At 37.3% G+C, this 139,020-nt stretch overlaps 2 protein-coding genes across 5 annotated transcripts; one reads left to right on the top strand and one right to left on the bottom strand.

The window, feature by feature from the left end:
- Positions 1 to 28,864: 28,864 nt before the first annotated feature.
- Positions 28,865 to 55,307, bottom strand: rad51ap1 (RAD51 associated protein 1). 3 transcript variants are annotated; one of them, XM_039760638.1, is made up of 11 exons: positions 55,054 to 55,307; positions 52,817 to 52,866; positions 52,131 to 52,266; positions 46,901 to 46,995; positions 46,613 to 46,693; positions 45,929 to 46,093; positions 39,893 to 40,027; positions 37,486 to 37,599; positions 36,007 to 36,141; positions 29,647 to 29,778; positions 28,865 to 29,286 (listed from the first exon to the last, which is right to left on the bottom strand). In XM_039760638.1, exons 3-11 carry the CDS (start codon positions 52,214 to 52,216, stop codon positions 29,132 to 29,134), a joined length of 1,098 nt encoding a protein of 365 aa, XP_039616572.1. In that variant the 5' UTR covers positions 52,217 to 52,266; positions 52,817 to 52,866; positions 55,054 to 55,307; the 3' UTR covers positions 28,865 to 29,131. The 3 variants fall into 3 exon arrangements, with proteins under 3 accessions (XP_039616572.1, XP_039616570.1, XP_039616571.1); XM_039760636.1 differs by having other exon boundaries at positions 55,081 to 55,307; XM_039760637.1 differs by having other exon boundaries at positions 36,013 to 36,141; positions 55,081 to 55,307.
- Positions 55,308 to 55,546: 239 nt separating this feature from the next.
- c8h12orf4 (chromosome 8 C12orf4 homolog) lies at positions 55,547 to 90,188 on the top strand. Of its 2 annotated transcripts, XM_039760634.1 has the most exons (14): positions 55,547 to 56,006; positions 57,410 to 57,599; positions 59,280 to 59,425; positions 64,081 to 64,262; positions 71,107 to 71,206; positions 71,625 to 71,746; positions 72,068 to 72,174; positions 73,490 to 73,687; positions 73,798 to 73,926; positions 78,310 to 78,381; positions 81,411 to 81,613; positions 87,067 to 87,124; positions 87,481 to 87,548; positions 89,739 to 90,188. In XM_039760634.1, the coding sequence occupies exons 1-14, from the start codon at positions 55,992 to 55,994 to the stop codon at positions 89,829 to 89,831; spliced, it is 1,683 nt and encodes a 560-aa protein (XP_039616568.1). In that variant the 5' UTR covers positions 55,547 to 55,991; the 3' UTR covers positions 89,832 to 90,188. The 2 variants fall into 2 exon arrangements, with proteins under 2 accessions (XP_039616568.1, XP_039616569.1); XM_039760635.1 differs by lacking the exons at positions 55,547 to 56,006; positions 57,410 to 57,599; positions 59,280 to 59,425; positions 64,081 to 64,262 and adding an exon at positions 70,965 to 71,009.
- The last annotated feature ends 48,832 nt before the right edge of the window (positions 90,189 to 139,020 follow it).

Raw genomic sequence — 139,020 nt, 5'->3', positions numbered from 1 at the left:
ACACTCATGAATATATGGTAGTATATGTCACTCGCTCGCTTCTTATTGTTTCGCTGCCTTCTCAATTATATAATGCATGTTTTCTTGAGCGCTTTTTTGAGGTCTTCCTGGTTTTCTATGTACTGCGTGATTACGTGGGAGGCGTGATGATGTCACACAAAACTCCGCCCCCACGGCGTTGAAGCTCATCTCCATTACAGTAAATGGAGAAAAACTGCTTCCAGTTATGACCATTACGCGTAGAATTTCGATATAAAACCTGCCCAACTTTTGTAAGGAAGCTGTAAGGAATGAACCTGCCAAATTTCAGCCTCCACCCACACGGGAAGTTGGAGAATTAGTGATGAGTCAGTGAGTGAGTCAGTGAGTGAGTGAGTGAGTGAGTGAGTGAGGGCTTTGCCTTTTATTAGTATAGATATACATATCTACATATATATATCTACATATATATATTAGGGGTGGGACTCGATTAAAAAAATTAATCCAATTAATTAGAGGCTGTGTAAGAATTAATCTTGATTAATCGTATGTAATCGCTACGTAAATTTGCCCCAAATGCAAATGTTTTTTTTTTAATTTAAAACGGTTTTAGTGGGCGACAGAATCAAATAATAGACATGGACATGAATATTGTAAACTGAAGCTGTTTTAATTTCTGAAAAAAAGCTTTAAACTGCATTTGAATTCAAAACAGAAACAAGAATATCATCCCTGGTTAAAATTGGGCAGACTTAAAAATAAAGTGGTAGTTTAAGTACTTTCAGTACATTTTCAGAATAGTATTGTCTTTAAATAATAATAACCAAAATTTCAACATAAAGTGCAGTTTTCTTCTTAAAAAAATAAGTCAGAAACATAAAAGGTAATTTGACCAACTTAATCTTTAAACTCTGAGTAACATTAGCCAAAATTATTTTGTACATTAGGCTAAAACAGTGTGATCATTGAAATTTTGTAATTAGATGTATTTAGAATTACTAACGGTCACGGAAGTCCAATGATCCCCAGTAAGAGCCACAAAGTCCGCTTTCTGTAATGCATCTAATTTTGCTTGCTTTTCAGTGTGCACAAAACCATGCTTTTATCAAGGCTTTCGGGTAGTCGAAATGATCAGTCGTAGGAAGCGCTTTATTCCGACTCTAACATTTTTGTAGCTGTGATGTGTGCATCAGTGTAATGGATGTACCAGGAAATCATGCATTGACAAAAGTTCCGTTTGCTTGGAATTGAAAGTGTGATTAAATGCATTATTTTTTTAACGCGTTATGGAGTACATGCATCGAAGCTTCTCAGCTGTGCTTGTGCTAAGAAAGGGAAAATTTTAAAAATAACGTAACATGATTCTCGTTAACCTAATATTTTTTCATACGTCCCAAACCAAGGAGATGCGAAGGTAAAATGAATCGGTAGTGCGCGTACATACTCAGTACACCCCCTCTCGGAATCGAACCTCAATGTCGGCGTTAGAGGCTTAAGACTCTACAATTGCACCACAGCGTGTGGCTTGTCTATGCTAAAGTATGTATGTAGATCGGGTATATATATACATTTATATATATATACCCGTGTACCAGTGGAGAAGTAGAAGTTATGAAAAGAAAAGGGAACATTTTAAAAATAACGTAACATGATTGTCAATATACAGTAATTGTTTTGTGAGTGTTATTGAATGTTGCTGTCATCAAGGATTTGATTATCATTATTTCTTTCAATCAGGCTCGTATTTGTAGGATGTGTTCAAGTTACATTCCGTGTTTGTCAATCGTTGTAAAGATAAGAGGTTTCATTCATCGATTAGTTCCTTACTGCATCAATAAACAGCTCGTCTTCCTTTTATCTGTGATGTGACAAACTGCATGCACGGTTTTTTTTACACTGTCTTCCTTTAGCAGGACATTCACTTTTTCCACCGTGTGCTTTGTTTCGCAGTAGCTGCACTTATGAATATGATTGTATGTATAAGACGCTTCATATTTTTTTGCTGCCTTCTCAATTGTGTAATTCGGTTTTTGTTCAGCACTCTTTGGAACTGTTGCTTTTTGTCTGCGCATTGCGTCAGTTCACGTGAGCTGCTTGGTGTTCTTGCATCGAAGGTTCCCAGCTGTACTGGTGCCATCTCGTGTAATGTCAGCTAAGACCCGGCACTTAAAAGTTTCTCTCGCAGTTTCAATGAGTTTGTGCCAAACACCACCCTGACCATCTCATCTTCCTCTGCATAAGCACAGTCCTTCACCCGTGAACATTTACCGGCAGTGTTTGTATTGGATTGCCGCTGATGGGCGGCCTTATATGGGCAGGCACTAAATTACAAACGCTAGTGGCAGCCTGTCTATGAACTTAATTTAATATAAACTTACGGTTCACGCCGTGCTTTGTTTCCGCAGTAGCTGTACTTATGAATATGCTTGTATGCATCATTTGCTTCATAATGTTTTTCTGCCTTCTCAATTGTGAAATGGCGTTTTGTGCTGATCGCTGTTTGGAGTTCTTCCTTGTTCTCTACGTACTTACGTAGGAGGCGTGATGATGTCACACTAAACTCCCCCCCGCCATCTCCAACTCAAGACTCCATTACATTATATGGGGAAAAATAGCTTCCAGTTATGACCCTTATGCGTAGAATTTCGAAATGAAACCTGCCCAACTTTTGTAAGTAAGCTGTAAGGAATAAGCCTGCCAAATTTCAGCCTTCTACCTACACGGGAAGTTGGAGAATTAGTGATGAGTCAGTGAGTGAGTGAGTGAGTGAGTGAGGGCTTTGCCTTTTATTAGTATAGATATATTACAGCGACACTCATAACAGTGACAAAACAATTACATTGACAATCATGTTACGTTATTTTCAAAATGTTTCCTTTTCTTTCTCTTTTCTTCTTTAACACACTACTTCTCCGCTGCCAAGCGCGGGTATATATATATATAGATAGATAGATATATATATATAGATAGATATGAGAACAACATATATATATATATAGATACATAGATATATATATAGATAGATATGAGAACAACACACATATCAATGACAAAACAATTACATTAACAACCATGTTACGTTATTTTTAAAATTTTTCCTTTTCTTTTTCGTACCTTCTTTAACACACTACTTCTCTGCTGCGAAGCGCGGGTATTCTGCTAGTATATATATATATATATATATACACATACATGTGTACATATATATACACACACACATATACTATGGGGTGCCAAACAGGCAAATAAATTGATTTTGTGAATATATAAAGTCGGCGTCAATAAAGTCAAAACCTGAATATATAAAGTCAGTGTCGGAATTTATAAAGTCATTCCTGATTATATAAAGTCATCATCGGAGTATATAAACTCACTCCTGAATACATAAAGTGAAAGTCAAAATCTATTGATTGAAACGACTCTGAACTGAACTAAGTGAATAAAAACGTATTCAGAAAAATAAATTAAAAAAACACTGTTCGGTTAATGTTTTGAAAATGATGCATGTGCCCTGCTCTGGATTGGTTCCTGCCTTGCGCCCAGTGTTGGCTGGGATTGGCTCCAGCAGACCCCCGTGACCCTGTGGTTGGATTCAACGGGTGGGGAAATGGATGGATATTCCAGCGCTTACTTTATATATTCCGACGCTGACTTTATATATTTAAGTTTTGACTTTATATATTCTAGCGCTTACTTTATATATTCAAGTTTTGACTTTATTTATTCCGACAGTGACTTTATATAATCAAGTTTTGACTTTATATAGTTAAATGTAGTCATCATTGCATAACTTTTTCTTTACCATAGAAATTTAAAGACTAAATTCAACTTCCATTCCTAACAAAGATATTTCTGGCGACTAAATAGAACCTACTTATATCCAAATTCGAGCTATTGAGCTGTCGCCTGCCTGCCTGAATAAGTCACCCTCGCTTCGCTCTTACTTTTTTACCGTTCATTTAATCATGGCTAGTGGCGGAAAAATTATAAAATGGAAGGAGGATTACACTGAGTATGGCTTTACCAAAACAATTATTGATGGCGAATCGATTATTCATAAAGCTTCAATTGGTGATCTGTTTTTCTGTGTTAACCTTATATTTTTTCATACTTCTTCTCAAACCAAGGGGGTGCGAGGTTAAAATGAATCAGGAAGCGCTGATCAATGTAATCGGTGTACCAGGAAATCATGCATTGAGAGAAGTTCCCCTTTGCTTGGAATGCAAAGTGTGATTAAATGCGTGATTTTTTAACGCGTTATGGAGCACATGCATCAAAGCTTCTCAGCTGTGCTTGTGCTAAGAAAAGGAAACATTTTAAAAATAACGTAACACGATTGTCAATGTAACCTTTTGTAAGTAGTGCCTGGAGGATTCAGTGTGGAGAAACTGTAGAGACAGCGTGTGTATTAACTTGTGGATTTTTCTGTGAGTATTTGGTGGCAGCGTCACAAAGTTGCTTCCATAACACTGCGTGCGTTAGCTGCGGAGTTCAGCTCAGAGTGAAATGAGGTGAATGGAAGGGGAGATGATGACGTGACTCCCCCACCCACCTTAACTGTCAATCCCCCACAAACACAGTCTCTCAGAATTTGCATAAGCACAGCCCTTCACGTGCAATTTTAATTTACAGTAGAGTCCCGCTAATCCGAACTAATTGGGACCGAACCCTGTTCGGATTAGGCGGAGTTTTGTCATATAATGCCATATATTGACTTTATGAGGCGTATTAAGCGTCTGATGTGTCAAGAATTAAAGGTAAGAAATTACGTATTCTAGTACACTGCAATTTAAACTGCGCTGTAGTGTGACTGTAAAAATCGATATGACAGGCGGTACGTGAGTTTGTGTGCGCGCACTTGCCCTGTGTTTTGTGAGTCCTTGTGAGTGGTGTATAGTGTGGTTTCTTTACATTCTGTGCTTGTCTCTGCTGTTAATCATCATGGCAAGCAAACGTAAACATAACTCGTGTACATTAAAAGAAAAACTGGAAGTGTTGAAAAGACTTGACAAAGGTGAAAGTGCCACTCAGTTATCGAAGGAATTTGGTGTCGGGAAAGCAACAATTTCCGATTGGAAAAAGAACAGAGGTAAAATTGAGCAGTTTTGCAATACCACAAGTGAAAAAACGATTGAAAAACGTAGCAAGACGACAGTGTCTTCTTACGAAAAATTGGACGTAGCACTTTTCTTATGGTTTACACAAGAAAGACAGAAAAGAAGCCCTATCACTGGCCCTCTAATTCAAGAAAAGGTGCTTCAATTGAACAAGCTAATGGACGGTGACATATCATTTACGGCTAGTTGTGGTTTCTTAGACCGATGGAAGAAAAGACACGGAATCAGGCAGCTTACAATAACTGGGGAGAAATTGTTAGCGGACAACGAAGCAGCTGTTGAATACCTTGAGGAGTTCAAATGCATCATTTCTTCCTACTCGCCCCAGCAAGTTTACAACGACAGTGAGGAGGAAGGGGACACGCCGACTGATGTTGTTCCACACACTGCCGCAGCCAGTGCCCTTGATCTCGCTTTGCGCTACGCTGAGCAACACGCCGATGCAACCCCAACAGATGTTATGTTTATGCGCAGTTGGCGAAACATTGCTTCTTCAAGCAGTTTTAGTTCGTTGCGTCAGAAGAAGATCGCTGACTTTATCTCTTAGATAATGGTTTGCTTTTAACGTTTTGTGTAAATGCTGTACAGAACATGGATTCTACATATGTGAGTAAATTCGAACTTGTTTCAATTTTAAGTAAGGCTGTATTTTGGATTTTTAGTTAGACAGCGAAATTAAAAAATTACAAGTTTCTTAAATGTACATTAAACGTACAACATAACTTGAAAAAACTTGTTTTCTTTACTTTTCCCAGTTCAGAAATTTTATAAAAATTATTTTTTTCCCTAGTCTTGTTCGGATTGGGCGGATTTTCAGATTAGTGGGGTTCGGATTAGCGGGACTCTACTGTAGTTACAAAGTGATCAAAACTCTCGTTTATATCCTGCGTCCTCTCATTAAACTTGTATCCCGCATTACCTGTGGGCATGTGAAACGCCAGCGGTAGCCTGTCTATGAACTTAATTTAAAACTTTAGGTTTACACCTTGCTTTGTTTCCGAAGTAGCAGCACTCATGAATATGGTTGTATATGTCATCGCTCGCTTCTTATTGTTTCACTGCCTTCTCAATTGTATAATGCATGTTTTCTTCAGTGCTTTTTGGTGCTCTTCCTGGTTTTCTACGCACTGCATTCACAGTCAATTCACGTGATTACGTGGGAGGCGTGATGATGTCACACGAAACTCCGCCCCCCACGGCTTTCGAGCTCAACTCCATTACAGTAAATGGAGAAAAATAGCTTCCAGTTATGACCATTACACGTAGAATTTCGAAATGAAACCTGCCCAACTTTTGTAAGGAAGCTGTAAGGAATGAGCCTGACAAATTTCAGCCTTCTACCTACACGGGAACTTGGAGAATTAGTGATGAGTCAGTGAGTGAGTATGTCAGTGAGTCAGTCAGTCAGTGAGGGCTTTGCCTTTTATTAGTATAGATGAGAATACATATTGATTTGTTTTTAGTATAACTAGGGGGCTTTGCTCCCTGCTAGCTTCACTCGCTAACCCCCCACACCTGAGCTATGCGCCAGCCACTTCGCATCTCTGCCACTCACATTGTGAAGAGGGGGCCTGAACACACCCCAAGGAGATACGGCCACTCCTCCGAAACCCCTTTTAAGCGGTGATACAATGGAAAACAAATACAGTTTTTTTATTTTTACCCCCTCTTTGCTTGATCAGCTGCTGGTTTGCTGCTGCTGCCATGCCACGTTGTCTGCATCTTGTGCAGCGCTTCAAACATTTAAAAGCCTGTACAACAGCTGTCCTTTTGTCTCAGTGCCTTGTCTCTCTTCTCCCCCAGACATCCTTAAACACTATTCGATCTCTTTTCACCAAGTAAAAATTTCCATTTGTTTGTGCTAATGTGATCTTTACCATCATTTTTTTGAGAGTTTCGAATTTTAGCACTTTCATTATCTCTAATCTGCTCTGCATGTGTATCATGCCAATGTTTTTGATTTCTTTGCAATGTTCTACTTTGTCATTACTCTTTGTCTTTTATTTCTGGCCCTGGGCGTGGTTAAATCTCTTGGCACAGAGTCTAGTTTCGTGGGATGTGAAAGTGTCTTTCTAGTGTCTTTCTGAGAAGGTCACATCTTGTCTCTCTGAACAGATTTCGTCTCATCCCAAGTTTTTTTTGTATAACAGAGAGATGTAATAGCATGCATCCCCGATACCTACTATGACATCACCAGTCTGGGACTGTACTTTTATGCCAGCTCCATTGACTATGTTGACTAGAGGACTATTTCATTTATGTTAGGTAGAATGCCCAGAGGGGACTGGGCGGTCCCGTGGCCTGAAACCCCTGCAGATTTTATTTTTTTCTCCAGCCGTCTGGAGTTTTTTTTTGGTTTTTCTATCCACCCTGGCCATCGGACCTTACTCCTTTTCTATGTTAACTAATGTTGTCTTATTTTAATTTCTTATTTTTTCTTTTATTTTTCTTTTCTTCATTATGTAAAGCACTTTGAGCTACTTTTTGTATGAAAATGTGCTATATAAATAAATGTTGTTGTTGTTGTTGTTGCATTAAAATAATACACTGAAAAGCACATTTCTGGAACTCAAGTTCAGGTTCAGGTTTTTTGTCATATGAAATCCTTACTTGCATGTCTCTCACAGACTAGCAACAGTGGTACAATACCAACAACAAACAAAAAAAATACAGACAATACAAATCCAGACAGTTAATACAACATGATGTATTAAATATATCAACATCAGCTTATTCATAAAGGAAACAGTCAGGCAATAATTAGCATGAGTGGTGCTATGACCTGAGGATAAACACCACCCCTGAAATGCTAGTGGTCTTGTGTTGTTTCCCAGAATGGAGGAAAACGAGTGAAAAGTGATTGTGTGAGATGGCTGAGGTCTTTAATAATATTGTCCATCTTTCTTAGGCAGTGTGTGACACATATAATCTAAACAGAAGGCAGCTGTATACCAGGAATATCCTGTGCTGATATTACTATCCTCTGTAGTGCTTTGCAGTCTTGAACAGGTGCCATACTAGAATGCAGTGCACTGAATGTAATAAAGCACCTGCAGAAGTAGGTTACCATAGATGGAGGCATCTGGGCTTTCCTCAGGCATCTAGGGAAATGAAAGTATTTGCGGTGTCCTTCCATGTGTAAAAAACGTGTGCGCTGTAGTTTGTTGGCTCTGAATTGACCTGGTGTGAATGGGTTTTTGTGCCATGTTGGGCCTGGCTCCTGCCTCACAAAAAAGGATTTCAGCTTCGATGTCGGCTCTCACAAATGTGTACTGAAATTCAGCAAGTTTGGAATCAATAGAAAATGTAAACGTTAATTCAATCACCCTTTTGGTATGACGGGATATTACTTATTTCCAGTGCTTCCACCAATAAAGCAATTGTGTCCATTATGTAATTTAGAACATATTCAGGTATCAGTGTTGAGTACAAATTTAATACATATTTGTGTGATTGTTGGAATGGATGGCACATAAAGGTTGGCATCCCAGCCGGGACTGAACTGGCTGGGTGGCTAGTGCAATGGAAAGACTGAGAGAGATGAGCACCCCTGTGGAATATTTTCTCTCCCAATACAGTAGATGGCAGTCTCTAAGGGTTAGGATTCCCGTACAGAAACCCCCAGGGGATCCTGGGACCTTGGGGGTATCCCTGTTGAGTTCTGTGGGGACTGCCAAGGGGAGATGCTGTGATTTACAATCCCATCTTTCAGGGTCTTCCGTTCCACCCTGTAGTGTTCCAGTGGGCTATGCCCTAGCACCAGAAATATTCCCGGGTGATAGTTAAAAGGAGCCACTTATCTCAGCCAGGCAAGTCGGAGAGGAGCTGCACAACACCCACCTGAGAGAAGTCAAAGAGAAAAAAAAGTTTGTTTTGCTATGTTATATTGGGCTTTATTTAAAGAAACCTGTTCAAGGTATTTATATAAATAAAAAAAATGTTTATTTGCACCCGGGGATTGTCTTGATGTTGTTGTGTTAGGGGTTTGGGGGTTCTGTGGCACCCCCGATGGTCACATCATACATATAGACTGTAATTTATATATACTGGATAATTTAATAACTGCTGCTAGTTAGGACATAGCGGGTTGGATAATGGAATGGATCGATGGATTTAGATATTGACATAATTGCCAAAGTTTCCCCCTTGGCACAAATAGATTTCTGTCTAATGAGCCATTCTTGTTAGTGTATATTTTTTCTTAATTTTTGCCAATACTGTATATTTTTTATTTATTTATTTTAATGTTCATATATTTGCAGTGCTTGCTTACACCCTTGTTTTAATGACATCTGAAGCATTTCTGTGCACAGGATTTTTTTTACCTACTACTTGTAATATGTTTTTATAAATTAATTTTCACCTTTGGGTGCAGCAGTTATAATAGTATGCTTATACATATCCATGTCTGCACAATTCTGAAGTTGATTGAAAGTGGTGATGTGTCACATGTTGTTCAGATGTCTGAGTAAGAATTTCTCTATGCTCTGCACATGTTATAATAATACAACAACTACTTTTACAGTTACTTTGAACAACCCATTCAGTAAAGGGTTTTTTTTTTGGATGAGTCTTCATTATAATGGTGTGAGTTTTTCTAATGACTGACTTTTCTTAAGCAGTCTTTTCTGGAAATAGGCCAAAAAGTTGATAAAATGAACTTGCACATTTCTTACATCTTGCAGAATATGAAAAACCATGCTTAACATTTGAAATGAAATGGTAGTCCAATGGAGTAGACGCACACTTAAGTTCACTGAATGTAACAAGGATGTTAGCATAGTTTTGACTCCACTATGTGTCATGTTAGCATTTGGGATTGCATACTGGGTATGAGGTTAGAACTGAAGGTTTTCCCAGCTGCTGAAGGTTTAGATGTGAAATAACAAATATAAATGTTCATTGCCTAAAAAATGTGTCCAGAACAAATAATTTTAGGAGGCTTCAAAGACAAATACTTGGGATTTGTGAAGCAGATATATGGAAGGTGCCACTGCACAAGAACAGGATAGAAACCTTAGGTGTTGTGAAAGTAGAAAGCCCTTGCAGCAACACTCTCAAAATAACTCCAAGGGGCCAAAATGCAAGTAAAAAGGTCACGTGTGGCTCATAAATACTCCAAGGAGTTTTAGTTAGTTTATTTTTTAGTTTTCTGTCCCATACTTGGTTATTAAGTATTCTGGTGGCTTGTCCTTTGAAAGCTATTCATTTCCTGGGTATTACATTTAAAATTGAGACATTTTATCTTGACCCTTTAATCTTCTCTAATTGCCCACAGACACACAAAACTTCTCATTTTGAACACCAGTCACCTTTTGAATATCTCTTCTCCAAGCCTAGTCACCGGGACAAAGTTAAGAACCAAGAACCCAGCAATAAGCAAGAAATTTGCTCAGATTTCTGTTTTCACTGTGGGATCAGAGGCGCTTGTTCTGGTGATGATGTGTAACTTGTCTTTATAGCTGCTCATAGATGCAAAGCTAAACCATATTAAAAGTCAAGCTAAGTGCTGTATTCCAATATTGTTCAATTGTTTTGTCTTTCAAGTTCTTGTTTTGAGGATTCTTTGGGGCTGATAGCTGTGAATATGAAAGAATGACCATTTGACTTCCCTTAAAAACAGAATTCTATAAATATCCCAGTAGGCACTGTCCTTGATTTCTTACAAAAAATCAACACTTTTATTTAGAGCAATTTCCAATTTACCATGCCTTTAGAGTCATGTGAAAATAAAAGTACATACTTTTGACTTATATTGTCAAACATACAAGCCTAGGGAGCATTTTGTAGGCTCTGTTCAGGTAAGAACCAAGGGAAAAGGTAACAGGGTGATACAGTCAATAATGTAATTTTCCTCTTTGCTTTTAGATTGGAGGAAGAAGCAACTGATGGCTGCCCCTATTTAAACAAATCAGCCACTGGGAGTAGACGTTCATTAATGGACCAACTCCAGAGGGTGACAGAGCCACTTTGATTTGGTTGAAGAAGTCCAATTGGAATCCAATTAGCAGATATCTCCTCCTAATTAAATGAGCTTCCCATCCTGGGCTTCAACACTTCATCTGTGCCTTTTTGTCTTCGTTACAACATATCAGGACATAATCAACAACAATCTAACAAGATAATTGTTAATCTTTCCAGAATTGGGCACCCCTACAAATTCCCGCTATATAATGACCAGGGAATTTGCAAAGCACTCATAAAATGCATCTATTGATGAAAAAACATAGCTTTGGTTTGCAAAGAAACACAATATTTTTAGAACAATGCCTTTCAGACAGACAAGACTACAGAAAAGTTTTGTTTGTTACACATGATAAGATATTTTATGAAACCCAAAACAATATATCAACACAAGAGTCTTATACCGGTTAACGAGCACAGAGGTCCATGGGCGATGATCTGGGGTTGCTTTGGTGCTACATGACCTACATATCTCACAATTGTTGAGTTCATTTACACCTGAGTATTATGGAGTAACGTGTGGTGCCATCTCTCTCAGACAGCTATAGCTTGCCTTGAATTGGATTATGTAATAGGACGATGATCCTAAAAATACCAGCACTTTTCACTTTCCTTACAAGTATTTCATTAAACCAAATAGTGCATGATAAATATACACAGGTGTAAATGGAAACAAGCTAAAGGGAAAAATGCAGGTTTTGATTGTCATTTCTGTGGTGGGCTGGCACCCTGCCTAGGGTTTGATTCCTGCCTTGCACCCTGTGTTGGCTGGGATTGGCTCTAGCAGACCCCCATGACCCTGTAGTTAGGATATAGCGGGTTGGATAATGGATGGATGGATGGATGATTGTCATTTGCATCATATTGCTAATAAGGTGAATTAAAAAATGAGAACACAGCTGTTTAAGACTAAAATAAGCAATAAGGGTTCAAAATCTTAATGATCTTGACAACTTAAGTGAAGCAGAAGTGTTACTTGAGCAATAAGTACTTCTTTATTAAGCAATTGGGTTGGAACAAAAACCTGCACTCATTGTGGCCCCCCAGGAACGACTTTGCCCACCACTGCTCAGGAGAGTGGTCAGACTTCATGGGCAGAGCTCTATCAGGCGGGTGGCTCATCTCCCAAATGAAATGCCTCCTTCCGGGAGTGCCCTGCTTTTATAGTAGTAGCTATATAGCTTTTATAGTCAGTTGCCCTCAATGGGCGGCTTCTCGAAGCTGTGGGAATCAGAAAAAGAATCAGAAGAATCAGTGATCAGGCCCTCTGATGTTCCTGGGGTGGTATTGCTTACCTTTGATAAGCCCGGAAAGTGGCCCTTCAATGCCCATGCATGACACGTGAATAGATCTATGATTACCTTTTACTACAATTACATTGAACAGTGAAAGGGCTTCAACTGGGAAATGGCATGTACTAATTACAGTTTATAAATGTAACTGATACAGCATGCAATTTTAATAAGAGACCATCCCTTAAGCATCTGAGATACAAAATCAACTATTTCCTTTGCTAGCATCTGAGAAAAGTGAAAAACAGGATGGTGTAATTATATATAGGATGGACTGTACTATCAGACATATTTATTTTCTTTACTTCCAATCTTAGAACACATAATAAGTTTAAGAAGTCTACATATAATTGTACGGAGGGTTATCCCATAATTTTTTTCATCGGGCAATTCAGAGCTTCCATAGAATTGTAATATTCTCCATAATAATTTTTGTTCTGAAGTTTTTCAGGTAAGGAAGACAGAAGAGAGAAGGTCCCAGGTAAAGTTATAATACTTGCAAATCATAGTGCCACAAAGTGGCAACGTATTGTATGTTAATGAGCACATGCAAGTAAGAATTTCAATGTGCTCAGTACATGTCACAATAATGCGCCAATTAAAATCCATCCGTTTTCTACTCTAAATTCTCAGCACCCAGAAAGTATTATTATAAAAGGTTAAACAATCTCAGTAGAATACCAGATCAGGGAGATAGTTTCCACCTTGCAACCAGTGTTAACTTCAACCCTGCAATCGCTAAGCAGATTATAAAATGGAAACATGTTTAAGGATAAGAAATAACATGTTTTACCCACTAAGAAAATAAGCCTTCCTATATTGACTTTGATCAGTGTAGACAGGTTTAGGTTGATGGATGATTTGCTAAAAAAGTATAACATTATAATATTGGAAGCCAGACTTGTGCTGCAAGTAAACGGCTTTCTAAATCTGTTATTTTATTTGTAATATCATGCACTTAATCATTTTGCATTGTTTTATTGCTCTGATTTCAGTTCATTCTTATTATTCAACAAGTTTCATCTCCAAGCAACAGACACTGAACAGAAATCTCACAGTCATACAAATATAATCATTTATATTTGGATATAAATGTCCACATTAAATAGACGAAGGCACCAAAGTCTTTAGCGATGACAATGTTCATAATGACCCTGCTTATGTTCTTTATAACTGTTCAGTTCTCCCATCATTTATGTGAATTTCCCCTTGGGATTAATAAAGTATCTATCTATCTATCATTTAGTCATCCATTTTCTTAATTATTTCAATTCTGGGTCATGGGGATCCAAACTCTATCTCAGAAGCATCATGCAAAAGACAAGAGCTAACTATGGATTTAAGGCCAGGGCAAATTCACCCACACAAGGTCCATTTAGAGTGCTCTCTCAACTAAACACAAATGTCCTTAAGATGTGAGAAGCAACTAAAATAACCAGAGGCAACCCACATAGACAGGGAGAATATGCCAGTTGTCCACATCAGTGCTTGCTTGAGATATCAAACTTGGAGTCAAACCATTGCACCATTGTCCTGGTCCTCCTACACATTATAATTTCTGCCTTTGTAGAATGCTAGTGCACATGTACCATCTTTACTAAACAATTTCATAAAGCTAGAGTCATGCCAGCCAACTTCAGCCATATGGACAGTGTAGGGTGGACCTACTTTTTTGTGTTGGAAGAATACTTCACAGTTCTTCATTATTATGAGCATTTGGTGTCACAGCCCCTGAACCTGGGCATCCTGCTTGAAGGTTTCCAAAGTGTGATTGTCAAGAGACACACTAGCAGATTTTAATAATGTACTGGCATGAAGGGATGAGCATGGCAGTTTCACAGCTCCTTGAATGCCAATCATCCACTTATCTGTGAGGACTATGTCTAATTCCCCTTGTGTCTGAGCGCATTGTCTCCAGTTACTCATGTTTCAATCCATATTCCTCAATATGGATATTAGATGTATAAACATATGTTTAATGAAAAATTCTGATTTTATGAAACTCAAATTAACAGTAAACCACAGACATATTAAATACTGAACATTTTTCTATTTGAAAAAATTCATCCATTCTTTCTCCTGACAAACAATTCCAGAGCATGGTTGCAAGGAAGTCCCTGGACAGGGAGTCAGCCCATCGTATGGTGAACACATTCACGCACTCACACATGGGCCAATTGAACATCGACAATACTTGACTATATACAAGAGCGACTGCAAATTTTAACAAAACAAAGCATACTCATTTCTGATCACACAGCTTCAATATGTTACTTGTAGATGGAGGCTTTGTGTTTCTCGACCGTTGTGTCTTTTTTCTTTTTATTTTGTGCTCTATCATCTGGAATGGTGTGGTAACATACATTTAGATGTCCGTGGCTGTGTGTATATTTTTTTCATGCTCTAGACCATGAAAAGGAGAACAAGAAAGCATGACAAGGAATGAAAAGACTGAGAGACTTGAAGGTTAAAATAAAATGGAATGGAAAAGAAATGATAGGCAGGATCGTGGCAGGGCTGGTGTTGTTATAGAGTGGTTGGGAAGTGGCCCCAGGTGCAGTGAGCAGACAGTGCTCATGAGGAAGGGTCGCTTCTGCTGTGTGCCACAAGGAGCAGGAGCACCATCCATTCCAAGTGACTCCTGCTGAAAGCGAAGGAATAGTGTTGGGCGAAGGAAGCAGGGCTTCGGGGTACCCTATTGGACGCCAAGGGATGTTGGTGGGGACATGAGCCAGATTGAAGGAAGGGTGGAAACCACCCCATGGTGAAGAGACCTGAAATGGTGAGCAGAGGAGACGGCAGGTTTAGAAGGGATACACCATGGCTTATATTAGGTTTTACGGACAGATCCTAATTTTTGTTTTAAACGTATATTTTAATCTATTCATAAGTTAAGAGCAAACACTGATACAATGCATTGCCGCACCCACCACATGATGAACCACCTCAGGATCCCAAATTTTAGGAGCTGAGTGCAGCCATGCAATGGGTGACACCTCAGCACCACACTAGTTTGAATGGAGTGGAACAATGTGAGGTTTTTGCCAATCCTGCCACCAACCCTCAAGTTCTCCTTGCAAGTTGGAAGACCTGCGTGCAGGGCTGGATGCAGATTAACGTCATACCCTTGATGGAGCAATTGCAGGTTAAGAGTCTTACTCAAGGACCCAACAGTGGGGAATCACTTTTGCCGGCGCAGATCCCAAGCTTCAGAGCTCCCACTCTGCCCTAATCTATTTATGAATTATTTGTTTATTAGGAGAAAGACTGTTTTTATCTTAGATTATTTATTTATTGATTAAATTAACCAAGCACTTTAAACACTTGATTATTTGGGAATAAAAGCACTGTATTCTTTCACACCTCCCCTTTCTGTGTGCATGTGTGTGTGTGTGTCCTCATTGCCCAGTCCATCTTTGCTGTCAATGCCCTGGTTTCAAGGGAGTACGCTAGCTGCAGGCAACTTAGGCATCACAAATTTGCTTACTTACTTTGGTATAACATAAGTGTGTGTAAGCAGTAAATGTGGCATAACATCACTGGCATTTTCATTTATGGTAAAGTGAATCTGTCATGCAGATTTGATGCCTGAATAGACGTATTTTATGAAGGTATTGATAAAATATTGTGTCAGTCTGGTAGTCTGTAGCTTTTGTGGTGGTGCACCTATGGTACAACAACCTGTTAACTGTTAAGCCATCAAAGGACTGCGCTGACAGACTTTTTCATATCAGATTTTAAGCAAACTCCATAATTCTAAGTACCATTCTGACATTTACTCCTTTTTTGCATTTTCCTCTTTGGGTCTCCAATCCCTCACAATCCAATGAAAGCCATGTTAGATGGTATTTTGTTACAAAGCTGACAGATACATGAATGGGCTTACCTCTGCTTTTTGCTTGCTTCTGCTAGGACAGCCTTAATGCTCCATGAAACTCTGAATTAGATGAGCAGGTGAGAAAAAGAAATAAAAAACAAAAGCAAAATACATAACAAGATGGAGCTCATTCTTTCTTACTAAATCACCAGGTTAGCAAAGGGTAGTAAATATCATGTATGCTTTCTATAGTAGGAGGGTGACTCCACGATATACTATCCTGACACTTTGGTTACAGTATGATAATATTGCATTTTTTTGATTTCCGATGCAGTTTTGCAGTTTGATTCAGAAATATTGTAATTTATTCATTTATTTGTTCGAAGGTTATGATGAAATAACCCTGAAGGCAACATCTATATATATAATTCACTAAGGCAAGACACCCATGGAAAGCATGCCGGAAGGGGCATGGATTCACTAAGCCGCTGACAAGTAAGACACCTATGGCGCACGCAGGAAGGAGCCACGCCCACCAACTCCAAGACCATTGGATACGACGACAACTCGCAGAGCCACGCCCACCAACTCGGACGCGACGACACAGAAAAAACGGCATCATTTATATTCGTCTGTCGTAGAGGCCACATGCAACTCCGAGCCACGTTGACTGTTCATAGAGGCATGTTTCTCACGGAGGTGAATCGGCATATGCAGCGTGTAAAACGGTTTGCGAGGGGTATCCCATGGGATCCTTAAAACAATCCATTAAAACTGAGGTTAAAACACAATGAAGTAAGGAGTCTTTAAAAACTGAGTTTTCGGTTACGACGCATGACCGCATGCACCATAGCAAACTGTTTTACATGCTACATACAGCAATTCGCACTACTACCGTGGTCGGGTGTCTTGGTGGATTATATATAGAAAAGCAGCCAAAACCGCACAGAGCAATGAAAAGTCTATGTGAGTCACAGGTGCATGTGGACTGTGCAAAGACGACAACGACTCAAGTGATGAGTTGGAGGTGGGCACATGAACAGGCAGGGCGCGATGGCGGTCCGCCAGTTTTCAGTCACGGACGATTGTGTGTTGGTTCATTCCGTGCATTGTTACAATGTTGCTTTTCTTGCTGATTTATAAAATTAACGATTTTTCAAATTTTAATTTTCTCCCTGTGCTTAAAAATCATTAAAAAACCAGCCTGATTATGCGGCGTATGGTACGCCGCGGGTTGGCTAGTGTAATTTTATTTCACTTATTCACAGAAATCCTTCTTACCTCTTAATTCTTTTTAATTGTGGAAATAAATTCCAAGTATCTCTGTAATCGCCATGGTAAGATTGGTACTGTTGAGCACGTGTAGACAGCACACACATATTGGTATAAAATCTGACTTTAAACTGGGCAAGTGAAATGTGCCCTTATGTGTTTAGTATGGCTATAAATGAACAATTGACTTTGGATATTTTCTATTTAAAATATAATTTGCACATATAGCTTGTGTATTTGTGTTCAGACATCTTACAATACAGCTGGATACGTCATCAGTGATGTTTCCTGAGCTCAACAGGTGCTTCATATCTCACAACATCAGACACCCTTACCCAGGCAACCCAGTTAGTGCATCTTCATCCACCCTATCTCCCCAACGGAGCCCCTCTCTTGATCCAAAACCACCTGGTGAGTACCTTCAGCTGCCTCTGTCACTTCCTTTATAGCACTTCTCCTACTTGAATCCTGTGATGCTCAGCTTGTGATACACTCGGCAGAGGGACTGACCTCACTTTGATGTTTTCATACATCGCTCACTCCCCTTTCTGTGACACTTCTCCATCAGTTCTGCATAACTAACCCACTTTCTCTAGTAGACCTCCTTTTTACTTGCACAAAGATCTATTGTGCTCAAGTGAAAGGATCCCAATCCACTTTTTTATAAGAAGTGTTGTTCTACACAGTATAATATCTCAAACTCTGTTTTTAAGGATCTGTTAAATGTTTTTGTACAACTTGGCAAGAAATTATTACTATAATAATTGTAAAGGAAACATACTGAAAGGTTGGGAGCATGTGCCAATTACAGAGTGTTGCAACACCCTCCCCACGGCAAAAAACCTGGATTGAGATCTGAGTGCAGCTGCCCAGAGGGGACTGGGCGGTCTCTTGGTCTGGAATCCCTACAGATTTTATTTTTTTTCTCCAGCCTTTGGAGTTTTTTTTTTTTGTTTTTTCTGTCCACCCTGGCCATCGGACCTTACTTATTCTATGTTAATTAATGTTGACTTATGTTTATTTTTTATTTTGTCTTCTATTTTTCTATTCTTCATTTTGTAAAACACTTTGAGCTACATTTTTTTGTATGAAAATATGCTATATAAATAAATGTTGATTGATTGATTGATTGATTGATTGATTGATTGATTGATTGATTGAGCTGGTGACACCTCAGCACCACACTGAACAGTGTGAGGTTTCTTACAGTGGCTGGAGTGCCAATCTTGCTTCCAACCCCAAAATTTTCCAACTGCAAGTACTGCAGTAGGACCTGTTTGCAGGGCTGGATGCAGATTAATGTCATACCCAAAACGGAGGAATTGCAGATTAACAGAGCAGACAGAGTAGATTCAATTCTAGCATTTTTGGGATTCGAATCAGCAACCTTCTGATTGCCAGCACAGATCCCTAGCCTCACCACCACTCCGTCCACAACATACTGGGGCAATGCTCATCTTTTTTATTCTACTTTCTGTTTTATCAAATGACTACCTGCGCTACCTGTATAACACATGCTGAAATCTAAGTAATCAAAATGACATCAGAGATAACGCTTGCAGTACACCATACAATGAATATGTATGTTATATTGCCATTTGGTATGGAATTCGTAAAAGCAGTGTTAATGCCTGTGATGTACCATCAACTGAAAAGACAAATGCAATTTATTTTATTGATACACTAGGGGGCTTTATCCCCTGCTATCTTCACTCACCAACCCCCTGGGCCTGTGCTATGCGCTAGCGTTTTTGCGGTTCTGCCGCTCGCGTAAGGGGATGTGGATGTACAATTTAAACAGATTTTTATTTTCATGCGAATTGTTACATATGCATCAACGCAACGTACAAGTATAACTGCCTGTAATTGAACTTCATTTCTTTCTCTCTTTTTCGAATGTTTGGCTCTGAGATTTGTTAATTGTCTTTACAAAAACTATTCTAATGGGAAACTGTTAATGTTTTAATACGAATGGCATATGAAGATCTACTTTGTTATGTAATGTTATCCTCAGAAAATGTACTACATTACTTTTCATCCTTCTTTCTCCAGCAATTTATGCGTTGGAAGACCGGACGTTAACGGTTGTAGATATTCTTCTGGATATTGTAAGCTGATGTTTTCATCTTCCACATGATCGCCACCAATTGTTTCAGCATAGTCTATTAATATGCATTAAACCAATTTGCTGTGTAACCGATTATCATTTTTGGCGTTAATTCATTTGACTTTCTCGTTGCTCAGTGCTAGAGGACCGTGGTCTTGTTTGAAAATGCTTGAGAGGAGGGCATGACTTGAAAAAAATCTCAAGGCAAAAGTCTTGTCTTGCGGGACTTGAGAAAAATCTTTCTTCCAAAAAGTCTCATCACATTGAGGGATTTTTTTATATAATAGAGAGAAATGTTTATGTCATCTTTTGGAATAACAGAGACATAGCAATTGGACAGACACACCAACACTTATCCTTTTATTAAGGTGGAAAAGAACTATTTTAATTTGGGCTTCTCTATTTACATTGCTTTCTTTATCAGGAGAGGGCTTAATGCCAATTTTTGTTTTTGGATTGCTTTCTAATGATATTGTACTTTCTATGTAATTCTTATTTTTTAACAAGTTGTATTCTGATATGTCAATGTCAGTTTACTGTATTTATAGAGCCCATTTAAAACAACATCCGTAATGCTGTAACCAAAGTGCTTTACATTAAAATATACAATGAACATAAATAAAAATAAACAGAAATAAAGTACTATGAAACAAAATACAACCAGCAGTGAGTTAAAGAAAAAGAAAGAAGATGACTAAGAGTAGGGCAACCATCGGTATCGGTGAAGGTCACTGAAAGCTAGAGAATAGAAATGAGCCTTCAATCTAGTTTTAAACAGTTCAACTGAAGGTAACTCTGTAATGTAATGGCGTAAAGAGTTCCACAGATAAAGTACAGCAGCTGCAAAAGCCCTGTCCCCCTTAGTTTTACTCTTAGTGTGACGGACCATAACTGACTGGTAGATCTAAGCTCTCTGGATGGGTGGTGTAAAACACACAATTCAGATGAACAGGCAGGAACATATCCATGTAATGATTTAAAAACTATCAAAAAAATTTTAAATTCAATTCTGAAACTAACAGGCAACCAGCCTGTCAAGAAGCTAATATTGAAGAAACAGAACCAAACTTTCTTGAGCAAACCAAAAAACGAACAACAACATTCTGAACCAACTGCAACCTGCTTATCAGGGCTTGGCTGATCCCAGAATACAACGAGTTGCAGTAATCAAGCCGAGAAAAGATAAAAGCATGAGTAACTTTCTCAAGATCCCTAGGAGATAAAAAGGGCTTGACCTTAGCTAAAAGGTGAAGCTGGAAAAAGCAACTCTTGACTACAGAGTTAATCTGTTACTCAAAAGAGAAGTTACTGTTAAAAATGACACCAAGATTAGGGACTTGAGGCTTGCAAAAGCCAGCGAAAGAACTGAAAAGTTCAAAACCATCTGCTATCATGTTATGCTTTGTTTATAAATGTATTAAAAAATCAAATCCTTTCTTAATTTTATTAACATTCAAGTACAGTATCTATCCAAGAACCACATTAGGCTAAATCATCCTTTTTCAATTCTAGTTTCAATTATCCATAATGGCTATATTTGTTTTTAAACAAACAATTTCCTAATCAAAGGCACTGAACTTTTCAAATATTTCACGTGAAACTGCAAAAACATCAAACAAAGCAGTGATTAAGCAGAGAAAAAAAATTGGTCTTTCTCAAAATATCATTCAAGACGTACTACTTGCAGAAGTGGCATTTATGATCCTGCTGTCCAAAATGGAGGAGGGCTTTGAGCTGCATCTTGCAGTTGAGGGCATGGTCAACACAATAACATGATGATCAAAGGGCAGAAATTCAGATTTGCTTCTGCATTTTGCCATTTTTGATAGATTTGTCACATTAATTACTCTGTACCAAAATATTATCTTTGCTTCAACTGATGATTTCCTTATAATAAAAAACAGCATACATCCATCCATCCATTTTCTAACCCGCTGAATCCGAACAGGGTCACGGGGGTCTGCTGGAGCCAATCCCAGCCAACACAGGGCACAAGGCAGGAACCAATCCTGGGCAGGGTGCCAACCCACCGCAGGACACACACCCACACACCAAGCACACACTAGGGCCAATTTAGAATCGCCAATCCACCTAACCTGCATGTCTTTGGATTGTGGGAGGAAACCGAGCGCCGGAGGAAACCCACGCAGACACGGGAGAACATGCAAACTCCACGCAGGGAGGACCCGGGAAGCGAACCCGGGTCTCCTAACTGCGAGGCAGCAGCGCTACCACTGCGCCACCGTGCCGCCCCAGCATACATTAATTAGTAATTATCATTCAACCACAAAAAAAAAACACAAAAACATTGTGTTTAAATTAAGGCTGTATAGATTAAAAGAAAAATACCCACAGCTGTATGAGAATAAAATTGAATCTTATTGTTGCATGTTCTATCAAGTCTGTATGGGTTTTCTATGGCTAGTCCAGTTTTCTTATACACAGAAGCAGAGATACATTTCTTATTAAGCTGTATACAAAAGCTGTGACCAAAAATGTATCTAAATTCAGAGCAAAGGAATGATTTGTTGGGTAAAACAAACCTACATTTATGACTCACACGTATCTGGTAAAAATAATGGTTAACATAACAAATGTCCAAGTAGCAGGTGCCAACAGTGTTGAATGGTATATCCCATCAAATAGCATGTGACTGATTCACAGAAGAACTGGAGTGGACTGTAGGTGATGTCCTAAGATGTCCCACATTTGGACAATCTAGAATCAGTGATTCTAGAACACAGCTTAACTAGAAACGGTGATGTCACCACATAATTAAATAGACATTGCTCTGTTGGAAAATGGCGCCGTAGGTTATGCATTGGGAATCTCCAAAATGTACTTGTTATGTTCAGACTTCCACTTTTTAGCTATTACAGGCGATGGTGTGCCATATCAAGTCACTGTCTGTCCTGGCTGTGTGTTACTGAGAAAGCAGGCCAGATTGCACAGTTGTCACAATTGAATACAGTATTAACCAGAGTAAAAGGAGAAGCATGACTGATCATTGGAAAATTACAAAATCCTCATCTAGAACAGTTCAGGTTGCTCAACAGCCAACACAAATGTTGTAACGGATGGAATGAAGTTCTGTCACTGCAAGTGACTGACCTACCAACACAGGGTACCTCAGAATGAATCAATGGTGCCAAATTGCTGGTAATGATAATCATTTCTTATTGTTTTTATAAGCAGGTTGCTCTGACAAATCTCCCTCCCAAAGCCTCTCCACCAAACCTTATAAAAGCTTCTTGAATTTTTCTACTGGGTAGAATTCCATGCACTGACTTAAAAAGGTAATTTGGAATCTGAACATTGAGCATAATATATTATGTGGAACAGAATGGGACTGAGTGGCATCTTAAATTTCACCCACCCCTGGAGGAGGACAACCTGACATGAAGTCCTAAATTTGATCCTTCCACTGCCTGCTTTAAAGAAGCTTAGAGTTTTGGCACATACAAAAACGGTATTGTGGCTATTCAGAAGGAAGGATGGGTCTCCTGGCTGGGTATGAAACCTTCCATTATCCCAAACAGAAGGCCAAAATCGAAGGACCAGGAGAATGGGCATACTGGGAGCAGGTCATTCCCTCACACGACAGGTGGCAGTATGCCTTAAGGCTAAACCCATTTAGGACACTTGCAGGGTTGCATAGGAAATGGAGTCCAGAAACACAACTCTGTAAGGATCTTTGGAGACCACCAGAGGGCACTGACAGGGGAGGTCTGTCCTGGTTTTCATACAACTCGGAAGTGCTCTGGATGACTGAGACAGCTTGATGAGTCAGAGTCGGGAAGCAGTGGGTTATGCTCTTGGAGGAGGAAGGAGAATTGTGCTTGGTGTGTTTTTATTGGATATTCCTATGAAGAAGGTGTTGAGGCTCAATAAAAAGCATAAAGTGTGGATTGGCTTTATTGTGTTTGAGGTTTGGGATGCTGCAGTGCCCCTACTGGTCACAGTATGTAAGAAGAAAATTTTATTTTAAAAATTGTTGAAATTGTTTGCTGGCCAGCATTAGCTAGCACCTGGGTGCATGGTAGTTAGTGCTTCTGTTGGACATACAGTGTGCAGTTTGAGCTGTGAAGTATATTTAGTCTGCTTAACACTTGCATGTTATTGTTGCTTGTTCTTTTTCACCTCAAAGCTTTTAGATCCCAAATTGTTTACTGTTTCAGTTTAGGAAGTTAGCCAACAGATTTTCTTTCCCCAGGAGCAGATACTGTAGTTTTGATGCCCTCTGTTTACTTAGTGTTTTTAAAACCTCTATGGTTGTACTCTGTCAGATGATGAAGATAGCACAGGGGATCAGTGATCTGATGAAAATCGAAAAAGCAGACCAGGCCCCAGAATGCCATTGTTTCACTGATTTCAAATACCATAAGTGCTCCTGAGATTCCAGAACTTGTGGTATTCTATCAAAGGTTTCAAATTACATTATCATTTTAGTAGAAGGAACCCAACTGCACAATCAATGTCCCTGTAGGTATAATTTGAAAAGAAACTTTTCTATGTATAGCATTTAGTCACTTCCACATAAGGCTGTCTTAATATTCCAAATAGCTCATCTTCTCTTTTGTTATTATATCAACCATTAATCAATGTTTTTACAGCATAACTTCATTAGAAACGCCATTGATACAAGGCACACAAGGTTTAGGCATTTTTCAGTAAAATTAAAAATTGTAAATATTTTAACGAATACAGCGCATCACTTTTTCCACATTTTCCTATGTTACAGCCTTATTCCAAAATGGATTAAATTCATTTTTTTCCTCAGAATTCTACACACAACACCCCATAATGACAACATGAAAAAAGTTTACTTGTGGTTTTTGCAAATTTATTATAAATAAAAAAAATGAGAAAGCACATGTACATAAGTATTCACAGCCTTTGCCATGGAGCTCAAAATTGAGCTCAGGTGCATCCTGTTTCCCCTGATCATCCTTGAGATGTTTCTGCAGGTTAATTGGAGTCCACCTGTGGTAAATTCAGTTGATTGGACATGATTGGTTTATATAAGGTCCCACAGTTGACAGTTCATGTCAGAGCACAAACCAAGCATGAAGTCAAAGGAATTGTCTTGAAGCACAAATCTGGGGAAGGTTACAGAAAAATTTCTGCTGCTTTGAAGGTCCCAATGAGCACAGTGGCCTCCATCATCCGTAAGTGGAAGAAGTTCGAAACCACCAGGACTCTTCCTAAAGCTGGCTGGCCATCTAAACTGAGCGATCGGGGGAGAAAGGCCTTAGTCAGGGTGGTGACCAAGAACCCGATGGTCACTCTGTCAGAGCTCCAGAGGTCCTCTGTGGGAAGAGGAGAACCTTCCAGAAGGACAACCATCTCTGCAGCAATCCACCAATCAGGCCTGTATGGTAGAGTGGCCAGACGGAAGCCACTCCTTAGTAAAAGGCACATGGCAGCCCGCCTGGAGTTTGCCAAAAGGCACCTGAAGGACTCTCAGACCATGAGAAACAAAATTCTCTGGTCTGATGAGACAAAGATTGAACTCTTTGGTGTGAATGCCAGGCATCATGTTTGGAGGAAACCAGGCACCGCTCATCACCAGGCCACTACCATCCCTACAGTGAAGCATGGTGGTGGCAGCATCATGCTGTGGGGATATTTTTCAGCGGCAGGAACTGGGAGACTAGTCAGGATAAAGGGAAACATGACTGCAGCAATGTACAGAGACATCCTGGATGAAAACCTGATCCTGTGCGCACTTGACCTCAGACTGGGGTGAAGGTTCATCTTTCAGGAGGACAACGACCCTAAGCACACAGCCAAGATATCAAAGAAGTGGCTTCAGGACAACTCCGTGAATGTCCTTGAGTTGCCCAGCCAGAGCCCAGACTTGAATCTGATTGAACATCTCTGGAGAGATCTTAAAATGGCTGTGCACTGATGCTTCCCATCCAACCTGATGGAGCTTGAGAGGTGCTGCAAAGAGGAATGGGTGAAACTGGCCAAGGATAGGTGTGCCAAGCTTGTGGCATCATATTCAAAAAGACTTGAGGCTGTAATTGCTGCCAAAGGTGCATCGACAAAGTATTGAGCAAAGGCTGTAAATACTTATGTACATGTGATTTCTCAGTTTGTTTTTTTTATTTTTAATAAATTTGCAAAAACCTTGAGTAAACTTTTTTCACGTTATCACTATGGGGTGTTGTGTGTAGAATTCTGAGGAAAAAAATGAATTTAATCCATTTTGGAATAAGGGTGTAACATAACAAAATGTGGAAAAAGTGATGCGCTGTGAATTCTTTCCGGATGCACTGTATATTATTTGACATGAGAACATACTAATATATATATATGTGTATGTTATGGTAGGAGAAAACCACAACTAATAGAGCGCTCCACTGGTATGCTGGAAATAATTAGCAATTCATCGTGTTGCTCTTAATAATGACAAATGTGACCAAAACGGGGTCTTGCTGAGAAGACCTCTCCTACCAAACCGAAATAAAGCCAAGGAGGCCACAGTAAATTAAATAGGATTACTGAAAAAAATTTAATTCCTCCCACTCATTCTTTCTCCCTACTCTCTGCCATCTCTTCTTCCTGTCAGTTGTACTATTACCAAACCGAATAATAATTAAAATATACATTGTTGGCAAATGCAAAATTAAACCTGCTCCTGTTGTGTGGATAAATGGACATCTGTCAGTGAGGAACAACTGTAAACTTAGTTAATCACAAAGAAAATTGTTTTAAACATCATGACTGGGTTCAGAATGATGATTTTCTTTTAAATTATCAAATATCTTCCATCATGGAAATTTCAAAAACTAATACATTAATAAGAAAACCTTTTAGTATGTACAGATGAGAAGTCTTTCTCACACTTGAAACAATGGTAAATAAATATAAGATCCACATCATGTGTTGATCAGCTGATCTACCATACAGTACACTTGAAAAAAAAAAAACACTGTTGAAGGCAATTACTGCAATTTTACTCACTCATCCTAACATCCTCTCAAATGCTCTTCTCTCTAGCTAAAGGGATGTTAAGGGCAGATAAGATTCAATTACTTGATGATGCAGTACATCATACATCCACAAATTAAGTGCATCTTTATGTTGCCAATTCATTAATTAGCACAGCTATTCAATAGCAATTCACCTTTTGGTTTATGATTGGGATGGCTTACATCTTTATTCTAATCTAAATAAGTATTAATATCAATCAGTAAAACTACAAGGTCAGCAGGCAGTGCACAGTTTACTAAAGCAACCACCATCTTTAAAGATAGATTTGTCAAAAGAGTTGACAGATGCATATGAATAAACAAGCAAGCTTTCCCATGTTTAACTTTTGTTGGATCAGGAAGACCCTTATAATATAGTTATAAAGTGTTATGTCCAACAACATTCAACTATATGGAACCCAGATAAAGAGTCACAAGCAAACTAATATCCACTGAAGACTTCTTATACTGGGAAACAGCACAGTAGGATAAAAAGCAACTGAAATCTAGAAGAGCGAGCCTATACTGAAAAAACAGATCAGATTATTTCTTCAAGCTGATAATTTATACTGTACCTCTTGGACCAAATCTGGCATCTTCTTCATGATGATATTCTATCTTTCAAAAGTTTGAATGACCACATCATGCATGTGCCTATCCCATTTCCTTGTGTTACACAAAACCCCCTCAGGTTGACGTTACATACACTCACCTAAAGGATTATTAGAAACACCGGTTCAATTTCTTATTAATGCAGTTATCTAATCAACCAATCACATGGCAGTTGCTTCAATGCATTTAGGGGTGTGGTCCTGGTCAAGACAATCTCCTGAACTCCAAACTGAATGTCAGAATGGGAAAGAAAGGTGATTTAAGCAATTTTGAGCGTGGCATGGTTGTTGGTGCCAGACGGGCCGGTCTGAGTATTTCACAATCTGCTCAGTTACTGGGATTTCCATGCACAACCATTTCTAGGGTTTACAAAGAATGGTGTGAAAAGGGAAAAACATCCAGTATGCGGCAGTCCTGTGGGCTTAAAATGCCTTGCTGATGCTAGAGGTCAGAGGAGAATGGGCCGACTGATTCAAGCTGATAGAAGAGCAACTTTGACTGAAATAACCACTCGTTACAACCGAGGTATGCAGCAAAGCATTTGTGAAGCCACAACACGCACAACCTTGAGGAGGATGGGCTACAACAGCAGAAGACCCCACCGGGTACCACTCATCTCCACTACAAATAGGAAAAAGAGGCTACAATTTGCATGAGTTCACCAAAATTGGACAGTTGAAGACTGGAAAAATGTTGCCTGGTCTGATGAGTCTCGATTTCTGTTGAGACATTCAAATGGTAGAGTCAGAATTTGGCGTAAACAGAATGAGAACATGGATCCATCATGCCTTGTTACCACTGTGCAGGCTGGTGGTGGTGGTGTAATGGTGTGGGGGATGTTTTCTTGGCACACTTTAGGCCCCTTAGTGCCAACTGGGCATCGTTTAAATGCCACAGGCTACCTGAGCATTGTTTCTGACCATGTCCATCCCTTCATGACCACCATGTACCCATCCTCTGATGGCTACTTCCAGCAGGATAATGCACCATGTCACAAAGCTCGAATCATTTCAAATTGGTTTCTTGAACATGACAATGAGTTCACTGTACTAAAATGGCCCCCACAGTCACCAGATCTCAACCCAATAGAGCATCTTTGGGATGTGGTGGAACGGGAGCTTCGTGCCCTGGATGTGCATCCCACAAATCTCCATCAACTGCAAGATGCTATCCTATTAATATGGGCCAACATTTCTAAAGAATGCTTTCAGCACCTTTTTGAATCAATGCCACGTAGAATTAAGGCAGTTCTGAAGGCGAAAGGGGGTCAAACACCGTATTAGTATGGTGGTCCTAATAATCCTTTAGGTGAGTGTATATTGATACCAAAGAGTGGCTACAAGTAGATAATTGTGGATTGAGGGTGGCAGTGTTCAATGGGTGGCCTGTTCAGCACCAATAGGTAGATTCCAGTATCTGGTTTTCTGGCGAGTTTTTTTTGTTTTGAATATTTATATTGATTAAACCCTTAATAAATTTCATCTTTATGAAATAACTAAAATGGAATAAAAATGCATTTAACCACAGAAAAAAATGCATTCAGTTCATATCAAGCTACTAGCAATACATGTTTTTGTTGTTATTTTGTTCAATTTAAATTAAGTATCTTAAAAGCTACTTTGAAGGTTACAAAATGTAAAGCACATTTACTTGCATTTTTAGAAAAATGAACATTTATTTAAAGACTAACAATACTATATGCACAAAGTAAAACAAACATTATATACAGAAGCATAGAAAAGTTTATTTTGTACAGGACACACACAACAATGATATATACATAATTTAAAAAAAATATTTTTCTAAGAAATAATAATAGTTAAAGATTAAGATGTACAATTAGAGTTAATAGTTGTATTGTAGCTGTTAAAAACTTGAAGGTAAAACTGCAGAATTAAACAGATTAAATTACTTTAAGAAAATACAACTGTTAAAATTTGACCCAATAAAACCATATTTAAAAAGTATCAGATTAAGTAAACATGAGTTCATTATGTATTTGCAGATATATGAGGACTACTGCTACTGGTAGCAGCTGGGTGTAAAGGCTTTATTTTAGCAAATCTGGACAATCCTAGTCGGAGGCCCTGACTCGGAGATTTCACACTTATTCTTCCATTTGTACTTGGGCTTACTCCAACTTTGGCTGGAAAAGTTAAAAATAAAAAAGTATTACAAACATTCCCACCATAAATGGGTACTGTTCAAACTAAACTATTTGTTTAATTAAATGTACTTCATATTTCAATTAAAAACAACTAAGTATACTATAGTGTTTAAATATAAAATTATAAATGACTAGAATTGATTTTAGACCTTAATTTTGAAACAATCTCTAATTTGACAACTACAACAATTTTCCACAAATGGCCCAACAATCTCACCAATCCTATTCACCTGCTTGCTCCAAAATAACATTGAGTAATTTACACATTTCTGCAATAACCTGAAGGCTCACTTAATTAACCAGTTTTCATTATTATTTGAAATGGTGCCTTTTGCTCACCTGGAGGTGTCCATTTGGGTATTCTGGAACCAAGTGTGGGACTGGACATCAGTATAGGTTTGGATGATGGAGTAGATGATGGTGATCGTCCATGGAAAATGGAAATTGAATTGGAAAGGTCAGGATCTGTACCTGTGAATCAAAAATAAAGTACAGTATTTGATGTAGACATAAAGATGAAGATAAACACCTTATAAACCAAGGTGTACCTAATTAATACATTGTCTTCATTAAATAAACCTGTAAAGAATATCAAATGATTCACTTTTTAATACTAAAATTAAAATACAATAGTTAAAAAAAAAAAAAACAAAAACAAACACGCACTTTTACCTCACAAGTTTATTAATTTTATTTGAACTACTACTACATTAACTTTTTATTAAACCATAAAAAATAAAAAAGAATATTTATAAGTGCAATAATGGTAATCATGCTGTCTTAAGGATGTAGCATCTTGGGTTCAAATGCCATGCCAGAGTCTATATGTTCTTCCTGTATGTACATGAGTTTTTCCCTGGGTACTCCATTTTTCCTCCTTTATCCCCAAACACAGTTTGTCAGATAGATTGTTAATTCTAAAATTGGCTCCATTAATTTGTGTGTGTGAGTGGGCCCGGCAAATAACTGATGCCTGATCTTGCTTTTTTTTGCCTTGCGGCAAATGTTGCTGGGATAGGTATTGCGACGCCCAACTGGATTTCTTAGCTGGATTACACAGGATGGAGAAACTTAATATATTTAGAAGTCACAGCTAGATTGCATACTGCTCCACACTTAACTGATACAAACTATTTATTATTTATAGACCCAATTACTGTAACATGTACAGAGTACAGTAAAATTCTTGCTTGCATGTGTTAATCAACATACAACACATTGTGACTCTCTGGCATCATGATTATTGTGTCTAACAACCTAACCTCAAAACTTTGATCTTAGAACACAGTTTACACTATCTACCATTAGTAAAAAAAAAATAAAAAAAATAATATATATATATATATATTTTTTTTTTTTAAAAGGTTGATTACATGTATGGGTTACATTATTGTTTTATTTGTGATTCATTGGTATTCATTTAACCTTAAGAAAACAAAAGCATAAATCCCCTGGGATTTAATTTTTACCCTGTGTTTAGCTGGCAACTGTTTACGCTTATGCTACCCTCAAATGATATTCGGAGTTTAAAAGAACAAGTCAACCCATGATGAAAATAGTTTGGCCCTGAAGATATTAGAGCTACATTTAAAAGGTGTATGAGCTATTCAGGCAGAAAGGGTCATGATTCAGTTGAGAAAGTGATGGAAAATATAACATACGACAGGTATGTGCATGGGACAGGACACATAGAGCAATAGCATGCTGTAGGACTTGCTACTATAATCACATGGGTAAAATTAGGATATACTTCTAGGAGGCCAAACATCACTGCTCTTTTATTGTTCAAACCATTAAATCTAAAATTAAAATTTTTTTTAGGAAGTAAATATAAATTAGTTCATCTTTGTGTCTATTTTTCTAAATCTACAGTACATATTCAATAATAAGGTTATGTGAAGAAACACAGCCAACCCCAACAGCAGCAGGAGCAAGGCATTAACCATCACTGAAGAAGATACAAGTTCATTGCAGAGTCCACTCACATATCTACAACCACCACCAACATACCCTAACATGTACTGTATGTCTTTGAAAGAAACCGGAGAACCCTCAGGAATGTCACTTATGCACAGGAAGAATGTGCAAACTCTGCAGAAACAGTAGCTAAATTCACAATTAAATCCTGCTCAATGGAGCTGATCAATGCAGCAGAACAAATCACTGTACCAGCTCCAAGGTGATTTTTTAATTATTCGGAAGGTTCAATTTTTGTATCCCTTATATTCATTCTTTCATTTGATTCTACTGATGTGCTTATAAGGAAAGCTGTTAGGCAAACATTCCACTATTTAAAATCAATTGCTGTATAGCATGCAACATTTAAGAAGTTATAAGCATTTGGTTTAAAAAAAAACAAACTCTCCACAATGCCTTTACAAGAGGGTCCTTTATTACAGTTTTTTAAGAATGACAAATGAAAAGTAAAAGCAGTAACACCTGAGTTTACAAAGACTCAGAAGGGTGCAATGTTATGGGGCCTTTTAGAAGGCAACAACTTTATGGATTATGTATGCATGTTCTGTTCACGTATGGTATGTTTTAGTGTACATAGTGGAAGTCATCATTTTCTGCACACCTTGACTTACATATCCCTATTATACAAAAAGAGAGGTTTGTCTAGAGACTTTAACTGTTCACATAAAAAAATTAAATATCCCCAGTGTTTAAGCAAATACTTAGCCATATCATTGAAGTAAAAATGCCACTAACAACTGTTAAGGAAAGAAAAAAAAGGCTAAATAAAAATTGTAAATGTAATATTATAAGAAAATATTAATTGGTTTGAAACTATTTTCCAGGGAAATGCTCCATTATAGGGAGAGGTAACAAAACCAATCAAAATAAAAAACCCACATATACAAATAGAACACGAAAAATATACTTAATTCTTTTGGTGATATGGCAAGGTTCTTTCCAGATACACTCCTGTGGTTCACTTGGTTATATGTTTTGTGTGAATTTGTGGTTAGTTTTGTTGAAAAATTTGTATGACAACTTTTAAACCTCAGAAGTTTTTTTTAGGTATGGCTCCTTTTACTTACTGCTTGAATTACACCATTTTTGTCTTATTAGCTAATAATTTACATACATACACACATATACATATATATTATATATAACCACCCTGGGTCTGGACTTGAGTGGGACATATTCTGCAGGAAACCCCAAACTGCAAAAAGCTCAAGTAGAAGCCAGCTACACAAGTAGCCCATGAGTGGGGATTGCAGGTCAAGCACTGTAAGAAGCACTTTATTTCATGTCTCCATGCTGCCAAAGAATATTAGCCTTTGTGTGTGCCTGCCGGTGAGCCTTGGGTCAGCTCATGGGACCAGGAGAAATAGTGTGGCAGTCAAGATGCCTTTGTTCCCTGGTGGTGCAATAGAGTCATGCTGAAGAAACCAAAGGTCCTTCAGGACCACACTATCAGGCTATTGTAAGGTGGCTGAATCTATTCCTCTGTGTCGCGCACCCCCGGGGTCTTACAATATGATCTGAGTACAGCTATACTGAAATGCTGGAGCATGTACTGAATTACAAATGCATACTAACAAGTATTGAATGTTAGTACTTAAATGAAAATTGCTGTCTCACTCTTCTCCAGACAACTACACAATAATCACAGAAAAATACAATTTATAAATCAGTCATATTTTTTCAGTACATGAAATAAAACGAGGTCATACGTTAATCTGAAAACTACTAGTGCTCCAGTTATTTAAGTTAGCTAAAAAAAAATGTACATAAACTCACCTAAAATTGCATTGCAATGTTTTTGCACACTTGGCCTAAAGCACACCACTAGTATCAATTTGACATGGTAAAAAGACAACACACGGGGTGGCACACTGTAGATGGAGTGAGAAACAAAGACGGCTCATTCGTAATACAGTAGATTTCAGAGATACACTCATATATGGCAAACTTGAATGAACAGTAGGATTAATTTGTGAAGGCAGGACTGATGCAATGTGGTATTTGGCCATGAATAAGGTTCCTTTTAGAAAAAGATACATGATTTGAGTACAGCTATATCAAAATGCTGGCATGCATATTGAATCTCTGTGACAGACACCCTCTTTTATGGCATACACAATGAAAAGCCAGCCATTTATTCTTGCTTTTACGTATGTTGTTGGGTATGTTTGTGCATTGTGGTGTTTTCACAGACCCTGTAATATAAAGTGCGTAGCCAGAATTAATTTGAATTGTACCATGCTCTTCAGTGCTCTGTACACCCAACATTTCCTATCCTCAATATGTGTTCTCCTTTCAGAGTGGTGCTGGCTGTGTACTGCATATACAAATAGCTTTGCTGCTCTCAAACAATTTGCACACTCAGATGCTGGCTGCATACTTTGTATTCCAAGTAATGTGAAAATGGTACAGGTGAGGTGGCATTGTACATTGTGGACTTATTTAAAAGATTTTTGCTAGACAGGTTTCTTTTACAACAGTATTATTTTGTAAATGTGTTCCCTGTTTGATTTAACTGCAGTTTAATAACTATTAAGTATAAATATTCAAACATAACAAAAATAAAGATGAAAAAAAGAAAAAGAAAGTTTAAAATACTACATTACTCATTTTGATGTAAATTAAGTCAGAAGGAGTTCATTATAGATTTTTGAAGGTCTATACCATGATATAGTCTTATTTTCCAAAATTTTGTAAATATTATGTTGTATAATTTTGCTTATATCATCCAACCCTAAAGGGAGGTCTAATGAATATTAATAACAATCAAAATGTAAAACATTTACCTTTTTTTTTAAATATGCCCAAGGCATAAATGTTCACTATCAGCCAGAACAGTGTCCCACATAAATAGATAATGGTGATGCCATTTTGTTGGTTTGGCTTCCACTGTGTAGGGGATACCTGCATAACCATGGGCACATTTATACTTGTTTTGAAAAAGTGCAACATTCAACCCACTGTACTGCTCCATTTGTCCATTAAACTGGGAAAGAATGATTTTAAACTCATGGTTTTTTTTTTTGTTTTTATAGTTGGTTTCACAAAAGAATAAACAAATAAAGCTGTAAAAGTCATATGCCAGTGTTTGTCAACTGGGGCTCTGATAAACTGAAACTTCAGCTCAAAGCAACGTTTAGATAACTAACTTTGCCTGACTGCTACCGATTTATTACAGCATGATACCATAATGTGCTATGTTTCCTTTCTCTACTGAAGGGTCCAATAATTTCCACATTATAAACGTATTAAGAATGTCCAGAACTCTTCACCAAAAAAATCAAATGTGCAATTAAATGTAAGCAGCTATATGCACTTGCATTTTGCAATAGCTCAGTACTCCATCTTGTGGATGAAAAATATACTGCAGTGTAAGTCCTGCTCTTCAGAAAAAGAATACTGTACATCAGAATCTTGGAAGGCATTCACATACCAAATATACATACCATCAACATTTTCAAAGGGAATTTCCACGATTACAAGGTGACATCATTTCACACCAGAAAACACCACAAATAAAAATAAAATTATATTACTTCCCAATAAATACAGGTCATACACAAGCAAGAACTGAAACGATATATAAAATGTAAAGTTTTGTGTAACTTTAAATTAAGTAGAATTAAGTTGTCCTGCAAACATGGAAGAGAATTCTTCTGGTTCTGACAGTGGGTGGATGAATAAGGTACAGTACTATACTGGCAATGCTGATTGCAGAAGTGAGTTAAAGAACAAACGATTTTAACATCTTTGCCATTTTTTTCTATAATGTGTGACTGGCAAAAATTAAAGCTACACCAAAAGCCAGGTAATACTATTTGAGTAATTTCTTGTAAATTTAAAATGCAAAGGTTGTACAGCTTCAAGTTAAAAAGGAGTAACAACTCTTATTTAATAAACTGGTAAACCCAAATAGTCAGCACTTAAAGCCAACTCACACTTTACAAATACTGTATATGCATCAACCTTCATGCATGCATGCAGATAATGATGTTATTCCAAACTCGTTCAGTGGAATGTCGACATACATACAAAGTTTTGAACACAGACTTATCTGGATTGTCCATGTGCTTCAAAAAATCACAGAAAGGTTACATACCCATACTACAAATTTATACATGTGCACACTGCAAACTCAAAAAAACAATATGAAAGGATGAGCATCACCTGTGCTGCACAAGCACACAGACTTAATGTCTGTGTAAGTTTCATATAATGAAAGCCTTGTTGGAGGCATTTCTGAATGCTTGGCAATGCCTAAACCTGTCCTGCCATTTGAGCTGAATTTAATAAAGAAAAGTTCCCTTATTTCTGAATTTGTCACATTTTAATTACCTGATCAAATGCCTGTACTTGTTTGTTAAAAACTCTCAAACCAATCATTGACTTGAATCAAAGTAATAATTGATTTGAATACATGAGTTTTTTGAGTATAAGATTACTTCAGTCATATTTAAGTCTCACATAAGGCTGTCATGATGTTGTGAGCACTGGATCTGCTAAGTTTACTATTTTTTTTCCCCTCATGTAAATTGAAGCAGCAGTGTTAGAAATTGCTGAACTGGGAAACTACTGGGTCAGTCTTCTTTTGATACCCTCTCCAACTTTCATTGGAACATGAAATCTGTGTAATAGCCTAAATAAGTGAAAGGAATAATTAAGGCAGTCAGCCCAAAAATCACAATCAGAAAATTTTCAATATCTGTTACCAGCATAAGTTACCTTCACCTTGATGTTTGGTTTTAGATTCTTTGCTTTTTTTCTGTTTGGCTTCTTTTTTAACATTTTTAGGGTTTGTGCCTTTCTTCATTACAATTTCTTGGACTTCCCCACTTTCACAGTTGTCACTACTTGAATCTTTCAAAGATAAAAAAAAATGAATGATTGGTTAATTAGTCACTTAATCCCACCTCTCCATCAGAATTTCATCCATTGCCAACATATTGAGCAATTCATCCAGTGGTGCTAGATGCTGAAGACTGCCCATGAAGCAATGGACAAAATCCCAAAACCAACACAGCTAAACACTTATAATAAGAAATTCAGAGACTAATCAACTTTATAATTTGTTTGTAATTCTGGGGTGAATTCAAATGCATAGAGATTTACATTTAGTTTGTGCAAACATACATAGCCGATATTCACTATTGTACTGTTCCATCACATCCAGTTTATTTGTAAATTTAGATGACTTTTTACTTTATTTTTTAGCTATATTCTTGAAATATTTTGATTGCTCTGCTCAACAAGGTTTTTCTACTCCCCTTAAGTGTTAAAAAACACATTCTTATAAACATTGTGTAAAGTAGCCTTAACAGTGTTAAAGACATGGTGTTCAGAATATATCCACCAAATGAATGGAATTGTAACAATCTGGTTCAGTGTTTTTCTGGCTTATTGGGTACTGCCTCAATTGGGGATCTAAGGTCAATTAATAAAGTAAAAAAAGAGACCTAAACTAGAACACACATTTAGGAATGAAAGAGAAACTGCAAAGCTAGGTGATATTTTTACATCAGTCGTAGCCTGACTTTCAAGTCTGCCATTTCATTGCCTTTGTATAGCTTGTAATTCAAAAGACAAGGCTGACTAGAGATTGACTAGAGATTCCTGACTATGCATCTAATGTCTCTACAAAAGTAGAAGATTTGTACTACAGAATAGAAAATAAGCCATGACAATAACTCTGTCAGCGTTTTTGCATTCAGGTAGAGTGGAATATGCCCTGAAAGCTGCAGCTGATCATTAACATTCATAAAGAGGCTACCTAGATTGCTGAAAATCTCAGCAGGGAGTAATTTAACTGAATAAAAAAGATTAAACAATTTTTATTTTAAATATGACCTTTGATTAAACTCTTACGGAAGTTATGTCTCCCTCAGCTTTGAGATGAATATTCATTTACATCAGTATGTGAAATCTAACCACTAAAAGCAAGAAAAAAAAAAATAAGCAACACAAATAGCATGTTAAATAAGGAAAAAATATTCAGAGAAATCAAGCATTTTGTTGTAAACACAGATATGGCCCCCAGAATGGGTTCCAGGCCCCTGTGACCAAGAATTGGATTAGGTGGATCTGATAATAGATGGATAAAACTACAGTCTACTGTGTATATGTTTCCTTCTGGATTCATGCAGTATTATGTAAAAGCAAAAATAAATCATTATTCTGGTGTACAGACAAGCAGATAATTCGTACCTAGGTGTCCGTCTCCTTTGACTCCACTATCATCCATAGGCATATTTCTTTGAGTTGCTTGTGCCTTTGCATCAGCCTGTCTTTTGCGAAGGCTGGTAGAAGAAATATTTTCATCTACAGTTTTGAGAACAAAAGAAATTTTAAAGACCATGCATTTTTTCTAATAACATTTTGTCAAATTGTTATTAGCTACTCAAAGTCACATAGACACTCAACGAGCTGCTTCTTAATAATAATAATAATAATAGTATATTTTATTTATACAGTATATTTCCCATGCTCCTAGAACTTCAAAAACAACAATATTTGATTCAAAATGCACAGTTTACTCTACATGTAGGTCTTTAGCTAAATAAGACTTGAATATACTCTTTTGCGAAGTGCAAAAAATTACTCGTTACCCATATTAGCCTCTGTACAGGTAAATATACCGAATATCTGAATTCTGTCTGAAGAATTGTTCTATGCCTGACAATGAAGGAAGCAAATTCTCTCAGCTTGTGTGAGAACAATATGACCCTTAGTCCACTGATGCATTTTACATATTTTACGTTTGTTTTTATTAGTTTTTAAGATTTCTGTCTTCATATGTTCTGCAGGATTAGAATGTTGTGTTAACACAAACAGCTTAATCCTTTGGCTTCAGATAGGTAAGCATCTGCTACTGAAATATTAATGAATATATGTTTGTTTTACCAGGATAGTATTCAAAGACTGAAGTGAACATTTGTCAGTGTGACATGCTGATCTCTTCAGTTAGGTTTGGTCACAGATGTCTTCTTTCACCCCTTTTTTACAAAAACAAGTCAGGCGGAAGGAAAGCAGGTAGATTTTGAACTGGTGCAAGGATACTCCAGCAGCTTAATTATATAAAAACTGAAGAATGCATTATTCATTTTAGACAAAGCTCCATTCACCCATAAATAGCGTGGAAAGAAATGTACCCTCTCAGACAAAACTCACTACATTCTGAATTCTAGCTTTGTATATCAAGTCAAAGGCTCAAGTTGCTGAAAATCAAAAATAAACATCCAAAATATTCTTTAATTCCAATTGCTTCACAGTAAACTTTATTGTAATAGGCAGCTGCCAGGTGTCTACAGATATTATTTTTGGCAAACACTGGTTGAGCATTTATGCTGGATTAATTTCAGTTTCTCTCAAAATAACGTGATATTGAATTATAGGTATAGGTAGTGTAGGTACACTATTAATGTACTATACAATTCAACTTTCTACAAAAAATATGATTAATACCTGTGTTTAGTTTGTTGTCTTTCATGTGAACGTGAAGTCTGATCATGACACCCCTTCCAATAAATTAATTTCCATCTTGGGGAGAAAATATGGAACTTTTTCCATGTAAACTGTACTTTGAACTTTTCTGTGCTGATTTGAAATTGCAAATATCATCCCAGTTTAGAATGTGATGCAAGTCTTTCCTGTCAGTATTACTGTTAGTTTAGTGTTAATTGAAATCTTCACAGGCAGTGTTGTAAACTATTTGCATCTAGAATGTTACAGAAAATAAAAAGCAGTCCTCAAACTTATTAATAAACCATCAAATAAATGAATAACAAATATGTCTAACAGATATAAACCCCTCCAAACTCCCCATCTCCCACCACCTTCCAAACTGCATTCTGGCTGTCATTTAAAATATTATTGCCCTTAACAACTTATACTTTTTGTTGATATATGTACTCTGGTAAATCAGGAGTGTTACAAATTGTCACAGCAGATCTGCTCATTTCAGCAAATAATTAAAAGGAAAATCTGACCACTAATATGCATCTCTCACATGGGTGTTTATGTTGACGAAATCTGGATATATTAAGAGGTATTTAAAACATACAACAGTGATACTTAAACCAAAAAAATGTGGATCTGAATGCAATCAATTTTGTGAACATTTACTTAGATGTTTTTTAGAATATTTTTTCAGTTTGAGTATAATCATGACTCATGAGTGTACATAATAAGAAATCAGCTATATTTTTACCAGTCATTTATTTAACTGAGTTAGTCAGTTAAAGTTAAAAAAAAATAGAAAGTAAATGCTAAGTACAGTATGTCTGTAGGTACCAACTGGTTAAAATTAAATGCATGTGTTTGAGACAAAATGTGCAAATATTTGATAGACTGGAATAAGAAGAACAAGATGCCAGTTTAGCAGATGCCCGAGCTGTGCAACCATCCCATACAGAGAACAATAATGCAAACCTTATACATATACTCTTTTACACTGAACTACAATTAACTCATTAATTAACTTGTTATATATGTCTTTGGGATTAAAACTTCAGTTACAGGAGTTGCGAGGTAGTAGTGCTAACTGCAGTTGCATCATGCCTTTTCTATTACAGAATACAATAAAGTGGACAGTTAATGAAAATATGTGCTGTACCTGCAATTTGCATCTTAGATTTATGTTTTTTCACTTTGCAGTTTGACTTTTTATTTTTTTTACACTTTGATTTCTTCTTAAGATTAAATTCTTCATCTTCTTCACTTAAATCAGTGTCACTCCTAGAGTCAGATTCTGAGCAAAAAAAAAAAAAAAAAAGGAAATTAACCACTGATATCAAAGTATTATAAAGATTTTGCAATAATATTTACTTGCAGAAAAATGCAAAAACTGAAATATACCTCAAGAAACATAACTACAATATAAACTCTTATTTCCATTTCATACTTTCATACAAAGGTCAAAGTACACATTTTATTTGTGTATTCCTTCTTTACAAATTGGTTGCATTAGAATAATATAAACGCTTGGGACTACCAAAAAGACATGGTTCAAGTAATATGGAAGGTATTTTCTACAAAAAAGAAAATTAAAATTATAAAATGAAAATGCAATCTCTCTTTTGCAATTTTATTTTCAAAGTCTGTGAGCATAAATGCTGCAAAAATTAAAATTACAATGAAATAATCTCATTTGATATTTCATTTTCAAAGTCTATTTGTAAGAATGTTGCAAAAATTAAAATTAAAATGAAATAACCCCATTTCATGTATGCATAAGGAGTACAACATGGTTCAGCACACTACCCCGTGAGGGGCTGGTGTTCAGGATTGGTGTGAATAAAGGGATGCTGCCAATCTAGGCAGGCTGGGGTCTGCCAGTTAGAAAGTCCAAAATCAGGTTGCACAGGGTGGTCCCATTTTGACCAGCACTATGGCCAGCTTAGACCAGTGTTTCCCAACCTCGTTCCTGTGACCCCCTGTGACTGCAGGTTTTTGTTCCAACCAGATTCCTAATCAGTGACAACATCTGATAACACTGTACTCATTTAATTAGCTGGTATTATTTTTCTTTTATTCTACATTCAGAAAAGCACAGCAGCATGATTTTTACATTTATAAGACATTTAGAAATATTTCTGCTTTTGCTATAGATTTGAATACTTAACTCTCTTTTGATAAGAGTATTTGAATGACATAAGAAGCGTATAAATTATTAAACAATAAAACATTAACATTTAAGAAGTAAAGATACATTGAGTACTACTGCAAAGCTTTAGGGTAAACTACATTTTTTGTTTGCAGATTAGGTGCATAAATGTATACATTTTTTGGTGTACCCACCAGAGAACACGCTACATATACAGGTAACTGACCGTGGGAGAAGTATGGATTTTTTAACTTGTTTCCTATAACTTTAAGTGGTTGGTCTTGTGCACTATTTATTGTAATTGCAAATGCAAGGCAGACTGGAAATTGCAGCCTTTTGAAGTCAAATAGTATGTCCTCAGGGATGAGCAGGATACGTGGTATGAAGACACTATTCCCTCTACCGGCATTTGTCGCCTCAATGACATTTGGCATTAATTTCGTGACATATAATCTTGTGCCATTACACAGTTTGGGAGGATTCAAATTCCGGAGTAATATAATGATTGAACCAACTTTCAAATTTAATATATGAGGTGGTAGACCTGATGGCTCCAATGAATTTAAAAATTCAGTTGGATAATTTGCTTGATTCAGGTCCATAATAGTATCAATAGATTTATATGTAATAGATTTGGAAAAAAATTCCCATACTGATGGTAACAACACACAGAAATTAGGTGAAAAGGAAATCAATCTTGAAAGAGAGTCCGAACGGTATTTCCCATTTCCAAGACTCAGTAGCTGGTTCACAAAATTATCTGCCGTGTCATGACCGAGAAGATGCTCTCTCATGTTGGTAGTGTTTTTGTTTCAACATGTTTCTAAATTATAGATGCTTTTAAACACGCATTGAGTTCATCCGCTGGTGTCCCTCGTGGGATAACCGGTAATGTTTGATGAAAATCTCTTGCGAGTAAAACGACAGTACCTCCCATTATTTTGTTAGGATCTCTGAGATCTTGCATTGTTCGGTTCAAGGCTTCATGAACTCTTTCATGTGCCATGGTGCATTCATCCCAAACTATTATATTTGAATGTTGCAAGACTTTTGCCTTTCCAGAGCCCTTGTATAGGTTGCAAATTGGATTTTCGTTGTGAGCGAGGTTTAATGGTAATTGCAATGCCGAATGTGCTGTACGGCCTCCATCTAATAATGTAGAAGCGATTCTCGATGACGCTACAGCCAGAGCTATGTCACCACTCGCTGGTATCTCGGCAAGAATCAGGTTTATTAAGAATGTTTTTCCTGTTCCTCCAGGAGCATCAAGGAAAACAACACCACCATTTCCTTTTTTAATCAAACCAATTATATGATGGAATGCAGTTAACTGGTCTGGTGTTAAAAGGGGTTTGTTCGTGGCTATAAGTTGTCTTAAAACATTTACATCGTAAGACCTTTCTCTTAAGACATCCCTATCCATTGCATCTGATGCTGCTCTGTTTGGAGCTGGTAAACCCAACTGTACTAATGTTTTGCTGCTTATATGAAGACACTTGTTCAATATTCGTATAAGAGCTTCATTATAAATATCCTGGGTGTAATTTACATCTATATTGGGATTGGCCATTTGTTGTAAATGAAGTATATCCTCATTAAGGCTGTCTCTGTACTTTTCCCAAAGAATTGACTGATTTGATGGAGTGCAAGTTGTAATAATAATTGCAAATAGATCCCGTAATTGAGGAGCAAAGCGTGTGACAGATGCCTCAAGAAGCGTGGTGTCCCAGTGTTGATCGTCTTCTAGTAAAGCAAGTTTTTGGCAAGCTTAACGTTTCACATACATGTCCATCGACAGTTTTCAATGAAGTAAAGATGTAGGTCCATGGATAGTGTGGAGCAAGAGGAGCAGGTAGTAGCATTCCCAGTTGTTTGGGTGAACGGTGTATACACGTCCTATAGCATCAGTCATTCGAATTCCCTCATGCCCTAGAACTATTGCACTTTGTTTCCTTCTATTAAACCTTTTTGAGGATGCGTTCCATGTATAATATCTCGGTACATTAGTGTACAATAATGTTCTTGCAAATGGATCCTCCTGAGAGAGTTGAAAAAAAGCAGTCAGTGTTGTGCTGGGTGGTTGCAAGGCTACATTATGCATATTGTCTTCATTAAAATATACACATTGTCCATTTTCAAAATGTACACATAGGTGTACAACCGTTGGATAACGTTTGTGGATATGAAAACGAAGCAAATGCCATACTGCTTCATTGCTACTAATGTACATACCTAATTGTTTTACTGGCATGAGGCGACAGAACTGATAAAAACTGCTAATAGTTTATCTGAAAATGGACCTAAAACAATAAATAGGTTAAAACACGTGTTTTGACAAATCTTTTATAAACAATTGACACTTACATAGTAATACATATAATAACATATCACAGATACATACACATTTATTAAAATATCAAAGTTTTCTTAAATAATTACTTACCAAATAGGTGTTTACTTCTTTTCAATATCAGTAAAATAACTCTCACACAAATAATAACAATTCGTAAAAACGATATAAAAATGGCATCCACAAACGAAGTGATTAATTCCCGGTACTTACACCGTTTTCATATAAAATGTAAACGCTAGTTATGCTGTTTCCGGGTCATACGCACGCAGTGTATTATAATATGTTCTGTGGTCATAGGTAATTACTGTTTCAAACGCGAAAAGAATAGAAGATTATATATATATATATCCCCCCCAAACTTAGTTTTCTAATTTCTATATTGTTCCCAAAACACAGAACTTGGGAAATAACACATCACTTAATTAACCAAGGAGTCCAATTAAAACCGGAAGTTGGTTGGAACAAAAACCTGCGGCGACAGGGGGGGTCACAGGACCGAGGATGGGAAACACTGGCTTAGATGGAACAGAAGTGTTAAATGGTAAGACAAAGTCAATAAATAGTAGTCTAGGATATAAATTTTCATTATTCAGGTGTGCCAAAATGGCATGAACATGTATTGCTTGTAATGTTTCCAATAACTAATCTTTCAAAGCATTTTATCAAAATTGGAGTAAATGCCACTGGAGTATTGTCATTTACTGTAAATAATCTACTTGTGCTGTCTTTGGCTAAGAGACCATTTTTATCTTTGTAAAGCAGATGGGGACCACAGATTCTTTCAGTGAAGTATTAAATATGGCTGTGGAAATTCCATTTAATTGATTACTGTAGGTTTTTAAGGCACAACCCAAAATTCTATCCAGGCCAAATGGTTTATGGAGGTTGACACTTTTAAAAATCCACAACATACACAGAAACAGAAGAATGAATTGTGCAGTACTACAGATTCTGACACAGGTTTAATTTTGTTGTTGTGATCAAAATGGGCATAGAAAGCATTAAATTAATCCAGGAGAAAAAAATGTTGAAGTGTTTGAATTAATCCTTAATTCGTAATATGTAAGCATCTATAAAACCTGACACATTTTATGTGAATTATCATTAATGCTATATTCAGTTTCCTGCTCACCTCTGTATTGATGATTAATAAGAATACACTCTTTTATGTCTGCATATCACCAACCTGAAATCAATTTTTGCTGGCTCTAAAACATACAGAAAGTGGTTTAAAAGGGAAAGGACCAGGAGGTAGGCTAGGTCAGTGAATGTGATTGAGTTTGTACTGGGAATTTAACCAATCAACCATCAGAGCTGAAAACGCTAATCAAAAACCAAAGTTTCAAAGACAAAAGCAGACCTCAAAAAGCTATAGATTCAAGCAAAAGAAAAGTTTGTTTGCAATATCTAACAGATTTTTAATCTTGGACAATATGCTAACCGGTGGGTCAAAATTTATGCCATTGGTTTAAATGATGTCATAAGCGGTGCACACCTGGGAATCTTTTGTAAGATCTCCATGGAAACACATTGACACTCCTGTAAAAACAATTATGGCATCACAACTGAACACAAACAGATTTCAGCTTTTAAAGGACATGTTCTGGAGAAATTCAAGTGTCATGTTCCGATTCCTAGGGGGTGAGTAACCCTCAATTAAAGCTTTACTTTGCCAAAAAAAAAAATCAAAAGTAACAGATCAGAACTCCTATAAAAACAGAACAAAAACTCCCATTGTACCAGAATTAGAGTAAGTTTCACTAAATTATGGATTTTGCTGGCGAGCCACAGGTTTCTATTGGGAAATATGCAGATTGTTGTCATATAGTCCTCTACACATTATTTTGATAAGTCCTGTTCCTAATCAGGAATCTAGAAACATGTCCCATTTTATGGAATAAATACTAACCTTCAACTTTTCCTACACCTCTTTTAATTAATTCCTCAAAATTCTTTAGTAATTTATGTTTCGTGGAACACATAGTATAAATGGACATAAAAATACTTAAAATTAAATTTAGTTTAACAACAAAATATTGCTTTTTGGAATAAAAGCAATATGAAAGTCGCTCAAAATTTGTTGCTTCTTGTTGATATCTCTGTCTCATCACAGAGCAGTGTTGTTGGTAGTACGATCATAAAATTTACCTTTAAACCATTTCAAAAAAGAATAGCATTCTGTAAAACACTCTCTGTAGCTAATACATGTACCCCTCTGTCCTACTGCCAGTTCTTTAAATGAACAATTCAATTTTGCTAGACAAATGTCTTTTTCCACCATAAAAGAAATAATAAGCAACAGTTGCAAGCAACCGTTATTTCTTTTCTCATGCTACAATCATAATAGAGAAAAGCGTTACTAAATTTAAAGTCAATTTTTTTTTGTTATGGCTGCAGACAAATGCTAGTTTAAGTTATTAAGTTGAATAAGCACTGTCCCTCAGCACCACAAGTCAACATTTTAGCCTGATATAATGTATACCATAATTCAGAAAAGGCAGCTGAGAAAATGCTAGAAGGCAATATGGTTACTTGTCCTCATGTACTTGCTTGTCACCTGTCATAATGAATGTTATAAACTAGTAAATTAATATTGAAGCATTCCATATTTAGAAAGGTTTCCCTGAATAAAAGATTATATAAATAACATATTTCTACTGTCTTTCTTGTACTGGTGTCAACCAATAACTCACCTGATGTACACTCAGGCTGATAATCTACATATTTGTCTTCATCTAATTCAGTACCATTTTCATCCATAATAATCTTTTGCTGCTGTGCTGCAGCTTTTGTAGCAGCTTGCCTTTTCTCCTTATGGGCAGTAACAGATGCATTTTCCTCTATGATTTTATCCAAGCCTTAAAAAAAATTAAAAAAAAAAAAAACATTTGAGAGAGAGCACAAAATATTGTTATGTAAACAGTTTAATAAAAAAGTTTTTTTTTCTTTGTTTCTGTTTTGAGTAAATTTGCAGATATGCTCTAGCCTTTAACATTTGTGATTTTTTCTTCAAGCACCTATCTAGAAACTAGCTTCTTAGATTAACGAAACTGATCATGATTTTTCAACTATGCATATAAAGGCCTTAAGTAAATTAATTTAGGAATTAAAGAGCTAAACTATTACTCTTGACTAAAGAGGAAAACACACGTGTCACTTAACAAAACCATTATACACCATATTCAAGTTTCAAAAGGAGAAAAATGTTGAAAGAAATCCCAAAAAAGCATATCATTTGGATTAAATAATTCAGAATGAGAAATATCTACTATTTTAAAACTGCCTATAAATCATATATATTCATTGTTAAAACACCACCATTTTATAAACAGAAAGAAATGCTGTTAAACTAGTACTGTAAATGAAATGTTATTTACCAAGAATGCTACTGTCCACACTGCAGTTAGACAACAAGGGAGGTTTCTCCAAATTATCTGCATCAGTGATATTATTGTTACCTTTTCAGAAAGAGAAAAAGACACACTGACACAAATGCAAAACATTAATGGCATAAATGAAAAACTTTCACATTTACACAGGAAAACAATGTAATTAAAGCTTTAAACTATAAATGAGAGGCTTTGCGCAAATGTTTACAATTTCTAATGCCTTTCTTGTGTAAACAAATTTGGCGAAAAAGAAAAAAAAAAGTGATTCAAACAAACCTTGTATTTTTTGTGGATTATCTTCTTCTTGTAGCATGGACAAAGCAAGAGCGGCTTCTAAATCTCTTTGATAAGATTTTTCATCCCGTGATATTCTGTAACAACAGTAAAAGCAGTTTTAAAATTATTCTTTCATCTACTGCAGAAAAAACATATTTTCATAAACATTATAGTACCAACATTAATTTGGCATGGCATGAGTGAATGTGCATCCGAGTATGAAGGAACTATATGATGGACTAGCACCTGGTGTGCATCCTTCCTTGTTCCCAAAGATGCCATCTAGGTTCTGGCCACCAAGACCCTCATGTGAGTAAGGCAGGTATGCCAATGAATGAATGAAGAAGAAATATGTTATACAGAGACTTTTTTACGCTATACTGTAATCTTCTTTTTTCAAAAAAAATTGAGCTGAATTTAAAGTGTGCAGCCCTTTATTTCATGAAATTGTTTATATGCCAGAGATGAAAGGTAATACAATAAACTGGCAATGTTTTTGCAATGAAAATCTAATTAAATGGCAAAACACTCTTGCTTCCAGAACTGTTTTCATTCAATAATTAGAAATTTCAACAGTAATAATTAGAAATTTCAACAGTAAGAAAAGCAACTCGTCATTACTGTTTACTTTCAAGTATCCTTTATTTAGTTATTATTTCTGTAAGTTACCAAAGAAGTTACATTAAAAGGTTCACTAGCTGTCAACTGTGATATGAAGCAATGCCTTAAGTAAACATGAATAACAACGTATATGCAACAGTACAAGGTATTCTTAATCTCCCTTAAAGAGTCTAGAAGTTCAATATTTCTGAAGAATCTTAAGGCCTTCAAATAAAGTTTCTTTGGCTAATTAGGAAACTTGGGGAAAAAAAAAGACAATGTGTAGTTGTGGCAGAATCTACCAGGAGTGAAATAAATTTAACTAAGGTTGATACTGCTAGACCTCTGGATAAGAAGATCAGTCAGGTAATAAATCATATTTCATATTTATATATTTTTTTCTGCTATTGAGTTGCAGTATTCAAAAAGAACTGTAATTAATGTTCTCATTTAAGTAGATACAAGTCAAGTCAAGTCAAGTCAAGTTGGGGAGCATACACTGGTACAGTACATTGCCGCACCCACTACACAACAAAACAACTTGGGATCCCGGTTGGCAACCACCCAGGCAGACACGCGGCCCAGTCCCACCCTCCAGAAATTACCCTCTATCTGCCGCAGCCAGGTGTTACTTGGGCGACACCTTGGTGTGGTCCAGCCACTCGGGTCCCCAACAATGAGGATCTTACGAGCCGGATCAGCCTGGAAAAATGCGCCACATGGCTGTAGTGCCATAACTGATGCTCCGTTACAATGCTGGTAATCTGCCTCATTCGGGACTCCATGAGCAATCGCTCATTTGACACAAAGACAAACCAACGATCGGGAGTGCCACACACCCCTTTCCAGCGACCTCATGACCCCCCTATGCTCTCCCAATCCGTCTACTGACTTCATAGGAAGAATCACCAGAGACATGAATGTCACTTCCAAGATACTTTAAATAAACCTCTCAACAAGGTCAACACTCTCTCCGGAAAACAGACACTCTGCTGATGGCTGTGCTCAAGAGGTTATTAAAGGCCTGGATCTTGGTTTTTGTCCAGGACACTTGCAAGCCCAGACACTCAGACTCAGTCTCTCAAGCACCCCAATCACAGCCTCCACTGACTCCGCGAAGATCACAGCATTATCAGCAAAGTCAAGATCAGTGAATCTTTCTTCACCAACAGATGCCCCACAGCCGCTGGACCCCATGACCTTGCCCAACACCCAGTCAATACAAGCATTGAATCTTCCTCTTGCTGGTAAGCAGATACCGTACACACTTTATTATAAGTAGCAAAACACGGCATTTTTTTTTATACAACACTCCACACAAGTTTGCAGTGCAAATCACTAGCTGCATGATTATGAATCTGTCAAACACATGAATGAACAGTAAATTACACATACACAGCAAATATTTGAAGAGAATGACAAAAAAGAATTACAGAAATCCTACAAAAAACTCCTGTCTAGCCTCTCCAGGCAGTGTAATAATACATAAAACAATACAGTGAAAATGATGTGTAATTTAACAACATGTGTCCATCTCTGCTCTGTCTGTTATGAGGCACCTTCAAGAAGCTGTTGTGATACCTTTTTTAAATGTTAACGAAAAGTTCCTTATCCAAAGAAGAAAGTGGTACATGGAAGGCAAAGAATGAAAATCGAGTCACAGCCAGTCTTTATGGTTTGAACACATACAGGGACACTCTGAATCGCCAGAACAGTAATAAGCACAAGGTTATATCTTTGACTGTGATTGGAAATTTGCATAATTTGACAAACTTCACACCAAGTATATCCTAAGTATGTGTATCATTTCTGTACCAATATGTGATTTTCAAAAGCTAGATTTGAACAAGAAACATTCTAGAAACTCTGCTATAATGAATAAGCACTGTCCGCAATCAATGGTAATCTTTGCACACTTATTTAATTCAGTCTGTGAATCATATAAGACAAGAGCCAAAGCCAATGAATCTTTAGTGACCAGTTAATCTTAAGTGATATTGCATAGATTTCTGTCTCAAACACCTCATGTTTGCTACTAAGTGCCTTGAGGCCTTATTCATAGGTGATAGCAAGTACAGTAGGAGCATGAGATTAACAAGTTAATTGGAGCAGTGGCAGCAATACTCATGTTGCTGTGTTAAATAGTGATGAAGCAGGAGCAGAGACTATCTCTAAAGCCATTTTGATCAACCATGTTCTTAGTGCCCTTAGTCTCTGGTAACATATTCTCAATGGTAATTGAAAAAGATGATTGCCCAAGTGAATTTAGTCTTTGATTATATTTCCAGCACAATTTCTTGCAAAAAACAGCTGCTCCAGTTGTCTCAAAAACACATGTAATCTTTCAATTACCACTAAAACTCATTTAAATAATTAAGTGCATTGGAATAGCAACATTTTGTCTATTAGTTGAAAGTGGACAAGCAAACCTCCATGATCATAATATAATTGTAATTAGATATTGACAAGTAAAAGAGTATTTATTACTCTAACCTACTATACAATGATAACAAATTACACCAACTTGAACGAAACAAAAGGTAATAAAAGGAAAAAAAATCATATATATACTTGCAAGCTTTGTGGATTCCAACTTGGCAATTAATTCTTTACCTGCTTATAACATACAACCATGCTGTACAGAATATCCATCCATTATCCAACCTGCTATATCCTAACTACAGGGTCACAGGGGTTTGCTGGAGCCAATCCCAGCCAACGCAGGGCACAAAGCAGGAAAAAAACCCTGGGCAGGGTGCCAACCCACCGCAGGGCACACACACACACAATTTAGGATTTCCAATTCACCTAACCTGTATGTCTTTGGACTGTGGGAGGAAACCGGAGCACCCACGCAGGGAGGACACAGGAAGCGAACCCGGGTCTCCTAACTGCGAGGCAGCAACGCTACCACTGCGCCGCCCTCTAGGGAATATGTTGTTTGTAATTAGTCAAAGATATGCAAACTAAAACATTTAACTTCTGTTGCAAATGACATCAAGATACATTTACTCCACTAACATAGTGGGGTGCTTTGAGAACTATTATTATCTGTTGTCTGCATAAACTATATCTAATATATAATCTTACTGTCAAGTACAGCAGCAAGTTCCTCATTAGGTTTAACAGGACATAGAACTACCTAAAGCCTGAGAATCCAATGTGACAGCATAATAATACATTGTCCATTAAAGTCAAAATGTGCAAACCATGAGGGACATGTATATTCGTGGAACTGTCAGTGAAAACAGGTACACTGTTAAATACATGGGTCTATTTTTATACATGCATTGTACAATTTTGAATAAATAATCCCTTCAAACCAGATACGTTAGAACTATTGCACTGTTTATTACATAGAGTACATACTTAAAAAAAAGCACATCATTTCGTATGATATATTGTTATGGAGTAATTGGCCAATGCTAAAATTAAAGCATGAATCAAATCATCCCATTTAACATGGCTTTCTTGGCTCTTTTTAACATTTAACAGTTTATGGGCCAGATATGCAAAGTCAATCCATTGTCTTTAACCAGGTTAAACAGATAAGCAAATTGTAAAATAATACTCATGCTTCCTTTATTGAGAAGAAAAAAAAGCATGTGTAAAACAATATTTTTGGGAAATATAATGGTGGAAAACTACAGGGAACTAGTTGTGGAGTTTCTCTTTTCCTACCTCTTACTAGCACTTGGGGGCAGTATGTCTTTAAAAACACATTTCCTACACTCTGATTTAAATTTTTTTCCAAAGTATGTGAGAGAGGTCTTTGATGAACATGGGAAGGGGTTCTGCACAACTGGAGACACGTTATTGTTGAAAGTAGAGTGAGTATGTTAGCAGACATCTGCTGGTTATTCCACCATGAAGCACCTTAGGAGGATAATAAGAGGGGGAAAAAAACTACAAAGTGACTATTTTTGTGTAAGTAATAATTATATGTGAAATTTACAGATTTTTTAAAGTTTAAATAATTAATTTTATCTCTAAAATGGTGTTTTTTTTACTTAAAATTACATCTCTCATCAAATAGATGTGTTAGAGCAATTCCATTGCCAGATTTAGATTCAGCATCCTCAAATCTTTTTGACTGAGTTAAACATGTATTTTTTTGCAGACCAGTGTTATCAACTTATTGCACGGATTGATCATAAATTTCATGCGAAGTAAAACATGTTTAAAAAGGTTATAATAAGGTATACCTTTGGAATATTGTTTTAATCTGTGTTGATAGATGTGTGTTTACCTTTCAACCAGATCCTCCTGTTTAAAAACCTTCTTGCTGCAGATATCTTGTTACATTCATGTAATTGTGCTGATAATCATTTTTTGATTGCATAGTGTCAATGGAGACAATTTGAGAATAATAAGACTAAATGATCAAACAAGTGAAAATGTTTCTTATTAATTTATAAAGAATATGAAGATTTCTTTAATTAAACTATTACAAAGATCATCTTTTGCAGCTTGATTTCTATGACAGTAACAAATCATTTTTTAAAAAGGAGAATGAGGAGATAAAATAACGTTAATATAATGATAAATCAACCTTCAATTTAGACATGACACAAATCAAGATATTTTAATTATAAAAACAAAGTAGCTCCAGTATTTCACACAGATTTACCTCCTCTCTCCGATTTCAACTGGTGATTCCAGCTCTTGAGTAGGAAACTTTTTTATAGGTTTTTGTTGTTTTTGCTCATTGGACATCACACGAGCCTTTTTACTTGGTGGTGCTTTAACACATGCAAAGTCATCATCTGTTAAAAATAGTAATAATGAAAAAAGGCTGAAACAGTCAATTAAATTTAATCTCAGAAATGCCCTTTCTAACGAGACAATCAAATGTACTAGTTTTTCATTTATTTATTTTTCACTTATTTCACCACAAGGTCAATCATAACTCATTTCAAAATTGCATGACAGACACCATCCCTGGGTGGAAAGCCTGTCCATCGCAGACCATACTCATGCACATACACTTTAATTACTCTGGTCCAGGTAAGTGTTGTCTGTCCACACTGGGGAAGAAAGAGTGAGGGTAAAGACCTCACGATCCTGAGAAAATCCACTTGAACTTGGGGAGAACTTCTGACATTTAAACAAACATCCAAAGCCTGGATTTGGACAGATAGGCTATGAGGCAGCAGCACTAACCAGTACACTCGCGATTTGCCATTAGCAATTAAAAAATTAAAAAAAAATGTTCATTATGAAAAACATAAAAATTTCTATTTTTAATATGAAAATTACATTGATAACACTCCACATTACCAAATGTATGAAAGGTTTCAAATCATGAATGCTTACCCCCATTGTCAAATCTGTCGAATTGTGAATAGTCTACAGCTTTTATGTTTCTGTAGATCAAAATAAAAGTCAATTATTGCACTGCAGTAAAATGTACACTACTGGTATTATTATTCCGTTTACTTAAGATCTTACCAGGGTTGTCAGATTTTTTTTTTTTTGCCATTTATTATAATTTACACTTTTATCATTAGCTTTGTATGATGCTGGAGAGAAAACCTATTTTAAGGTCTGACAGCACAGATGATATAACAATATTTTAAGATACTCTAACAAATACAAAGCAATAATAATAAAAATACCTGAATACTAAACTAGTAAAATGCTTAGTGCTTTCCACAAAACACATGACCAGTACGGTATTTAGAAAGCCTTCTGATCATCTTAAGTTCACTTTATTATCACAAAACATCACACCCAACTGTAACTCTGTATTAAACACCGAAAACTATTTGCCCAAGCTTTCATTACTTCTTTATTAGATCTCTGCAGGTTATTTTCAGTGGTGTTCATGTACAAAGAACTAACTGGCTACATGAAATTCTCAAATCTGCTTAATGCAACAGAGGACTGTGAGGTGCCAGAAGATATCCTGCCAGCATTGGGTGCAAGACAGGAACCAGTTCTGTACCGGGAATTACTGTACTACAGTCAGGGCACAGCAGGTTCAAACTACTGCTACTACTGGAGTCTTTACAAGGACAATTTCTATCCCCTATGTGCCGGACTACATTGGCTCTTTGGTTTAAAATAATCTTCTCAACTATTATTCACTAACAACACTTTAAACATTAACACCCATAAATATCTGCTAACTCTACTTACTACTGTACACCTGCATGAAACAGAGAGATTTGTTGATGTTGGCCCTTTTGCTTAGAAACTGTCAGAGAACACTCCTTTAGGCCAGTAGTGGCAAAAAATCTTTTCAAGAAGCACATTGTGTTATAAATTTAACCTATATGTAGGAAACCAGTATTTGCTGCATTTTAAAAATCCTATCACGAAAACTATTAACCATGCTCTCAGGAGATCATTTATTGGAGTAATTAACATTCAGTTATTGGGCTGATAATTTATTATATTGTACTGTATTGTATATGCCTGTACTGTCTTTTAAGTTAATTTCATTGTTTAGTTACTTGGCCTACAAATATGACTGAGAAATTCACAAATATTTGCATTCTTTCTCATAGCTTTAAATGCCTACAAGTGTTTTGCCATCTTGCTATCAGTTTACCTGTTTTTTGTAGAATTTTCTCAAATAAATGTACCCAAATGCTGATGATTAACAGGGAGGAGTGAAGACACATGTGCAAACAGCATTAAATGGTAAAGGGAGCAATGATTTTCGCTGCTATTTTGACTTGTCTCATTAAGAAGCGTTTCTTTCAAATGAGCAAACAAGTGAATATCGCACTGAAGTCATTGCCCCCTACACACATTCACTTTTGCCAGCACTGGGAGAGCAAAATCTACAGAAAATCATACATTAAAAAGAAAATGGAAAAAAAAAAACTCAAGCATTTAAAATTTTGTCAAAAATACAAATACTTCAGAAAAGGATAATAAAGACAACTTACTAAACATTGACATTTAAAGAATGCCTATTTGTGATGTTGGCTGGAATGGCCACAGGGTCCCCAAAGACAGACCCTAACAACTCACTGGTCTACATAGGCAGGAATATAGGATTTGCTGTATTTGTATTGTATATTCTACAATATTTGTTGCCATTGTAATCTAATAATTTGTTTTATAAAACTAGTTTGTGAGCATGCCCGCTGAAAAGATGTTATAACAAGTTCTGTTTATCTGACATTATTATTTATTTTTTCTATTGTATTGATAATGCTGTTATATTTATATTGATACAATGGTCCTATTTCTAAATACATACTGTACTTATAAGTGTTTGGGGCTATGGAAACTACACAAGCACAACGATGCTGGAAATGATGAACAGCAGAGCTAACTACTGCGTCATCATACACACTCACCGAAAAGGAAATTAAAGAACAATAACGTCTGAATTTTTTTCAAATGTGAGCATTAAAACGTTTTTGCTTTTGTGAATCTTTGTATAAATCATTGATCTGCTTCAGAAGCGCCTTAAAATGACACAGCAGTTCAGCAAACCACGAGATAGGAAAAGAGAATATAAACATTTACGCTTGAATTTACAAAAGTGCATTATATGCATTGAAAATGTGCAGTCTGAAAAAACCAATACACACCTTAATTACAAATCGATGTTTACTCACCGTGACGGTCTTGACATAATTATTCAGCTGAATCGTGCAAGATACAAAAAAAGACAGAGCACATAAATGCCAGTTTTAGAAGAGGAAAGTTTGAGAGAGAAATAAATAAACACGATTTCGCGAGACTGCAATCATGAGACATTAATACGAACATAAAATGAAAGGATCTAATGTAACTCCGTTTCGCACATCTTTTGAGTTTACCCGCCAGGAAAACAAAATAAAGAAACATCAGAAATGAAAATTGAAATTTGACTTTCGCGACTTCGTAATGCGAGCAACGTACATATGTAGTAAAATATAAACGTTGACCAAATACATATGTATAGATATATATTTCTTCTCACATATTATATGAGGTATTATTTTGTTTTTATATTTTTTTAATGAGTATTTAAAGAAATATATTCGTAACGAATCTGCACCCATCAATTAACACTACATTTACATAAAGTTGTCAGCTGACAATCGGTATTAACAGAGATGGTTTGTTACCATATTTCATTCTAATTTAGGCCTCGAATAGCACAAATATATTTTGTTTTTGTTTTTAACATTGACTGAGTTTTCGGTTTGTGCTTTTAAATGAATAGCGTAACATGATGTATTATACTGGAATATCATGCTTATGTGAATGTAACAGTTAGTTTACTGTGAAAACCAAGCCGGTTGGATTGTGTAGGAAGGAGCTGGACTTTGGCTGACAGATACAGTTTACTGGGTTCGAATTCTCTGACGACCATTGTCCGTGTGGGGTTTGCTCGATTTCTTGATGATGGAGTGAAGTGATCTTTCTTGCAATTACTTTTGTTTGCTTCTCTCTAACACATTTCAGATCTTCAGCTTTTTTGGTTATCTCAGTTAATTTTTTAACACCATATCACTGGCCCACCTGATCCTGCTTTGCCTTGATGCAAGTCATAGAAGTAAGGGTTCACTTTTATTTTTGCTTCTGTACTATTTCCGTATACTGTTTGCACTATTTTGATGCGATTTAAATTTTAGTTCAAAAGAATTGGTGATTAATAATTTCAATGAGGAAGTGAAAAATTCCAATTAAAAATGCATTGCATCATTAAAAAATGTATAAATGTGCAATAAGTTGACAAACTTTCAACCGTTGTATGTTTGTGTGTGTGTCTACAGTATATTTTGTGTCTGTGTTTATATGTGTGTGTATATATATATATATATATATATATATATATATATATATATATATATTATTTTTGTGTGTGTGTGTGCATATATATCACGCGCACACGCGCATTATCCTTTGCAGAATCATGGGGAGCTGGGGACTGTCTCAGCAAGCATTAGACACAAGGCAATAAAAATCCCTGCCAGCCTGGCACAGGGTGAATGCACACACATTAGTCAATGACCAATTTAGCAACGTGAATCCAACAAACTTCAATGTCTTTGGAAGGAAATCCACAAAGACAAAGGGAGAAAATGCAAAAGCTACACAGTGGGCACCTGGATTGTGAAGCCCGGTCTCCTTGCTGCAAGGCAGCAGCAGTACCACTTCACAGTGATGGGGACATCTCACACTCAAAAGACAGGCCACAACTACAATATGCGAGTCCTTGGTCCAAAAGACTTCTTTTTTATTTTCTTCAGTCACCTATTAAACAAACAGGATTTACTCCACAGTAGTAATTTTCTCCACAAGCAGTATTCTTCTTACTTTTCTTCCATCTCCTCGACTCATCGAGTGAGTTTTGTCTTCCTGTAGTTCTGAATCCAGTTCATCTGGGAGTGCAGTACTTTCAGCAAATCAGAGGTGTAGTTTAGAAGAAGCTGCCAGATGAAATGTGAGCCACCTCCATAGTTGCTCCCAGCAGCTGTTCAGACTACATATCCCATTGAGCCCACTGTGTGACCAGACAGGAGTACCGTCAAAGGGATGCTGCCTCCAGCTGAATGGGAAAATATGTCCCTGGGAGGCAGCCTCCCTTTGACCCTTCCCTGATTGGGAGGCCAGAGCAGTGAAAGTACCATCAACTATCCCAGCCAGGATTTTACTTCATCCATGCACTCTATTTGTGTGTGTGTGTGTGTGTATATATATATATATATATATATATATATATATATATATATATATATATATCAAGTGGAAAATAAATCTTAACACAATTCTGTATCTGTTATTTCCAATCTTTGAACTGTTTCTTTGGAGCAGTTTGCTTTACTTTGAAACAGGATTGGTAATTCGTAAACAAGAAAAAAAGATTCCACAAATCAAGTGACATGCAATTAAACATTTTTAAAAGAGAAAATATTGTTTCAACAACATTTCTCACCCATACTTTTTGCATTCCAGGGATCATTAAACATGAAAAAGACTAAAGGGAAATCATCAACCACAGAAAGAGAATTTGTCTTTGAGTTCAAGGCTGGAAAGCAGTCATGTCATTTAAGCGTACCCTTAAATTTCCCTGTTGAGGAAAACATCAGTGACCTGCATGGACGACTTATGCTTCTGCATAATTTACCGTGCTTTATTGAAAAAGGTAATTGTGTTCTTCATTACATACATTTTCATGCATATAACCTGAAGTGCACTGAAACTTAAGGGTCATGGGGAAGGATGAAATCTATCTCATTTGCAAGGCAAGGAACCCGTCTTAATTAATATTCTCAGCACTATGTAATAATAATTTGAAACTGCAGTACTTGAGTTTAAAAAGTTGTGATGTGAGTCAGAAAGAACTAATCACACAGATGCATTGTATCTTTCTTAATAAATATAAATTAACAGGAAGATCCTCAAGCTTCATCACTTTAAAAATTCACGCCCATGACAAGTTCTTGATGTTTATTCTTTAATACAGGTGGATCTTGGATTATAGTGGTTTTGACTAGGCAAGTCCACAAGCATGAACAAAAATATAAACCTCCATCCCCCACCCTCTTTTTTTCAGCTGAATGTCAATTGATGTTCATCTAGTGCATTCCATCTTTCACTTATGAATGAAGTTTTGATGTGGGGGAGTATGTAGCAGCCGACCCTAGATCTGAGGTGTATTACAGTATTTGTCAATATTTTCACTCATTTTGTGCTTTCTTTTGCACATGTCACTGAGTGTAACCAGTGTTGCATGCAGCCATGTAATAGTTCTGTCACAAATAGGAAGCTAGATCAGCAGCTGGCTGTTTAGCTAAATAGTAGAACATGTTGCTTGTGATTTCCAGCTTCCTAAGTTTGCCTTTCTGATGCATCATATCAAGGAGTATAGCTGATGGGAAGAGGTGTTGGTGACATTCTGACTGATCCCTCAGCAGGGACAACACATGTCTCACAGTTGTCAGTTAGTGTTAGAATTTCATGGTGTCAAAGTGTCTTTTCCAACTCTTTGGGGTACTGTATTTTTATCAAAATCTGTAGGAGGTTTAAACATAAGGACAACATTCTGTACATACATGTGATTCAGTTTAGTTTAAAGGAATACTCCACTTAAAAATTAAATTTACCCTTAGAAATTTGATTAGATTGCAAAGTTCACATGGTTATATAGTCTTAGGAAGTATAATAAAAATCAGCAATGTCAAAGGTGAATTTACTTCTTGGTGGCTTTTTGATTCAGTAATTGATGTGATCCAATCGTTGACATCCAGATGAAGTGGTGTTTGTGTTCCTATATATGCATAGAGATTAGCTAGCTGTTTTGCTGATGGATGTCTGTTGCTCACATGTATTTGTGCAAAACACATTTTAAATGAAAAAATGTAAATTATTTAAATAACAAGACACTAATGTTATAAATGATTGATAAAATGATCACAAGAAGTCAATATGTACAATTATTAATCAAAAGGAAGAAAGAATGCGGATGTAGTTAGATAACATGCTTTCTGGGGTCCTCAAATTGTAAAATAGTTAGGTAAGTCCTATAAATCCCTTTCTAAATTAGTTAGGTCCTTTAGTTCATTTCAACAAAATAAAAAAAAAATTCAATAGAGTCAATCCGCTGTTTAAGAAAATGACTATTTTATCCTCCAGTACATAAGCAATAAATCATTATGCATTTTTGCCAATTTTTCCATTACTAGACATTTTCAGTGCAACTTCCAATTTATACACAAAATAAGGTTATGAAAGTCCACAGGAGTGGAACTTGTTAAAACCCAAAGCTTATCTGTATATTATTTGTTTATGCTATTTTATCTTTTTGTTTCTACCATTCTGATAGATTTGAAACAATCTCTGGAAATCTTTATTGAGGATCAAACCAATCAAGACAGAGACAGAGATTCAGAATTAGCTCTTCAGAAGATCAAAATGGGACAAGTGGATATGGATCATCATACCAAAGCTTGGTCTAAGGCCTATACTGAAGTAAGTAAAAGTCACAAACATTTTGCCAACTACCTAATTCTATAGATTTCCTAATGCATTTGATGATTGCAGAAAACCATTTGTTATTCTCTTTTCGGTTATACAAATGAATGCCAACTATGCTTGAATAAATAAAATTGACACTAATTTTATTATTAGCCCCCCAAGATTTAAAAACTAAGTTTACATTCCAATCTAGCATACCTGTGGAGAGGAAGCCTATTGTTTCTTTATGTGGAACCCCCCCTTTGATTCTTAGGTGAGAATGGGTTGATGTTATTGCATTTAGGTTTATTATATGCATATAATTTTAGTCATGCATTTTGTCTTACTGAACTTCACTGTTTTTATGGTGCTTCGGTTATATAGGCACAATAGCGTCCAAAATAGCCCTGACATAGTTACTAATAGGAACATATGTGTCATTCCATGCCAAATCAACCAATTATCCAGAAATCCCATGTACTTAGGTCTCTAAAAATTCTGAAAAAAATACCAGTTCTACACGTTATCCAGAAGACACCCTGTAAATTATTTTGATGTAAGATCAATACTTTCCAAAATACAGCCAATTTCGTGAGGGGAGATGGGTGTCAAATTTAACACTGCTTTATTTTTTCAATTTCTCAAGACCATATCTCAAGAACTAAACCATCTAGCAGGCTCAAATTTTGTATACTGGTACATTTATAGGTACAGTATGTAACAAAATCAAAATGTTTAGTCCACGTGACACCACTTGGAAAGAGCAGACCTTCAAAACCTGAAAAAAATATATATATTTAGTGCCTTTGGCTTTGCCATGTTAATGCTTTCAGAAAGCATACTTCTAACTAACACAGCCTTTTGAAATTTTTTCAATGTTTAGATACCTGCACAGGGATTTTCAAAAGGTTATTAACAAACAAGAAACTGCATCAGGGTTTGACCAGCAGACCTCTCAAATGTGAAAAAATCATTTTGGGTCTAATTTTCAAAACACCTTAATGCACTGTGGGAATGCCCAGACATTTTTAAATTATTTTTCCCGTATCCTACATGGTCCCTTCTTTCTCAAAAAACAAGTCATTTCTTATGTAAATCTTTCATTTTTATTTTCCATTCTAAACATGCGTTAAACTCATCATTTGTCAGTAATGATTATCATCAGGTTCTTCATCTCACTTGGGTATAATGTAAAGAAATAAATCACCAAAGGCACATTAAGCACAACACATTAACAACAGCAGTTTGAGTTATCATTAAATATAATACTAGTTATAATGAAATGTTAACATCTTCGTATTGCAGTAGTAGCAATGTGGCCCATTTCATTTCTGTTTCAATCAAAGTGCAGAGTGTAGGGCATCTTTATCTTTGAGATCAAGATGGTACTGCCTCCCACTGACCATTGCAGGTGCATTAGGCAGTACAACGACACACTGTAATAGCACCCAACAAATATCATCTCTAGGTGGCCAATGGAAAGACTGTGCTGGATAATTGGAATGCATGAAACATATTAGGATGTCTGATTCTGCTTCACTCTTGTCACAAATCACACCAATCCAGCATTTTTCATAATACATGCACCCAACATAGCCTCCAATAGGACAATGGTCTAATGTGGGGGACGCATCTGATCCATCAGGAGTGTGATTGTGAGAGGGCAAGATTTCAGGTGCTACTTCCGAGGTGAATATTTGGACAGTCAATTGACTGTCTTCACCAGACACCCGGCTGACTTACTTCTTCTTTTGGGAAGTAAGAGTGGTATTCTCCAGTACCAGGAACTCTTTTTGTCATGGAGAATCTTATTCTGTGTTCAGCAACATAAGATAGGACATTGTCAGTTGATATGGAAAAAAGTTTGACATTTCTGATAACTTACTGATTGAAGACTCAATGATTACCATTATTGACACATGGCACATTCAGCCTATGTTTTGGATGGAAAGCAAACATGAAAGATTTGCATAAGAAAAGTAAGGTTTGTGTTTTGATAAAGAAGGGACAATGTAGAATAAATGAAAAATATTTAAAAAAAATTTTGCACATTCACACATGCCATTAGGGTGCTCTGAAAATGAAATCTAAAATGATTTTTTGGATTACAGAGCTGTGCTGTTCAAACCCTGATAGTTACTTTCTGTTTATTGCTTTTTCAGAAAGCCTATATAGTTATCTGAATAAGGAAAAAAAATCAAAAGTCTGTGTTGGTTAAAAATACATGTTTCTGAGGCCTAAACAATGCTAAGCCAAAATCTCAAATTAAATTTTGACCAATTTCAAGGGGCTACTTTGACCATGCAGGGTTTTCTGGAGCAAATGTTTTAATTTTGTCACATACCATACTAAGTAATGTACCAGTGTACAAAGTCTGAGTCTGCTTAATGGTTTAGTTCTTGAGCTGTTGACTTGTGAAATTTGATGAAAAAATGAGGCTGGATAAAATTGCCCCCCAACCTCAATAAAATAGCTGTATCTTGGATATGGAAATTATTTGACAGTGTGTCTTCTGACTAACATGGGTACACCTGGTAATTTTTCCAGAGTTTTTGGTTGATTTGACATGGAATGACCCTTATCAAACAATTTATTGCAGTTTAAACATGCTCTTATGTACTCTTTTCTGATGGCTAGGACACTTCTATGTATATAAGTAGACACAGTGAATCTTCACATTTAGTGGTGCTATTTAAAAAAGACATATCTCTTATTTAATGAAATGAACACAGGGTTTATAGCTCACACATTATGTCAATCTTCTAGTTCTATTCATGTTTTATAAGAATTACCCTTAAATTGTTGAATGTGTGTATCTATCTGTCTATCTCAGATAGATAGACACACACACATACATATACTTGTACTATATATATATATATATATATATATATATATATATAGATATATATATATAGTACCAAATGACATAAAACAAAGTTAAAGTGTTGGGGATCAACTCCATTTACTGATGGTTGCCTTGCTTCTGTTCTCTTTCTCCAATGTAGAACTTTCATCCTCATTATTTGAAAACAGCAGTGTCAGATCGGGGAGAGCGTGAATGTGACTGAGAGAATAACACAGAATTTTAAAAAATGCTAACTTTTATAAGTACCATAAATTTACACCGGCTGTTACAGACTCAAATCAAATGTATGTTTTTACTGCGCCACCCAAGCGGTCCTGTCAGTGTTGTACCCGAACTTTTTTTCTAGGGTTATACACTTGAATAAAAGAGTACTTGTTTTGTTATACTTGTACTTTTGTAAAAGTGTTTATTTGATATTTGGACTTAAGTCTTCACACATTATACACTTCATGTCAAAATCTTGTGATTAGTTACTATAATATGAAAAAAGTTTCTGTTTTAGGTATGTGTTCAACATTTTCTGTCATCCTACATTTACCCAGATCGTTATAGAAATGGAACACACATGAAATGCATATGTTCCAAATAACAATGGATTATTTAATCTATACAATTCCAGGCACCTCACACCAAGATAAATAGACTTTATATAGTCTTTATATGAAAAAATGTATATGTTACTTATATAAATGCCACATCAAATGTTATTTACCTATTTACTTTCATTTATTTACTTCCTACAGAGTAAAGTCACAAGTAGACTGCAGATCTTCCTGTGTTTGATTGACACGGGCATGTTGACAAAAGTACCTGTACAATACCACTACTTATTTAGTAAAGATCCCAGTCATCCCACAGGAGAAAGACTTTCCAAGACTGTGGTCATAAAGTTTATGTAGCTGTTTCTGGACAATGGCAGAACCATAACAACAGTTGAGTAAAGTGCACCTGCAGCTAAAGTCATTTCAGTACCAGACATCAACTACCCTCTGTTTAGAGAAAGCTGTTAAGATTTTTGATTTACGTTCACTTTATCTTTGTTTCCTCTGATGGTTTAAAATGCACAAGACAATGAAATATCAACGACTTAATTGAAAATGCACATTTTGGTGCAGCAGTAGCCTGTCATAGATGATTAAAGGTGAATGGTTTCTAAAAAAGGTAAAAAAACAGAAACTGACTTTCTTATAATAATGTAGTTAAAATGCAAGCCTGACAATTTGGATAAGGCTTTTAAGATGTGTAGTTATTTTACTACCCTCATTGAATGCCATGTACCTTTTGGCAGAATAAATTATTTAAGATAGCCTACACTGTTCTGTGTAATGTATTGAGAACTTGTGACTTAAACAGCAATATATTTCAATTCCTGCAATGCAGGTATTTTGACTATATTGTATTCCATTTGAATTCATACAAATTCATATTAGTATTAAAAATCTTCAGGTTAATTTTAAAAATCTGAATACATTTTTCTTTTTCAAATTCAATATATCAAATTATTATGGGTGGAATGGTATGTGTAGAACTGAGTTCTCTGCTAGATAATTTTCTCTGTAAAGTTTGCTAATTCTGCTTATTTTCTCGTGATGCTCCTGTTTAGTTCTAATTTAAATTTATCTCTAAATTACCTGTAGGTGAGCATTGACTGATGATTCTTCCATTTCTGGTGCCTGCTTTGTACTAGATGTTGACAGAATATGAGTTTGTTCCCTGCTAACCTTTAATGGAATAAAGGGATGCATAATATGAATGAATAATTTGTGCATATTGAATGTTAATTGGTATCTAATCTTGTTAGACTACTTTAGGACATGCAAAACCTGAAGAACCAAATTGGGATGAAGATTTTGCTGATGTCTACCATGAGCTGATCCATTCTCCAGCTTCAGACACTTTGCTAAATCTTGAGCACAATTATTTTGTGAGCATCTCTGAATTGATTAGTGAAAGGGATATGGAGCTAAAGAAACTGCAAGAGAGGTTTGTACTTTCTCCTGTTAAGTAACACTTTGTAGAGATTAACATGTAAAAGACTGTCATTTTTTGTGTGTTTTTGCTGTGTCTTATAGAAAAACATCAGTTTTAGAATAGTGTACTTAAATGTATTTTGACATCTAGTTGTGTGTTTCATTTGTCTCTCAAGGACCTGAACAATGTTTTGGTAGTAGGGATTCTTGTTTGAATCTTTTCTTGAGATTTATTTTGGCAGACTGACACAAGCACCCTTTACACTCTAAAAAAATGTGAAACACTTCTTAGAGAGAGTTAAGAAATGCATTTTAGATTGAGTATGGATTGTTACTTATGGAAACCATTAGTTTATAAATCGTAAATGTATTCTTTTAAATGTATTTTCAATTACTTGCCAATAAAAACTGATAGAATTATGTTCCAATATTTTTGAGGACCCCTGTCAATCACAGGCCTTTGAAATCATCCTAACTCAGTCCCTGGTTTTGAGTATTTCAGTACACAATAGGTTGCTCACTTCTGCACAACTGTGGTTCTGCTAGAGGTTTGTAGTTGCAATGCTACAGAACTTCTGAGAATGAATTGCAAATAGAGGAGGCTTTTACTCTGAAATTGCTTGTGTTTGTCATCTCTGACCTCTTCTATTTTATGTCTGTATTTTTTCTAAAATATACAGAAGTGTTTCTCTTACTTGTTCTTTTATAGGTTTTCAAAAATATTCATCATTGTCTCTTTTATTTTAATATAAAAAGATGATTATTATTGGTAAAATATATTGGCATGTATTTTATTAGCATTACTTTGAGGAAGCAATTTAAAAAAGTGAGCAAATATGTCAAAAGAATACTGTTTTTTGTATGTAATGAAAGCTGTTGAATGTCAGCATATTCTGCCATGTTTACTTTCTTGTATTTTTGCTGCAGTCATGATAAAGATGCTTGTTTTTGAACTTAACATTTATTGACAAAAGGATATTTGCTGCTAGTGCTATTATACTGCCTGTGTTTTTAAAGCATGATACACACTTAATGATGTTTCAAAAACAGCCTATATGTGTTTCTTAAGTAAAAGTTATTTTTACTATTACCAGAATTTCATAACAAAATCATAACATTAAACGAGTAGACATTTTTTAAGACTAAATTATGATCAAAATACAGAATTGTTCAATGCAGATATTTTTGATAACAACAAAATCTTTTTATTACTCACTGGGTTTAAGAACAGTATCTGTCTATATATATATATATATATAATTCACTAAGGGCATGCAAGACAGAGAGCCACGCCCGCCAACTCTAAGAACATGGGATACGCTTGACAGAGCCCCGCCCACCAACTGTAACCCTCCTTCTGCATCCACCGTCGCTCTCGAGGCATGGCATTGCCTGCTCATGTGCCCGCACGCAACAACTCACCAAACACAGCCTCAGTTGCTTTCGTCTGTGATACAGTCCACGAGAGAGAGACACAAACACAAGCATGCAAGAGAGAGACACACACAGGTGTGCGAGAGAGGATATACACACAGGTGTGAGAGAGAGAGAGACACACACACACAGGCGCATGAGGGAGTGACACACACAAAAAGGTGAGAGAGAGAGAGAGATACACAGACAGACAGACACGAGAGAGAGACACACACAGACGAGAGAGAGACACACACACACCGGCGCGTGCATGCATTGTTGCAATGTTACTTTTCTTGGTGGTTTATTAAATTACGGATTTTTCAAATGTTCATTTTTTTCCCTGTGTTTTTAGTGAGCGGTCTGTAGCGCTATAGCACGAACTCTTGCAGTGTTAGTTTTCTTTGTTGTTCAAGGTTTTCTCAGTGTTATTCAATGTTTTTACATTTAGTTTACTATTACGCTGTGCATTCTATGGTATAATTAACTGTATTTGTGCTTAAAAACTTTTACATACAATCCTATGGGGGAAATTACTTCAGTTCACGACCAAATCGGTTTACGACCAGAGTTTTGGAACACATTATGGTCGTGAACCGAGGTTCCACTGTATATATAATCGACCAAGTTGCCCGACCATGGGGTACACACGACAGAGCCCTGACCGCCCACTCTAACCCTCCTGCCGCGTCATGTGGAACGCATGACACAGCCTCGCCCGCCAACTCTTACCCTCCTCCTGCATCCACCCTCGCTATCGAGGCATGCACACTGCTTGCTCATGTGCCCGCCCCCAACATGTCATCAAACACATCCTCACTTGCTTTGGTCTGTGCTACAGTCCACATGCAGCTGTGAGTCACATTGACTGTTCACGTTGATAATGATGCGGCGTATGCTACGCCGCGGGTTGGCTAGTTACATTTTAAATGAGGCATAAAATTATTTTTCAATAAAATAAAAAGCCAAAAGTCATTTTTAAAATGCAGAATTAGTCGCTGCAGACATTTTTTCATAACTTAACTATACAAGCTACTTTGTTATTCTCTGGATTCTGCACTGGAGAGTTTCCATCAGTGATAACCCTATTTAACACAAGTGGAAATATAAGTGTATTTTATCTCCACAAAGAACAACCAAGTTATCATAAAAGACAAAATAATTATGTCAGTCGGTTGTAACTATGCTTTTGTAAAGTGAGAATAGTGGCAACAGTGCCATTTGTGAAGCTGACCTACCATTTCTTTCATGAGACTGTCTGATCTTTGCCATCAAGCTAAACACTAAAGTTCTTTATTGTAGTGTAGTATGTAAGCCTTCTTTTCACATTTTCATATTGAATCATTATGAGCAGCTAAACCCCATCTTATATACAGGCTAACAGCTGCTGTGAGCTATACTGCACATATAAACATATGTGATATCTAAATCCTGAACTACTGTGCATATGTGGGGGCATCCATCTGACCTCTATTCAGACATGATGCTGGCACTGGAGACATCTTTAAATTACAGGTGTAAATGTAATCCAGCTAAACTATTGATGCTGATACAATCTCTATACAAAACAGATTTAAAGGGGGTCTTTGAGAAATCTAATCGTCATTTCAGGTCATATATAACATGTTTTGAATATTAATGAAGCAGGCCGCTTTAAAAATATCTCAGGACTGGAACTGGCATGTTGACCTTAACTTTAACACCCCTGCTCTTCTTCTTCTTTTGGCTGCTCCTGTTAGGAGTTGCCACAATGGATCATCTTTTTTCATATCCTCCCATCTGCTGCATCTTGCTCTGTTACACCTACCATCTGCATGTCCCATATTACCACATCTATAAACCTCTTAGGCATTCATTTGTTCCTCTTACCTGGCAGCTCCATCCTTAGCATCCTTATCCCAACATATCCAGCATATCTCCTCTACTCATGTTGAAACCAATGCAATCTCTTCTCTTTGACTTTGTCTACAAACCATCCAACCTGAGCTGACCCTCTAATGTACTAATTTCTAATCCTGTTCATCCTTGTCACACCCAATGCAAATCTTAACATCCCTAACTCTGCCACCTCCAGCTCTGTGTCCTGTTTTTTGGTCATTGCCACCATCTCCAAACCATATAACATAGCTGTTATCACTACTGTCTTGTAGACCTTCCCTTTCACTCTTTCTGATACCCGTCTCTCAAAAATCACTTCTGACACTCTTCTCCACCCACTCCAACCTGCCTGCACTTTCTTCTTTACCTCTCTTCCACATTCCTCATTACTCTGTGCTGCTGATCCAAAGTACTTAAACTCAACTACCCTGACAACTCTGCTCCCTGCTTCCTCACCACTCCTCTGACCTCCCTCTCATTTACACACATGTACATGTCTTGTTCCTACTGACCTTCATTCCTCTGTTCTCTAGAGCATATCTCCACCGCTGCAGGGTCTCCTGAACCTACTCCCTACTCTCGCTACAGATCACAATATCATCTGCAGACCTCATAGTCTAAGGGGACTCCTGTCTAATCTCACCTGTCAACCTGTCCATCACCATTGCAAATAAGAAAGGGCACAGAGCCGATCCCTGATGTAATCCCACCTCCACCTTGAATACATCCTTCACTCCTACAGCAGACCTCACCACTGTCACACTTCCTTCATACATATCCTGTACAACTCTTACATACTTCTCTGCCACTCCCAACTTCCTCATAAAATACCACAACTCCTCTCTAGGCACCCTGTCATATGCTATTCTTCAGGTCCACAAAGACACAATCAAACTCCTTCTGACCTCTGTACTTCTCCATCAACATGCTCAGAGCAAACATCGCATTTGTGGTGCTCTTTCCTGGCATTAGACCGTACTGCTGCTCATTAATCATCACCTCCCTTCTTAACTTAGCTTCCACTACTCTTTTCCATAACTTCATGCTATAGCTCATCAATTTTATCCCTCTGTAGTTACTACAACTCTGCACATCCCCCTTATTTTTAAAAATCTGTACCAATACACTTCTTATCCACTCCTCAGGCATCCTCTCTCTTTCCAAGGTTAAAAACGCCACTGCATCTCTCCTAAACACCTCCATACTTCCAAAGGTATGTCATCTGCACAAACAGCCTTTCTATTCTTCATCCTGTTCATAGCTGTCCTTACTCCCTCCTTGCTAATCCAGTGTACTTCCTGATGCACTATCTCCATATCATCCAACATTCTGTCTCTCTCATTCTCTTCATTCATCAGCCTCTCAAAGTACTCTTTCCATCTGCTCAACACACTCTCCTCTCTTGTGAGTACATTTCCATCTTTATCCTTTATCACCCCAACCTGTTACACATCTTTCCCAGCTTGGTCCCTCTGTCTAGCCAATTGGTACAGGTCCTTTTCCCCCTTCTTAGTGTCCAACCTCTCATACAGCTCGTCATACGTCTTTTCTTTAGCCTTCACCACCTCTCTCTTCACCATATGCCTTATTCCCTTGTACTCCTGTGTACTTTATGCAAATCTCTGACTACCCTACTTCTTCTTTGCCAACCTCTTCCTTTGTATACTCTCCTGTACTTCCCCATTCCACCAGGATTCCTTTTCCTCTTTCTTCTGTCCAGATGTCACGCCAAGCACTCTTCTTACTGTCACCCTTACTACTACTGCTGTAGTTTCCCAGCTGTCTGGTAGCTCTTCACTGCCACACAGTGCCTGTTTTACCTCCTCCCTGAACTCAACCTTGCAGTCTTCCTTTTTCAACTTCCACCATTTGATTGTTGACTCTGCCCTCACTCTCCTCCTCTTCTTGATCTCCACCGTCATCCTATAGTGCACCATCCTATGCTGCCTAACTATGCTTTCCCCTGCCAACACTTTGCAGTCTTCAATCTCCTTCCGATCAGCTCTTCTGTATAGGATGTAATTTACTTGTGTGCATCTTCCTCTACTTTTGTACGTCACCCTATGTTCCTCCCTCTTCTTAAAATGCGCATTCACTTCTTTGCAAAATCCACTACCGTCTGACCTTCTGCATTCCTCTCTTTAACACCATACCTCCCCTTACCTCCTCATCTGTTCTGTTCCCTTGTCGACTAAAGTCCACTCCAACCACTGCTTTCTCTCCCTTTGTGTACACTCTCCACCACTTCATCCAACTCACTCAGAAATCTTCTTTCTCATCCATCACACACTCAACGTGCAGGGCATATGCACTAACAACATTCTTCATCACATCTTCAGTTTCCAGCTTCATAAACATCACTCTTGACATACTGTTTCTTCAGGATAATCCCTACTCCATTTCTCCTCCCATCCACACCATGATAGAACAATTTAAACCCACATCTGGTCCACCTGGCCTTACTCCACTTCCATTTAGTCTTTTCCCTCATAATATAGCAGTCTTTCTTCTCTCCATCATATTGGCTAACTCTCTCCCCTTACTAGTCATACTGTAACATTCAAAGTTCCTACCCTCACTGCCACTCTGTTTGCCTGCCTCCAGACACGCCTTCCTCCTCTTCTTCTTCTCCTTCTTCGGCCAACAGAAGCACAATTTTGGCCAGCACCCTGTTGGCTAACAGTACTGGTGGCAGCATTGTTAACCTCGTCAGGAATTGGTTGCCAAGTGGCTCAACCTGGTTGCCAATGGCAGCATGGAAAAAGGTAACATCAACCTCTGATTTGTGCCAGTAGCATGTTTCAGTTTTTTAATTTACGTGTATTTGTGGCTAAGCTTTAGTTGTTTAATCAAAAAGTAGATAACAAAAAAATAACACTGGTGTCACAAAGAAACATTCTGCTTTGTTTTATGTTTTTTGGAAGCATGGCCAGACAGTGAAACACTAGATGTTACAATACAGCTTTATGGTTTTTCTGTGTACTGTATAAATTGGACTGAATCATTAGGTAAAAGGAGAGGAATTGGTGGTGCACAGATGTTAGAGGTATTCTTGTTTTCTAGTAGCCACAAAAAAATCACCATGTTTTGACTCTATTCGTTTATCAAATGTATATGGCGTTCCTGATCTGTGGGCTTCTAAGTAGGGAGATTTTAAATTCAAAGATTCAGTATTCATAACCTGGATCTAGTCAGTCATGGCTTTGCTAAAGCCAGTCCTCTTTGCTAAATATATCTTTAACCTTCACTTTGAATGGTAACCTTACCATAGTACCAAATTCCCCATTTTGCAGCACAGGATGATCATAATCCTAGAAAGATCCTGTTTGTCCATCTGAACTTGTAACGTGTTGTGGAGCTGTTTTATTTTATAATAACATTTACTTTTTGTATTGTTTTTAGCAAAAACTCATGGACTGTGCTGATGCTTAATAGTTTTGGATACATTTCTGGCAGTGATTGAATTTCTGTAGGTTCATTACGCAATATATTTTTATTATGATGCGATAAAGTTTTGCAAAATACATTCCCAAAAGGTTTCTTTTTTTTCCAACTTTCTAAAACAGGCAGTCCCATGAAATGGATGAAGTGATGCAGGGTCTTGGGAAAACACGAAGTGATCATGACGTAAATACTGTTGCTGCAAAACATTTTGATTCTCAGCAGGTGAGGAAAGGTTTAGGTTAACTTTAATTTATTTAACTACACTTGCCTACATTTTCAGTTTATATTTTTTGCAGTTATCAATAAAACAGTGGTTAGATTCAATTTTCAGGTTCGGGGTATAAACTTTGGGTGCTTTTTGTACCTCTTGCTGTTTTCTGTGTCATGTCCTTATAACACTTAAAAGCCACATGTATTTGCTGGACATTTATGTCACCTGGATTTTTGGTGGTGTAATTCAGTTGTGTCTATAACAATGAATTTTGGCATTACTTTGTTTTATAAAATTAACGGATTTATGATTACTTACGAAAAACATCACACTTTCATATCTCATAGATATAACAAAACTTTATGTTTTATGAATAAAATAATTAATTCAAGTGACATTAAGCAGTTATTTTTTGTTGCTTAATTTCAGGAACTTGAAAATAAATGGGCTAGTGAGCTGAAACAGCTTACAAGTATTCAGAAACAGGAATATCAAGAATGGGTGATGAAGCTACACCAAGATTTACAGAATCCAAATAACAGCTCAGTCAAGTATATTTTTGACCCTTTTTTGTCTGAACTCTCTGCATGCAAATCACTTACTACATCAATATTATCACTTTGTTAGATTAAAAATAACTTTCACTTGGATGGGATGCAACTATGTTTGCCGCCAGTATTATTTGTAGCTGCCAGTTCTAAAATAAATACCTTGAATGCATCCTGAAAGTTTGAAATTTTTTTCTTCAACTTGAAGGGAATAAAAATAGTAAAGTAGCAAATTTGGCCATTTTCTTCAATCATTTCATAGTACCACTTTCATTTTTATGTAATAGCATTTTCAGACATGTTTTTATATTTTTAATTTTACAGTGAGGAAATCAAAGTACAACCAAGTCAGCTGAGAGGATCTCAGGAGGGCAATGAACGGATATATGAGGAACAGCGCCAACTGGAAGAAAGCTTTACCATCCATCTCGGTTAGTGGCATGAAACCCAGACCATTTAATGTGATGCAAATTATTGTCTGGAATGCGTGTATAATTTTCTTTTCAGAATGTTAGCTAAATACAATTGGATGAGTCTCCAATTTACAAAACTTGTTTTGACACTTAAAGTTGGTTATTCTCTCAGAAATCTGCACTGCAGGTCATGTCAGTTATTTTCTTGCACTCTGATTTTGTTACTTTCATAGCTGAGGAGAAAAAAATGAAGTGCTTTCAAATTATTTAACATATTTAACAATAGTTGCAATTTTCATTTTCATTTCATTCATTACACTAGTTAAATACTTACTTGTCACTCCAAATGAAAGTACTTGAAATAATTTGACAAAAGGAAGCTCCTGAAATGTGCTCATAGTTTACATTATTTACTGTATATGATATAGTTATGCACAAATCCATTTTCACATTGTTTTGGTTATTGTAGCTTTTGTAATAATTACTGGTGCAGAGTTCACAAGCTTCCTTCCGTGCTGTTCCAAAATCTTAGTCTGTGGAATTTATCTTGCTTTACTCCCAGCTTAACAAATGTTATAAAATACAGAAGTTGGCTGAGAGACAAAATTAGGGTAATCTGATAAGGCAGATGCAAACTTGGGAAAACCTGGCAGTTAATTTGGAGCTAGCAGGAATCAACTCAGAGACTGGCAAAAAGTCCTTCACAAGGTCTTTTAAAAGATGGTAAACAGGAAGTAGTTAGTGATTTAAGAAATACAAAAGAAAAACAATAACCTTTCAGATCTTGAGCAAAAGGAGTGTTATGTATAAATGATAAATACGGTAGAATACAACACAAACAAGCAATGGACATTGTGAGCATCACATGCATATAGTATTGTTGCTGTGAAACTGCTTGAGAAATGGTACTGCTGTCTAACATTACATAGTAAGAGAGTTATTTAAAGTAATAAACTGTAAAATGCTGTCAAGCAGTCACTCTGGATTTTTTATTACATTCCTTTTCACAGTCGTTCTTTCTTTTAAAAAATATTTGATCCTAAAAAATATCAGAAAAAGTTACTTTTGCTCAGAATACATAACACTGACTTTGTTTTTCAACATAAAGATGTTTGCTGTGGATTGCAGCAAGAAAAGTGCTGTAATTTGACATACAATATTTGGCTATGAATTGAAATACTAATATTCAGTGTTCGGAGTACCAACATATAAAATGCAATGCATTCACCCGCATTTAAAATTAATTTCCTGAAAACAGAAGTTAATTGGATTTGTTAACTTTAAATTATTATAGTCAGTAACGTTCTTTCTGTTCTTCCTTCCTTCCTTCCAGGAGCACAACTAAAGACCATGCACAATTTGAGATTAATTCGTGCTGATGTACTTGATTTCTGCAAGCATAAGCGCAACCATCGTAGTGGAATCAAACTTCATAGGCTGCAGACAGCACTCTCCCTATATTCTACATCACTCTGTGGTTTGGTTTTACTTGTTGATAACCGCATAAATTCATACAGTGGCATTAAAAGAGGTATAGTTGATTTTTAGTGATTTTTTTTTTTATTTTTATTATTATTATTCAAGCTGATCACCTTTGCTTTGAAACTGAGATCAATGGTAACTATCTTTTTATACTGTCAGATTTTGCCACAGTTTGTCAAGAGTGCACAGACTTCCACTTTCTTCCACTAGAAGAACAGCTTAAAATCATCCAGCAGGTGGTGCTGTATGCTAGGATTCAGAGAAACAGCAAGGTAAAAAATCATCCTGGTAAGTACAGCATGCAAGATCATTGGTTCTGCTTAGTATATATTTTGCCATACACTATTCAAAGCACTTGAAAGGTGAACTCTGCATTTTGTATTTTTAAGTATGTCAGCATAAACTATCATTATGACACTTATTTTACTCAAACAACTTTTAAATATTTTCTATGCTGAACATTGGTATTTCTGTAGTAAACATCATTGGAATTATGTAAAAATGCATTTTATTTAGAATTTAAGAGTAACTTAACGTTAATAAACTATAAATCAATATCTTACTTTTCTTTTTAATTATCTGTATTTCACTGTAGTTAAATATATTATATACTTATTGTATTAGCTTATACATCATGTAATATTTTTAGCATATTCGTATTTCCCATTAGGTGATCACGTTGGCAGGACACCTTTTGCTTGTTATATTTTATTTATTGATATTAATGTCTGTTTTTTGTACCTGTTTGTAAAACCCATGCCAGTTCATGAAAAGATGTAACAAGGCTCAATTATTGTTCAGTCTCATAACTCACTTTGTGTATCAACTATGTGGACGCATTCTGCATATTATTTCAAATGTATTTTACTCACATTAGCATCTCAAAATTTCTCCATTTCTGATCCTTATAATACCAGTATTTGTAGAAGAACTTAAATCTCATCATTTGGAATCTGTTTTACAAAATGTCCAAAATGTATTTGTTCATTTGATACTAAAATGTTCATCCTAACTATACTACATTGTATAGTCAAGCATCTTGGAAAAAAAAGATTGGAGTTTATATACTAGTCAGGTTCTAATGACATAAAGCTTTAGTGCCAAACATTGTTTATGGCAAAGTTTCATACGTTTCCCAAGGTCATTCAAAAAATTGCTCTTTGAAGAAGAAAAAAAATCAGACTATCTATTATTCAAGAAGGAAAAATAGTATTTTTTTCCATATTAAATAAATTGGATTCATGGCTTCAATTAATTATTGTTCTCATGTAATATCATATAATATTTTATCAAGTCATTCAAAACCAGATTGAAGGTAAAATTTTCACAGAAATGTGTATGATTATGACATTTACATGACAGTCCATATTTTGTCCATCGTGTTTATGTCACCAGTTTGATGTCATTTCATACTTTATATATATATATATAATGCAAAGTTAACTGTCTGAATGACTGACTCACTCACTTATCAACAAAACACTATTTCTCATGTAGTTAAAAAGCTGACATAAGGCAGGATGGTACATCTAGGGCTGTAGAAGATAGGACATTTCAATATATCAATATTTAAGGGTAAAGCTCCCCACAATAGAAAAGCTAAATACTGTATCCCAAAATCTCAATAACACTTTCACTTTTAATTGAAAGTTGGTGAAGTTATAGAAAAAAACTAAATTAGCCAACACGTGTATTTGTCAATATGTGTTGGTGGTAATGTTATAGTGAGCGGGGTACTCCTGCACATTATGTTTTATTGTTTTAGCACAGACAAATGGGGCTTACATTTCATGCAAGTGAATGGCACCAGCACAACAGAATGGCACTGTAATCACACACAGAAAAGGGCTTGCCACTCTATGCAAATGAACTTTGCTGGCAGAAAGTGGAAGAAATTTCTGCAAAGCTTTTGGAAGACGCAGTTTAAAATGCATACAGATTCAAGCCGAATTAGATTGTCAAGCCTTATATATACTGTGTATGTATGTGTATATATATATATTGGTTTTGCCAAGGGCCCTTGGGGTGAAATACATACAATATTGTGGAGAACAAGAATTAGAGCTACAGAACTTAAGGGTCAGACCACAAGGTGCCTGTACTTTTCGGTTCACAAAGCACAAACAATGAAATGCCAGTACATTTACCAGGACAAAGCCCTGGATAGAAAGCAAGCCAGGAGTGATGGTTGCCTTTGTAAGTTTACACTGTTGGGTAGCTCAGTTAAAGGGGTTCCCCAAAGACAGAACATGGGGGAGGTGGACCTTGTACATGGTACACCATATTATTTCTTTTCACTTGGAATTTTCTGTACAATGCTTAAATTCATTCCATTAGCCACAAAAATAAGAAGCCTGTAAATGTCAATGCTGTATGTAATAATACATTAAACCAAACCACAATTCAGTGTATATTGGTTTGATCTAAACCCACCAAAACTTTGTAATGGTACAAGATTACAGATCAAAGCGTTACATTCAAATCTGCCTTAAGTTACAGTTTTTGCAGGATGTACTACAGGGTGAAATAATATTTATACCTAAATTTCCCATTATTTCTTACTAATTATGTTTTAATTCAAAAAAATAGTTTCCTGTAAAATTGAATTTTCCAATGACCATCAACAAAAGCCAAAGTCAATCGGTAGGAGAGGCAGAAATTGATCTATGGCATAATTGTTTTACTGATGGGCAATTGTATGTAGCATATTGAAGAGTAAGGAGCTCCAGTGAACTAATAATTTTATCCCCTGGTGTAAAAAAATAACATATCTTATACAGAAAAGTACTTAGTTACATAGTACTTCTGATACATCAGCTTAACCAACAGCAAAATAACATAGGCCCATTTTCTTAGGAAATTTCCCAGGTAAAGCTGGGCAACACATCTAGTTTGATATATATATATATTTTAGTATTATACTTTTGGCCCAGCTCATTGTTTATTCTAAACCGTATTTTTATATTGAAGAGGCATAAAGTGAATGCTAACTACAGCTTGCCATAGAGAGTGCACAATTTGTGTTTCTTCGTTACCCCTTCATTTTTTACTGGTCAAAAAATCATTTTACTGTGATGTGCAGACTTTGCCCAAAAGGAAAAAATAGAGTCTATATTACCTCTAAGTGTAATAGCCAGAGCTTGATCAGATTGACCATCAAAATCATGTACACAAGCCCACATCAACATGGTGAATGTCTTAATCAGTGAAGGCCGACAGATTACATTGTTTGCTGTTGTTGCACATTTGGTTATCAGCTATAGATCAGCATATGCCATAGTGCGTGGTGACTTGGGGTACTGTAAAGTTTGAAAAAGATGGGTACCCAAACGGCTTACCTAATCTGTCACAAGCCAGTATACTTCAGTGAATTTAATCAGATTTCACTCTTTCTGCCAAATATAAATCTCACTACAGCATGTTGAACAATTATGGTATCACACAAGAGAGCATCCATGTTCACTTGACTTTGGCTTCAACTAGGCTAATGGCAGATTGCTGCAGTGTGTGTGTTTGAACTACCTATAAGCCATTGTGAATGTGTTGTATTGCATCAGCTTCTATCTGTTACAGTTACCGCATAATATTTAAATTGCTTTTTTGATTTACTCTCGTAGTTTATTAAAATGCAGTAAATTGGCTTGAAGTTATGTATCTTAAAAGAAAAAGAGTATTTTCTGTGAACAGCTGTCTATTTCAACATTTAGTAATAAAATTTAAATTTTCTTACTGTTTTTTTGAGTATTCTGTATGTGATGTTTCTGGTGGTTTGGATGATCAATATCATGTTGGTTTGTTGCCAGCTATGACAGTGATTAAAGCAAGTAGCTGGTCAACAAACCAAACAAAAATGAAATGAGTTTCTAGAGGTGAGTTGATAATAAAAGGTTATGCTTTTGTGGTTCAAAAATGGTGATTGGACATTCTTTCGCCTTTCCTTAATTGTACCAACACAGTGTTTCCCATATTTGTAAGTGGAAATGACTGACGTAATTCTAAACATCCAAATTTCTGGTTAGCCAGAATGTTTCATAATAAGAAAACAGTTTCGCAACATTTTTATTTTAGTATCATTTCTTTTCCTTTTGTTTTTACAAGGTTATAAGGTATTTGGTTATATATAGCAAGGGATTTAGGAACATTTTGAGGCTGTTTCACAGGATCTTACACTAAAGATATCCTACAAAAATATTACCATCATAGCCAGATGACTATGTGTCATACTCTTTCCAACTGGGATACCATTTCAGTCACTTTCATAACCTTTTTTTATGTAAGGAAACTAGAAATGAATGAAAACCACATAGTGAGCATGTGGTTTTATTTGACCTGTCTTACATATGATGTTTCTCTGCTTAAGAGTATCACACTTAATAAAATACTGTACTTTAATAATAAAACTAAAAAAGGACAATTCACTAGTACTTTTTCATGAGATTTAAGGTGAGTCCTGGGAGTTTTTTTTTCCTATAAGCCTCCCAAACCTCAATCAAGTGTATTTTCACATGACACAAGACACAATTGTTTCAAATGAATTAATAAAGGTTATAGTTTTGCACATGGAAAGTAGACTTTATAGCTGTGTCATTTTAGATGCAAAGGATTCTTTATTATTGTTTGTTTTTCATGTAAGCTCAAAAGAAGGTTTTATTTCATTCTGTTATATTTCAGATGTTCTCAAAAATGGCAGTTCAGAAGACAAGTATAAGAACATTGAAAGGAATCCTTCAAATATTTTTCCAGGTTATCTATCTATCTATCTATCTATCTATCTATCTATCTATCTATCTATCTATCTATCTATCTATCTATCTATCTATCTATCTATCTATCTCTCTCTCTCTCTCTCTCTCTCTCTCTCTCTCTCTGTGTCTGTCTGTATGTCTGTCTGTCTGTCTGTGTCCATCCATCCATCCATCTGTCACGCACTGAAAACTGAGTCCTTAAGCCATTTGCACAAAATACATACCAAAGCACATGTGGAATATCAAATAAAATTTGTACTATGTATGAATTACTTATTTTCACTGACGTGGATTTAGTCCTGAACCTAGTTACTACGTGGAGTGAACACATTGTTTTCATGCCCCTGACGGTTTACTTTAGCAACTTTGGGATATATATTTCAGTTTTATTAGTGGCAGTGGGCAGTCCAGAATTAGTGACTTTCTTATGCCCTTAATGATGCCTGTGACCCAAAAATGAGAAAAGGGCTTAATAAAAGGATGAATGGATGGATCAAGGATTGTGTTGAGTTAATAAAGGCACACATACTGTTAACTGTTGTTTTATTGCCTATCATTATCAAAGATTTACATAAATGGTAATTGATACCTAAAAATATCTGTGATTGACCAATTCCTTTTATGCAACCATTAGTGATGAGTTAATCCTGCTGAATTAGCTTTGCCTGGAGTTAAAAAAAAATGTGGAAATGTTTGGGATTCAAATTTAGTGAAATGCATTGAAGTCAAAGGGGAAGAAGAAACAGAACTAGTTTTATGTGGATTATAATGGTGCAGTGGTCTTTTAAGTGTCCTTGAGTGCCAGAAAAATGTCTGTCAACTATGCTGGATTGATTATTGTGCCCAAAAATGTGATCTGAGCTGTGAGGCAGCAGTGCTAACCACTGAGGCACAATTCTTGAGTTAAATATCAGAACAGTAAAATTTCTTTCAAACAGTGGTAATAGAAATATGCAGCTTGAAGTCACTGACACTTGTCATTCACAGATTTCGTAGTAGGAACTTAACCCTCCTGAATTGTAAAGTACGTCTTTTTTTTCTCCTGATGCATTTGCTCAGTCACTGCTGCTGCTACCAATTAAGCACATGTGGATTTTGTACTCCTTCTTGTTTGCATCAACTACACAGCACACTGAGTAATACTATTAAAGAGGTAGGCTCTTATATTACATATAGGTCACCATACAAAAAGACACCAGTAGTATGCCAATACATTTCCTGTGTGTGCATCATGGAGCACTGCAAAAAATGTTTGTCTTAGCCAGTTGTACAGTAAATTTTTAGGAAAATATTCTGTCAATAAGGTCAATGGCGAACTCACCATATTCACTCTTGAAAAAGCACCCCATATGTGCAGTATATGAAAGAAGGCAAATATATATTTCTAGGATACTTATTAAATGTTTCTTCTGATTTTGTTACAGTGTTTTTTGTTCTCTTGAAGAACTGTTACTGTATAGGGATGTTTTTATTATCCATCCATCCATCCATTATCCAACCCGCTATATCCTAAGTACAGGGTCACGGGGGTCTGCCGGAGCCAATCCCAGCCAACATAGGGCGCAAGGCAGGAAACAAACCTCGGGCAGAGTGCCAACCCACCAAATGGACACCACACACACCCAGCACACACTTGGGGCAATTTAGAATTGTCAGTGCTCCTAACCTGCATGTCTTTGAACTATGGAAGGAAACCGGAGTACCCGGAGAAAACCCACGCAGACACACGGGGAGGACCCGGGAAGTGAAACTGTGACTCCTAACTACGAGGCACCAGTGCTACCCACTGCGCCACAGTGCCACCCGGTTTTTATTATATAAAAACTAATACAATACCAACAATTAAAACGAGTTACATTTTTCATTTTTAAGTGTTCTTGTCTGCAACTTAACAAAGCGTATACTGACCTTGCTGATGCTGCAATATTAATCTGTCCTCAAATGCTTTCATGTCAGATTTTAGGACTGAACATAGTGTTGTACCAATGCTAGAAAACCTGGGAAGCTTTAAGTATTTTGTCAAGAACTCTTCAAAGGGTTTTTTTTAACCAAAGACTGGATATTTATTTCATGGTTAATTTAAAACATTGAATTATGTGAACATTTTGGACATATGTTAAGTTATTATGTGCTATTCTGGATTCTTTTTTTTTATTTATTTTATTTTTGTTAGCTTCTGTTTGTACCCCCACTACAACTTGGAACCATAATCTGGAAAATGTTAAAACATATTGAACAGTATGTAGTAGGCTCATTGTTATACCCTTATGTCATAAATTGTGAATTTTGTTATTGTAGATGATTTCATTTGAAGTTAAATGTTTACAGAAAGTATCAAATGCCCTCACATCATTACTAATATTACCATGAAAATGATGCATTCTTAAATAGAACAGTTTTTTCCTGCATTAAACATAAAATGGGCAGAAAATGGCAAAAAAATTATAATAAATAGAAATATGTAAAGATAATATAAACATACTGTTTCAGTAAGGATGAAATACCATTTTCATCAGAAGTGATATATTGTTATTTTAGTAATGCCTGTAATTTACTCCTTGGCTTATATTCTCATAGTGTTTGCATTCTTCTAATTATAGTAGTGAAATCAGATAATCCTGTGGAGTACAGATGCTAATTAGAGGTTTTCTAGCTAGCAAAGAAAGCCATGTATTCTTGAATTTTTTTCCTTATTAATATATCTTTCCTTCTATAAGTCAGTCTTCAGTCTATGGTAACAATTTTGGCCATAAATCACATATATACATATATTTAGTAATTAGCCACCTCATCTGCTTTAGTAGCTTCTAATTAGACATTTTTATTTTTGTACACTTTCTAAAAAATCTTTCTAATTTCCAATTTAATTGGTGTTATTTTATCCTGTAAAACTGATGGGAGAATTGTTGACACAATGAATGGAATTTCTGTAAGCATGCTTCATTGTAAAATATTGTTGTGTCATAAAACATATATATTAAATGTTCTTTCGCTGCTGGATATGTAATCTCTTTTTCATCTTCACAGGAGAATTTTATATAACCCGTCACTCAAATCTCTCTGAGGTTCATATTATGTTTCATCTCTGTGTTGATGATAATGTGAGATCTGGAAATATTACTGCCCGAGACCCAGCAATAATGGGGCTTAGAAACATTCTTAAAGTCTGCTGCACACATGACATCACAACAATTACAATTCCTCTCCTCCTTGTGCACGATATGTCTGAGGTAAAAATTTTCTAACCTGTATATTCTTTAAGGACCTCTGGAATAATGAGTCTGTTTTATTAGTTAGTTCAGATTATTATTTTTTTAATTTACAGTAGTTCGTGTTCGTGTAAATATTCTTGTCTTTTTATATACATATTTTAAGCATTTTCTTTGCCTCCTTGATGCATGTGATATTAAAACACCTGATCTAGTTTTTAGCATTTTGGATTAAAGCTTTTTCTGTCCTTGTAAATGGTAGATTTAATTTATTTTTAAATACTGTATGACCTTTAGTGTTAGATCAGCTTCTTATTCTTACTATATTTAGTTACTCTGTAGACACAGAAAAAAATTCTAATTTCCTAAATCCACATTTTCATTTTTTCTGTGATTTTATGTTTCTTGTGCTTTACATTCAATAAGTCATGTGGAAATTTTAAAACATATATACATTCTGAATTTTTTGCATTACTTTTGTTAATTTACTGTTATAATGTGAAATTAGTTGTAATCTTTTTGTGTGAATTATATTCTTAGTCAAATGTGCTCTAAATAGTTGATGTGATATGTCATTAGCTTGTATGAAAAAAGTACGTGAATTTATAGTTGTGTCAGTTGTGATTGTACAGAAAGACAAATAGTGTCATACACTTGACAATGCACACAGAATGTTTAAAGGTGTGTGCATTTACTTTTCCAGCTTAATTATTTATTCTGAGATTACATTCAAACTCGGAATTCTAGTATTGTGATGCTGTGCAAATCATACAAATTTTGTGGTAGAAGCCAGACTAAGAATGTCTTTAAAAAAAGTGAGGTCAAGTTTGAAAGGTAGATTAATCCAGTGGCAGTGAATCTGTTAAATACCATTGAGCAGTGTACATTTCTTTGGAGATGCTGCTGCATGATTGGGCGGTGATTTAAAAAAAGTCTATCAATGCATGTGAACTCTTTGACTCAGGAAACATTTGGTCTGTCTTGCCACCTACATATAAACAATGGTTAACCAGGCACAGCTGAAAAGAGTTCCTCCTCTTTGGCAGATACTGCTTGTCTTTTTCTCTTGACCTACTAATTATCTTTTTTTTCCAAACTGATAATTGTTTAGTGACTCAATACCGGTAGTACCCTTAAATGCTATATAAAAAAATTCTTCTGGGAGGAAGTCAAATGTTCTCTCCTGTGAAACTACTGGATAATTTTAGAAAGTTTCCACTTACCATTTTGCTGCTCACCACGTTGTATTACATTAGATTTGATATTTGAACTGTAGGTTTTCAATTAGCCAGCTATATTTAGAATAATATGGATAGAGCATATTATTCAGTTTTGAAAAATAGTAATATAAAATTACATTGTAGGGCACCTAGGTGAAGTTAACCTGCAGTATTATTGTTTTAATTATCTGTCATACTTGGTTTATTCTGTTCTGAGGAATATCATTGCTGGGAAAACCCAGGATAATTGAAACACTTAATCTATTAACCCCATTCCCAATGTATTATCTTTGATGGTAATTTCTTTTTTGAAAATACTGATGGGAGAGTCCTAAATGTAATGTGGTTGTTTTTTACAACCTTTTTCTGTATAATGCATGGTAAGATTATGATTCTTCTGATATTGTGTTGTACCTTTAGGAAACAGATTAAGAAATCTAATGCAAATCTTATAAAAATATCTGTATCAAAATAGTCAATAGTGAAGAATCCAGGCAGAAAAACCAAAAGTGTTGTTGATCCTGCCATGTCAATGTTTTCCTTGAGGATGGGGATACGTGTATATTCTGCTGCCAGAAGCCATGATGGCACATATTCCTTTATTGAGAGATTATGCTGTCTTGCTAGTCTGTCTTGCATATTTGTACTGGATGTTGAAGCTCTGTTAAGTGAGCATGATGAGTTATGGCGGCTGTTCTTCTTCTTCTGAGTCAGTTTAATTGATTTTAGGAAGGAAGTAGACAGTTCAGTTAGCCTCTGACAACTTGGCTACATTCCATCCTGTATTTCCTTTAGCTCATTCTTGTGAAGTCAACTCAGTGGTCACACTGTTAATAAGCTGTTTAGAAAAATGAACAAGAGATAATTTGTCACTTTGTAGATGCCATTCACAAGTCAATGCCTATAATTCTGTATGTAATACTTAGTAATGATATGCCACTTTGATTTTCTTTTTAACCCTTAAACTGCCACATACTTGTGGGTTTATGCACCCCTGCATGCCAAATACTTTTTGGCTGCACTTTTCACAAAGAAAATGTGAAATTTTAATGGAACACGTATTTTTTTTTCATGCAAAGAGCATCACAATTACTGCAACATTGATCACTTTACACACTGCCAATGAACTGTAAAAAAAAACTACTGCAACAATCAATTATTATATGTACAAGGTGCAACTGACGCCATTGATGAAATTCAGTAAATCACCGAGTCAACTGCACTTGCGGCAGGCTAGTCAAGTGCAGCGGCTGAATCCCAGAGACAGTGAGGCTGTGTCTTTATCCGTTAGATCTGTGTAACCATGTCTTCTACTTTTTGCACTTTCCTGCTGCAAACAAACTTCCCCCTGGAATAATAAAGTCTACATAAACCTAAAAATTATTTTCAGTTTTGCCAGTTACTTAGAATCACAGGTGCATAACTACTAAAATAATTGTACTAATTTATTTCACACTGTATGACAGTTAATCAATCTGCATTAAAAAGCAAAGATAAACTACAAAATATATTTGAACATGAAAGTGGTTTGAATAGAAAAATAGAAACAATTACATTTATTTAAGAAAATATGGTGTGATGTGCATATATGCAACAAGCATATATGGCGAGATTCTGTGTTGTTTTTGACTTTTTTCCATGCTTTTATTATATGTAATGTTTATATAAACACATTGCAAAGTAGATCTTGCTTATGATTCTGTTGAATGCTATTTGCTGTATGCAGAGAGCAGACAGTAAAACTTTAGGAAAAAGTGGATACAGGAATACAGTAGAGTCTCGCTTATCCAACATTCTGTATTATCCGATGTCCCACCGCCGAAAAAAAACGCATCAATCAGCAACAAGAACTGCAAGTTGCGAGCGTGAGCTTAGTCTATTTTTTGTTGCTAAATTCATTTTTTCAGTTTAATTTTTCAGTTGTTTTGTTGTAAAACATGATTACAGTGGATTACATGGCCCGCCCTATCTGGCGTGTGTCTCTCTCACACGCGTGCGTGTGTGTATGCGTGCTTGTGTATGCTTGCTTGTGTGTGTGTGTGTGTGTGTGCGTGCGTGCGCACATGTTTGCACAGGGAGAGACTGACCACGTGCGGAAATCATCGGCGCGCACAAGCCGAAAGGGAAACTGGCTTGTTCCTATACCGTTTGTGTGGTCCTGAACAGAGGCAAAAGTTTGGCAAACTTTTTGGTCATAACCCGATTTGTACGTATTTAGAGACGTTCTTGAACTGAGCCACTGTATTAGGTTCGTAATGTGTAAAATTATAACATGGTTTGATGTTTAATAGGCTTTTTCTTAACACCTCCCATTATCCAACATTTTTGCTTATCCAACGTTCTGCCGGCCCGTTTATGTCGAATAAGCGAGACTCTACTGTATTGGTTTTTACATTAAAAAAGTGAAGTCATAAACTGACAAAAGGGAACTTTAGGAGTTGTCCTGTACATGGAGAGAAACGGCAGACATATGCTGAACTTGGAGTGGAAGGAGGGACACGTCATTGGCAGAAGTTAAGAGAAGTTCTTTTAACGAGTTTTGTTTTTTTCCTTCTATTTTAACATCGTGTCTGAGTGGGAATATTTAGCGAGCTTCTGTTTAGTACTGAAGCTTACATTTTTAATTGGAAAAAAATAATTTATAAAAAAGAATTTGCCCTTTACGTGTAAACCTGTTAAACATAGTAGCATTAGGAAGTTGATAAACATCTTATAATATTTAATTAGAATTGTGCCTTGTAATTAATTATGTCAGGCATTTTATTTTCTTTTATTTAATGTGTAGTATGGATAAATGTATTGTGTACTTGTTTTATTAGTTTAAAAGATTATGTATTTAGGGGATTTATTTTATTGAAACGTGAGTCTGTAGTATATACATTTTGTTAATTTTGATAAGACCTGTGCTCTGCATTTTAATTGTAAAAATACCAATTTAATATAGAACCTAAGGCTTCTACATATTTGGATATGCAGGAGTTCAGTGTTAAAATTGAAGTAAAGATTAAAATGATTAGGAAAATAAATCGGAAATGTATCTGAATTGACCAATTCTAGTAACATGAAATTGTTGATTTGAATCGGTCCTAAAAAAGACTAATTAGAGCATTGCTTACTGTATATATATATATATATATATATATATATATATATATTTCTGGTGCAGAGTTGCACAGTTAACACTCAGAAGAGTTATTTTAAACACACTTTATTCTTGAACTTGAAGGAACAGGATTAGAGTCTTTTAACATACTGAGCGATAAACTTCTTAATTTGTTTGACTCTACTCATCTATTCTTGAAAATTAAAAGCATTCAAGGTTCTATCAAGCAGCAAAGGAGTGGGGCCCGAAGCATTGCAGGCAGGCCATAAGAGAGAAAATTCAACCAGGGAGTAAACTGTTTGCTATTGGCATTTAATCAGTTGTACAGGTTTTTACTATTGTGAGATAGGAGATTATACAAAACTGCATCAGATCCCGCATATATTAACTAAGTATCCATCTGAAGGGGTCTTTTCTCTGTAATTGAATTGGCTATGAAAAGTGAAAGTGCAACCAGATTGCTCACAATATATTATAAAAGAGAAGAATAGTAGATGTGAAAGTTTTGAGAGACCTTATTTAAGTCACAAGATGTAAAAGCCAAGGAAAGTCACACAGTTTAGTATATTTAAAGTTTTGGTGACCTCTGGCGAGTGGTAATGATCCTGTCCTCAATCTGCTGTGTCCTGTGGTCAAATGACTACATTGCTTAGACCACATGAGTTTTTATCCTTTCTCTGGGAATGGGCGAGGCCAAAGATGGGGGCAGAAATGATGTCAGACTCCTTTTTCTTTGTGCTGCTCCATTCTATGGAGGGAAATGAAAAATGAATATACAAATGTTTTGCTGTTTCACTGGCTCTTAGGTGTGTCCTTAAAAGCAGCCGCTGTAAGAGGCTTACCAAGACTACAAGTGTTTGTACACATATATGTAATTATATGTACACCTGTGTGTGTGAAGTATGGTGTTTATGCACAATGTACTTTGCTCTGTTTTTGTTTACCAACCAGCCTTTCAAGCAAAACACAGGCAGCTGTTAACTGTAATGCCACTGACTGATTTAGGATGTGGTGCAGTACAAAGTAAACAAGGAGCGGAAGAAAAGCGTCTCGGGCAGTTGCTTGTTTGTGTGTGGCTTTAACTTGGCGCTGATGCTTTTTTGTGATTTCTAGGTTTTTCATTTTTTTTTCTGTCCCTTCTCTCTGCACAGGAGATGACAATACCTTGGTGTCTCAAAAGAGCAGAGTTAGTATTTAAATGTGTAAAGGGTGAGTATGAGTTTTAAAATACTGCATTGACTGCAGTGATGTAAACTGTTACTTTTTAGATTTTCAGTAAAATGTGTAGTTACAGTGCAGCTCCATTTCTGATAATATGCATCAACTTTAAACATGGTTACTTGACTTAAATTTTAACATGCATGTAAGAATATCACTGTACTCTGTAAATGTTGCAGAATTAACCCTATAAAACTATAAAGTGTGTCCCACTTTTCCCTGCATTTTTAAGAAAATTCATTGTTTTACCTTTGCTTTACTTATAATAAAGATGGCCTTGTAAGTTGTTTAGTTTTATTTGTTTACATATGCTATCCATGCTTAAAAACACCTTTTTGTAAGTATAGGTTTCATGATGGAAATGGCATCATGGGATGGAGGAATCTCAAGGACTGTGCAGTTTCTTGTTCCACGGGTAAGTTTATTAATACATAAAACAAAAGATGATTCTGTTCAAGCAATCAATAATACTTCCAAAACAACTACACATAATTCTGAAGTTTATTTCATTTTGTTTCTTAAAGCATTATTTCAACAGTAACTGATTTGGCATATTAAATTAGGTTTCTAATTATTTGCCTTTGGTTACTTAATTCTTATCAAATTAATCACATTAAGATTAGCAGATATTCACTGTTTAGAAAAAAGGCCCCAGGTTGTCATAAATTGTTAGAATGTAGTTGATTTGGTCTTATGTTTTGTCTGCTAATCATATTCGTCTTTACTGTGTTGTCAAAAAATATGTCTAAATTACACAATAAAATAATCTTTCATTATTAATGACATTTTTGTTTTAAATGTGTATGTGCATTTTATTCAGTGAAGTGTATGAGATATACTGTGTTTGTGTCAGTCTGCAGTATTTTAATACAATAAAGAGCCAAACCACAGAGCAAAAACATTGGTTTCAGTGGTGTGGAGGAGATGACGGCTTATAATACCATGACAGACTGCTATATGCTACTTGGCATCAGTTTCTTTTTTCTTCTTCTGTTTATTTATAACCCTTAGTGAAAAGTGTCATCTGACTAGAATTCAGTGTTGCTGCATTGTTTTGCTTCTTCCATTAACTGTATGGTTCTTAGAATGTTTTTTGTTGAATTAATTAAATGTTTTGAATAAATGCTAAAGTGCTAATTACATTTTCATTATATAAACAATTTCAATTTCAAATCAGAATCCAAACATGGCGGTTTATTCTGATAGTGCTTCATGCAGGATAAAACTAATTTTTTTCAGGTGATTACTAGAAACATGTTTTATTCTAATTATAACTGAACTATTACTCTACTGCATGGTATAATGTTGGTTTAACGCTGTTTTAAAATTTCTATATGTGAATTAACCTGAATATCTTAAGAAATGAAAAAAATGTGACTTAACTCTCCATTCCTCATACAATCACTGTATCAGCTACCCAGCCATGGATAGAAAAGAGCATAATCACACCCTTCCCGTCTGTAATAATCCAAACAAAAGTTTACAATCTTGAAACGTGTAACTGGATAAAGCGGCAGGCAGCCTGCCCACACAAATCTGTGTAAGGACAGACTGAAAGTGCCTTGGCTGGCTACTACACATCCAAGCCAAAGGCCTAGAGAAAGCCTGGACAAGGCCAAGTCAACACCCTGCTGTGCTTTGCACCAAATTTCCTGCACTTATTCCTCAAATTGACAGTTCAACAACAGCAGTTATCAAAATGCAAAGGTAAAAGGTGAACATATGGCAAAGAAAGGTGAGCCGGTGTACTGATATGTACAGTGGATTAACAAGTAAAATGTAACCAAATGTTTGTATACACAAGAGAATGACCCTTCCTTCTTTCCACACAAAGTAACCATTACACTAAGATTGCCACGATAACAAAATTTCAAATTTCAGTACGATACAATGGAAAGTATTGACATTCAATACTATTTTTGATACCCAGTACAGTATAATGTAGCTCAATAAAAATATTTTTAAATGAATTGTAATTCTGCATACATCGATGAAAACAAATAGAAATTTTAATCATTAAATGCTAATTTTTTAAGTAATTTTTTGTAAAAGTAAAGTTCTGTAAACATTAAAAAGTAAAGAAGTTTAAGTCACATATGTTCAAAATCTCCTTTAAGAAAAGAATGCAATAGTTACATCCCAAAGAGTCATGCACTAGAATATTACAAATACCCACATGTATAAATAAACACAATCCGAACCAATTGTCACATCATATATTGTCTCGACCTACATGATGCAGGAACCTCCGGGATGAGATGCCAGTTAATTAGATGGTGTGTTCATGCATATACCTGCATGTTTACTCATATAGAGCCAGTTGATTTTCACCAGTCAACCTAACTTGCATGTCTTGAAATGTGAGAATATTAAAGAGTGGATGAAGAAGAAACCATCTGAGTACAAGGATAATAACTCCACTTGAGCAGTGAGTAGGATAGAACTCACATGCTAGTTTCAGAAACTCTGAGGCAGTGGCACTGGCTCTTGTGCTTCCTGGAAAATTATATTTTACATTTAAAATATTGTATCACATTTCGAGGTTTAATCAATGTTATTTCAACTATTCTTGTGCATAACTTCTATTCATAATTATCATTTGCAGAGTATCTCAGAGGAAATGTTCTACCAGCTGAGCAACATGCTTCCTCAAATATTTAGAGTATCCTCAACTTTGACCCTGACCTCCAAACGATGACATCAAGAGGACAAGTCCATATGCTTACGAATGTCACTGGATAATGTAAATAGTCTTTTTCAAATTCCATGTATTGTATTATAGGAAACTTTAGTCAAACTGATGTTTTACTGCAGCCTTGGCCATAGTTTATTTGTGCTTCACCATCCAGAAACTGCTCATGAAAACATTATCAGAAATGTGTGTCACCCTTATCCATCACAAGAGGGCACTGCTCACATCTCATTTGAAAAGTGGTTTGCTGTAAGTCAATAGATGAAGTGCTTTTATTAATGACCTTGTATCTGACCAATTAGGCTTATTAAGAAAGTGTACTCCCTTGTAACACAATGTTTATAAATAAAATATTGGTAAATATGTTGTGTGTTGTATACAGATTAGTTGTTCTAACTTTTAGAAAACACTTTTGAAGCAGTTTACAAAGCAGTTATTTTTTTTTAAGTTGTTTTGTTGATAAAGACCCTGGATGTAATGCTTGCTGTTCAGTGTAAACCAGTCTGCCAAAAATGTATACCCAAATCATTACCATTCTCCATCATTTCTTATTTAAAATAAGTTATGCCAGTTGGTGATAGCATTCTGCACCCAGCACTGGTTTGATCTTGATAATATATTGAATAATAGTGGACGTTTTGTAGTAACTGTAGGCTTTGTTGCCAAAAAGTATCCACCTGGTTTGTGACCAACACTTACTGCACATATTATATAAGCACTGTGTTCACCGCTTGTTTTCATGAGTAGCTAAATAGAGTTTGTGAGTCATAGCAATGAGAACTATAGATGTTACCAACAAAATACCTGTAATAATAAACAGAGCTATAAATACTTGGAATTATTATTATTGTCAAACATGTCACTCAATAACAGATTTTTTAACTTTAGGTATATACAAAAGAAAGTTGTTTGTAAATTTATCTTCCTTGTTTTCATTTTTACTCACTCACAGAATTATTCATTAAAGCTAAAGAGGTTTTTTCACTTTAAAGTGCTGGCACTCTACTGCTAATCCCCCCTCAGTCTGTGAATCATCACTTGAAAATCGAGGCAATTTTAACCGTAGTCAGTAGCTTAGCTTTGATTTTGGACTTTTTTTTTTTTGCTAAATGTAACACCAGTACTTAAAATAACAAAGCAAGATACAGTGTTTGATAAAAAAAAATGATTTTTAAAATGCAGAAGTACAAAAAATATATACTTACTTGTCAGTGAGATTCCCTTGAGTTTGAAGAATCATACTTTTTCATGCTGTGTGATGCCCGGGTTGCCTGCAGTGTTGAACCTGGGCCATCGATAGTCATGACTAGTGCAATCAGGACACACAAACAAACAAGACTCTGACAAACAAGTGCTTAGTGCATTTACTCAAATGTCCAGTGTCCAAAACAATACATAAGGTGTGGTGCCAGTTCATTAATCTTCTGTCTTATATATAAAAGTCAATGTATGTATGTATGTATGTTCCAGCATCACTTCCGAACGGCTGGAGCGGTTTTCATACAACTTGGTACACATGTTTCTCAATGGTCAACTTAAAATATTGTAGGGTGAAATCAACCCTAACCCACCTCCTTCTGAGTAGGGTGGGGGGTGATCTTATGGCCTTGTATGCATGTTATCATCCAGTTGATACTCGGAATGACCACCAGAGGGCGACCTGGAGGTGACTGCCATCATTCTTTATGTTTGAGCACCACCGTGCCCCTGTTACTTTTGAAATTAAATAGAGTTGGCCGGTTCCCGGTGTCAGCTGGATAACATACACACATGACTGCAAAACAAGCACATTAGTGAGTCTTCATTGTTTATGAATTTATTTTTAAAGTTGTGTTTTTTTTTTAATATTTTTCTCAGACAATTTAAAAAAACACTTTATTCTCCTCCAGGGCAATGCTGGGTATTTCAGCTAGTAAATAAATAAATGATCCAATAACATATTGTCCATGTTGAGGTTAAAATCCATGAATAAGCAGTCTAATACACAGGTTAAGATTAAAAGGGAATTCTCAGCAAGGATCAATTATTTTTCAAGCTATGAGCCCTCAGTGCATCTTTCCTTAAAACACATCTCCTGTGTTCACCCATGGGGTGTACTTAGCAGACGAAGACAGGATACCAGCAAGTGTACCTTTGTCTCCTGTCCCCACCATCTCAATGACTGTGGGGACCATGTTGCCATGTTCCCTTTCACCACCACAATTCCTCAGTGTCTGTTGAACGTCGCTGGTGCAATAGGCCACTCCTGCTCCTATACGATGCTCAGCAAGAGCGACACTACCCAGGAGTGCCATTCCTCCACATGGGGCGTCCCCAACCACTTTGCCACCTTTCTTCTGCTCCGGTTCTGCCTGGAATCTGACTCTCTTTCTCTCTGTCTTTCCATCTATCTCTCTTATTGTCTTCCAATTTTTTTTACCTCCATACCTTCTCTTGTTCTCTTCTTCAGTCTTGAGGTGTGCCTCACAACCCACATGGAATAAATTGTTGAGCCTTTGTCATGCTAGCAGACCTTCCAGAGGCACAGTGTAGAACATGTGATTTTTCAGTTCTCAGCCAAATATTCTAAAAATTAACCCTGCCAATTTAGAATTGTGGTAATTTCATATTGACTTCATTATTACTGTGTAAAAATGTATACATTGATGATTCTTTATACAAAACATTTACTGTACCAGATTTCTTGGGCATCCCTAAAACCCTACTGTTTTTTTAGCAGGTGCATTGGTGACCCTGAATTAGCCTAGTATGATTGTATGTGCTCTTGGTGGACTTGGACACTGGTGTTCTGCTTCAAAAAAATGGATGAATGAATGGATAAATACAGTGTAAGGATACATGGAGTTTCATTATATTATTTTAAATTTAATTCAAAGTCATACTTGAGTACAGATCAGTGAAAATTATTTATTGTTCTGCCGAAGCTGAAACATTTTAAATAGACATCTGAAGGAATCCCCTGATCTCCTCAGAAATCAAGCTCTAGTGTCTTTATTACCAGAGGCTCTGTTGCTACAAAGGGTGGAAGGACTGGAGGAGTGAGGAAAGGTACGTATAAAGAAAGCACTCTATTTCGCATTTTACATGCAAAAAGACCTTTTTATGAAAAGCTTTCTTCAATGCACCAAGGAAGATTTGAAAATATTTTTGCTTTACTGGGAACTAATGCAACACTTCTAGGATAGAAGGTGTATTGATGTAATGTCAGATTCCATGCCATTCAAAGATACCCATTCCTGCTTATAACGAAGCTTATCATGTCTCTTTCTGACTTACATGTGAAGTAATATTGTATGTTTGTCTGTCCCTGCTGCAAACGAATTTCTCTACTATAATGAAGTGTGCCTAAAGCTAAATATAAGTCTGCGTAAAGGGTTTTGTTGATGATATCATAAAGGAAAGCTTGTTGTGATGCCCTGGTGCCCTCAGTCAAGTGCCTTACCCTACTTCCTGAGACATCAATAGTCATGACCAAGGGTGGATCAGGATGAATGAGAAGACAAGTATGACCATCTTTGTAAAAGTGTATTATAAGTGTTTTTTCTGTAGTGAGAATAAATTGCAAAATAGTGCATTCAATAAATAAGGAATAAATATGTCTTTAAAATCATGCCTTTAAAAACCAAATCAATGTCTTCAGGTTTGTCTGAAAATAAGGAAGATCAAATAAATAATTAAAATCCATCCATGCATTCCAGTTTCTATTGTCAGGACCCAGTGACAAACCTCCCTTGCTTGTTCTCAAGTCCATTATCTCCATTTTCCACCTCCCATCAGTCTCCGCAGACTCTCTCTCCTAGCCCATCACCTCTTCACAATCCGACACCTCAGTCAGTCACTGCAGATCCAAACTGCCACCTCCACTGGTTCCCTATAGCTCACTTGGATGCTGCTGTGCTCCAGATTTCTTCCATGGCCATCTGTCCTGTTACTGTTCATCCTAATCTTGCAGTCTGGAATACAGTTAGTCGACTGTTTGTAGATCAATCTTTTTGCTCTCGCCCTTATTTCAGTCCGTTCTTAATTCTTCCCTCTTTCTAATGTACTAACCCCCTAGTTAACCTTCATGACAACAATATGAACTACAAGGCAAAATGCAAGAATAGATTATACCACTCGCTAAATACAGAACTATCACATATGAAGATATGGATTTGATCAAATTAATCAAAAGCAAAGTAGAAATTAACATAAATGAAAAACAGCAATGTCTGTCCATCAGTTAATTGTCAAGCCACAACCAAATTGTAGAAAAGCAGTCAGAGACAAGCCAAACACGGTCAGTCTTGGAGACCTCGGCTAACAAGCCCCCTTACTGGCCTTTCCATAACTGAGTCAGTGCTGAGCCGGTCAATCTGATGAAAGGGCCCTTCTACACGATGATTCCAGTGCTTCCTTTGTCAGAGATGACTTTTCATAGGGCGACAAGCAACTTGGCAATAGAGCAATGGCAACAAGTGCCACATGTGAGTACTGAGAAGAGAAACAAAGTAGGGGAGCATTTATAACAAATTCAAATGATCACATTACTTTTGTTTTAGTACTAATGACTAACGACAGAGATGCAGCATTCACAGTTAATCAGCAGCTCTAGTCTGGGTATGCTAAACTGAGGTAGTGAGACTTCGAGCGGGATTTCAAAGCTGAGACTATAGGAGCACCTTTTTTAGTAGCAGGCAGACCATTCCACAGTTTATGGGCCCTGTAACTAAAGGGTCAACCTCCCACAGTTTTTTTAATTAATCCTTGGAAGTCAGTATCTTGAGATCTTAATGTGCATTCTGGTTTATAAGTAATGATAAGTTCAGATAAGTAAGCAAGGCCTTGACCATTTAATGCTTTATATGTGGAAGATTTTGAAATCTGCCCTAAACTTAACCAGGAGCCAGTGTAAGGATTTAAAAACTGGAGTTATGTGTTTGTGTTTTCTTATTCTTTTAAATTTGATTTAACTGAATTCAACAAATGAGCAGGCACACACAAAAGTGGGAAAAGATGAAGTAGAAGAAGAAGATAAAGGAGCCAATGCAGCATTTCCTGCTACACTTTTGCTGAATAATATGTTGCTTGAAAGTCCTCATTGTTAGTATGTCAGAGAGATGTACGGCATTGTTCATAATGGCACTCAGTTTTTCATTTTCTTCTTGCTGCTTCTTCCAGGGGGTCCAGCATGTGTCTCATAATTAAGCTTGCTTTTTTAATATTATTCAGAAAATAAAGCACAAATAAATCAACAATTTTGTCAAGACAAATGGAAACATTATGTTCTGTCAAAGCCATTTTCAAGAATGGAGAGAATACCTTTTTCCTCATGGGTGAATTCAGCCGCAGTACTGTGAAGGAAGTGACTTAATTACAGCTATTGATGACCCTTCTTAAATACACAGCCAATTGCAGGAATTCCTGATTAGTGGGCATTTCTCTTGTCCTTAAAAGTTACTGATAAATGGACCCTTGGAGTGAGAAGGTCTCCTATTTGTGTTTGCAGAAGCTCTTTTAACTGCATAACCGTGCACATACCAGCAGCAGCCCAGCATACAGTTGTGCTTGAAAGTTTGTGAACCCTTTAGAATTTTCTATATTTTTGCATAAATATGACCTAAAACATCATTAGATTTTCACTCCAAGTCCTAAAAGTAGATAAAGAGAAATCAGTTAAACAAATGAGACAAAAATATTATAATTGGTCATTTATTTATTGAGGAAAATGATCAAATATTACATATTTGTGAGTGGCAAAAGTATGTGAACCTCTAGGATTAGCAGTTAGTTTGAAGGTGAAATTAGAGTCAGGTGTTTTCAGTCAATGGGATGACAATCAGGTGTGAGTGGGCACCCTGTGTTATTTAAAGAACAGGGATCTATCAAAGTCTGCTCTTCACAACACATGTTTGTGGAAGTATATCATGGCACGAACAAAGGAGATTTCTGAGGACCTCACAAAAAGAGTTGTTGATGCTCATCAGCCTGGAACAGGTTACAAAACCATATCTAAAGAGTTTGGACTCCACCAATCCACAGTCAGACAGATTTTGTACAAATGGAGGAAATTCAAGACCATTGTTACCCTCCCCAGGAGTGGTCGACCAACAAAGATCACTCCAAGAGCAAGGCGTGTAATAGTCGATGAGGTCACAAAGGAGCCCAGTGTAACTCCTAAGCAATTGAAGGCCTCTCTCACATTGGCAAATGTTCATGTTCATGAGTACACCATCAGGAGAACAACAATGGTGTGTATGGCAGGGTTGCAAGGAGAAAGCCACTGCTCTCCAAAAAAACATTTCTGCTCGTCTGCAATTTGCTAAAGATCACGTAGACAAAGCAGAAGGCTATTGGAAGAATGTTTTGTGGACGGATGAGCCCAAAATAGAAAATTTTGGTTCAAATGAAAAGCGTTATGTTTGGAGAAAGGAAAACACTACATTCCCGCATAAGAACCTTATCCCATCTGTGAAACATGGTGGTGGTAGTATCATGTTTTGGGCCTGTTTTGCTGCATCTGGGCCAGGACAGCTTGCCTTCATTGATGGAACAATGAATTCTGAATTATATCAGAGACTTCTAAAGGAAAATGTCAGGAATCTGTCCATGAACTGAATCTCAAGAGAAGGTGGGTCATGCAGCAAGACAACAACCCTAAGCACACAAGTCGTTCTATCAAAGAATGGTTAAGGAAGAATAAAGTTAATGTTTTGGAATGGCCAAGTCAAAGTCCTGACCTTAATCCAATCGAAATGTTGTGGAAGGACCTGAAGCGAGCAGTTAATATGAGGAAACTCACCAACATCCCAGAATTGAAGCTGTTCCGTACAGTGGACTGGGCTAAAATTCCTCCATGCCGGTGTGCAGGAATGATCAAAAGTTACCGGAAACGTTTAGTTGCAGTTATTGCTGCAAAGAGGGGGTCACACTAGATACTGAAAGCAGAGGTTCACATACTTTTTCCACTGACAAATATGTAATATTCGATCATTTTCCTTAATAAATAAATGACCAAGTATAATAATTTTGTCTCATTTGTTTAACTGGTTTCTCTTTATCTGCTTTTAGGACTTGAGTGAAAATCTGATGATGTTTTAGGTCATATTTATGCAGAAATATAGAACATTCTAAAGGGGTCACAAACTTTCAGGCACAACTGTATGCTGAGACTGGATCACAGATCAGAACACCTTCATTAAAATACTTTCGATAAGTGTGAAAAGTAAAAGCCAATAATAAAAGTTTATAGTAATCAAAGTAATCATTACATAGTACCTGTTCCAAAATATGCTCACATATGCACTTCTATGCAAAAAATTTGGACACTCTGGTAAAATGATATATTTTGTTAATATTTGAAGTAAAAAAAAAAAAGTAAATACAACTTTGACTACAAACAGTGGCATTTTTATGAAAATGTGCAGATGTGATTTATTTAATGACCTGAAAAAATGTCAAAAAATTAATAAATAAATGTGGCATTTGCAAAGGTTTGGGCAACCTGCTAAGTCAGTACTTAGTAACGCTCACTTTGGAAAAAATCACAGCTTACAATTTATTTTTTTGTTGCCAGCTATTACTATTTGAGTTCTTGTTTTGAAAATTTTCCCCATTCTTCCAACTGTAAGATATCCTCAGGCTGTCTTGTATTCACAGCATTTTTAAGGTCTAAACACTGATTTTCAATGATGTTCAAGTCTGGAGACTGTGAAGGCCTTTCCAGAGTGTTTACCTTGTGTTTTTCAAGGTACTTCATAATAGATTTCGAAGTGTCTTTTGGATTGCTCTCGTGTAGTAGTAGTCATCCTTGTTTTAGCTTCAGCTTCCTCACTGACTGTCTTGACATTCTTCTTGAGGGTTCGTTGATTTTGTAATGAGCCCTTTCTTCTCGGTTCTTGTGCATTGTTTTCCTATGAACCTAAAAGTTGGTGAGGTGTTCTTTTCTTCAGATGCTACTTCTTTTTTTCTCCAAAGAAACCTTTTGTAGTTGTGACCAAAGAGTTTAACTTCATGTGTCCACAGCACTTCTTTCCAGAGTGCTGCTGTGTTGTGCAGATGTTGTTATGCATACTTAAGACCTTATTTTTTTGTAATGAGATCGCAGGTAACACTTCCATCCAGGGGCTCTTTCATGAAAGTTATATCCATGTAAATAACGCTGCACAGCAGAGCAGTGTACCACCACTTAATTCTCAGCTAAACCAGCCTAAAGGTCCCTTGTAGTCAAATTGAGGTTTTGCTTTGTCTTTCTGCACAGTATACAAGCTGTTCTATTGGTCAGTTTTCTGCTCCTTGCTACTCTGCTGCTTAAGCTTCACAGCCAAGATAAGTTCTGAAGTTTTACGACTGGATTCTGTTTTTCCTTTGCTTACATTGTCTTTTTGAGGCAGTTCTTGGGAAGATTTTGTCCCATTGTTCATGAGCCATTATATAACTTCAGAAAGGACCTAATTGACCACTCCGCAGACAACATATTGGAAATTAATTGTTGACAGTTTTATGGTTGTACAAGAATTTCCAGCTCATTAGCACATGTGAGAAACCTCACTCTGACGTCAGTTCCTCAATAGGCCAATCCGCTCCGATAAAGCTATTGTACGTCACCTTTGTAGACTAAGCTGATGACACTATTAAGAACGTTCCACTTCAAGTCTTCACAATAACAATGACATGGGAAAATGCTCTAACAAATCATAGTATGACCCATCAGATTTCTGTTTCTTCACTTATACTCCTCACTTAGTGGAAGAGAATTATTTTAGTATGCATCCTTCAGTTTTGATTTCTTAACTTTGAATTTCTCTTTGAGCATTGAAAAAAAATACACAGTAGGTTTCAAACTTTCTCCTTCATCCATACATTTTTTGATTTAGTATTTAGGGTCATGATTGGATGGGATGGTAGCTCTTCACACAGTTCACTCATCCATTCATGCCTGGCTAGTTAACCTACAATGCATGCCTTTGGGATATGAGAGGAAATCTACATGAACATGTAATCCAGAGCACATGGAGACTCCGCATAGAGAGCAACCACGTTGGGACTTGAATCTGCTGCTTTGGAGCTGTCGTCCAGATACACAGACAATCATTTCATTCTCTTCCTCTATCCTCCGCTTCTGCTAGAAGGAATATCTCATAAATCCCAGTAATGGCGATGAGAAATTAATACACATACTTTCAGGCTTAACCAGCTGTGCTACCATCTAAGATGCGTTAATATAGTAAGTAATCAACGTCCTCCTTGAACCGTCACCTTATCGTGGTGGAGGGGTTTGTGTGTCCCAATGATCCTAGGAGCTATGTTGTCCGGGGCTTTATGCCCCTGGTAGGGCCACCCAAGGCAAACTGGTCCTAGGTGAGGGATGAGACAAAGAGCGGTTCAATAAACCTCTAATGAAGAATAAAACTTTGGCTGACGTTTTCCCTTGCCGGACGCTGGTCACGGGCCCCCTCTGGAGCCAGGCCTGGAGGTGGGGCTCGATGGCGGCGCCTGGTGGCGGGCCTGCACCCATGGGGCTCGGCCGGGCACAGCCCGAAGAGGTAACGTGGGTCCTCCTCCCCATGGGCGCACCACCTATGGGAGGGGCCAAGGAGGTTGGGTGCAGTGTGAGTTGGGTGGTGGCCGAAGGCGGGGACCTTGGCGGTCTGATCCTCGGCTACAGAAACTGGCTCTTGGGACGTGGAATGTCACCTCTCTGAAGGGGAAGGAGCCTGAGCTAGTGCGCGAGGTCGAGAGGTTCGGCTAGATATAGTCGGACTCACCTCGGCACAGCTTGGACTCTGGAACCAATCTTCTTGAGAGGGGCTGGACTCTCTACCACTCTGGAGTTGCCCCCGGTGAGAGGCGCCGAGCAGGTTTGGGCATACTTATTGCCCCCACTGGAGCCTGTGCATTGGGGTTTACCCCGTGGGCGAGAGGGTGGCCTCCCTCCGCCTTCGGGTGGGGAAGGGTCCTGACTGTTGTTTGTGCGTATTTTTGGAGTCTCTGGAGGGGTTGCTAGAGGGCATACCTTCTGGGGATTCCCTCGTTTTGCTGGGAGACTTCAATGCTCACGTGGGCAATGACAGTGAGACCTGGAAGGGTGTGATTGGGAGGAATGGCCCCCCCGATCTGAACCCGAGCGGTGTTTTGTTATTGGACTTCTGTGCTCGTCATGGATTGTCCATAACGAACACCATGTTCAAGCATAAGGGTGTTCATATGTGCACTTGGCACCAGGACACCCTAGGCCTCAGGTCGATGATCGACTTTGTGGTGGTGTGTGGACTTGCGGCCATATGTCTTGGACACTCGGGTGAAGAGAGGGGCGAGCTGTCAACTGATCACCACCTGGTGGTGAGTTGGCCGATGGTGGGGAAGATGCGGTCAGACCTGGTAGGCCCAAGCGTGTTGTGAGGGTCTGCTGGGAGCGGCTGGCAGAGTCCCCTGTCAGAAGTAGCTTCAACTCCCACCTCCGGCAGAACTTCAACCACGTCCCGAGGGAGGTGGGGGACATTGAGTCGAATGGGCCATGTTCCGTGCCTCTATTGTTGAGGCGGCTGACGGAGCTGTGGCCGCAAGGTGGTCGGTGCCTGTCGTGGCGGCAATCCCGAACCCGTTGGTGGACACGGCGTGAGGGATGCCGTCAAGCTGAAGAAGGAGTCCTATAGGACTTGTTTGTCCTGTGGGTCTCTGGAGGCAGCTGATAGGTACCGGCAGGCCAAGCGAACGCGGCTTCGTTGTTGCTGAGGCAAAACTCGGGCATGGGAGGAGTTTGGAGAGGCCATGGAGAGCGACTTTGGACGGCTTCGAGGAGATTCTGGTCCACCGTCCGGCGTCTCAGGAGGGAAGCAGTGCAGTGTCAACACCGTATATGGTGGGGATGGTGCGCTGCTGACCTCACTTCGGGCGTTATGGGTCGGTGGGAGGAGTACTTCAAGACCTCCTCAATCCCACTAACATGCCTTCCAATGAGGAAGCAGAGTCTGGGGACTCTGAGGTGGGCTCTCCCATCTCTGGGACTGAAGTCACCGAGGTGGTCAAAAACTCCTTGGTGGCAGGGCCCGGGGTGGATGAGATCGCCCGGAGTTCCTTAAGGCTCTGGATGTTGTAGGACTGTCTTGGTTGACACGTCTCTGCAACATCGCATGGACATCGGGACAGTGCCTCTGGATTGGCAGACCGGGGTGGTGGTCCCCTCTTTAAAAGGGGACGGAGGGTGTGTTCCAACTATAGAGGGATCACACTCCTCAGCCTCCCTGGAAAAGTCTATTGGGGTTCTGGAGAGGAGGGTCCGTGGATAGTCAACCTCGGATTCAGGAGGAACAGTGTGGTTTTCGTCCTGGTCGCGAACAGTGGACCAGCTCTTCACCCTTAGCAGAGTCCTGGAGGGTGCATGGGAGTTTGCCCGACCGGTCTACATGTGTTTTGTGGACTTGGAAAAGGCATTCGACCGTGTCCCTCGGGAATCCTGTGGGGGTGCTCGGGAGTATGGGGTACGGACCCCTGATAAGAGCTGTTCGGTCTCTGTACAACCGTGTCAGAGCTTGGTCCGCATTGCGGCAGTAGGTCGAGCCCGTTTCCAGTGAGAGTTGGACTCCGCCAGGGCTGCCCTTTGTCACCGATTCTGTTCATAACTTTTATGGACAGAATTTCTAGGCGCAACCAGGGTGTTGAAGGGGTCGGTTTGGTGGACTCAGGATTGGGTCACTGCTTTTGCAGATGATGTTGTCCTGTTTGCTTCATCAGGCCGTGATCTTCAGCTCTCTCTGGATCGGTTCGCAGCTGAGTGTGAAGCGGCTGGGATGAGAATCAGCACCTCCAAATCCGAGAGCATGGTCCTCAGCCGGAAAAGGGTGGAGTGCCCTCTCAGGGTTGGGGGAGAGATCCTGCCCCAAGTGGAGGAGTTCAAGTATCTCGGGGTCTTGTTCACGAGTGAGGGAAGAATGGAGCGTGAGATCGACAGGCGGATCGGTGCGGCATCCGCAGTGATGCAGGCTCTGCATCGGTCTGTCGTGGTGAAAAAGGAGCTGAGCCGTAAGGCAAAGCTCTCAATTTACCAGTCGATCTACGCTCCTACCCTCACCTATGGTCATGAGCTATGGGTAGTGACCGAAAGAACGAGATCGCGAATACAAGCGGCTGAAATGAGTTTCCTCCGCAGGGTGTCTGGGCTTTCCCTTAAAGATAGGGTGAGAAGCTCAGTCATCCGGGAGGGGCTCAGAGTAGAGCCGCTGCTCCTCCGCATCGAGAGGAGTCAGATGAGGTGGCTCGGGCATCTGATCAGGATGCCTCCTGGACGCCTCCCTGGTGAGGTGTTCCGGGCACGTCCAACCTGGAGGAGGCCCCGGGGAAGACCCAGGACACGCTGGAGGGACTATGTCTCCCGGCTGGCCTGGGAACGCATTTGGGATTCTCCCGGAAGAGCTGGAAGAAGTGGCCGGGGAGAGGGAAGTCTGGGCCTCTCTGCTTAAGCTGCTACCCCCGCGACCCGACCTCGTATAAGCGGAAGAGGATGGATGGATGGATGGATGGATGGTAATCAACGTAGACTTCAGTGCATGCATTACTGCTAATGTCCGCGAATGACAAATGCAATGCATTTCATTACTAGGTGTTTGTGATGTGCCTTCTGTTGGAATGATAAATACACTGCGTTTCATTACTACAGATGTTTGAGATGCGCCCTCTGTCAGAATGACAGAGACACAGCAACCGGATGGACACAAGAATACACAGATATTTGTACTTTTATTAAGGTGAATAAACTGATTTCTGTCAGTCCAGCTGTTACTCCCTATTGGATATAATCAGCGTTAAGTTTTGTAGGGCAGTGTGTCCATCCAGTTTCAATGTCTGTGTTACCTGTTATTTGATACAAGATTCATAAAAGCACAGATAATATTTGTGATATTGTATCTGTTGGGTAATAGAGACATAACAACCGAATGGAAACGCAGATAGACACACAGACACTTGTCCTTTTACTAAAGTGGATATGCATGTTTAAAATTGATTAGGAGGGCTATTTATTTTTTTATTTTGCCTTATACAATTTCTCGTATTAGGAATTTGTTAGTTTTCACATACCCCTTGGGGTCAGAGATTGTACAGTGCCCCTGGAGCAATTGAAGGTTAAAGGTCTTGCTCAAGGGCCCAGCAGAGCAGGATCTCTTTTGGCAGTGACGGGGATTTGAACCGGCAACCTTCAGGATACCAGCGCAGCTCCTTAGCCTTAGCGCCACCACTTTGCCCTCTATTTAAATCCTAATGTAGCTTATCTTTTCGCTAAAAATTAAGATTATTAAATTGATTTGGAAAAACACTCAGTTTCATTGACTATCAAAGTCTGAGAAAGTTGCAGTTTTCACAGGATGAAACTGCACTGACACATCAACAATTTCTGTACATTTTTATCCAAAAGGAATTTAACACCAAATACGGGCCACAGCCGATGATTATGATGTACTTCAGGTATTTTTGATTTTGAATTGAAATGTTCTAATAAATGCAAGACGTTGGTTAGCTTGCAACAGTTTCAGACATGAACGGCAGCCAAACACATGGTACTGTAAACCAAATTTCTAAATTCGGAAGTCTTCCAGAATTTGATAAAGGGCCACTCAAACTGAAGCCCAATTGACCAGTTGTGCATGATACGTTTGCATCTGCTTACTGTATATCCTCTTTAGATATTGTTATCTGTGTTAAGCGGATTGTGAAACCCCATAAATATTTGTAAAACAATGTTCTGAAATTCCATGGAACACAATTCCATGGTTGTTAGTTTCAGGAGTCTTTGGTGCTTGTGTGGTTCTTTATGAGCCTGTAGTGAAGCAAAGCTCATTTAGCAAATATTCTAACAACAAGAATTGAACTGAATAATTTAATTCCAATGATGAATACATTAAGTCCTCAAACACTGCAGGCTAAGATACAGATCCTAGAAACTGTAGGTGAGAAAGACTTGGCCTCAGCATCAGATCTGACATTACTGGATGGGATCAAGTTGTCTACCTTGATGACTTGTTGGTGCATTTTCCCAACTTTGAAACAGTTCTCTCCTATCTTTGGGAAAGTGTTTACAGCCATTCATGCCACGAAGCTAAACCCAAGTTTCACCTGCTGTGGAGAGAAGCCAAGGCCCTAGGGTGCGTGATTAGTGCTGAATTAGTAGCCATTAACTTCAAGAAGATTGACACAACTGGCTATAGCCTACTAATCTACAAGAGCTCCACAGTTTCCCAGGCTTGGAATCCTTATACAGTAGAAGCATGGACATGACAGCACCATTTCAGCTACTGTATTGACCAACCAGGGCAGCACATATCAGTGGACACCAAAGTGCAAGATGGAATACTACCAGCTAAAAGAGACTCTGGCTGCTCTTCTTGTCTTTACATACCTGGCCGCCATGAAATCATTTATCCTGAATATGGACATTAGAGCGGTCCTGTCCCAGGTGTACAGAGAGATAGAGAAGGTCTTCAGTTACTATAGCTGCTGACTGAGCAGACAGAGCAGAACTGTAAGTTGTGGTGGTGGTATCTGGTCTGTAGCATGTCTGGGATTACCTCTATTGGCACCGATTTACTCTGTGGATGAACCACACCTTCCTCTTATGGGTTATAAATTTTGAAAGCCTGAGGGACAGGTAGCAAAATTGTTTGGACCAGGAAGGCTATTATGCAGATTAGCCACCTCCTGCTTCCAGTGCTGCCAGAAGAGAGCTATGAAAACGAGACTCTCATCCTGCAGCCACAATTAGCCATTCACAATTAATCAACAAGTGGGCCTTTTTAAGATAGAGAGATAAAAACCCTTAACAGGATAGCTTTCAAAACTAAATGAAGACATTATCAGGAGAAGTGCAGCAGATAGCAGAAGAGCCTTGTAGGTGTCAGGGAGGAAGGACTGGCATCCTTGCTGCGATAAAGGATGGATTCATACCCTGCCAGGAGGCCAAAATGGAATGACTGGGTGAGCATTGCTTACCAGGTGCATTTCATTCCCTCACATGACAGGTGGCAGTGTTCCTCAAGGCTAAACCAGATTAAGACACCAGCAGGGTGGCATGGGAGTTGGAGTCAGGAAATGCAGCCCTGTTGGAGTCTTTGGAAACTGCCTGAAGGCGCTGCTGGAGGAGGACTGCCCTGGTTACCGCATGACCTGGAAATGCTCTGGACGACCTGGGCGTGAGAATTTAAAAGAGAGCCCGCAACCTTGCTTAAGGGAGTCAGTGTTGGGAGGCAACAGGCAACAATTTGAACTCAAATTGTGTTTGGGCATTATTGTGTCTGAGGTTTGGGGCTCAGTGGCACCCCCTTGTGGTTATACCCTGTTGTCATAAAATCTGAGGTGTTTTGAGGATGTTAATTGCAGGATTTTAAAGCTGATTCTGTGACTGTGTAGCTAAAGCGTAGAGTGACCAGTGCATAGTAATTAGGCAGAACATTACTACCATATGTCTTCAGTCTTGAATGTTATCTTAAGCCTATGTCACATTAGATGACTTTTCAAAGAATTTTCATTCACAGCCTTACTTAGATGATGAATCTTAGCAAGTTGGGGCAGTCGTCTGTGCTCTCTTGTGAAGCTGATCCCCTAATGTGACATACCCAGTGACTCACTCCAATTACTCAGTGACTTGTTATGATAAAATCTAACATATTTGACTTTTGTCTTTAGTTGTCAGGTTGGGTTATGCATGCAGGAGAGTTAACAACCAATTAAAGCTCATCCTGCATTGAAAGTGACGAAAAGGAATAATGAATGATTGAATAATGAAAGACTCACCTTTCTAATGTCATGTGCTTTACATATTAAAATAGAACTTTTAAAAAGAAAAAAATGCAGAGACTGCGGTCTAAACTTGCTGTAGCTGTTAACCCTTCACACAGCATTGGCTCTGGCTGGCAGAATTCTATTGGCTGCCAAAGGATTGTACTGGATGGTTGGCACACAATCACTAAATGTGTCATGGGCAACAATTGTCACATGTTTAAATTGACAAGTGATGAGATCAGTGACTGCAGTTGGCTAATCTGACCTACCCCATGACTAAAAGTCACTTAATGTGACATTAGCTTCATATTCATCATCTTCAGAAAAATAACCAATAAGGCAAATCTGCACCCACTATCCTGAATTGGGGCAAACCTCAGTTATCTCACAATCTATAACATTTCACAATAAAGGAACATGTTTACATTTTCTTTAGCTAGAATAAAATGTCTTTTCCATTCCACTCTGGAAGTATGTATATAAAAAAAAATACCAAAATTACTAAACTCAACCCCCTAAAACAAGAGCAAGACAATAAAACAGCGTTTCTCAACCTTTAAGTATTTGCGACCCGAGTTTTCATAACAGTTTTAATCGCGCCCCCCCCTAACATTTTTTTGAAACGTAGATGCATATTTTATTAAACCTACTTAACTTTTATCGGCATTTATCTAACTCTATATTTATTGTTCTAGTATCAGAATGTAGTTAAAGTTAATTTGTTTTGGTTTCAACAGATTTTTTTTTCATATTTTTGATTCTTGTTTTCTTTTTCATATCTTCGTGCCCCCCCCCCTTTTTGTTACTTCGCGCCCCCCTAGGGGGGCCCTCCCACAGGTTGAGAACCACTGCGATAAAACATCTCCATTCTTTACGGGACTCAAATGCAGGAGCAGGAAGGTATTAATAATAGTAAATAATAATTCTTTACATTTATATAGTGCTTTTCTCACTACACAAAGTGCTCAATAATATTGTCCTTGTAGTCGATGACTGGTATTTGAAAGTGGGAGAGAAGCTAATTGACCAACACACAGATCATTCATGTTCCATCTAAATGGTCTAATAGTCAGCCAAAACGGGAAAAGTGATTCAACCAACCTCAGATATATTTACAGCCATCTATTCATAACCTTTTTAGATGACTCAAATTACATTATGTCAGTATGACTTAAGCTCATTGTTTTTCACAATAAGCTCTTTACTATGAGTAACAGCGAGGTGAGTGCGATAGTATGAGGTATTCACCAACAAAACTGACTACAAGTATTCAACTTAAGAAATATAAACATATCCGAATATCTAAGAAACAGAAGGTAATCACATTTGTTATGTTACTCTATGTAATTTCTTTTCTCTCATAAGCAAAGACTATCCAACAATTTAAGATCAATTTGAGATGTTATTGTTGATACCTGCAAGTTTAAGAAAAACCGTTGAGGTGGAATAAACCTTCATGGGCACCAATCAGCATTATCTCCCTGTCAGCTTATTCTAAATTATTCTATAGTTTGGTTTGGCTTAATGATAACCACATACATTCATACAGTGGTATTGAAAGGGGCATCATTTATTCTGTGGTGTAGTTTTGACTATTTTTTTTGCAGTCAGATATTGATTCTGTTTTCCATGCTGCCCACCAGATTTACACTTCCCTCCTCTAGAAGCACAGCTTAAAGTCATCCAGCAGATGGCACTGTAGTTACTATGCCAAGCAACAGCAAGTACAAAATTCCTCCTGGGAAGCATCCATCCATCCATTATCCAACCCGCTATATCCTAATGACAGGGTCACGGGGGTCAGCTGGAGCAAATCTCAGCCAACACAGGGCGCAAGGCAGGAAACAAACACTGGGCAGGGTGCCAGTCCACCGCAGGGTGCGCACACACACACACACCAAGCACACACTAGGGACCATTTAGGCTTGGCAATGCACCTAACCTGCATGTCTTTGGACTGTGGGAGGAAACCGGAGCACCCAGAGGAAACCCATGCAGACACGGGGAGAACATGCAAACTCCACGCAGGGAGGACCTGGAAAGCGAACCCGTGTCATCCTGGGAAGCAGTGGGTCAATAATCTTAAGATATGCATAGTGTGATCAAGATTCAGTATCTTATAAGATCAGTTCATTATTTTGTAATGGAGAGAAATTAATTAGATTTAAATTTAAAAGATATTGCTTTTTTGGTTTTGGTACTTTTGAAAATCTGCCTCTGTATTGGCTTGTATTGTTTTGTATAATTATCTATATAAAGTTCAGACATGCATTATTTATTGCACACTGATACAAAACTAAAACAGAGGAAACATTTCATTCTGCTTTTGAAAAGTTTCTTAGGGTAGGGAACTGTGATATTGTTTCATCTCTGATCCTGAGTCTAAATTAAAGAGATGAATGTCAGCCATACATAAACCTGTGGCTTTCTTGTTTTCTCTTATTTTTTACACAATTAGGTGTACAATTAGGTCCATATAACATACCCCATTTTAGAAAATATAATATGTATTGTATATTTTAGATTTATTCCTTATTAGGTAACTAAGCACCTTGTGTGTTGTTTCTGTTTTACTTTGTTAAACTCATATTAATCATTTTTCCTTTTCTTTTAGCCTACACATTCTGATCCATAAAATCTGTGCCAACTACTAGAATGACATGCAGTTATACATTCTTGCAGGTGAAAGTCTCTAACATGAATCTGCCATGCTATGAGATGGTAAAATGTTTTGCATGCTTTTTCAAATTCCAGTCATCCCCAACAGTCTGAAAATGTCTACATTTGTGAACCTTATAAAATTAATATTTGAAAGTGAATCTCAGTCACTTTTTTGCAAGCTTCTTTACAAACTGTCAGGAATGTCTTTGAGGTGTCATCTACTTAATAAAAAATGTTTTCAACATGTTTGTTCTACATATCATATTATCAAGTACTTTGAAAACATAGTTACTTTTAGAAATGTTATTAAACATTTTCATATTTAACCCAAAGTTTCCAAATCTCAATTCAAAAATATCCATCCAACCCGCTATATCTTAACTACATGGTCACAGGGGTCTGCTGGAGCCATTCCCAGCCAACACAGGGCGCAAGGCAGGAAACAAACCAGCCAGCCCACCGCAGGGCACCATTCAAAAATATTGCTTTCCAAAACTAGTTACCCAGAGAAAGTAAAACGTAAACTAAATAACTAAAATGATTGTCTACAAAAATGTTTCTTAAAATGCATGAGGCAATATTAAAGTGTTGAAAATTAATTTGTTTCCTTATACAGTATTAAACTAGCTGTGTAAGCCCATGCTGTAAAAAGCCGGGGGTCCTAGAAACTATTGAAATCGTCAAAAACAAAATGAAATGTAGTGTTGCCAGGTAATTGAAAGGAACTACTGTGGGCATCTATCTCCTAGGAGGATTTGTTTTGCTAACGTGCTCACATCGCTTGTGTATTAGCGGCAGGAAGAAAAGTAAAAGGGATACTGTTTTGCCGATGTTAACAGCTAAGCGACTTTGTCTTTCTTATGAGGTTTTATTTTGCTGATGTGCTGGCTTTGCTTGTGTTATTAGTGGCTAAGTGAGTTTTCTGTTTCCTTGGAGGCGGAGCTCTTAACCCAACTCCACCTCTCACTTTCGGGCCGGACAGACACACACTCACTTCTATGCGTAGACATTTATATATAAGATAAGTTAGTTTAAAGCTTAACTAAAATGTGAGCTTTGCACTGTTTAGAAAACTTTCAGTGTTTTGCGTAGTTGCCCCTGACCTGTATAGAAAAGAATATTCTTAAAGTTGATGATTTGCATATATTCAAATAGAATCATGAGCATATATGAAAATAAGTATTATATCCTAACCCTTACACGCTAGTACAGTAAGGGTTAAATCATAAAAAGCCCGCGCCTGTGTATTTTATTATTTTTCTCTTTGCAGCTGCAAACCACCATTATCTTGCTGCTGAGCTTAAAAACTTTAGTCAAGGACACTGTGTACTTTGAGAAGGCTAAACAGGCCATTGTTTTAAGAAAAGCAGTTACTTGCAGCGCCTAGGCCTCTGCTTTCCTGTCTGCCTGCCTGGACACTTAACATGAGGTGATGACAAGCCAAGGAAAGTGTGTTTTATAAGAAACAGCGTCATTGTCTTAGAGATACAGCTGCCTAGACCTCTAGCCTTGAGGGGTGTGTGTGCAACAAGAAACTATTCATTTGAACAGGTGGGTTATGTGTGGGTCCGCCTGATTCCATCTTGCTTGTGGGAATTGATCGATAAACAGGTCTCAGACACCTGCACAGGGTAAAGAGTAATGTTGGAAAGTTTCAGTCAGCTGATGTACATAGAGCATTAGGGTAATGGTGAAGACCTGCCAAGAGGGCGTGATGAGCATGACAAAGCACTATTCTCATTAGGCTGGAAACATTGAAGGCAGGTCCAAAGCTACAAGATGATTAGGAGTCAGATGAGGATAAGTAATGGGTTCTATGATAAGAACTGTAATAAAAATATGGTTTGTCCGTCCTTGGGCACTAATTTCATTGGAATTGAGATTGTGTACGCATCACGCAATAAAGCTTCATTCTGCCAGCACATCCTGACGTGCTTTCTTTGAGCAGCGTGTTCCTGCCACAACACATGCTGGCTCAACGTGCAAATAAGATTTTCACTGTACTCTGTAGACGTGATAATACTGCAATTATTGGTACGGTTAACCCTTTTCATGTTATTTTTGGACCACTCACAATATTACCGCTAGAGGATGCTGCGCCATAGGATTGGTGAATTTAAAATTTCATATTTGGTAAATATGGGATTTCAAAGTCAGTTCCTGAAGGACCACAATGGTTGCAAATTTTTACTCCAATGAGTTCCTTAGTCAGAAGCCAATTCTTGCTGTCAGTATCATTCTTGGACTCACTGGTGCTTTCATTCAGGCACATCAGACATTTCTAAAATGAGTGATTTCCCATTTCTGATTAGTATGTATGAATATTTTGTGACTGGAGTAGAAATTAGGGTTAGACTTAGGGTTAGGGTAAGCACAAGTAATTATGTAGTTTTTAAAAAAAAAATTTATTTAACAATAATTGATGCACAGTTAGTTGATGACCTCCTCGTTATATGCATCTTGTTGTTAATGGACAGCAGGGTAAGAAAAACAGAAGCAATTAAGCTTTAAATACAGTATTCTGTTAATTTGATTTAGCTGGCTATAACTTCATCATGCTTTATTCAATATTCAAGTTCTATTACTTTAAAATAAAGGTTTGACATTTCTTTTCAGAATTTTAACACCTGGAGAATTAGTTATGTTGTATACTGTGGCCAGCAGGGGGCACACCAGTCACTCAAACCCGACACAGACAGGCACCAGGCACAAGTTTCAGCACAACACACCTTTAGTCTCAAGGGTGAAACGTTTCCCAATAGTTCCCCTCAGCAGCTCAGTACAGTAAAGCACTTTACAGCACACAGTACTTTCTTTGCCTTCTTCTCGGCCTTGTCTCCCACTATCGGTTGATTTCATTCCTTTTCCGGCAAGCGTCATTGTCTCCCTCCCAACTCCCTGTGTAATGGCAGCTGGCTCCTTTTAAGCCACACCCAGAACATTAGTATGTTCTGGAAGTACTCTCAGGTGTGGTGGAAGCTCAACATAGCAGGGCTCTGCAGCTTCTCCTGGTGGCACCCACAGAGCCTATCTGGGCTGCAGTGAACCCCATCTTCCAGCGTACCCTGTGGGAATCCGTGTTGCCATACCATTCCAAGGAGCTGCCCTCTAGCCTCCTTGGGGAAGATAATGCCCTGAAAATCATCTCTCCCCTTGTCCAGCTGGCGTCCTGGCTGGGCAGAACCCCTGGCTGTCTACGACAGCACATGTGTTACAGCAAGTTGTAAAATTTAGTAACATTTTTACCAAAAAATACACTTTTGAGTGTTATTCTCATTTCCATATGTGTTGGAATTAGCTTCGAAACACTATAAAAGTGTCAGTAAATGTGACACTTTAATTGTGAAATACAAGTACAACATGTAGCTTTAATGTTTGAAGCAGTTCAAAAACAGGATACATTTTCTCTGCTTTTACTGTTTTCAAATCAGCACCCATAGCATAAATATCGATTATTAAAGACCCATAGCCTTTGTATCATTTTTGAAGAATAGAACTTACTCTGTCAGAACATATATAGTGTGCATCCATATTACAACAAAAATTGCTGTAAGATTCAAAAACGTCTTTACCATAAAAAAAACAAATCTGAAATATGGAAAGTGGAAGGTGGTGTCATTTGATAATTGAAATACTGCTGTCATTAGTAGATAATAGTTTGTTCATCAAATTTACACAGGTATTTAGCCAAGTTTGAGCGTCGAAAGAGAAACATTGCAATGTAGTTGGGGTATGGCATTTTAATGTCAAAACACTATACTTTAATTATAGCAATGAGGAAACTAATGGTTTTATGCAGTATTTAAAAAAACAAATTGCATTATCGTTTGGTGCCAGGGTGGCATGGTGGCGCAGTGGTAGCGCTGCTACCTCGCAGTAAGGAGACCTGGGTTTGCTTCCCGCTGTCCTCCCTGCGTGGAGTTTGCATGTTCTCCCTGTGTCCACGTGGATTTCCACCTGATGCTTTGGTTTCCTCCCACAGTCCAAAGACATGCAGGTTAGGTGCATTGGTGATCCTCAATTGTCCCTAGTGTGTGCTTGATGTGTGGGTGTGTGTGCCCTGTGGTGGGTTGGCACCCTGTCCGGGGTTTGTTCCTGCCTTGTGCTGGCTGGGATTGGCTTCAGCCGACCCCAGTGACCCTGTAATTAGGATATAGCGGGTTGGAAATTGACTGACTGACTGACTGACTGTTTGGTTCCGCCTGTGGGTCCAAAATAATAGAGCTAAGTTTAAAGGGTTAAAGGATATGACTGCGGTGTGTTTAAAAGGAAAAGAACCATGTATGATTATGGCTTTTACTGGACAGGAAATGTCTGGCCTGTCACATTTGTGTCACTATTTTTTATTAAAAAGGTATGTAATTTGCAATGAAAAGGCTTAGGGGTCATTGACATTAATTGAGCTGCACATGCATAGGATTGTGAACAAGTTGCTCTTTGTGTTTCCTGAAACCTCTTTGACCAATAAATACAGTAAAACAATATTGTTCCATTTAATTATGAAGAAAATCAGGTGCTATAGAGTAAAATAAACTGATTTACATATGCCTCTTTTTGCATGCTGTCCTTGTTCATTATGTTTATACCAAATCTGATGCTGTATTTTAGGGAATTTAACTTTTTTTCTCCAAACATTAAAATGGCATGAATCGGGAAGGAGCAAAAAATTTCATGTTTAAGGGATTTTAAAACAGAAGATTTGGATTTGTTTCTGGCACTAGATATACTGAAGACTAACAAAACACCTAGGGCTGATGGCTCATTACCAAACAAACTGACTGGACTGAACAGAGCTTCTCTTCTTTGTGAAATATTTTACATTCTTTTGAAATATCATCTACCATACCCCTTCAAATTATGATCATAAGAGGGCAAAGCAGATCATGATCGGTCTACCAGCTTGCTTCCAAGCATAGCAATCTGAGCTGTCCATTTCATCATGGTGCTTAGAAAGTATCACTTGTTAAACTATGGTAAACAATATGAATTTTGTTGGATTGAACAGAAATATTGTCTGTGAATTGTGTTTTTTTAGAACTAGGCATTTTGAAATTAAATTGTGAAAATTCAAATTGGCTTTTCGTGAGAGCACTAAAGCAGGTAATTTTTGAGGTTGTTTGCATCATCAGCATCATGTTGGTGGGCAGCCAAATGTGACAGCGGTTAAAGGCAGTAGCTGGCCAACAAACCAAACAAAAATAAAACAAATTTCTAGGGGCAAGTTGATAATAAAGGGTTTTGCTTTGTGGTAAAAGAAATGGTAATTGGACATCCTTTTGCATTTCCTTAGCTGTGCCAACACAGTGTTTCCCGTATTTGTAAGTGGAAACGGCTGACATAATTCTAAACATCCAAATTTCTGGTTAGCCAGAATCTTTCATAATAAGAAAACAGTTGTGCAACAATTTTTATTTTAGTATCACTTGTTTTCCTTTTCTTTTTATAAGTTGGTTATAAGGTACTCATTTTAAATATAGTAAGGGGTTTAAGAACATTTTGATAGAAGATCTGACACTACAAACATCCTACAAGAATACTCTCATCATAGCTGGATGACCATGTGTCATGCATTTACTTTCCAAGTGGGATACCATTTCAACCACTTTATAACATTTATTTATGAGGAAAGTAGGAAGGAGACATTTATTGTCAGGAATGGAACTTAAGAGACACACATTATGAGGGTTAACAAGGTTATCCATACGTCACCATGCTGTGGAAATCAAATGTACAATAGTTTCTTTCCCCTTTTGGTGAACGAGCTGACGACAGTGTTTTCATTATTACCCTGCTTTTCAATTTAGTTCATTTTAGACCTGTGTATTTGACGACAGAAGTGCTTCGCAGAACTTTAATTTGTTTAATGTGGTCAGATGATTTTAGACATGGATCTGAAACCAAAGATGCAAATTCATATCTCAGTTTAGGCTTAAAATGTGGACATATTCTGTTATGCCATATTTGTAAAAGTGGTATATGTAAACTATGCTATTCATGCAAACTTAAAACATTTACATTGTAAATTTTAGTTTTAGTTTTAAGGAATCTGATTTAGCAGAAACATATTTACCACCCCAAAAAAACTAATAAAAGAGTGATTGACAATGTACTATATGAATTAAACTTTTGCATCATTTAAAAATGTGCATTTTATACAGGTATTTAAAAATGTTTTTCACTGTACAACATACTAAAATGATATACTTGAGTACTATCTATCTATCTATCTATCCTTAGTAAACCTTATCTACCCTTAGTCACTCCTTATCTTATCTTATTTCATTTTATTGGCGAAATCCCAGTGACACTGAACTCAAGTCAAGAAACACCTCTAAATAAGGAATTTACAGTAATTATAGACTTGTGTGTATCTTAAGGTAGTAGTACATGAATGGAAATTAAATAGAGGACGCCATTAAAAGAAAATTAAGTGAATGTAAATGTACTGGAACTGATTTTTTATATATGCTCCATAGCAAAGAATAAATGAAAAAAAAATCAAAAGAACTGTAAGGTTCTTCTGGTAAGAGGTTAGATGCAGGCAATTCAGATCCAAAAGGATTAGAATTTCAGGCAATAATGGAATACCAACAGAGATAAAAGAAGACAAGGAACAAGATGCAAAGGTCCATCCATCCATTATCCAACCCGTTATATCCTAACTACAGGGTCACGGGGGTCTGCTGGAGCCAATCCCAGCCAACACAGGGCGCAAGGCAGGAAACAAACCCCGGGCAGGGCGCCTGCCCACCGCAGGGCAATACAAAGGTCCCAATAGAAAAGAAATAGAAGGGCAAAACCAGAACAAATGGAGAAAAGTGCCTAGGACACCTGATGTGCAAAAGTGACAAAGAGGATCAGGTTCAAGACTCTTCAGATTGCACTAAAAGGGATTAATTTAAAGTAATTGAACAAACTTCATTTGAGTTTGTTGATAATTAATATATCAGAAAAATATTTTACTTTATGAAATATGGTCACTCAGGCAGGAGAAGTTGAGGCAGGAGAAAGGTTTCTAAGCCAAGCTGAAATTAAGGAGAGAGGTTTATAAAGCAGAGTTACATAACACAGTTTAGAGGGTGGACACTAAATGCTTAGGGGGAGAAATAGCTCATCCTATCCATTGTTGTCTCTTGACTTGCATATGTTGTTTTCAGGGTAATACCCCCCAACCCTCCTGCCATCATAAATATAATGCTCATCCTTAAGTACAATGCATAGAAAGTAACAATAACGAATAAAGAACTTGGGTGTTTTGACCCTTGGAAACAAAAGAAAGACTCATCTTTCTAATGTCTTGTGCTTTACATATTAAACAGAATGTCAAAAAGAAAAACTAAACTGGCTGTAGTTGTTAACCCCTCACACAGCATTGGCTCTGGCAGGCAGCATTTTATTGCTGTCAAAGGAGCAAGCATGATTGTACTAGATGGTTGTCACACAATCACTAAATGTGACATGGGCAACGATTGTCACATGCAACAGCAAGTAAAAAAATCCTCCCAGGAAGCAGTGGGTCAAAAATCTTAAGATATGCATAGTGTGCTCAAGATTTGGTGGGTGGGTACACTTTTTATTGTTCTGATTGCTCTCATGGCTACTGTACTCTGGGAGTAGCTGTTGCTGTGGCAGATCGGCTTCTTCTGATGGTGTCCGATGTAACTCCTTTCCATGAGCATATTATGAGACTCGGAATAAGGCATTCTCTGGGTCTCTTGTCTATTGTCTCAATGTATGCTCCAACTGTGGTGAGTGATGTCTGGGTGAGAGTCAATGTTCCCTCTAAGGAGTAGCATATAGTGAGCAAAAAACATTGTTTATGAGCGACATTTTGTTTAAGCCAAAAATTTACCAATTTTCGTGATAAGTACGAGCGACGCCGTCGGAATGAGCAATCGTGCGGGAAGTATGAGCGACGCTCTGAATTCGTGTGAGCGATCACTCACACGCTCAGCTTAGAGGGAACATTGATGACAGTATACTAGTACTATGAGTGCTATGCAGAGTGGAGACAGAACCTCCATGTTTCTCCCAGTTGTTTCTGTGGTTCGTCAGGTGTGTGCTCTTGCTCCTACTCTGTTCAGTGCTTGCATGGACTGCCATTTGGAGAGGCTTATGGTTCCATCAGCTATGGGGCATTTGATTCTGAAGAGAGATTCACTGATCTTCACTTTGCCAACAGTGCTGTGATCTTTATGAAGTCAATGGAGGTTCTGATCAGCGCTCCTGAGAGGCTGAGTGAGTGTCTGGGCTTCCAAGTGTCCTGAATAAAAACCAAGAACCAGGCCTTTAATGACCATCAGCAGTTTGTCTGTCTGCAGAGGGAGTGTCGACCTTGTCAAGAGGTTTATTTACCTTGGCAGTGACATTCATATCTCTCTTCCTATGAAGTCAGTAAATGAAATGGGAGAGTATGGGGGGTCATGAGGTTGCTGGAAAGGGGTGTGTGGTGCTCCCAATATCTTTGCAAAAGAATGAAGGTCCAAGTCCTTAGACTCCTGGTGCTCCCTGTTTTGCTATATAGTTGCAAAACATGGACACTATCCAGTTGCCTGAGATGAAGACTGGAGTCGTTCAGTACTGTGTCTCTTCGGAGAATCCTTGGGTACCATTGGTTTGAATTTGTGTTGAATGAGTGGTTGCTCACGGAGCCCTGAATGAGGCACATTACCTGCATTGTGAGGGTACGTCAATTATGGCATTACGGCCATGTGGCATGATTCCCCAAGTGATCCAGCTCACAGTATCCTCCTTGATGATAATCTGAGCGGCAGGACCAGACCAAGTGGATGACCATGTAATACCTGGCTGTGGCAGATAGATGGTCATTTCAGGAGAGTGAGACTGGACTGCGTGTCTCCCTAGTGGGTTGCCAACTGGGATCCTGAGCTGTTTTGTCATGTGGTGGGTACAGCAACCAGTACATGCTCCCAACCAGATTATTGACAACTAGCCAAAGCCCGCCGTAGCATACAGCAGTGTAAGAATAGGAACGGAAAACGGTGAGAAAGGAATTCAGTATAACAAAGGCTTAGGAAATCACCGTCGCAGTATATTGAAAATAGCAAGGAGCGAAACCAATGCCAGTGGTCAAGAGAGTACCTTCCTGTAGCAGGCTACGGAAAACATAGACATATATAGATAGACGCCGCATTCACTGTGTTGCCCAGTCGACACGATAAGTCAGCGCGTCCGCACTATTGCGAGTGGTAAAAGTGCCATTTAAACTAATACAGGTAGATGTGGAAACCAGGTTTTCTGATGAAAAAACAATAACGTTTTAAACAGTATCATTTACATACAACAGATTTTGGTGAATCGTTTACATGCAATTATTTATATCCATTTATACACTAAATGCGTGCGTATCCCATGGTCTTAGAGTTGGTGGGCGTGGATTCTCTGTCTTGCGTGCCCTTAGTTAGAGTTGGCGGACGGGGCTCTGTGAGTTGGCGATCGTGACTCTCTGTCTTGCGTGCGGTGTAAAGTCAACGTGGCTCAGAGGTGCATGTGGACTTTTGCACAGACGAAAGCGACTGAGGCTGTGTTTGGTGAGTTGTTGCGTGCCTCGAGAGCGACACCGGACTTGGGAGGACAGTTGCAGTTGGTGTGCGTGGCTCTGTCGTGCGTATCCCATGATGCAGTAGGAGGATTAGAGTTGGTGGGTGGGGCTCTGTCGAGCGTATCCCATGGTCTTAGAGTTGGCGGGCGGGGATCTGTCTTGCTTGCGCCCACTGTCTTGCGTGCCCTCAGTGTCTTGCTTGCGCTCAGTGTCTTGCATGCCCTTAGTGAATTATATATATAGATGCTTCCTGTAGAAGACAAGAAACAGAATGAATTAAAAAATACCTGATATTTAATATCTCTTGTCTTACATGTACCCTTAGCATTTGTCCTATGACTTTTTTTTAGGACCCTTGTATTTCTTGACCTGTGTTGGCCAGTTCTTACACTCTAAATCGTATTCCCATAAAGGCTGCTTGTCAGATTCTGTCATTTGGAGATGCATTGCTCAGCTCCTGTTTTGCTTTTTGACTATCGAGAATTGTAAATGGACTTTTGACCATCATTTGTATTCTTGTGAATACTTCCTGTGTTTGAAGGCAACTTACAGCATTCTGCCTATGCACTTCTTTAGAATCCTTGTGTCTATCAAACTTCTTTGCCTGGCACTTCCTGTCTCAATTGCATGTGAATGAGCAACCACATTGAACTAACCAATCAGAACAAAGCCAAACAGACCAATCAGATTACTTTGAGGGATTGGAGACACACACAGACATTACCATTTTATTATATAGTAGAATTAAAAAAATGAGCAAATCAGTTCACATTTTCACATATTTGATTTAATGTACTATAAGTATAACATTTTGCTTGTTTTCAATACTAATAATGTATGTTTATGATGTATTTATATAAATGGGCTACCTTATTTAAGGTTAAGATTCCTTTACAATAACACTGTCCGTCTTGAGAGACGCTGCTATTTCTCCAAGATTATAAATAACAATGCTAGTAATCCCAGAGTCTTATTTTCAACAATTGATCGCCTACTAAACTCAGGTAACTCAAAGGAATGCCTCCTAAGTGCTTCCAGTGAAACCTGTGAGGCTGTCGCTGTTTTTTCAATCAAAAAATTAATGATATTAGAAATAACATAGTATATCTCCCCAACACTAAGGATCCTCCTAAACCCCAGCATCCTGTTATAAACAAATTAAACTCTTTCACTAGGATAGATTTACCTGATTTAAAGAAAATAATCTCTCAATTAAAATCCTCCACCTGCGTCCTTGATCCAATACCAACAAGGTTTTTCAAAGAAGTATCAGGCGTACTAATTGATAATGTTCTGGACATAGTAAATTCGTCACTAGATACTGGGGTCTTCCCAGACTGTCTTAAGACTGCTGTAGTTAAACCCTACTTAAGAAACATAATCTCGACCCTTAGCTCTTGAAAATTTTAGACCCATCTCTAACCTGCCTTTCTTAGGTAAAGTTCTGGAGAAGGCAGCCATTATGCAGTTAAATGACCACCTAAATAAACATGCTATTCTTGATAAATTTCAGTCGGGTTTTAGAACAAATCACAGCACAGAAACTGCACTCGTTAAAGTAGTAAATGATTTGCGAGTGAATGCAGACAGAGGCCATTTATCTGTTCTCATCCTCTTAGATCTGAGTGCTGCATTTGACACCATTGATCACAACATTCTTAGAAATCGCCTTAGTCAATGGGTGGGCCTCTCTGGCAGTGTCTTAAATTGGTTTGAATCCTACCTGACAGAAAGAAAATTTTTTGTTAGTTGTGGGAATTACAACTCGAAGACACATGATATCCAATATGGTGTTCCACAAGGCTCTATCCTGGGTCCGCTGTTATTCTCAATCTACATGCTTCCGTTAGGTCAGATTATCTCAGGGCACAATGTGAGCTACCACAGCTATGCTGATGACACACAGCTGTACTTATCAATAGCTCCTGATGACCCTGATTCTATTGATTCACTAACAGAATGTCTGACTTGTATCTCAGAATGGATGAATAGTAATTTTCTCAAGTTAAATAAAGAGAAAACTGAAATCTTAGTGATCAGCAATAATGGATACAATGAGGCTATTAGAAATAAACTGGATACATTAGGATTAAAAGTCAAGACGGAGGTAAAAAGCTTAGGGGTGATTGTTGACTGTAATCTGAATTTTAAATCACATATTAATCAGATCATTAGGACAGCATTTTTCACTTAAGAAACATAAGTAAAGTTAGACCTCTTATATCACTGAAAGATGCTGAGAAATTAGTTCACGCGTTTGTTTTCAGTCGACTAGATTACTGTAATGCACTCCTCTCAGGACTACCCAAAAAAGACATAAATCGTTTGCAACTAGTGCAGAATGCAGCTGCTAGAATCCTAACTAGGAAAAGAAAATCCGAACACATTTCTCCAGTTTTAATGTCACTACACTGGTTACCTGTGTCATTCAGGATTGACTTTAAAATTCTGCTTATGGTTTATAAAGCCTTAAATAATCTCGCCCCATCTTATATATCGGAATGTCTGACACCTTATATTCCAAATCGTAACCTCAGATCCTCAAATGAGTGTCTCCTTAGAATTCCAAGAACAAAACTTAAAAGAAGTGGTGAGGCGGCCTTCTGCTGTTATGCACCTAAAATCTGGAATAGCCTGCCAATAGGAATTCGCCAGGCTGATACAGTAGAGCACTTTAAAACACTGCTGAAAACACATTACTTTAACATGGCCTTTTTATAACTTCATTTTAATCGTAATTTAACTTAATCCTGATACTCTATATGTTCAATCTCCTCAAAATAACTATTCATGGTGGCTCTAAAATCCGTACTGACCCCTACTCTCTTTTCTGTTTCTTTTTCCGGTTTCTTTGTGGTGATGGCCTGCGCCACCTCCACCTACTCAAAGCTTCATGATGCTCAAACAATGATGGACGGATTAAAAGGCAGAAGTCTACGTGACCATCATCATCATCAAGCCCTTCCGTGAGAACCCTAAATCCAAAGAGGACTGTTTCATTTATGTTAGGTAGAATGCCCAGAGGGGACTTGGCGGTCTCATGGTCTGGAATCCCTACAGATTTTATTTTTTCTCCAGCCGTCTGGAGTTTTTTTTTTTTTTGTTTTTCTGTCCCCCCGGCCATTGAACCTTACTCTTATTCGATGTTAATGTTGATTTATTTTGTTTTATAATTGTGTCTTTTATTTTTCTATTCTTTAATATGTAAAGCACTTTGAGCTACTGTTTGTATGAAAATGTGCTATATAAATAAATGTTGTTGTTGTTGTTCTTTATGAGTGAAGAAACTGAAGATTAGAGTGGTACCAATACATTACACTGTATACTTGAGTCAGGGGTTTTTATCATGGTTGACCAGAAGAGGCAGGTTCTGCGGAGATATCATGGGTCTTCTGAGGACCTGGGTCCTTATTGGCTGAATTTGGAAAAGAAGAGTGTATCAGGTACTGTGCAACTTCAAAATCCTTCACCTGGGTACCTTTCAAATCAGTCCCCATAAGAGACTCATAATTCATGAGCATGTGACAATACATACACAATATAGTGTACACATTGACTCTGGTGACAAATATGCAAGAACTGTAATGTTATGCATTTTGCAAAATCTACAATGTACAACTCCATCTTAAACTCAGTTTAAGGTTGTGGTGGTCAGGAGCCTATCCTAGTAGCTCTGGGTACAAAGCAGGAACCAGCCATAGACAGGCATACACACCCTGATATTATTTTGTAATCAACACTCAACCTGTCAAACATATCTTTGATAATGTGGAAGAAAACATTATAACTGCAGCAAAGCCCATGCAGACACAGGGAGAGCGTGCAGACTCCCCATAGATAACAACTGGCGACAAGATTAAATGCAAGGAAAGTGGATGTGTTAGACAGCAGAGCCAACTACTGTGCCATCCACAGTATAACGATGAAATGCTTACAGAATGCAAGCACAATCTTCTGCTGTCAGATACAGTGGTACAAAGACTGTAAAAGAGGGGAAAATGGCAGGCATGAACATAAGAACAAATAAGGTTAATTCTAAGCTGAAAAAAACAAAAAGAAAATTAGAACAATAATACTGTTGAGACTCTATGAGATATGTGTCTAAAAGGATGTAAGTCCCTGTCGATGCTTTATAGACTCCTTAATTTATATTTCCAGAACTAATACACTTTATGATAAAAGAATTTGTGGAAATGTGTACAAAATATAAAACTTCATGAAAGTGATAAGCTACATTGAATTCTTATAGCTAGCAGACTTTCTAGGCTTTTTGATTTTGTAGCTTACAATTGAAATAATCCATTTTAGTAAAATCCACAGACACATTTTTGTTATGTAACTCTATAAGAATGGCACTGATCACCGCTTAGTTACAAGCATCAAACACAAAAGCAGTAAGTTAGCAAATTAGATAAGCTGGAAAATCCAAAATGACCAGTGAAAATTGACGAGAGCAAAACATGGAGAAAAACACAAATCCTGTGAAGAACAAATTATTTTAAAAATTGAATTAACCTTTAAACATTTTCAAAGAGGGAGATGCTAACCCATGTAATGTACGTGCTAGGCATATCATAGGGGAATACTGTACTTTTGTAAAGTAAGCTGGACATTCGTCTCATGGCCAACCTTAACATTTTAATAGTGTTGGAAATACAAAAGTTATTTTCTATTTTCTTTCTAATTATTCCATTTTATTTTTTCTCTTCATTTTGCTGCTGTTTCAGTCCTCCTCTGCAGATTGAAAATATAAACAGGACAGAACTAAACCAGCCGATAGGAGGCACAGTTTCAGGCAAACACTTCTCAAATTAGTCCTAGTGCTGGAATGAAATGCAACATACATGTTAACAGAACATAAAATTCTTTCTTGGCTTTGGAACATAATTATTCAGTAAATGAGAAAGAAAATACTACTAGCAGTAAAAATCTGAAGAAATTATGAAAAAACAGCTCTCCAGTTTCTAAGGGGGAATATCCTTTTTCATAGCGAGTATAAGCCTTCAAAATTGACCTCTCTTTGTTTTTGTAATGCCTATAATTTACTCTTTGCTTTATATTCTTGCAGTATTTATATCCTTCTAATTATAGCTGTTAAATAAGATAATTCTACAGATGCTAATTACAGATTTTCTATCTAGTGGGGAAATCCATTTGTTCTTGAAAGTTTTCCCTGTTGATTTTTTTAATTCTGTACCTACTCAATAGAAAGAAACTAAAGTCAGTGAGCAGACAATGGTAAGTGTCCTGACGGCTGCTCCCACAAATTGCTTGGTGTTCTACTGTTACGGTGGCATTTTTTTTAATATTTTGTTTTTTAGTTTATCACATTATCACCCTCAACAGCTCCCTTAACTGGATTTAGATTTTTATGAATACTTGAAGGCTTCAGTGTATCCTCTAACTCTGATTGGGGGATTTCAATGAATATTGTCTCCATAAGAATACAATTGAAAAAACAAACAGCAGGAGGGTATTAAACCTTATGGAATAATTGCGTGCTTTCAAAACTAACTTTGAATAAAAGTTTGATGCATTTATATTTCCAACTAGAAGATGCAGAATTCAAATGGAATTAAATACATTTATAATTATAATTTTGAACCTTCAAGTCGATCCGGGGTGCTATTTTGTATTTTATTACCTATGACATGTCTGCTGCACTTGCACTTTTATGTTTATTATTATAACAGCTTAAAAGCTGCCATTTATGGGATTTATTCAAAGTGTATTTACAAATTATAAGATATTAGATTCCTTCTGAAATGAGTTCCAAAATATATATTTTTTCTTTTTGACAGATATTTTTACATGTCTTGTTTTGATTTGTAAATATTGGAAGTTTTTAAAATTTGTTTGAGGTTTTTGTGCTATTTTTTTTCCTATTAATAGGAGAAGTTTATATTATTCATCACTCGAGTTCCTCTTGGTTTTTGATAATTTTCATCTTTGTTAGGATGGTAATATGAGATCTGAAAACATTATTGCCCAAAGACAACTGATAATAGGGCTCAGAAACATTCAAGTACATCAGAAATGTGTAAATGGTAACATTTAAAGAAATTAGAAATCACTAAACTTTTTCATTTGTAGTTCCTATCAGCATTTTTTATTAACAGAGTTTAATTCTTTTGAAATATTTCTATTGATTATTGATGGCCCTTTCTATACATGTATTTTTATATATTTTCCTATTCTCTTTGACAAATGGAAGCACAGGTATTTTCTACCTGCTGGGCATCGCTGCCTGTCACAACTTGGGTCAGCTTCAGGGTCACACTTCGCAGATGTTTTGTCCCTTTGAATCCAAAAAATCTCCAGGTGGTGGGCTAGCCATAACATCATCTGCCTAACTAGTCCCTGCACCTGACCAGAAGACTTTCTATCTCACTTTGCATCGTTCCTTCTGAGCCACAGACAGAAACTCCCTTTCTCCACTTCCTCCTTGAGTGTCTTCTTCTGTCGGAATCCAGAAATTCCTAATGACTTAAGGAATTTTTGGGTGGATTTTCCAACAAAGCTTCTACACAGCCTTGCATGTCTGCCCTCCAACCTGCAGGGAAAAACTTGGGGATTGGTGGCAGAATTGGCACTCCAGCCACCATAAAAAACCTCACACTGTTCCATTTCATCTGAATTAGTGCGGTGCTGAGGTGTCACCCATTGTATGGCTGCACTCGGGTCCTAATCTGGATCCTGAGTTGGTTTGTCATGTGGTGGGTGCGGCAATGCACTGTATCAGTGTGTGTTCCTAACCTTTCTCTCTCTCTCTCTCTCTCTCTCTCTTCTACAGATAGCTTCAACCGGCTGGGCAGATGCCTTCCATCCTTCTTCTGTGCATGCCACTGACAGCTCACCATAGTTTTCCTTCTTCCTCTCAAAAGGCTGCCTACATATCTTCCTCCCTTGGGACAGTGAGCTTGACCATGACCTCTGTCTTGGCAGTGGTGGACCACAGGACAATATTTGGTTGTGTGGAATTTCAGGTATTGGTCCAGGTCCACTTTTATGTTCCACTTACACCCATTGTGTCAGGCAGGACAAACCACTCCTTCTAGTTGAGGGTTTTTGCTCTGACTCCTTGCTTGATGGAGTGTATCCTCTTTTGTGAGGTTGACAGGCTGGTCTTATTCACTTTGCATATGTGTTCCTTCACACATATGATAATGTAACCTTTGGAATTCCAGGGTGTAGCTTTTTTCTGACCTTGCTAATAATGGGTTTAAGAAACGTTTTTGTAAGCCTTTTGTATCAGATCAGCTTCGAATTCTCATGACTGTAAGCTGATCTGCAGATAATCTATTGAAAAAACATTTTATTTCCTGTATGCAAACTGCTGTTTACTTTTTCTTTAATGAGCTGTTTAACTGCTATGAATAAACTGCTCATTAAGTAAATTTGAGATGCACATTTACATTTTTTCCTTTATAGTTACATTATGTAGTTAGGGTTACTCTTCTTTTCTAAATTTCACACGTGTACTGCATTCTTAATTTAGTTTGCAGTATGCTATTGGATTACAATCCTGTTTCTAAAAAAAGTTGGAACACTGTGTAAAATATAAATAAAAACAGAACACAATGATTTGCAAATTATTTAATTAAAAAAGGAACATTACAATATGCAAGCTTTCAAGGCAACTCCTTCTTCAGGTAAGATGTAACTGGAGTTCCCTGTGTTTATATAGACACCAGGACAGATACAACATTGGAAAACCTTAATGTGAGACATCTTAAATGTAAAAAATTAATAGACCTCTTCAGGCTAAGATTCATTAATTAAGAGAGGAGAACAATGGATAGTCAGCAAGAGTCTGAGCAAGAGAGAAAGGAATGGGAGGTTAAACTCATGGTAAAATTTAACGCATTACAACATGGTTTGAATAGAGACAAGAGTTTTATGGCCAGGTATGATATGTTTGCTTCTCTTTGACTGACACAGACTGTTTGACTATAGATCCACATTGTATGGAAAAACTCATCAGAAACTTCAAAAGACTTATCCAAAGATCTTGACTATACATTGTTCTCCTCTCTTGCTAAATGAATCTTAGCTTGAAGAGGTCTATTCATTTTTCAAGTTTTCCAATGTTGTATCTGTCCTGGTGTCTATACAAACACAGGGGACTCTAGTTTCTGTATTACAACCTGCCTGAAGAAGGAGCCTGAGTTGCCTTTAAAGCTTACATATTGTAATCTTTCTAGTTAGCCAATAAAAGGTGTAATTTTGCTCGACTTCTCACTACATTGTGTTTAAGAAGGCTTTTAGCTGTACTTGACTTCATTCCCTTTCTCTCAGTTTACCTCTCTGTCAAGATGCTCATGTAACCTGTGTGTGTGTGCTAGACCATCAATTCTGTTGTCTGTTAGGCTTTCTCTGAATTTACTGTCTTAATCTTCTGTATTTATTTATTTGGTTTGTACAATGCTATATACTGTATACCCTGCCGTTTTCTCTTCCATTCTGTAAGTGCCTTGAGCATGGGAAAGGCGCTATATAAATAAAATGTATTATTATTTTATTATTACATTCATAATGGCTAACACGGTATAACACTTGTTTTAAAAAGGAACAAAGACAACATATTAAATATTGAAACTGAGAAATTTAATTGTTTTATGAAAAATATATGTTCATGTTGAATTTGATGCCAGCAGTTGATACAAATAAAAATGCTAAAAACACACCTAGTGGAACATCCCACAACTAATTAGACTAATTGGCAACAGCTCAGTCACATGATTGGGGATAAAAAGAGTATACCAGAGAGGCGGAGTCTGTCTGAAATAAAGATGGGGAGGGGCTCACCACTCTGTGAAAGACTGCACAGGCAAATAGTGCAGTCTTTATAAGGTTCCTCAGCTTAAAATTTCAAAGAATATGGGAATTTCATCAAATGTGGTACATAATATCATTGAAAGATTTAGAGAATCTGGAGAAATCTCTAGGAATGGGACAAAGCCAAACATCAATTTTGGATGGCTGTGATTTTTGAGCCCTCAGGCAGCACTGCATGGGCTCAGCAACACTTCCAAAAACCATTGTTCGTGAACACAGGCCGTCGCTGATAAATTATGTGTATTTCAATGTGATCTGCACAAAAAGATGAATATTTGATTGCAATTGCTACATTTTTATCTGAGATCACAAAGAAGGTAACATTACATTACATATTATTCTCAAGCCATCTTAATCCAATTCAGGGACACAGAAAGTGACATTATGACTAATACTGACGTCATAAGACTTCGGCAGGAAAAACTAATTAAAGGTTTGCATGTTTCCTTTGTCAGTCTAATTATTTACTCTGTGACTGGATGTAAACTCTGGAATAAATTCATGTCATCATATTTCAAATACGTTATAATGCAAATTTTAAAGAAGGAATCACATAAAAATGTTCATTCTGAAACTCACTAATTAATTAGATAGGCCAAGTTAATTGCTGACCACTTAAAATAGATTTGGCTCACTTCCCAACACATTCTTGAGAGCGAATCTGTTAAATTCCATTGAGCAGTGAACATTTGTCTGTATATTCATGAAAGACTGCTGCATGATTGGGCAGTTATTTAAAAAAATCTATTAATGCTTGTGAACTCTTTGACTCAGGAAACATTTGGTCTGTCTTGCCACCTACATATAAACAATGGTTAACCAGGCACAGCTGCAGAGAAATCTTCTCCTTTGGCAGATACTGCTGGTCTTTTCTGTTGACCTACTAATTATATATATTTTTTTTCCAAACTGATAATTGTTTAGTTACTCAATACCGGTAGTACCCTTAAATGCTGTAAAAAAAAAAAAAGCATTTCCTTCTGGGAGGAAGTCAAATGTTCTCTCCTGAATATAAACTGCAGGGTAATTTTAGAAAGTTTCCACTGACCGTTTTGCTGTTGACCATGCTATGCTACTTTAGACTGGCATTGGAGTTTTCAACTAGCGACCATTTCTTTTAAATGATTTGGTCAGAGCAATTTTTAAGTAAGTCTTAAACAATTAATGACTGTACAGGCAAAGATTTTACTTTTATTTCTAGTTAAAGTAAATATGCAATGTGCATATTTTATTTAACTGTCACTGTGCATTTATACTGAGAAATGCAAGACTCATTGTGCCGAGGTGTGCAAACTCCAAAATGTTATCTTATTTTTAATAGGAAAATACAATAACAAAAGAAGCCAATAAAAAAAGAAATGTTGCAAATACAATAACATGTTCCAAAGACAATTTATGAAAATCAGTTCTCTGCACCCACCTCAACACCCCATGCAGAAAGCCGTGAAACATCTAAATTGTCTCTCATACAAAATAAAAAGCAAGCAGAATAATGTACTAGGGGCTCAGCATGCTTACTTTAAAAATAAATTAACAAATTCTTGCTAAACTCTGCAAAGTTATGAAAAGATCCTTAAAATGGGAATGTGATGTTTTCCAGTTTTAAATAACATGCAACATCACTTTCCCAGTGAGTTGTTAAAGGCAGATTGGGAACAATGAGCCTTCATGAAAGCAGTGTTGTCTAAGATATCACAATAGAGTTTTATCACAATTAATTTTTCAAAGCATATCCCATCTGGTATTACTCCAAACAGTAATTAAAGCATTAGGAGTGATTTTAGGTCTAAGCCTATGTGAGTGATATACACAATTTTTGCCATGCGTGGCACATATTGAACTAGAATGTATTTTATGAATAGCAAAATTCTGCTCGCTAGGCATTTTTTAATTGAAAGAATTCTTTCTCATCAGTTCCTAACGTCATACAGGGATAAATACCTTGAAATGTGTTAATTTACTCTGGAGATGCTGTCTGCATCTTCATGCTAACTGGCCAGAAGAAAATTAAGTTAAGCAAAAGTGAAGTGAAAGAAAAAAAACATTACAATACGCTAATCGGCTCTGCCAACATCTGTTTATTTCTTTAGATTCTCTTTTACAGTATGTATTAGGTTTTATTTTGTTTGTATACAATATTTGTTCATTATAAATACATTTTTCTTATGTTGTCTTGGTGACTGGCACGAATTAATCTAATTTAAATTCATTTCAATGGGGAAAATTGATTTGAGATACGAGCATTTTGACTTACAAGCTCGGTCACGGAACGAATTAAACTTGTATCTCAAGGTACCACTCTATAAGGATGGTGCACCAAAATGGACATTAGCAACATATTTGTACCCAGTTACCAGTGTATACCTGATTGGCAAAAAGTAAATGTGTAGGTTGTGTCCAGATTATTTTTTAAAAATGTATAAGTTTGGCCACTTCCTCATGTAATAATAGTGCTACATTGAAATACCAGCTTACCAGAAAGTTTCATAAGTGAAAAAATCTTGGATTACTTTGGCTTTTTCTTTTTAGTCTAAGATGTGCCATTGACCCTTTGAAGTGGTGCTACAGGTTTAAAAAGTGAGTCAATGTGTCTTGATCATCAGGCAATTCAAAAATAAACATATAGATATATTTATATGTGTGTCTACTAAGCTGATACATTTTCAAACAGCAAAGAGTGAGACAAGGATGTATCACATCCCATATGAATGAAAAATAAAAAAAAGATCTCTGTAATGTCTTATTGGTTTCTCCTAGACAACAATGAGATCAGAAAGATGAAATGGTGACATGTTCTTTTGTCTTCTGTTTCTCTTTTTTTCTCCTGAGAAAGAATACCATGATATACTCGCAAGTGTCTCCTCCTAAATTTTTGCAGAGATCCAAGCCATATAGGGCTCATATTCTCCAAGGAGTGTCGACATTTGAAATTTGGAATTTGAAAGCATTTGCATTGTGCGCTCTGTAACATATGGTGAAATGAATGGACAGTTGTTTGTGGTAATAAAACACTTGACTATTATCACAAAACTAGTTCTTGCTTATGAATAATACTATTAGTTGCTCTAAGTTATATTGCTGTGCTCCTATTAGATTCTGCTCATTCAGGCATTGTTTTGTACTTCAAACCTTGAGATTATGGGTTCAAATCCCACTACAGACCACAAGCAAGTTGCTCCATCTGCCATTGTTCCAACTGGAAAAAACAAAGGAAATGTAACTGATCATATCTCAGATGTTGTAAGTCACCTTGGATAAAGGCATCAGTCCAATAATAAGTAAAAAATATGATATCTTGCAAAAGATTAAAACAAGACTAGAAAGAGATTTCACAAAATATATTTTTTTCAAACTATACTCTCAATTTAGACTCTTTTTACCTCAGTTGTATATTTATATTTCCTTATAAAGCTATTTCTCCTAAGAAATTTTAGGAGAAACATCTTTGACAAAGTTGATTCTTAAATGAAACATAAATGACAATCTCTGTTATGTCTCATAAGCCATCAAAGATCAACCTTTGAGCAGTAAAAATTTGCTATTGGATAGCACAAAACACACTGGCAGACTCCATCACTACCTTCATGAGACAACTGTGGATGAACCTGCAATGATGTCCAGAAGTCTTTTGGGACTCCTTAGAGGTTATGGGTATTTTGGTGTCCTCACCCCTTTTTGTCCATCTTCTCTGTGTTTATAGGTTGGGCCCCAAGCAGTTACTTAGTTCACTTTTAGCCAGGAAATGGCCATTTTTGCCCATAATAATTTAACCCTACAAAGCAAAAAAGTAGCAAAGAGCTGCCAAGACAAAATAATAAGAAAGTAAAGGACTGTAATAAAACATAAGGATGACCTAGGCACAGTCAAAATGATTGAGGGTTTGATGAGAAAATGGCATAGCGTTAAACAAATGACATTTGGCTCTCCAAAGCAATCACAATATCTAATAGTCTCGCTTCTTTTTTTAAATAAATTTGTCAAATGCAATGGTATATTCTGGTGTGGGTACAGCACTGAAAACATGTTCATATGTGCATGTGCCCAACAACATGCACGAGTATAATGACTATCATAGTGACGTCATCATGGCACAACAATCTTGAAACTTAGAAGACTAGTGTGGTGATCATCAAAAATCTTAGAAAAGGTACAGATAAATGCCTGCTATTGACTCTCCATCAAATATCTTGTTGGAAAAATCTAGGGTTTTCCCTATCAGTTAATCAGTAATCAGTTAATATGAACAGAGGAAGAAAACACAAAGGTTCACAAAACAACAAGGTGTGAATAGAACATTAGAACATTAGAACACTCTAGACCAGTGTTTCCCAACCTTTTTGAGCCACGGCACATATTTCAGATTAGAAGAATCGCAAGGCACACCACCAAACTAAAACGTCACAAAAAGTATATTTATTGAAATATAATGAAAATCTAGTCTCAGTTTACTCAGTCTACTTACTCAATGTGAAACCTGGGCCTGTTTAGTTGAACACAAAGCTGATATTCTTGCAGGAATTGAAGAAAGACACACATGAAGATCTTCCTCAACCGCTCTGAGTCTCTCTCTTTTTTTTGTCTTTATAGCAGTCATGCTTATGATAGGTTGTGGAGAAAGGGAGCAGAACTGAAATAGCTTTGTTTGCCAGAACAGCCAAAAACTGTCGAAAGGTAGATCAACAAAGCTCAGTTTTAGACCACGATTTTGTCTCAGTTCAGTTATTTCTTTCTGCTCCTGTAAAGTCATGTCCTTTCCAACTGCAGTTGAGCTGTATGGGATCCTAAACCAGTCAAGGCAATCAGTGGAAAGTGAAGGAAAATAACATGTCAACTTCTGCTCAAGACTTTGCAGATGTTTACCTATTGCCTCACACAGGGCAGCACTGTTGACACCCTGCCATTTCTGGGTGTGTGGGAACATGTTAAGGTTAGCACTTTCGAAATGTTGTTTCTAGAGCTGCACCTCTGGAAAAAATTGCTTTATTTTATATGTACTTGTGAACAGGTTTTCATTTTGGCTTCGCATTCGTGTGTTCAGTTCATTCAGATGTTGAAATATATCTGCCAGATATGCCAGTCTAGCATGCCACTCGTTACTTGAGAGCAACTTAGCGTTATCATACTTCTGATTTGTCAAAAACACTTTAAGTTCCTCCCACAGCTCATACACACAGACTAAAACTTTGCCACGGGACAGCCACCGGGACGTTCGTGTGGAGCAGTAACACTTTATGTTGCGCTCCCATTTCCTCACACAGTGATGCGAAAATGCAACTTTTTAAAGGTCTCATCTTCACAAAGTTTATCATGCGCACAACATCTTCAAGTACAGCAGCTAGGTCTGCCGGCAATGTCTTGGCAACGAGTGTTTCCCGGTGCAGAAAACAATGCGTTGCAATGACATCTGGATGTTGTTCTTTTACTCTGTTTACAAATCCTTTGCTGTACCTAAGCATGGCAGCTGTTCCATCCATGCAAACACTTACGCAGTTTTGCCACTTCAGTCGTCCTTGTTCAAGGTACTCTGACACAACTCGAAAAATTTCCTCTTCTGTTGTTCTTTCTGGCAATTCCTTGCAAAGCAGAAAGTTTTCTCTTATGATGTCTCCATGTACAAAGCGCACATTTGCCATAAGTTGTGCTTGTCCACTGATATCTGTAGATTCATCGATTTACAAAATCAAATTTGCCACTAATGCGCAACTTTTCCAAAACTATCTTTTCAATGTCAGCAGACATGTCTTCAATACATCTGGAAATTGTATTATTTGAGAGAGGGACTTGGGCTATTTCTTTAACAGCGCCAGGGCCGATCATCTCTCATAATTTTGCAGGCAGGCATTATTAATATCTCTGCTACGGTGTGTGGCTGTTTTGATTTAGCGATGAGTTCAGCAACTTGGTAGCTAGCTTTAAGTGCTTTCTCACTCATCTTGATCGTTTTCCTCATTAACGTTGCCTGTTTCTCAGTCTGTTCATGCAGTTGAACAAAATAGTCTGTGTTCTTGTTTTGAAGTGATGTGTTTTGTCTGTAGATGGTGTTTTAAGTTTACTTGGAACTATGGCACTGTTTGACAATTTTTCCCCACACACCAGGCATAGCTAGATTGGCTCGGTTGGTTCCCCAGTATAAGTGAATCCAAAGGCAAGATAACTTTCATTGTATTGTCTTGAGCTCACCTTTTTTGCTTTCTTCTGACCACTACTCATGCTAGGGCCTTCATCTGGGTCGGAATTTTCTCCAGGACCCAGGTTAGATTGACTACTTTTTCTTTTCAAATATGTATCCATTCCTATTACCTGCGGCGTTGTCTTACTTGCAGCATGACTATGTACTTTCGTATTTTTTTCTTCATTTTCTTCTGTTTTACTGGCGGTTGGCAACCCACTTAATTGGAGCAAGAAGTTGTATTGCCCTCTAGTGACAGGCAGAACAAACAGGCAGCCTTAGAGTACCAATCAGGTGAAATTGGATAATCTTCCATGGCACACCTGATGATTTCTCATGGCACACTTATGTGCCGCGGCACAGTGGTTGGGAAACACTGCTCTAGACGACAACAAGCCAATCAGCCCAACAAAGCTCGCCAATCCTATCCACTTATTTCTTCCAAGAAAACATCAAGTCGAGTTTTGAAAGTCCCTAACGTCTTACTGTCTACCACATTGCTTGGTAGCTTATTCCAAGTGTCTATCGTTCTTTGTGTAAAGAAAAATTTCCTAATGTCTGTGCGAAATTTACCCTTAACAAGTTTCCAACTGTGTTCCCGTGTTCTTGATGAACTCATTTTAAAATAACAGTCTTGATCCACTGTACCTTCATAATATACCTTCATAATTTTAAACACTTCAATCATGTCACCTCTTAATCTTCTTTGGTTTAAACTGTATAGGCTCAGCTCTTTTAATCTTTCCTCAAAATTCAACCCCTGTAGCCCTGGAATCAGCCTAGTTGCTCTTTTCTGGACCTTTCCTAGCGCTGCTATGTCCTTTTTGTAGCCTGGAGACCAGAATTGCACACAGTACTCAAGATGAGGCCTCACCAGTGCATTATAAAGGTTGAGCATAACCTCCTTGGACTTGTACTCCACAGATTGTGCTATATAACCTAACATTCTGTTAGCCTTCTTAATGGCTTCTGAACACTGTTGGGAAGTTGATAGCTTAGAGTCCACTATGACTCCTAAATCCTTCTCATAAGCTGTACTCTTGATTTTTCGACAGCCCATTGTGTATTCAAACCTAACATTTTTACTTCCTATGTTTAATACTTTACATTTACTGACATTAAATTTCATCTGTCACAAATCTGCCCAAGCCTGTATGCTATCCAAGTCCTTCTGTAATGATATAACGGATTCCAAATTATCTGCTAATCCACCTATCTTGGTATCATCTGCAAACTTAACCAGCTTGTTACTTTTATTCCTATCTAAATCATTTATATATATTAAAAATAGCAGCGGCCCTAGCACTGACCCCTGTGGACCACCACTCTTAACATCAGCCAGTTCTGATGAGGTTCCTCACACCATCACCCTCTGCTTCCTGTGTCTGAGCCAATTCTGTACCCATCTAAAAACATCACCCTGAACTCCCACTTCTTTTAATTTGATGCACAACCTCTCATGTGGCACCTTATAAAATGCTTTCTGAAAGTCCAGATAAATAATATCATTTGCTCCAATTTGATCGTATCCTTTTGTTACCTCCTCATAGAATTCCAGCATGTTAATAAAACATGACCTCCCTCTTCTGAACCCATGCTGACTTTTCAGAATAACTCCTGTCCTTGCCAGGTGTTGCTCAATCTTGTCCTTAATAATTCCTTCCTTTAATTTTCCTGGGATGCATGTTAAGCTTACTGGCCTATAGTTGCTTGGATGTGCCCTGTCACCCTTTTTATATAATGGGATGATATTTGCCATTTTCCAGTCCTTTGGAATCTCTCCAGTGCGCAGTGACTTCCTAAAAATATGTGTGAAGGGTTTATATATGTACTCACTAGCCTCCTTAAGAACTTGAGGATAAATATTATCTGGTCCTGGTGATTTGTTTGATTTCATCTTATTTAAATCTGAGCAGCACTCCTCCCACTACAATTTCCAAATCCCTCAGTACCTCCTTAGTAGTTGCATTTACCTCTGGGAGGTTGTCCACTTGCTCACTTGTAAACACCTCAGAAAAATGTACGTTTAGGGCATCTGCTATTTCACTGTCTGTATTTTTTAATTCCCCTTTACTATTCCTGATGCACTTGACCTCCTCCTTAACTGTTCTTTTACTACTAAAATACTGAAAGAATCTCTTAGGGTCTATGCTAGTAACATTATTTTGAAGCCGGTATGCATCTTTCAGTGAAGGACAAAGTGAACGGTGCCTATTAACCTGCAAGGCATTTCAATTTAGTGAAAATTGCACATGAGAATTCACATAATGTTAGAGTGGAGAAAGTCTTCTGCGTTTGCAAAGGTTCCTCTCTATACTGAAATATAGTGACCATTTCCTTAGCAATACAGGCAGAATCAACTGTAAATAAAAAGAAGATTGTAGGAGAGAGCTGAACTCTCCTTAACTAATGCAGCAGCACTCAGGCCGCCATCAGATGAAGGTAATAATAGGCCTGTTAAATTCTGAACCAGGAACCTTCAGTGGTTGCAGTTTTTCATGCTGACCACTTTCTTAATTAGTAATCAATCACTGCTCTTGAAGTAATGTTCTTATTTTGCCTTAAAGCCTGACTTGCTTTAAAATGCAAACATTCACGTCATGTTAAATACCTGAGCAGATGTGATGACAAAGACAGTGCCACAATTCAAGTGACGACAGATGATCCACCACACGGCTGCAACCACAACAACAACGCAGCCGAAGACAAATGTCCAGCATAAAAACAATAATCTATAGAAAACAGAAGAGACATTCTACTTTCTTGCATAGATGTTTTTTTTTTTTTTTATGAGAAAAAGTAGACTCCTGACATTTCACATTCATAACTCTTAACAGTTTATTTTTATTTTTTTCACTAACTAAGTCAATACCTTAGGTACTTGCTGCTACACATCACATTATTTACTGTAATTTTAAGGCTTATTACTTATCTCATTCTGCCTCCCCAGACCTTTAGAAAACTCTTGATTTTTTTTTTTTTTCTAAAAGCACCTTTCAAATGTTTTCTTTTGTAAACCGGAGCAGACTAATATTTTCCAGACATTTGCTTGTTTTTTTTTCAAATATTTTATTAAGGAATTTATCACTTGATAGACTCATGGGTAGAAATGGGATCAAACAGCTAGTTTGCATTCTTTGCATCTCATTATTTTTGAGCTGTTGTGAAATGTTCTAAGTCCATTAAAAAGAAGCCAAATGAAGAGTGTTTTATTAGCACTATTTTAGTAATTGGACACTAATTCAGAGAGCAGCTGGAATGAAAATCTTCAGCCACTGTGGCCCCTACAGGATCTGTTTGACATCTCTGGGGTATAGATTAAGTATTGGCACACAAATATCTTTCTACTGGCAATGTACATGTGTTGCTCTTGAGCATATTATATAGTAGATAATATTTATGGTATGTGTTTTTTTTACAGAATATTCATTTACTTAGGTTAAGTTATACTGTTTGTAAAGGCCATGTTTCACATCTATAATTGACACAGTTAATAGTGTAATTCCAAAATGATAGGCATATTATAGAGTGCCAGAAAGCTGGTAATATTTACTTTGGTGCATCATTAAAGCATTATCATCTACAGTATTTTACTCATAAATATTTGGATTTGGATCAGGGTGTAAGATGGGGCGGGTTCTTAATATTAGTACTGGAAAATCTAGCCTTACAGAGTGCAATGCAGGAAGGATTCTCTTACACCTGCATTGGTCAAGCAGAAAATATCAAAAACAAAAAAGAGACTCTTAAATAGAATCACATTCATACCTCTTTGTATCAGTCACAAAATGTCTATCTCATTAAAAGGTTTGGAAGGAAATAACAACAAGAAAACGTTAAAGGATAAGAAGTATTAATCTTCTCTGCTCCACAGGATAGGATAATGTTCTCAGAAGAACATGTACAACATTTGAAATGTCAGACAAAGCGAATTTGAAACACTAACAAGCCACGGCAATAAGAACAAAAAGCATGTCTGATTAAATAGTTGGTAAATCTTATAGTTACCATGCAGGCCTGAGACTTGGGACCCTTAATTTATGTGAATTTGAGCAAATTAAGTGGTGAGCTGTTGGTTCCCTTCTTATTTGTATCTCATTATTGGCTAAGAAAACAAGTAATTAAAAACTGTGGGAGCAGCTATTTAGGACTCAAACAAGCAGTTAGACTCTTAACAGGCAAATGAACAAACATAAAGCTGAAAATAATATGTTGCATTAGCAGCACTGATCGGCCTCTAATTAAAGAATTCCCTAGAATGAAAACCTGCAGCCAACACAGCCCTCCAAGGCTGCATCTGACGGCCCCTGCTATAGAGTTTGACTTATTTAATGAGATACAGAGTAAGAGAAACAGAGGTGGTGTTTCCTTTGAGCATTAGTAGTCACAAAAAGGTTAAGCTTCAAAAACTACACCAAAAGAGATCTACATTATTGATCTTATAAATAGTGAAACACATGGAAAAACCTGAATAGGAAAGTAAAGCCACTATGCAAGATAAATAATATAGATTGGGGACATCAGGAATTATGAGCAAGCTTGTCATTGACAGAACAAATAAGAATTGAGATATCATCCCTAAGAAACCAGTGTTTGTTCCTGTCTCCAACACTCTATAGAACTTTTTCTTTATTTTGTTCTGGTGTACACAGTACCATCCTTGATGAATTGATTGCTCTGGCGTAAAAAGCATATATCCATCCATCCATTATCCAACCCGCTATATCCTAACTACAGGGTCACGGGGGACTGCTGGAGCCAATCCCAGCCAACACAGGGCGCAAGGCAGGAAACAAACCCCGGCCCACTGAAGGGCACACACTAGGGACAATTTAGAATCACCAATGCATGTAACCTGTGGGAGGAAACCAGAGTGCCCGGAGGAAACCCACAAAGACATGGGGAGAACATGAAAACTCCACGTAGGGAGGACCCGGGAAGTGAATTCGGGTCTGCTAACTGCGAGGCAGCAGCGCTACCCACTGCGCCACCATGCTGCCCAAAAGCATATATATATAAGTGCATATATTAGGACGTCTAGATTGTTCTAATGTTCTAATATAATGGGACATTGTTGAAGCAGATTAGGCAGCACAGGCACCCTCAGCTCCAATGAAGGCACTTGGAATCGCAAGACAAGCAGCAGAATCAAGCTTTGTTGCGTGATTCACACACCGTTCCCAGTTTAGATGAATTGAGCCCCGGACATTTCATGAGCTTCAGAATCATTACAATTCTTATCACAAAATATCCCTTTTTCACACAATTTCCCATCATCTGCTTTACAGAGTTTCTAATAATAATAACCTCATTCAGCACCTTTTCTCATAACAATCACCAGTCATCATAAACTTTCTCATAACAATTTACCCTTCACTATCTGTTTCTTCATTAAAATCCCTTTGGCTTAAAGGACATATTTGCCACCTAATCACTCCTCCCTAATCCTGAGCTGTTAAAGATTGAGGGCCTTTGGTTAATTAGTTCATCACCACTAGGACTCAGTAGAGCCCACCTGTGAAAACTGGACTACTTAATTAATGATTCAATTAGTGTTTACTTGTGGCACTAGCATCTCTTAAGGCTGACATAATAGACAATCGTGCCAGTTAGGCAGCAGCACGCAGCTTCTCTGATAAGGGCTAAGCTACAGACAGCTTGGCATGGTGCCTCTTGACTACTTGCAATAAAAGTACAGCTCCTTTCTAATTAATTCTTACATAGTTTAAAACTGGTTTAATATACTCTTCTGTAACTTTATTATTATTATTGTTCATAAAGAGGCACAAACATATAAACTTAAATGCTCCTTTAACCTATATATATATATATATATATATATATATATATATATATATATATATATATACTGTAAATATGAACGCCTGCCTATAGTGTTCCTAAGTTGCTTGTTAGCTCACCTCCTTCAAAGAACACAATGTCCTTGATTCACACAAATTTAAAACAAAGCAAGTAAAAGGGCAGGCAGGCTGCTCTTCTATGCTAAAATTAATTGTGGCCTTTCTGAAGCAACTGCTTCACGGTCTAAGACTAACTGTAACCCTTAACGTGAATCAGGATATAATGCTTATTTTCATATATGCTCATAATTTTTTTTGAATTTATGCAAATTAACAGCTTTCAAAATATAATTTTCTGTAACATCAGCCGATCAGTCCTAAGGATCCGAACTGTCAGATGTTTAGAAACTTTTGAAA

The sequence above is a fragment of the Polypterus senegalus genome, chromosome 8 (assembly GCF_016835505.1).
Source record: "Polypterus senegalus isolate Bchr_013 chromosome 8, ASM1683550v1, whole genome shotgun sequence".
NCBI classification, from domain to species: domain Eukaryota; kingdom Metazoa; phylum Chordata; class Cladistia; order Polypteriformes; family Polypteridae; genus Polypterus; species Polypterus senegalus.
This window is presented reverse-complemented; position numbering and strand designations above follow the sequence as displayed.

Excerpts from the sequence above, each read along its gene's own strand:
- rad51ap1 (XM_039760636.1), bottom strand. Across the intron at positions 46,996-52,130 it reads GTTGAAATCGGAGAGAGGAG|AATATCACGGGATGAAAAAT; the intron begins GTAAATCTGTGT and ends CTGTTGTTACAG. Across the intron at positions 46,694-46,900 it reads TAATCCACAAAAAATACAAG|GTAACAATAATATCACTGAT; the intron begins GTTTGTTTGAAT and ends CTTTCTGAAAAG.
- c8h12orf4 (XM_039760634.1), top strand. Across the intron at positions 71,207-71,624 it reads AACATTTTGATTCTCAGCAG|GAACTTGAAAATAAATGGGC; the intron begins GTGAGGAAAGGT and ends GCTTAATTTCAG. Across the intron at positions 87,125-87,480 it reads AGTATTTAAATGTGTAAAGG|GTTTCATGATGGAAATGGCA; the intron begins GTGAGTATGAGT and ends TTGTAAGTATAG.